The sequence below is a fragment of the Macrobrachium rosenbergii genome, chromosome 42, assembly GCF_040412425.1.
Source record: "Macrobrachium rosenbergii isolate ZJJX-2024 chromosome 42, ASM4041242v1, whole genome shotgun sequence".
NCBI lineage: Eukaryota > Metazoa > Arthropoda > Malacostraca > Decapoda > Palaemonidae > Macrobrachium > Macrobrachium rosenbergii.
Window position 1 is genome coordinate 25,574,976 of NC_089782.1, and position 123,903 is coordinate 25,698,878.

Sequence of the window (123,903 nt, forward strand, 5' to 3'; positions counted from 1 at the left end):
GTTCATTTTGCCCCCTTACCCCCACATATATGTGTCAGAATATTTTTATGTCCATCCAGCTATTGTTAATCATCATGTTTTTCTATGTACCTGTCCTGTTTGTGTAGAGAAATAGTTTGACCTCAGGTCACCTTGCAAATTTTGCTCGCGGTCTCTGCGTGTGCGCGGTCATTAATGCATAAAGCTGCCGCCATTGCCATCAGAACCCAGTGTCCTGGCTCTAAAGGTCGAGGGCAATTCAGGGTGGCAGGCCTGACCGATGAGGTGTTGAAGGCGGACATCACCATCAATAAACCAGCAGTACTTGTCTTCCTGTTCATTATTTCGCACCTCTCTCACAATGGTGACCCCCGGAGTGGTTCCCGGAGACATTAACAGACCCGAGCGGTGACTTAGTCTTGGCCCGATGAACCAACCCACGCCCCTAACAGACTAACTATGGCGCTCTAACAAAGCGTTCGGGCGTTACCGACCCTCGTCGACAAATCACCAGTTTCATTAGCGGACCCACACGGCACACTCCCAAGCGTGTATTGACGTGATGCTCCCTCACTCCCAAGTGAGGCACAGAATGAGCATGGGCATGAACATCACCCACATACAAATTATCGCAAACTTCCGGAGGCAGGCGTCTCCCTCACCCAACCCCTCACGCACTCCTCACGCGGTGCCGCTCCCCGCGCCATGCCCCTCCTGATGGACCAACCAAGGCGGCCCTCAGCGTAAATCTGCCACCATTCACCCGTCAGAGCCCAGCGTCCTGGCTCTACAGGGTCGAGGGCAATTCAGGGTAGGCAGGCCTGACCAATGGTGTTGAAGGCGGACATCACCCGTCAACGCCCTACGGAGGAGATATATATACAAGAAGGTCACCCCGTGGTGGCGACAATGAGCCCTGTCACCTTCCAGGGGTTAAAGGCCACTCTCGTCGAGACCTGCTCCTGCGGTCTCGGAAACGCCACACGCCCTCAACCTCACCAACAGCCCCTGGCAGGACACAAGCCTCTTGGAGATGTGGCATGGCCTCCAGGACCTCCTCCTCCTCCCCGAGACGACAGCAGCGGCAGGCGCAAAAGATTAACCTGTCAGGAGATCTTCCTGTGGCCTTCTCCCAGAGGTCTGTGGGCAGATCACAGGGCCGTACACCCTGCCAGTGAGGACCTGATCAAAGTGGCGCGGCAACTGATGGACTCACGAGGGCAGCAAGCGGGCATCCACGCCTGCACCCCATCAGCTGCCTCCCGGCCGGAGGACCCCACCACAGAGGGCATCAGCGCCATCGACAGGAGAGGCCACTCCACCAGCAGAAGAAGGAAGGCCAGGGAACTTGCTATTACCACCAGAGGTTCAGTAAAGCTGCCCGAAATTGCACAAAACCCCCTGCCTTTTCTCCCTTCAAAACAGGAAGCGGCCCACCTCACAGGCGCCATGGCAGCAACATCCCGAAGCACCGGGGGCCCCACACTGGTAGGCTTTCGTCCGCGACACTCGTTTTGGCAGGATGATGCAGATCGACACTGGGGCCATGCAGTCAGTGTTTTTGCCTTCCAGAGGACCGCCAGACATCCGCCGGACCCGGCTGCCTCTGATGGCCGCCAAAGGTCCCCCATCTCTCCCTCTGACACCATGCTCTGTGCGTTCTCCCATCCTTGGCGGGATGTGAGGTGGAACTTCGCCGTAAGCCCCGCCGGACTGGCAGTCAGCGTCGGCCGCATAGCGCCTGCTGGACACCAAGTCCTGCCAGTCCCTGCCCTTGTTGCCGGACCCAGGGCCCACAATCTGTTCCGTCCTCCCCACCAGTATGGCTCCTTCTGAAGGAAATTCGGAGGTGTTCAAACCCCAGCTTCGTCAGTGCTAAGCACAGGATATATCATATCAAGACAAGAGGCCCCCTGGCCTTGCATAAAAGTTCCGGAGACTTCCCCACAGCACCTTCAGGAGGCCAGAAGGCCTTTGCCAAGATGGAACAGGTGGGCATATGCAAGGCTCCCAGCCATGGGCCTCCCCTTCACATAGTGCAGAAGCAGACAGCACCTGGAGACCCCTGCAGCTGACTACAGGCGGCTCAACCTCCTTCTGAACCCGACCACTACCCTCTTCCAAACATGCAGGACCTAACGGCCTCCTTCCATAGGGCCAAAATATTCTCAGAATTAGATTGCTTGAAATCATACTTTTTCAGGTACCAGTAGCTCCAGAGGACATCCCCAAAGCTGCCATAATCCACGCCTTTTGGGTCCTATGTCTTAAACTTTCTCCTGTCGGCCTGAGGAGCGAGGGTGACCTTTCAGGGATTGATGGACAGCATCTGGGGACCTGAACTTCGCGTCTGCTATGTCCGATGATATCTAATTTTTCCAGATCCACAGGGAACACCTCAGCATCCGGAAGGTCCTGGCGCCTGCAGGAGAGTGGCCTCGTCGTCAGGTTGACAAGTGCACCTTGTCGATAAGAGGTGCGGAATTCCTGGGCCACGAGATATCCCCAGGGCGTCTGCACAGTTTCATCGGTCGAGGCCATCGTCAGGTTCCCCACCCCTACCTCCATCAGGGCCGTACAAGAACCTTGGAATGGTCCAGCTACTACAGGAGATTCATCCCAGGGATCACGCATCATCATGGCCCCTAATGGAGATCCTCAAAGGGCCGTCCGAAGACCTTGGAGGTGGGGCCCCACCAGCAAAGGGCCTTCTCCCTGGGCAAGCCCGCCCGCCAAGGCAGCAGCTTTGGCCCACCAGCACCAGCACTCCCTTCCAGCTGACAACGGACACCAGCAACGTCACCTGCGGGGCCGTCCTGGAGCAAGTCATCAACGGAGCCCCTCAGCCCATCGCCTTCTTCAACAGAAAACTCAGCCCCACCAAGTCCCGCTACAACACCTTCGACAGGGAACTCTTCGCGGTGTACCAGGAGGTGCACCACTTCAAATTCCTCCTGGAGGGTACGCCCTTCACAGTTTGGACGGACCACCAGTCGCTGGTCCACACCTTCACAAAGCTGGAGGATGCATGGTCCTCCAGGCAGCAGCGACACCTCGTGGCCATCGTGGAGTTCACCTGCACCATCAGGTACCTCCCTAGCAAGAAGAACTCAGTAGCCGACACCCTCGGGGATCAAAATCGGCGCAATGCAGCCCGGGATGGAAACTCGAGGACCTGCCCGTGAACAAGCTGCCGACCAGGGCTGGGCTTACTGCACTGCCATTCGTCGCTGAAGTGGAAGGGCGTGCCCTCTCGGCCCTGGAAGCCAGCACTGCTGGTGCCGCCTCCCGTGTCGGCTGGTCTTCGACATCATCCACGGACTGTCACCCCTCTGGCAGAACAACAGCCAGGCTGCTGGTGGAAGTTCATCTGGCGCGGCATATGGAAGGATCGCGATGGCCTGGGCAAGGCAGTGCATACAGTGCCAGGCCAGCAAAAGGTGGCACGAATCGGGGTGGGACTTTCCCAGCTGGAGAGACATTTCAGGCACATCCACGTCGATGTAGTGGGTCCTCTTCCCCATCAGGAGGAGCAAGATACCCCTTCTAAAAAGGCGTCACCCGCTCCACCAGGTGGCGAAGCTCACGCCCATGAAGCCACTTCAGTGCATGCATAGGCTCCTTTCCCGCCTTCCTGAGCTGTGGACCGCCCTGGCACCCACCTGCTTGGGGACCACTCACCACAGCACCACTGCCTACAACCCTGGCCAATGGAATGGTGGAAAGGTTCCCAGGTCCCTGAAGGCGTCCTCATGGCTTGTTGCACCTCCAGGACTGGAGTACTAGCTGCCCTGGGTCCTCCTCGGGCTGAGGACCACCCCAGAGCCACCGGCGACCCATCTACCCAGCAGAAAAGGTCTTGAAACCCTCGTAGTCCCAAGAGAACTCATCACAGAGGACCGGGACGACCCAACGCCACAGAGGCTCACGACAGGGTTGGAGGTTCGCCCCCTGCCGAGCAGACATATACCGACAGGGCGTCCCCTTCATGCCTCCCGGTCTGTCTCCACCACGTCTCGTCCCAGGGACAATGCCGTCCACCTTAACCAGGCCCTCTGAGGCTTTTCCTCGTACTTGAGAGAAACAAGAAAGGCATTCGGGTGGCCGTCCATGGGAAGGAAAACTGGGTGTCGATAGACTGCCTCAAGCCCGCATTCCTGGAGGGAAGGCGTTGGGGGATTTCCCAAGCCCCACAGGAGTAGCACCCCACAGCCCGCCCCATCCGCAAGAAAACCTCGGCGCCCTGGAGCCCCAGGTCGGGCAGGAGGAGCAGCCCAACACCATCCAAAGGCAAAGAAAACGACCCCGCTGGCATCAAGAAAGCGGGCTCCCTCCGCCGCCCAGCAGATCTTGCTTTTGATCAGCGTACCTACATCTTGAGGGTATTGTAAGTCCCAGCTCAACTTAGGTTCTCTATGATGAACATCCGTTTTCTGCGGTGCCTTCACAGAGCGACCCTAAGATCACGGTACACAATCTTATGATCATTATTGTGAAGTGTATATTTATTACATGTTCATTTGCCCTTGTACCACGTATATGTGTCAGAGTATTTTTATGTCAACAAGCTATTGTTAATCATTCATGTTTTCCTGTATGTACCTGTCCTGTTTTGTGTAGAAGTAATAGTTTGACCTCAGGTCACTGTAAATTTTTGTACTTTCGCGATCTCTGCTTGTATCATGAGCACGTCTCTGCCGCTTTATAAAGGTCGGCTTCATCATTAAACCAGCAGTACTTGTCTTCCTGCTTTCAATATTTGTACCTCTCTAAAGTCACTTTTTATGGTGAAAATTTGAGAATTAGCACAGTCACGTGAGATGGTGCGTGCGTGTGTGTGGAGTGTATATATCAATTGTATATATCAATTATATATATATATATATATATATATATATATATATATATATATATATATATATTATATATATATATATATATATATATATAATATATACTGTATATATATATATATATATATATATATATATATATATATATATATATATATATATATATATATATATATATATATATATATAATAGTATATGTATATGTATATATATATATATATATATATATACAACTGTAATATGTATATATATACTAACAATAATATATATATATTATATATGTATATATATATATATGTATATGTATATATATATATATATATATATATATATATATATATATATATATATATATATATATATATGTACATATATGTATATGTATATATATATATATATATATATATATATATATATATATATATATATAAAAAATATATTATATATATATATAAAATATATATTTATATATATATATATATATATATATATATATATATATATATATATATATATATTCTTATATATATACTGTATATGTACACATATGTATATATATATATATATATATATATATATATATATATATATATATATATATATATATATATATATATATATATACTGTATATATACATATGTATATATATATATATATATATATATATATATATATATATATATATATATATATATATATATATATATATAAATATATATATATATATATATATATATATATATATATATATATGCACACATATGCGTAATTAGATATGGGTGGTTGTTTGCTTGTTATTGCCATAGACATAGGAGGTGGGATTTACTTGGGGGGGACCACCAAATTTGCCCAAATTTCAGAAACCCTGAGTTTTTAAAATTGCCGTATATCTGTGTAATAAACGTCAAACAGCTGTTAAATTATGTACAGTAAGTGCAAGATTTTCACCAAGTTTAGCAAAGCTGTGTAGCTACTATTCCATTCATCATTCAGTGTTCATGCATACTTCTTGTGTGTTTTTGTAATCGATTGGGGATATTCTAAAGTAAGTGATAAATTGATAATCATAATTCATGTGCAATTACTTATTACCTGCTTAACTTACAAATACAAGTTTATCATCATTTTTATTCTTATTCTTGTTATTTTTTAAATTATAAATTTTTTCTTCCTCCAAATGCCTGAATATCCCAACCCATTGCGAATTTTAGCAGATTCCCAAATCGAAGGGGGGCAGTTGTCCCCCCCCCCTACGCCTATGCTTGCCAGCAAGGAACTGAGGCCCCTCAGCTATTAACTTTTGGAATTCTCTCCCTGTATCAATTTTTGTGACTTTGTAGATTCTCCCGTCTTGGTTATAAGTTGACCCCACTAGGACTAAACCCACTTTTTCCCTCCCCTCTTCCTTGTTTCACTTGTTTTTGAGTTAGATAAGTCTTGTAGTTGCTTATCCAATCAGCCTTGCATAAAAAAGTAAACACAGAATGCTTTTAATATATGAACATTATTCCTAAAGAACGCATTCGACAAATGCCAGAAAGGGTCAAGAAGACTGAAGCATAATCTGGAGACTAATTATAATTGTAGAATGAATCATCACCATCTTAAGTTTTTAACATCAGCTTTTTGCTTTAAAGGATTAGGCAGGAATTGAGTTCCGTCATTATACTCTGTCCTGTGCTGTTTCTGGCGGCCTGAACTCTCATTAGTTCCAGGTCTTCATCCATCCCCTTTCTCCAGGATTTCCTGGGTCCGCCTCCTAGTCTTCTCATCACCAGAAACAGAAGGCAAGACATGCCCACCTCTTCTTAGGCATGACCATCTGTTACAACACACTTCTTGACTTCCCTCTTTTCGCCAATTAGAAAATCTCTTACTCCCAAGTATATCTTGCAGTCCTGAGCACCTCTTGTGAGACCATGTATCATCTTCATGCACAGTGTTTTACCTTTGTTTACTTCAGCAGATTTTTCAGTCAGCCATAGAATTCTGCCGATTATTTACTTCAGCTTTAACTTTCAAATTTCAAGGACTATATAAGTCACTGTAAAGGTTAGAAAGTTCTTTTGAAGACCATTTAAATAAAACTTTCTCATCATAGCATTTCAATCCTAATATAAGACATCCAAATTCATGCTAAAAGCCTGCACACATTTTTAAAGTGAAAACAAAGCTTGAAACCAAAAATTTATGCATAACTTTAAATAATTCCCTACTGTGGGAACTAATGAACCATTATGGTAGTACGGTGAATAGCATCTCCACAGTAGTGGCCACGCTTCAACTGATGTTAAGGGTGGATGTCCAAGCACCAAGACTGAATAAGTCATTCCATACCAAGTCTGTATTATTTCTGCAAGGGCTGTGAAGATTGTTTGATATTGTTCAAATCTATATTTTCTGTGGTTGAGAGTATAGCACTGTATTTCATGCAAATGCCAAAGGAAGATTATTTTATAAAAGATGGATATGACAGTTACCAGTATACCTGTTTTGCTATGTTACTGTACTTTTTGCAGTTGTTCAGTAAATCTAGTTACTCTTGAATAAGCTGTTTTCTCTTGTACTGATATCTTATTATAGAGGAAAACCCTCAACCCGATAACCTCTGAACTTTTAGACACTTTCCAGTCATTAACAGTTATAAATACACTCAAATACTTTGAAAGCATAGATTGAGGCAATGGATTCAATGTTAGTTTTATAATAGTACCCTCAGTGTTTTTAGACTGACCAGCCATATTTATCGTAAGTAATATGAGGTATTAATAACAAGTCAAAAAGAAACTTTTCATTTATTCAAGGTCACCAATAATTTAAAAAAGCATATCATTACAGAATCAAGTGTACATACACAATTAAAAATGCAAAACTATGAGTACAAGATACAAAATGGTGGGGGAGAGGGTATGTGGGTACCAAAGTGAGCTGTTGGTTTCATTTAGGATGGGTAAGGTTATGTGCTTAAATGTGAGACCACCCTGAGCCCAATGGAGGTCCCTCACTTAATAAAACCATTCCTGTCTATAGGGGGCAGACCATCAGCTTCCCATTACCTTTTTCTTAAAAGCTACATATAGTACGTAACATATAAACACAAATAATTACACTTCCTCAGCTGATTCCAAGGAATCAAAACTATCCGCTAAACTGCTGCAACCCTAATGACACGCTGCCATCCTCTATGACACCTTATGGCTCATGTACACGCCACGTTACCCACATAAAAAACCCTACAAATAAGCTTTCTACTTATACGTGTTGATAAACATGCAACATGTTAAGTGAATGAAATCACAGGTTAGGAGACCAGAGATGAAAAATGATAAAAATATAGAATTTAACTTCCATGAAATTTCTTTCATACTTCCCACCCATCAATTTTTAACATTACTTTGTATTTGTAGATCAAATTGCACTTTAGTCAGGTTGAGCCAATTAGTCAATTTTACATTTGGAGTTAAAAGTTCAACTGTGACATCCCCACAAAAGGGGGCTTAAAATACTGTAATATACAAAGCATACACGAGATTGCAGACAGAGTAAAACCATGAACGTGGGATACACTCCACAGGTCATAGTGTTCCAAACAGCCAAGAAAGAGGTAGAAGGAACACATGGATGTCACTTTTAAAATTATTTATTTTTTTTTTTTATGTGACAGGCAGCATACAAGACTGCCCATAATACCTCTGGACACTTGGCTACTTCACCTTTTCAGTAACTCTCCATGTTTGAGAGTCCATTTTTTCCACTTGACGGCCTGCCAGCCATCATGAATTTCAGGGTCATTTTGGTAATAATCATATTTTATGTTGTAATGGTCATACTACACTCACTAAATGACGTTTCATTGTCCCTGGGGTGTTGCTAATGGCAGTGTTTATCAGAGCTGATCAGTTCTCTAAGTATGCATTTCAGTGCTAACAAATGTTCCTGAAAAATTATAAACCCTACACATACACCATGCTGGCAGTGAGGAGGCTCACATCAAAAATCATGATGGACAATTGGCTGTTGCTACTGGTGAAAAAGCATGAACAGCTGGTATCCTGCCTTCTTTGAAGATATGACAGGCCTGGCAAAATATTTCTTGAGCCTTTTAATGATACTGATAAATAGGGTCCCTCCACTGGTTCACTCCATGACACACACACCAATTGTCACCACCACCTCAGCAACATATTTCAACAGGTGCTGCTGTCCCTTAAAATTTAAAGTGCACTGATTTTAGTACTGCAGTACTATGATATTCTTTATAAATTAAACAGTTCATTTTTAATTAAAGCCTCTGAATTTTAGTTCAATTCCAAAATTATCATAATTACTGAATATGTGCAGAGGAGGTGGTAAAACTGATACAGTTTATTTGCACAAGAAACAACATACCTAATCTCCATGTATAAAGACGGAAAATGTTTGTTTTCCTTCTGATTCACTTTGACGTTCTCTTTTAACAGGCTACTCCCTGCTGCTAGCACAGACATGATGAGGAGGTTTTACATTTTTGTGGCATGTACATTGGAATGTGCTGCTCCCCAGTGGATGCCCGCATATTGAGAAGCAAGAGAAGTAACTAGACAGGTACACATACAGAGCCCTTTCCTAAGGACTCCAGTCAGTCAGTCAGAGGAGCAATACAGCAGCAGCCAGGCACATCATTCTTTTGGCTGTCTTGTCATGTTTGCTTGTGGACTTCAGGTTGCTACAACATGAGACAGCCAAATCACATGTGAAAGGTGGTACTAGCAATTAAAGCCTTAGTCACTTGTACTAAATTGAGAGAGAAAAGGAGAGAAAAGCTAAGAAAGAGAAGAAAGAAAAGAATGGTAGTATGCTATTGAAGCAGAATTGGAACCACTGCAATCTGTGCTACAAACTCTTTGGCGGTGGCATGACTAGCAAGATCCAACATGTGTGTTTCTCTGTATCACAACCAGTCCATGTCATGACCTGGGAACTTTCAAGCTCATTTTGTACTTTGGACACAAGCCAACTCCTAACTCAAGAGCCTTGGTCATCAAAAACTTAATGCTACACAAGTTCTGTGGCAGTAGGAGGGACGATTTCAATACATTTTGATCCTTGGTTCCATAGAAATTGGGAAAAAACAACAACAATAATAATAATAATTATAATAAAAATAATCACTAGAGGTCCACGTGAGTATAATTGCCAGTTCACAAATTTTCCTTCTGTCATCTGCCTCCAAATGTAGGATGACTCTGCAATGCTGATGGAGTTAAAGCAGTAGATGTCTTCCTATTTTCTCCAGAAGGTGATGGTAGCATGGCAGTGCCTATGGCTTGTGTCAAGTAGGTGAACACTGTTATCCACCAACGTTTCGTAAACCGAAAATCCTCTTCTTTGGTGACAATACATTCTCTACACCCTGGTGGACAACCTACTTGTATTGTAATATCTCTTTCCACCCCATTTTCCCTGTCTCATATTCTAGGCTTATATGTTAAGGAGACATGCACTCTCTGGACATCAGTTTCTGTACAATCATGATCTGTGAGGGCAGGTGAAGGATCAGGTCCAGGAGGAGTTGCTCGCCGCCTTGGGCTGGACATGTAATCCCCACCATGAGGAGGGGTCTTTATGTCAGCACTTGAGGACCTTCCTCGGCCCCCATTTTCTTTATCTTTTTTACTTGAGGAGCGACGAACTAACTTCCTATCTTTATCCTTACTAGAAGAACGACGAACAGAGCTGCCTACATTTTCGCTGCTACCACCTCCTGAAAACAAACAAACCAACATTGACAGACTGGCTGCAATCTTAGTTCAAAAAAGAATCATGAAGGAAACTGTAACATGTTCTACATGAAGTTTTTTGTTTTTGTCAGATAAAAAAAATTACTCTTCCCTCAAAAATAAAACCACCCAATTATTATTCCTAAATGTCTAGGTATTCACATTACTAAGTGTATATACCTTTTGAAACTAAGATTTGTGGCATTTACTGTACAACAGGCATGGACATCCATTTGGTAACTAAGGGCCACAATATGCTTCTTTGAAGTGACCTCGGGCCGCATGATAATTTTATTAGTACTGTGCGTGTAAAGTATAACCCCAAACTAGTATGTAATTATCAGTATGTAAAAAAAAATACTTTTACTAATGAGATTTTATTACAGTAACTTTTTTGCTATTACCTTTATTAATGAAATGGTTATAATATTCTCGATTAAATTCTCAATTCTGGGAGAAATTTTGGGATTTTGCCACTACCAAGTTATTTTGTAGTTTTCAAGTCAATCTTTATTAAGGTTTAGATTTACCATGCTGCTTTCACAGGAAAGTAATTGCTTGCATAGATAAATTGCTTCCAAAAATGCAGGTAAATTTTCTTGTGGTTAACTGTTAACTACCCCCTTCCCTGGTTGTGGCAGACATGATTTGGATTAATGCTAGGAAATTTGGTGGTTGTGGAGTTATAGGGATTTACCTTTTTTAATGTTGATGTTATTGGTACATTGTCCTTAGGGTCTCCATCCTATTTGACCCTCTGATGTGTTGAGATTATTTGTTTGTCTGAAGACAGGAGCCTCAATTACTTTTCACTTGCAAACACAAGAACTTTAGAAGATTAAGGTAGACTAAGCCCTGTTAATTTTGTTACCACTGATTACATTATGCTGAAACATTTCTGAAGGCCACTCAAAGACACGTTGTTGGCTGCATGTTGCCCATGTACACTGTACAGCATCTGTAGTCAGATCTCAAAATGTAAACCATGATTTAGATAAAACAAGAATGTTTCAAGCCTCACTGCCTGACTTTTGGGTAAAAAATTACAAATTTTTAATAATTTTGTATTTTTCATAACTAACAAACCTGAGGTCTTTACTTATGGGGAAAAATATCTCTAGTGCAGCTGGATCTGGCTAAAAACAGAACAAGGTTTGATGGCATGAGTTATCTCTCAAACCGCCTTCAAGCAAAAGTGCGCTGCCCTTTCTAGCATAGAAGCCGGTTTTCTATGCACTGCCTGTTCTTTCTATGCCTTGGCATTCTGGATTTTTCATTCTGTTTTTTGTTTGTGTGTTTCCGTGATATGTTGTGATTACTGTATGTGTGTGTGTGTTTGCATTCGAAACCCATGAATCATCTAAGAGGGCTTTGCCTCAGAGGAAATGTCCTGGGGTAGGTAACAACCCATGCTTTCGTTATCTTGCCTCTCGAAACTGATCCTTATTCGACTTGTAGCAGATGCAGATCTAAGGACTGATATGTAATAACCCATATTCAGAATGTCGTGATTGGTCTCCAGAGCAATGGAAGCAATTTGGTAAGAAGAAGAAACACAGGAGAAAATCAGCTACTCCGTCATGGGAAGGTTTTGTGCCTCCAGTGGCATTGGATGCCGCCATTCCTTCTTGTTCTTTCTCTCCTTCACCAGATTTGCTTCTCGTTGCATCTTCTCAGGAAGCTTTCACTCCTCCTCATTCTTCTATTGCTTCGTCTCCAGGTAGTTTGAGGAAGGGTCTGGGGAGATGTTGCGATTGATTTAGCTGCCTCTGTTCTGTCTAGCAGCAGCAGCTCCCCATTGTACTGTTGTTTCAAGGATGGATGCAGAGAAGTTATCAGAACACTGGTCTCCACTAGGCCTACCTGGGCAGCTCACCTTTGGGGGCCTACTATCCCACCTCTTTTCTTCCCGTCTCCCAGTGTCTGCCGCCATGTCAGTTTCTATGGCAATGGTGTCTGTGACTTCTGCTTGTGTGTCTACTGTACAGCCGCGACTTCCTTGGCCTACACTGTTCCTTCATTGGCCATGCCGCTCCTAGGCCTTCTACATCTCCTCCCAACTCCCTTATTCAAGCCCTGATGAAGAGACTCAAAGGTGCTCTTCTAAAGAAGTTCGGCTGCTCCAATATGAAGAAATCTAAGAAGAGACGTTGTAGTTCTCCATCTTCCTTGTTGTCTTTTTCCCAAGTCATCTTGTTCATCATCCAATTGTTCCATCCCACCAAGGCGTTGGAGGAAGAAGGATTTTGCAACCCTTCCTTGCAAGAATCGTAGATCCTCTTTGGATTCCAGCTCTATCTCCCCTTCGTCCAAGGGCAAGCCCTACTGTCCGTCTCCTACAGCTGATTCTCAGTCGGCCCCCAAGTTTGTTCCTGATTCATCTCCAGCTGCCCCCCTAGGGTTACTTGTTGTTATGGACAGCCGTGCATCTGTCAAGATTCACGGCCGTATGTCTTCTATCTAGCAACTGATGAGCGCCGCCCAGTTCCTGATTCTTGTGCGGCAACTAACTCTACAAGAAAAGTCTCCTCTAAGAGCCGTAGATCTATGGATTGGGCTCCTCCTCAAGAAGCTGCAGTCAATTTGCTCTCTTCCCCTCACCCTGCTCACGACACGAGGGTGAAGACCGCAGCAGTTAAGAAAGACAACAAAGCAGCTGTAAAAAAAGTCTACTTCACACCTGAGGGACCATTCTTGTGATTGGGACTGTTCCTCTCTGGAAACAAGTAGAGTGGTCCATGAAGCAGAGCACGGCCATGAGGACAGCTATCAAGGCAGAGCCCCTTCTCATTCACTAGAATGATATATACCAAAAGTGTTAGGTCCTGACCATTCTGATGCTCCAGTAGTGAATAATGATACACAGGATGCCACAGAAGGTCCTCACCATCTCGATATAGAAAACCAAGAACTTCTAACTACAGGTAGTCGCCGGTTATCGGCGTGGGTTCCTTTCCTACAGCGTGACAATAAGCGAAAATTGGCGATTTTCGGCACTTATCAGCACCAATAAGCGCTGAAAATCACCAATTTCCAGTTATCGGCGCCTGTGTTAGGTATGTATTGGCGCCAATACGCGATTATTGGCACTGATAAGCGGAAATCTGTGCTTATCGGCACCAAACATCGCAGGTTTTTGTCACTAGACAAGCCCCAAAAAACCAGGTCACCAATAACTGGGGACCGCCTACACTTACGCAGAAGTGGTGTAACGCATTTGTGGGTACAACGACTTAACAGAAGAGACTGTGGCCACCAGTTCAGATTTTCCTTCGGGTCTCGAAGCCCTTGTGGAGACCAAGAAGATGAAGGCATCATTGGGGTTGCCATGTTCTAACCATGCTGACTGTGTCATTATCCAAGTGAATTCTCTCGTCTGTGGACAGGACAACTCACTTCAGTCTAGCAGGTTATTTAAGTTACTCCCTCCTCCTCTTCCATGGCATAGATTTTTTTTTACTTAACTCCCAATGTTGCGTTGCAATCAAGGCAAGTGGATCCAGATCTAGTTTGCCTAGGCCCAGGTCTTTCTTTTCTTGATCTGCGGTCAATGACAGTCTGCAAAATTTCCTCAGCAGCAATGCCTAGCAACAGTGAAGACAGCGCCACCTTTCTTAGACTCTTGCAGTCTGGTGGCAATACTATTTCCAAATTAGTATGGACCCCATCTAAACAGTATATTCATAGCAGACTAGATTTCCTAACAATTTGGTTTGTCCCAACTGTTCATTAATCAGGACATGATGACTACTATCAATTTTCTTACTATATTATTAATGGAAAACTAGAAGTTAAATCAAATGTCTCTTCACATTAATTTCACACATCTGAGACATTCTTAGTACAAATGCTCTTGACATATCAAAATATATTTTTAACCAACAATAACTGTCAACTGTCAAAAAGAACAGCTATATTTTACAAGAGCCTCAACCATTATTCACTTCCTGCATTTTTCTTTTCTAATAACTGATCTTGTCTTTCTGTGTCCTATTATCTTCTGTTAATTATTTCAAATGAACACCATATTCTTTGGAGGCTTGAATCTCAAGTCAATGGCCCATTTGGGCTTGTTCCATATGAATAGGGTTCCTCTTCTGACTAATAAAAAATAATCATGACCAACATCTATTTTTCAAACAAAACTACCTGCAGAGTCTTGGGATTGTCTCTTTAAACATGGTAACTTTCATTGTCTCACTTACTATTCTTTCCAGTCCTGGATAATTTTTGTTCTCATACAACCTTTGTACAATATACTGTACACATATTAAAGTAAAGAATGCAATTTGGAGGTTTTTAATGAGTGGCTTCTAACTGTTTTCTAATGGTAATTTTGTATTTACATGGAAATAGCAGAAAAATATTACTAATCCTAAGAAATAAGGTAACATAATTGCACCAAAAGAAAATCATCTAAATTTTCATAATAAAATTTATTATTTGGATACTTACCTACTGTTAAAGATAACTTGTGTCTCATTGCCTATCAGTGCACAGATATAAGCTATTTTTAACAGTAGGTAAGGTTCATCCCAAATAAGTTTATTTAGAATTTTAAGCAATTTGCAAACCTGCCCTCTAATGTCATTCTTGAAAATTTCCATAAACTAAATCAGAATTACAAGATCTTCACTGATAACTATGACAAGATTCTAACAGAAACCCAGTGATGAAGCTACCTCAATGGCAAATAAGACTACCTTGCTATGGAAACTACCCAGGAAGTTCAGTGGAAAAGAGGTCTATAACGGATTAGGTGATGGCATGAAGAGTTTAGAGAGGTTTACTGATTACCATGCCTCAAGCTATCATCAAGGTGTGAGAGAATATACTGAGGTATTCAAGAGAGGTGTCCAGGACAGTACGAGATGAACTGACCATATACAAGCTGCCAAACATTTGACTTAACCAGTGGCATATTTTTTAGAACAGGACTGAAGTAGTCAGTGCCTTAATTTTAAGAAGCTTAACATCTATGTAGACTAATAGGTATGGATTTCAGAGATGACAAAGAGTAGCACAAAGTATCTTAAGAGCAACTAACATATCAGTCTCTGAAAAGGGAGAGGATGGAGAAGGATCTAAAGGGATTAGGTGGACTGCTAGTTAGACCTTGGCAGTTAGGTCAGAAAGAAAAAAACCCGGAGCACTGGCAAATCATTTCCACTATACATTATGTAAACTGAATCTATAGTGTTCACTGATACATGGGGTTTGCCAAGGCTACGAGGACATTTAATAGCAAAGTCCTCCCAGAGAAGCCTTGTCAAGGGGCTCATTAGAAGACATTTGGGTTTTAGACAGTAACAAATCACTGACTGGAACAAATATATCTTGATCTACTCATAGTAATTGCAGTTTTGAATACTTTATCAGCATCCTGAATATCTTTGTCTAAATGTGCAGGGCCCTAACATATTTGAACTGGTTGCATTTAATATGTTGAATGAAATCCTAAATTGTTCAACAAAGGGGCATTAGGATAATTTTGAAAGGATTCCAAAGCACTTCTAGGGTCAGTGATTATTACAAATTTCTATGGTGGCATGCTCTAACAATCTTAATTCTGACCTTACTCTAGACAATTCTGCCATGACAATATTGCATTAAATCATACACCAGATGATGATTTGGATCTACTTGTATAAATTACATAATGTGAACATTTATGTCTAGCTGTGTGTTGCTTAACGGTGCTCTTAGGTATATGCATAATTTTTGGGTAAAAAGTACAACTGTACAGACATGTAATTTACACAAACTCCAAGCCAGAAATCCTAGTGCTGGAGAAAACATTTTTACATTTATTGAATCAAAAATTGTTAGTTCTTGATTGGGAATGTTGACGGATAAATATTTATAAAAAATTTTGTTTGACTGAAAAGCACTTGAGTACAGTCACTGTGAACTGAGTGGTGGTTTACCCTTGTACAAATTTATATGAGGGAGGATTCAAGTCCATTGTGAATAGCAGCCCTGCTTTTTAATACTTTGTTGCTGAGCCATATGTCTGGCTTCCATAGTCTACAATAGAACAGATGCTGTGTATGGTAACATCACAGTTGATCTGTCAGCTTCCCAAGAAGCATGTTTGACTGACTGGTTACAGGGTTTAGGCCATGAAGACAAGCCCTGGAACCTATATCAGTTATTCAAAACCTTTTTCATTCAGGACTTTCCTTACGGTATCAAGGTGCTTTAAAGTCCGAGTTGTATGTAACAGCTTTTAGTATCAGGCTTAATCGTCGTTTTGCTCTTAGCTTTTATGTTTGCAATGTGCACTTATCAGTTTAAATGTGTGTCAAAGATTAAAACCTACGAGTGTATCGGGCGTTCCTCATTGTAAGTTAAGTGTCAATTGTTCTTTTTCCATCTGATATCTGTGAAAAAACATGACAGCTCTTGCTTTTTTATGGAGGAAAACTGAAAGCTTATGGATAAGGTTCTTTGTGGTAACTTACTGAAAAGTAATTTTATGAAGCTATTGTTAAGAATGTACTAGGTAGTGTACCATAAGGAATCAGTCATCCATATACAGAATGCTTTTTTCTCCATTTGGTGACAGATTTTTTGTTTACTGCAAGGAGGAACATTGTGCCCCTCAACACTATCCCTGTGAGATAATATTTTCTAATAATATATATGTCTGAATAAATGTTACCCATTTGTACCTGATAAGTGCAATCTTTCCACAAACTTTTTTTTTTTTTTTTCTAATTGAGAAACATTTACAAAATGGATATTTTGTATAGTATCAAACACTTACAACATACTGACAGACAAGAGGAAGAATAAGGTCGCTTCTCCCTATCGTAAGAAGGCCCGCAGGGGGTGCCTGTCAAGTCATTGGACATTATGGAGCGGAGACCTGGTTAGTGAATGTCCTTTGGGAAGGACATTTACTTCCCTTCAAGTTTCCTCCACCTCTCACCAACCACCTGGTCCATCCCCCTGCGGAGGGAGGTGGAAGCGATACTGAAGAAAGGCGCTGTGGAAGTAGCGACAGGTCGGTCTCCAGCTGTTACGGCTCTCTTTCTCGTTGAGAAAGCATCAGAGGGATGGGAGACTGGTCACAGACCTTTCTTCCCTGAACCAATTCATTCACCAGACTTGGTTCATGATGGAAATGACACGTTCAGTGCTCACGGCCATCAGGGAGTCCAACTTCACGTTTTCGGTGGACCTGAAGGATGCGTATTTCCAAATACCCATCCATCAGGCCTCACGCACGTACCTCCACTTCATCCTCGGGGAAACGGTGTACCACTTCTGGGCATTCTGTTTCAGGCTCTAAACCGCTCCCCGGGTGTTCAAACGAGTGTCCACCCTAGTGTCAACTTGGGCCCATTTGCATGGGATATGTCTTCTGAGGTATCTCGATGATTTGCTAGTCCTGGCGAGCTCTCATATCATGTTGCTCCAGGACAGGGATTGACTTTGTCATTTGTTCTACACGAATATGAGTCCTTGGTCCTTAAATATTGAAGACTAACTTATTGGTGGGATAATAAGTGAACTTCTGAACCGACTGGTGGTTTGCCTCACCTGGGCCTCCTTCCTGGTTGTGTAGAGCAAAGGAAGGAGTCCCATGCCTCTGATCTGTTGAACACACATGTGTTCTGGGCCTTTCAGATCAATGGGTTTGAGAAGTATCATTGATGCGAAAGAGGTTTAGATGAACCTTGTATGTCGTAGACAATAAAGCTAAAGATAACCAACAGGTTTGTTTATTGTCAACCCCTCTCGATCCCTTCCCTAGAGGACTCTGTTGGTATGATCCAGATGAAATACTACTGTGTCCAGTTAGAGTGCTGCAGTACTACCTGAAGGGGACTTGACAGCTCAGGCCTGGGTGTCAACGACTCTTCATTAGTACTGGCTCAACCAAGAAAGAAGTGTCTAAGAGCACCATCTCTTTCTGGCTTCATGAGACAATCAAAAAGGCGTACTTTACGCCTGACGAAGTGGGTGACAGTACATCCTGGACCAGAGCTCCCAAGGTCAGGGGCATTGGTCCATCCCTCGCATTCAAGAACCTGTCCATTCACCAGGTACTGAAGGCAGGAGTGTGGTTATGACAGACCACACTCACCTCCTTCTATCTACGGGACATTGCCCATATATCCTTGGATACTTTTTCCTTGGGTTATGACCCAAGGATAGAACACTAGAACTGTCAGAACAGATATTTGAATATAGTATAATGCAAGTCTGAAAAAACGGCATGAAGCCGGTATAACAATAAATACAACTGAGAAATGCCAGTAGAACAGTAACATTGGTGGACAAGGGAAAAAGAATAGCCATAAAAGTCAGTTGAATGTTAAAACACCACTAGACCTTTGAAAAATATAGTCCAATGGTATATCAATACAATAAAACATTAGAACTTGATCAAATACCTAAGATTTTGTTTTCTCCAAATAGGAGTTACAGTAGAGATTGACTAATAGGACCCTCTTTAGGGTTTTATCAAGGCAATCTTAAAAGCAGGCCGATACTTTCCTAAGCATAAATGCCAAAGTCACCCATTTATACTAATTGTTTATAATTGCTGGCTGATAAGACAACTTTTTAATAAATTTAGAAAATAATGTTTCTCAGTTTATCTGCAAGGTCCTATCAGGAACCAATTAGAACTGGAGTCAATAAATAAATGTAATATCTTTTTGTAAAAATATAAAATTTCAACAGATCAAGAATTTTTAAGGTTTTGGTAGGGTTATAATATTTTGCATATACTGTACATGTGCTTCTGCTGAAATAATAAAAACAAAGAAAGAATATGATTACATAACCAAGTAGTGAAAAGATTTAGTACTACACTGCTTCCCATAAGAAAAGCAATGTACAGTATAGTTCTTGAAAAAGTATAGCACTAAAAATCATATCTCATAAAAATGACTTTCATAAAATTCAATTGTCAAAACACAATATAACTTCATAACTTCTTTCATAAAACTAGAACCAGAGATTTTTCCCCAAGTACACCAATTACTTTGACAATTTCTAAAATGACAGTATCTACACACCTGATGATGGTCTGTTAATGGAGCCTGAGCGCAATATGTAAACGGCATGAGGTTGACATTCCACATCTACAGGAGTCAGAGGGGATGTATGAGGGGAATGAGACAGGAACCACTCACTCCTGGTTCGCATTCGCTCTGTCTGTCGTTCATGCACCTGTTTTAATCAGGATTAACACAGATTACAAAGCTTCTTAACAGTACTACTACTGTCATGAGCATCTATCATTCAAATATTTTTATTTCAATTTTCATCCATCAACAGCACTGATAAACTAAAAAAAAAAATGGGATATTTCAAAATATTAAAGGTAACAAAGAATGGACTTAAATGGAAAAATAAAGAGCAAAAATTATAGTATAATAAAACCCACACCTCTGTAATGTAGTCACCAGACCTCCCAACTTAATACACAATACGGTTTTTATCAGCTAGATGCAACATCTATGAAAGGAATTTTGGTCTGGTAAGATGACTGTAATTTAACAATCATTTCATATAACTTTGAGTATGAGGATAATTTCAGGTAAGTTTGCATATCTGGCTGGTAAAACAACAAACAATAATAATTTCTATTAAGAACCTAGAACATTAATCTTTATACTGTACTTTTTTAGATAAATATGACTTCCAGATAACAGTTTATTCAGTTCAACAGAATGTCCAATATTGTTTCAAAAGTTTTAAAATTAAAACCACAATGGAGAAATGCCAAATAAATATGAGTACAGTCTCACTACTAGATAAAAATTCCTTTTGCCAATGACAACTGTTCCAGAGGGTGATATGTGTAAACCTGTCAAAGTGACTGTACACAGTCAACAATGCTAACATAAAAACTGGTATTCTTGCAGAGGTAAAATATGCTTAAGTACTATCAGTACTGTACAGAATTACTGCATCACTTCTGTATCAGCTTTAGCTGTAGTTTTCTTAAGCAATGTAAGGATGTACATTTCTAGTTCAGTGCTGCATATAAGCTAATAAGTGGTTTAATAGCCAAGTACTGTAGTGATAAAGAAAATTTGATGCACTGTTAAACAAACAGCTATACTGATGCCGTGCATTACGAAGCAATAGTCATTGGGAAAACAAAATTAGGATAATTAAGCATTCACAGACAATATAAATGAACAGCCCAGCATGCAAGGTATAGAAAAAAAAATTCAATAATTATTAGCAAATGTACTAATCAAAGACCTTACAATCCCAACCACACACATACACACAAATTGAAAAAAAGTAATTACAATTTTACCATTCTACCAATCAGTGCAATGCCTACACTTTATGAATGACATCCTACACCAAGACTTTAATGTGATTCTCAAGCACACTGTGTTCATATCTAAATGTGTAACCCTTGGTATTCAACAAGATCATGATCTGGAAAATGCACAGATGCACAAGCAAAATATTAGTAACGATTTACATTTGCAAAATAGTGCTTCAAATATAATGAGCAATAACTACTATATATAAATTTGCCATTCAAAGTCCACATTGAAATATGAATGTTATACATTACATTAAAGCACTACAATGAATTCCATTATGTTACTTATTAACAATTCATCACAATAAAAAAAAGGCTAAGTTGACAAATATATTAATATTTAGCCAAGTTATTCAAACACACTGGTGATACACAGGCTATTTTCAAAATTTCCTCACAGTATAATATTAGATTTGGTACATTTCAAAACACATTAGTACACAGTATTAAAAAACAATAAATTATAATATAATATACACCGTGTAAGTGTTCACTGTGTATAATCTACATTTGTATACACACACTATACAAAGTAGAGAACATGAACTTGCATAACTGACATGCTCACAATATGTGGCCATTTGTGACAAGAAAGAAGCAAAATTCATTTCCTTAGGGCAATACTATGGCAAACAATGATGACTACAATACGGTGAAAAAGCAACAGCAATGGACACTCAAGAACTCTGACAATATATCAGTATCATCATCATGATATCGCTCATCAGGTATATAGTTATCAACCCTTATACATTACTTAATTGTTTGTAAGCAGGCTATCACGCAAATATTGTCTCACCTCAAGTAAGTTGGTGTACTAGTTTCTAAACTTGAGTGACCAAGACTGTACAAATGGTGCTAGGATAAGTAAACATAAAACTGCTGTAGAAGACATGCACCTTGCACAATCATTCATTCAAAATTAAAAAAAAATTCATTATCAATTCAATACTAATTTGCGTTTTGTCAAATTCTTTCCAATAGCCGAAGTGCCAACATTTTCACCAAAAGAACCTATATCTCTTCATGCTTGACTAACTGTATTGTTGCAAGACAGGCCTAATTACAAAATTAAGTTGTGACTGAAATGGCCTGTCAAAAAATTTAAATTGGGAAATACAGTATAGTATATAATTCAAAATAGGCTCCACAGTAACGGTAACAAACAAAAGCCTACAGTACTCAATTCATATTGAAAAAGATTACCATTGCATTCAAATGTCCAGTTTAAATGGTAACATACCCACAAAAATGGCAAAATATGCTACAGTTTTGTGAAATATCAATACTGCACATATATTGTACATAAAAACTTTTCCTGAAGGAGTACTAAGTCAATACTTAGTGAAATACAAAAGCAAAATTTCCAAAAGTAGAGAAACCTATTATCCCGTTGCAAAAAAAAAAAAAGCAAAACTTTATATTGAATTATTAACGCTATCCTAATTGCAATTAAAGGTATACCATTCACACTGTAGTCCCTGCCTCCTCCTGTATCAGAACACTTGTTGCAATTCCTGGTTGAATAGAAATTATTCCCAATATTTTTCCCTTAAGATCCATTACTTTTGCAAATACTAATATAACAGTAATGTTTGGATGCTCTTTGGTAATGTTAACATCTATAACAGTGATGTTACCAAGGAAAAAATGGATAATTTTTGCCTAACCCCTCAATCATGAACAAATTAACAACTCTCCATGTTACAGGCATACAGACTATACTCCAGAGATATAGCATACAGTGTAATGCTAATCCTTAATTTGGAAGTACCATAGTATTACGATAATTGATAAAAAGTGGAACCATACCAACATACATAATACCTTAATAATATATGCATGTATTGAACTATGTAATGGGGATATAATTGGAAGCTGCACCATTTCTTATCGTAAAAATCAGAGAAAGAAACATACAGAATGTAGTAAATCCCAGGTTGTGCCTCTGTAATGAGTAGGTTCTTAAGTACTTAAACTCTTGTTATCAGATTTGCTGTGTTTGCGACCTCGGCAAAAAAAAATATATAAAATGGCTGTCTTTAATGTAAAAATTATCCCTCACACACACCCACTTCCTAAAAGGCTGATTTTAACATTTCTTTTAAATAGAAAATATGCACATTTTTTTTTTTAAATCATCATCAAAGTTAATACAGTATTTCACATTTTCCTCAACTATGTAAGTCATAAAAGTAAGTTCTTTCCTTTCTCCAATCTTGTGAAACTTTCTGCCTGAATTTTCATCTGGGTATGTCTTCATCCAAGCCTTTCTCCATAAATTTTTAGGTGTTCCTTCTAGCCTTTGTCCTACAACTTCCACACCTGCTACATCTGTTACTGAATATTCTAAATACATGTCCAAACCACCTCAATCTTTAAGATCTCAGCTTCTGTACATCTCTCTGCAGCTTCATTCATACTATGATCCTTCCAACATTTTTAAAATTTTTCATACACATGCCACTGTTTTCACTATACAGGTGTTATGGTGCTGCAATGTCATTACTCAAAGTATCCTCTTCTGTATTGTTTATTTAATTACTTCTTATTGCCTGTCTGAAAGTTTTCTCAATATTTATAAATTTGCATTATAATCTCTTCCTCTTCCTCATTGCAAAGAATGCTTCTGTTGTTGGTTTTGCTGGCATGAAAAGTTGACTTGAACAATTTTTATGGGCCTTTTCTACAATGCCTCCAATATTTTCAAAGCAAGCTCAAGCAATCTTTTTCCTCTCATGTCCACACAGCACTACTTTTCCATTATAATTTATTACTGTTACACTTTTCCCTCTCTCCCAGTCCTAGTCCCTTTAGCACATTTTTGTCCAGTTTGGTCTGTTTATGTCAGGTTTTCCAACAGGTCTTGGCAAATCACCTTTTAGTCTTGATGAACACTGGAACTTTTCCTCTTCATATTCCCTATTGGTTCCTCCTGTCTTGCCAAATTTTGTATTTTCTCTTTAGCTACTGCCTCAATTATTCTATTAATCCTTTCTCTTCAACTTTAATTCATGTAATTCCACCTTTTATATACAATACTTGCCCCTCTACAAATTTTCCATTTTCGCTCCGCCACTTCACTATCCCGAATATTTTCTCTTCTGCTATGTTAAAATTCTGATTCAATTCCTGCCAAATCATCATCTTTGCTCTTTTCACCTGCCTTTTTAGCCTTCCTTCTCTTTTCCCTGTGTACATCTTTACCCTCTTCCCTGCCTTTCATCTGCCGATCCTTGGAAATTCCTCTTCTCCCTCATTGCCCTTTGCATATCTTGATTCTGATGTCACACTGCATATTTCATTATCTAAAACTTTCATTTTTCTGCATGTTTACTGACTTTGTTGGCCGAGTTGGTTGAGCTCATATTCGATGGGCCGGAGTTGATTCCGCTCGCCCGGCTGATGAAGAGTTAGAGGAATTTATTTCTGGTTGTCATTTTGGGTTCGATTCTGCATGTTTAACCAATTGGTTCAATAGGAGAGCTGTTAATCAGCTCAGTTGTTAAGCTATACTTACTTTGCATGTTTACTTTATTTTTCTGCATTTTACAATGTTAATTAGTTAATTAGTATGCTTTCTTTCCCTCATTATCAAAATAAACTGGCACTTTTTACATTAACAATTTGTCTCTGGACTTATTCAACACCTTAAATACTAATCTTGTAAAATTCTAATACCATTTCTCACACTGATTTTCTCTCTCCAAAGTTATTTCTTCCCATAACATCCTTAACCTCTGTTGGCTCCTCACATGGCCATTTAGGTCTCCTCATACCAGTACACCCAAGCATACTAGTAATACAGCAAGTTAAAAATGATGACTGACAAAATCTTAAATTTTTTCCTAAGGTTTTAGTTAGGAATTTTTCTCTTTTTGTGGTGTGCATAGATACATGTTAACTAGTGTTTATGGTATATTTATAGTATATGTTCAGTAAATATAAATTATAATCTTTTACCTGCATGATCAATAGAAATTATCTTATGACTTTGGATATTTTCATTTACGGTTCTCAAAGGTTTCTTGATTTGTTTATCAATGTTGACGTGTATAAAACTCTAAGCTCACATAAGACAAAGTGGGTTGAAACTCATTCTAGAAGTTCAAAATTTAAGGAACAATTCATTATGAAACACAGTGATCTGTAACAAGAAAACCATTGTGACATTCAACACTACAGTTATACAATATTTTCTTTTACATTTAGCACACAAGAAATCTTGTTACAAAAAAGTAGGCACAAAGAGTTAAATACTACATTCTAACAGCTTACAAGACAAGCACACAAAAATAAATCTTAGCACATCTACTGAGTGAGTTCTCTGGTTAAATTCAGTGATGAAAGCACAATGTGCATGTGCCTAGTGTATGCCTATTGAGTCATTCTATCCTACAAAACTCATTGTAATGATTGCCGCAACAAAAATATTAGTTATGCTACAAGACCTGATCGCCACACTGTAGATTATCCTGCCACTCCTGAACCCAACAAGCACTTGCATCATCAGTCAAAGCTTAAATACATCATAAGAAAATCCTTTGTAATTCAAAAAATCACTGAATGTTCATGAGCACTGAGGAAAGGCCAAATTACATAATCTTGTAAAGAATCAGAGCAATTTAATCACATTAATTTCTTAAAAGTGATGATCTCTTTTACTTTTGTAATCAGCCCAGTAATATTATTATGCCTTGCCAATGAAGAATTTATTAAAAATTAACTCTAAGAAATCAAACTAAAAATGAATTATCATTAAATATATTGTATAACAATCAATGATTCATTCAAATAATTTCCATCATTACACTGTTTCAAAATAAGGAAAAACAAGAAAGCTATGATTGGTAGCAGTAATAAATTGTATCCAACACTGAATTAAATCTAAAAATACATGGAAAACAAAATTATTGTTTTGGCTCGAAGCATAAACATTATTTCTTGGCATTCACTGAAATGAAATTTAGGCCTTGAGGCATTGGTATAGACAATTTAAAAATCAGCAAGTATGAGAAAAAAAATACGTAATGTACTTATATGTGCATGTTTATTCTCCAAACTATAAGAGAGGTGGGTTAAGAATTATGATTATCATTAACAATACGTCTTACTATTCAAGGTGCATTCATATCATGCAAATGTCACCAAAAGTAAGACAAAGAACTATAAAAACCCGATAGGCAACCCATATTTAATGATCAGTGACAGTACGGTATCTTGTATTACACCAAGAAATTCCACTAGAGCCAGTCGTTTTGTAATTAAGTAAAATTACTGAAATTATAGTTGCTTATATAATAATAATAATAATAATAATAATGGTACCGCAGTAATAACATAATGGTCCTTGAACAGCAAGCAAATCAAGCCAGCTTCAGCAAATTGTTAAGAGTACTTAGCTCAGGAAATCAGACCAATTACCAAATATCATGAACTGAAAAAATTTAATGATTTCACTATAGTGCTGTATTTCATAAAGTAAAGATAAAAAATTATTCCACTGCTTGTGTTTACATCACCTCAAATTTCTATTAATTAATTCTATGCAAGAGCAAATACTGTCCTTTTGATAAAACCACATCATCAATCCACCACCAAAACATCATGATTCCTTGTATTCTTCAAGTATTAACAGCATTGTCAGACATCAATAAATGGGACATGATATAGTGATCTGATCAATAAATTTTCCAATGTTTAATTCATTTTTTAAAATTTCTCCCAGTGTCTACAATAACATGTCTCAAAAAAACTCATTCTTTATAAATTGATAAGTAATAATACAGATACCATCCTAAGTTTATATATGTTTCTGCTTTATTACAATGAAAGTACTTGAAAATATAACTATTGTGTATTCCTTTAATCAGCAATGACTTTTCATAATTATTGCAATGTCAAATTATGAGTGATATTGATAAAAATTCATGTCAATGAACATATTACAGTAATAGGCATCACAAAGGCACTGTAATGTATTATTTAATGCACATCACTTCGTACAGAACATAAAAACTCTTTAAATTTATTAAACTGTATGTAGGGGAGAGATCTGATTTTTATCTCTGTAACACTAAAAAAAGTAAAAATTAATCACTCTGCAAGATTAAAAACTGTAGTAATACAACACTAAAAAATAAAACAAGCTTGCACAAAATGCAGAGAAAAAAGTGCACACAAGTTGCTATTACTTAAACTACTCAAGCCTGCACATAATTATTGTGCAGTACAATACTTGCAGTAATACAAAATAATCCTTCCCTTTTACAATAAAAGAAAACATGAAAGATGAAAATAAACTGCAAAATAAGTTCACTTACTGGTGAAAGTGACATGCATGTAAACAAAGATTGCAGGAACAACAATCTGACATATTCAATATTCTTGACAAAAAATTTATAGGTCAGATCCAAAGAATTTTAATCAAATTTAAAATATGGGCAAGTGGATTTTGATTTGCTGTACTAACATAGTAATGGTACCCTTATACTGTATAAAGAATCAACATGAAACTAAAATTCTAAATACTTAAAGATGCTGCACAATAATGATTTGACAAGATGCCAAAGTCACCATTATCCCAACTAAGTTTCTTAATGTTGGGTTACTGGCTAAATGATATGGAAGGGCTCATGATTTGTCAATGCAACCACAAAATGGACTATAAATATTGAGACGCAGCAAATGGTTTACTTATGACCACTGACAACATTTTGGCACATTCTTCTGACAAAAAGGCATAAGAACCTCGACTGAATTATTCCAATTTTTAAAAGTATTGATAACCCATTCAAGAAAAAAATTCAAGATTTCTAAATAAGCCTGTTTTGTGGCTGAGAGAATACAAATTTCAATTTATCACCTCAGCATATCAATAAATTTGAAAGTGATGGGGCTCAGTTTTTACAAGAGAAATCTTTTTCAAAAGACATTGCATTAGAAAAAAAATTTTGACGAAAAATATTTCACAGCATAAAATTCTGATAACTAAGTTATCTGCAATTTTAAGTGTATCTGAAAAGAAAATATTTGCCATTCCATATTAAAACTGTCACTCATACTTTTGTCAATGTGCCATACAATGGAATGCACATAAATCAAGAGGAGAAGAGGAACTTCAACTGAAGACATTGCCCTGTATTTTATAGTGTATAAAACAAATAACTTATTAAAAATAAGACATGTTTTATACATTATACAATACAGGGTACTGTCTTCAATTCCTCTTCCACTTTGACTTAAGTTCATTCAAATGTAAGGCATATTAACAGAAAATAGGTGAGGAAGTCTGCTTTGCACCTTCTTTTGAGGGACAGTTTTCATTTGGAATGGCAAATATTTTCTTCTCATAATTACTTGTCTGTATGAATCTAAAGAAGAAACAATGCCTTACTAAAGCCAAATATCTACTTAGGCAGTACGGAAAATGAAGAATAGAGGACCACTCATACTTGGCCATCCATAAAAGAAGTAGGGTAGGCTTGAATCATGTCTCATGTAGTCAGACAACCTCGGTACAGATTTCTGTGCTGAGTAACCATTATGGTTTTATTGCCACTAACAATGTTCAACTGTCAATAAAAAAAGATTATATCCACTGGGTCCCGTGTTTACAATGAAATGCTGTGACCTACGATCCTTAATTATTAAAAAAATCACCATAATTATTAAATATTCTGTAGTGAATCTACAGGCCAATTGTGCTTATGTGCTTCAATTTTAAGACAACATTAATTTAAAAGTGGTAGCAGGGGTACTCAAAATAATTGTAATAAAAATATCACTTTTAAACTATTATGAAGTGCGCCACCACAATACATTGTTTAGGACTGGCCAGTTCCTTCAGAGCATCAGTTTAAATTCTGTTTGCCCTTGATGTAGACCTTGCGTTTACCACAAAAATGTCTTGCATGTTTTATAAAAGCACACACCCACATAAATGCAAAATACATGAAATTCAAAGTCTCCCAACTAAGTTTGTAGAAAAAATGCTACTAAGTTTACTTTCTGGAATGTACTTACAATAACAAAATGTTAACCATCAGATGGCATCCATCTTACTGACAAGTTTAAAGGTCATTCATCAGCAAAAGAGACAAAGGACTGGTCATTGTGTTGCTGCATAACATCCTAGAGACCAAACATAACATCTGATCAGCATCCACGGCCCCCTCTCCACCCAAGCAAGGCTGCTGATGACTCAGCAGGTAGAATTATAAGGCCCCCAAACCTTCATCCCTAACTCAGAGACACAAGGCAATAAGGTCACGTTACCAGTGAAATCCATCAAGCCATGAGCTTGGGACTACCACACTGTGAAGTCCAAGTAAAACCAACATTCCTAAAATTTCAAGTTTAGTAAAATAATAGCAAAATGAAGGTCATGCTAATCAACTGACAAAACCACAAGCTGAAATTCCCTTGTGAAGTAAATGAACCTCTAAAAGCAAGAAGATAACTTGAGTCTCTTAGGAGTCCTTGTCAAGGCATATACTGTGTAACTGGACATGTAATTAAGGAAATGCTGACACACCCAAGTAACTTTAACAGACTATTAGATTCATAGTAATGAGTGATGGAAAATGCAAGTGGAAAACTAAAATGGCAGGGTAAACCACAGTTCACTTTTTCAAAATTGTTGAATTTATTAATTTACTAAAAAATAAATTGTGTATATGCAGAAACACAAGTGCAGAGGTGCTTGAAACAAAAACTAAAATTAAAACAGAAAAAAAGGAATTGAAATAATAAATATGAAAAGAAATTCATACACCACATCACAGATGGGCCTTCTTCTAGCCCTATATTCAAGGGAAAAAAGCATGCTGATAATCAGTCCAGTATATAGCTCACTGGTTTCTTAAAAAGACATTACAAATTCAACATCAAATAGGTTCTTAAGAAAGACTTGCAATGAACACACAATTTAGAAAAACTATATAATCAAAGTGTGAATCACTATTCAATAAACAATGGTTAATAACTATACTCAGTGCCTATTCAAAAGTTCCTGAAACTTCTAAATCCATGTCTTTTATTGAAACCAGTGGAAACGATAAAAGATGCCCTTCAAGCCTGGACGATGAGTGTATCTTTATCTCCCTCTGCTGACCTGAGGCAGATAGGAAAGACTCTTGGTACTCTCAGCGTAGCGGTTCACCTGCCGAAGCTCATCCAGCGTCATATGGAGGGCCGAGTGAGAGCTGCCACTGCTGTTGTCCTGTCCATTACTGGCCTGTGGCATATGATGTCACACACAGCTAAGCACTCAGCAGATTCTCATTACATTCAAGAATATACAAATCTGTCACTCATAATTCACACATTTCACAAACAGTCATCATCCATACCCTGAATAGGATTCAGCATAAGAATATGAAGATAAGTAAGTATACAACATGCAAAAAATGCTACAAGTTCTAATATTTGTTAAGCGCCTTTGATGGCAGTTTTAAAAGCAAATAATCTTAGCTTCGAAAATACTTGCGTTATGACTTTAAGAAATTGCTAACCAATCTACTATACTAATGAAGAAAGTTGAAATGTAAATCAAAACTAAAATACCAATCTGAAAAATATCCAGTATTATAATACCACTTGTCTACAGTTGTAGTTATGATTTTGCTTCCTGAATTGAAAAACGAAATAACGCAAACCAAGTTCTTGCTACAAGATCTAAATTTAACAAGGGGAACAAAAATCAAGTACGTATTATGTTTTTAAATTTGCAAACTTATACCAAAATTAAAATTGCAAGGAACCGGGTCTCATTAATGTATACTGGAGTCAAATTCCAATTTTCAGTGAAAGGTGAACTGTAATCTACATGTTCATCAATCAACATTCCATACACTAGCAAATAACACTAAGTATGAAATAAAAGTAGTCTGGGTTCCCAAAAGTTAATATTCTGAACACTGTGTATCTACCCAAACTAAACTTTTATGAATTTCAAAATCACCTAACAAAAACCACAATCATTCATATTAGAACTATGTCAAGGAATCAAAAACTTGTCCAAAAAAGTATACCAAACGTCTACAATTAGCTTTTGATATACTTGCTCTCTTTTTACTCAACTAAGCAAAATAGCTTGGTAAAAAATCACATAAGGTAGACTTAAAAGCAGAAAAACAATTCAACTTTGTTAAAAGCTTTCCAAATAAAAAGCTGTTAAAAAATCAAGCATTACTCAGTGATGAATGAGTTGATAAAAATGCCTTTTGTATATGCTTTCAAATAACTCTCTGAATCTCAATGCCCATGTGCAAAAACACTGTAAATGTACAAATTATCATGAAAATAACAAATTCTTTATTTGTAAAGATCACTGCAACATTTTATAAACTATACAAAACAACCCCAGCTGTTATATTCTGGTAGCCACTTCAAGTTAACTGTTAAATTTTCATAACTCTCTATGATGGCTCATCAATTCCTTAGTGCATGTCAACCTTTGTTTCCATGAACACCAAACTAACTTTTACAAACCTTTTGCACATAATTATATATTAAAAAAGTCATAATGATTAGTTAAGTAAGCCATGAACGAAAAATCTACAATTATCATTAAAGAAAAATTTATTCAACATGAAAAAACAAATTTCCTTTCTAATGATAAAAGTTTTACTGATAATTATTGCATTCTTGTGCAATAAATTGCAAAAGAATAAATACCATTTTGTTTTGGCTCAGCTGGATGATGAGTGATTAGCTATTTTTACCATTATATGCTCTTTCCACTGTTTTCAGGGTGAAACTGGGCTATCTTGTTAATTATTACTGAAGTCTCCAAGTTTTGATGGATGTCACGGTTATCATAAATTATTTACTCATTTCTTTTGAAATGACTTATTATAACTGACTCAAAGACTGGATTTTGGATGATGCATCTGTTACATCAAAATAATATCAAAGGGTTAGATGATGATAGGGAGAAGGAAAAGGTCAAGATATAAAAGGAAGTAGGAGACATACTTGGGGATATAGTGGATGGTACAAATCTTTTTGGAAGTTACAGGGAATAATTTTGAAGAAAATAAGATGTAATTCACTTCATTCTACTCTATTCTAGTGATAATCAAGGCTACGAAGGCAGTCACTCCTTCATTCTTATCTTGATACTAGCCTTACAGTTGGAGAACACTGTAAACAATTTTCTTACCTACCTTTTATAAAACATTCTCGTGTCAATGCATTTCTTCATGTCTGTACATATATATCTTAAAGTTTATTTGAGATTTAGCCATTATATTATTATTACTAATTTATCCCATAGCACTACCAAACAGCACCTTAATACTCAGAAAGAGTCAGCTTCATGACTTCACATATCCTAAACATATGAGACAAAAAAGAGATTTATAAAAAGAGGCATATTTGCATGTTAAATTATAGCTATATAAATTTTTTCCTCACCAAATCATTCTATCTTGTTTACCTTAAGGTAGAGTCAAATTTCTACTATCATGAGGCTTGCACACAATGCCTGAAAGTTGGCACAAGCTGAAGTTAAAAGAGATTGAATACCTAGGTGAGATGAGATCAAAGGCTTGGAGGGATGTTTCCAAAGTGTGACACGCGATGTACACTTATGTAATACCTCTAACTGGGATGGAGATTTCACATAATACCCTCTAACTAGCATGGAGATTTCACATTCTTCACAACTTGGTAAGTTACCTCTATCAATGTGGACTGCCAATGGCAAATTTTAACAGCAGCTCTTGCTATGTAGTTATACTTGAGAGGGAGCATGATAGGGTTCTCTAAATGTAAATTAATCTATCAAACATGTTTCTGTACTATTATTAGTTACAGCAATCTATTAAAAATGTTTCTGCACTATCAGCAACATTCTCCAGCAATTAATTTCAGTTAAAGCACTGTTAATGAATAATTTATGTAAAACTTACATTGACTTTAAACTCTCCTTTATGCAAAGGCATGAGCAATAATATGAAATAAAAATTTCCAATAAAATGTTAGGGAATTATATTACACCACCTCAGATGATTCTAAGGAGCAAAAAGCTATTAAAGGTAACAGTGCCTGATAAAGTTTTCATTCTATAATAAAGAATAATTTTTCTTCATGATAATAAAACTAGTGGATTCCACAAAAAGACACTAGATTCAAAAAGTTTACCTTATACCGTCTCGTACAATACATTATCATGTATTAAATACATGTCCCTATAGTTTAAACATGACACATTCATCCACTGAGTAATCTACCACAAAGGATAATTTTACACTGTTAGGGGTGAAGCATAGTATTCAGTCACAGGGACAACTTGAAACTGGAAAGGATGAAGCACATCTTGTCATTCCACCAAATATTTTATAGGGTTTAAATATTTTATGAATATATGCAAAGTACAACAATTTAATTCTTCAATCTCCAAGCATAAAAAAAATGACATCAAATACCAGTACTCAAGTTCTAAACAAAAAGCATGCATGGGGACTTATAGAAGCATATACTGAAAAGCACTATGAATTCTTTCAATGTAATTCTCAAAGACGAAGGCTCAGTTTTTTAAATAAAAACACAAACCATTACTCATTTCCGTAAGTTCTATATGGAGACATAAGATCATATACCATCTTGCAACTTTAGATAGGATTTGTATAAAACCACTGAAAACAAATGCTTTGCTTCATGTCAAACTTTGAATACACCTAACACATTATTATTTAAACATCTGATGATACTTTGCTCAGAACATTAATACTTGGTTCACTTTAGGCGCCCTGTTTCCATACCTGACTATAGTCACCAGCTCCTTGCTATTTATAGACAACCAGTTGTGGTTCTTACAGATATGAAAGCACCACAATAGGTAGACTCTAAATTTTTCTAATCTATTTTACTGAAGTAATTTTAGTTAATAGGTATCATAAATGTACCTTTCTGACTGTCATAATATTAAAATTACTATCCTGTACATGAATCTAGGCTTATTTTACTAACCTCTATACCTTCACATTACTTTAAAATGATGAAGCACCAAATCTCCATAAAAGATGGACTAATAATCATTACCTCTTCTACAGAATACACTCTGATTATCTGTTGCTGAACGGGAAGGCAAAATCAGATTGAGAATTTAAATTAAATGTTCCATGACTAACTTCATTATGACCATTCTTGAATAAACCTACGACTGTATTATATCTGACAGAACATTTACTCTTAAAAGATTCAAAAGAATATCATAAGAAATGTTGATATATGTTTGTAAAGAAAAACTCGAAGGGAAACAAGGCAGAAAATCTGAAATTTCTTAGGAACCCTAAACAAAAATCAAGTACAATGCACAAAAGAACAATTAAAGAAGAAAGTGTTCATAAATTGAAGACTAAGCTTGGTAATCCTCTATCTCTTTATTAAACTAACCTAGTTTTCATTCTTCAATACAATGTTAAACAACACAATATATTTGACTCCTGTGTATCCAGTATTTTTAAAAACTTTTCTTCTAAAAAAAAAAGTCTTTATCAATAATTCATTATTGTAAGAGGTTTAGCTAAACAGAACATCAATATACTCTTTTGTGCTACCTTCATCCCATATTATTAAATGTTAAAAAAAACTCCTTGTGCAGTTGAAAATAAAAAGCACTTCTTAGAGGCACTTCATACACCAACACAGAGGCATTATAATGAACATGCTATGCCCACTATTGTAAAATCTTGCAAATGGTACGCTTAAACTTACTACTGTACGTTCAAGTGGAGCTGCATCACAGCCTTCTGGAAGCGTAGCTCTTTCTGTTTCTCTCTTTTCCTTTATACCAAGCCTTTGAATACATCTTTCCACTGACAACAATGTCCATGTTTTTCAGAATTTTCTTCAATCCTTCTTAATCCAAATATATTACATACACAATTAACTTTTAAAGACTTGAACTCCACTCCCAAACATAAAGCTGGTTTAACAACCCTTAGAAAAATTTTAACTTAGAATCCAAGGCACACTTCTTTTCCAGGACCCATGTTTTCCTTCCCCCCTACTTAATATCTTACAGTTTTCTCATTCTTTGCACTTCCCCTCAAATAACCTATATGAGACGACTACTTCCACTTTTCCACTAACCATGCTGCATCCACCTCTCTACACCTTGACTTTTAATTAACTTCATCACTCTACTTAAGCTAACTATTAATTTCAAGTCGCTTAAGCTAACTATTAATTTCAAGTCGCTTTCCTGACATACACTTTTATGCACTGCTACCCTCTTCCCTATCAAAAAGCATCCTGCATCACTTGCAAACAGTCATTTCACAATCCTACACTACCTTTTCTATTACAACCATAAACTTTTGTACAGTATATTAAACCATGAAATTATTCAAGTACATGCAAATAATTTTCAAACTGCCCCACATTCTAATGCCCAGGTACTTAGTAATACATTTAAAGACATATCACTGTCAATTCTTTCCTCATTTTATGCTGTGCAAGTAACAATGCATATTTCTAATGCCACTATCATGTTTTGAATCAAGTATTATTTCAAATACAATAATCTGACATGACAAAAAAGAATATGCTCACCTTTTCAATATTTTTTTTACTCCAAAACCTTATGGTTTTAGGCTCAATAAATATCAAAGCACCAATGTTCTTAACTTGGCCCCAACTTTACACCAAGGAAATTGTACTCTGTTGAACATATTAAAAGAAAATGAAACATACCTTATACAAGCCATTCTCCTCTAGTGAAATAGAGAGCCTAGTGCAAGATTCTCTCAAGTTGTTTTCGGGTACACCACTTGTGGGTCCTCCTCCCCCACCTACAGCCCCCATTTCATCGCTCTCTCCTCCTACCAGCGGAACACCACTACTGCTTTCAGGAATATGTATTAGGGCTGGTGTTGACTGTGATTCTTCCTGTCCTGACATGGCTGAAATGAGTAAATCCAATTAATGAAAATAGGTTGAAAACCCATGCAGTTTTTCCAAAACTTCAGTACCACTTAATACTACTATGTTATTTCCATAAAACCAAAGCTAAAAGTAAACACCAGAATTATTCATGCTTCCTCTCTCTGAAAGGCCTTCAACTCTATGGAAAAAAAAAAAACTGAATTTACTCTAAGTGCACATATCATAAATAGGGTTTTTCCCATCTAATTTTGTCCAACTTTAAAATTCATGTCTACAATACTGTTTATGATAGCTCTGACATGATGGTACTTCGGTAGACTCAGATGCTGATGCTATGCAAAATGAATAGTAGACATGAATTTAAACAAGCAGTCTGAGAGTATTGCTACAGCAATAATAGATCTTCCCCTGATGGAGACACAATTATGTCTTTTTCAGAGGTAAATAACCTAACAATTTTCTCTTGAATTTTCTCTTGACAATATGATTTTGAGAAACATGAATGATCCCAGTGGAAGCTAATTTTATTAAGAAGGAATGGTCAGTGTCAAAAGTCACAAAAATTCTATGGACAGTGAAAATCATTCTCCTATATTTTGGCAAATTACACAATGAAAAATTAAGGTAAGTGCAAACTGACCCAGACAGATGGCCAATCTTCTGAAAAGCCAAGTTATTACAAAGTTCAGTAAAATTGCATTAAGAGACAGAGGTAAAAGGTTGCTACCAACATCCAACAGAAGATAAATACTGCATCCCAACAAGAGTAGAATTAAGAGATTTGAGGCATGTACAGTAATATACCATTTATCTGCACTACACTTAAGAATGTCACTTTGTCAGTGTGAACAGGTATTTGCATGTAACAGCACAGAAATCCAACAGTATGAATATAAACTCACACTGTGTGGGTGGATGTGTTAAGCGAAGATTGTAATCCGGATGGGAGTACAAAACATACCTCTGCTCAGCTAGATGAACTAGCTGGGCACTGTACATACAAAACAGATGCTCAGAAAGTGTAAGTAACAGGAGAGTTTGGTCAACATGTAGTGTGGTAACATCACACTTAAATTGTGCAGTGCCATTCAGCTTTTCTGGTTAGTGTGTTTGTTGTGTTTTTATTTTTTTATTACTTGTACACACAACTATTCAACTCTTGTATTTTTATTTTCGTGTTACTTGTACCAGAAGCATTCATTATACACACATTCATACATAACTATATACACTACCTATATGACTTCTTATGTTCAAATATAGTTACTTGATTGTCAACACGTAGTTCAGGTAGGCTTTGCTATTGTGATAGTTGCTGGGTGAGACAGTGCTTCCTAAATTCATTTTTTTTATGTACACTTTTTATTAAAAAAAAAAAAAAAAAATTAACATGACAAATTCTTTTCTTTCAATTATTATTTTTCTTTTCTTTCAATTATTATTTTTTTAAAAGTTAGATGCATGCTTTTATATACTAGTCAAGAGTTGGGGTGGAATTTTGGGCTGGCCTGAAGGTAGCATAGCCTTGACTAGCCTAGTAAGTATTCCTATGGATTTTGACTATATTTGTAACACCTTGTCCTTAATAGTGGAAATACACAATGGGTCACTGTATTAAAATTATCATGTCTGTTGATGCTGTACAGGAAGCGTCATTTCTACCAAAGATGACATGTTCAAGAGTTTTATAGTAAAGGTATGATAGCTCTCTGGCACTGAAAAGTGTGGCATTGTGGCACCTCTACAGAATGTGGCCACTGATATCAGGCAATGGGTTTGTAAGCACTAATTTTGCATGTGCAAGTCTTGAGGTGACAACCTATATTCCCTGCTTAAATAAAGGTCATAGATGATAGCTGAACAGGACACCATTGAAAAATGGTCTAAATTAATAGCAACAGTAGAATAAGGAAATAATTTAAATTGTGCTAGGAAACTCCTAGGCTGCCTTAGCCCTTAAGTGACAGGCTAAATATATATATAGCACACCCCCAGACCACACAAACTTTAAGGCTGGCCAATTTAACAAAAAAGAAAAATCAATGGAAAGAGGAAGATATGCAAATGCACATGGTGTAAGAAAAAAAATTTCTTAAAAATTTTCCCTGCCTTCCACAGGAAGTCAAAAGTGACTATTTACAACCATGGGTGGGGCCTCTTTTACATGACACTCGTAAAAATATGTTAATTTTACCAAGTTGCTTTGTAAAATTATAATCAAAGCTCACACAGTATCATAACAGATAAGAACTAAACAGTTTTTTATGTTGGAAAAACCTATTTTTGGTAGTCACTGTTGAGTCCTCAAGGAGTTACCTTCCATGGTCTACCAGAGCTCCATGGTGACCAAACTAATCTCAAAGAATTCTCTTCTAGTTGGTCTTTTGGCCAGTTATTGTATCATAATGATTAACATTATAACACATGATGGAGTATATAATGGACTCAAAGATAAGAGGGCACTTTCCCTTATCTTCAGCGAAGCTGAACCCAGTTTTTCCAACGTCAAAAGAACCCTGCAAGAACGAGAAGTGACTATTGCGCATGTAACAAATTCTGAGTACATTTGTTGTAAAATATTTACGAGATTTATTGAGATGGGGAGATGCTGTAACTTTTTCTGAGGTATCCATGTTTTTTCCAAGATTTCTTTGCAAAATTTCATTTATAGCTGACATACTACCATAAAAGATAAGAAATAAAAACAAAAACAATCCCTGGGTATATTTATAAGCAAATAAATAAAAAGACATCCTGGAGCTGCAAAGAGGCAGTACATCCCTCTCTGAAATCTCAAGGCACACTGATCAGATATCTCTCCCATGCTGAAGTATTATAGTTGCCATAAGTCATTTATGGACCACTGAAGTGCTATGAACATCTTTCCCACTAAATTCATTCAAACAGTATGGCGCGTAATATTAATACTCATATGAGGATTCCCGTCCATCCCCCAAAACCTGTTATAGATACTCATATGAGGATTATCATCAATTAAGGGTTAAAATATACAAGTAGTACAAAAATAAACACAGCAATGCATTAGGTAACGCCAAGATAAAAGTATTTGTACAATGCTCAGAATCAGGAAATAGTCTTCCTGATGAACGGTCAGTTGTGCCTAATAACATAATAATACATCTCATTACGTTAGCAAATTTAAAATGCATCAAAATAATTATTCAAAATGCTTATGCACTCACTGCTTCTTAAGATCATCAACTGAGTACAAAGACTTGTAACAAGTTGATGTCATAGACAGAATGATCCCTTACATTGCCCATAACATTCTCTATAGTTTGAAAAAGGCCACATCAGAGGGCAAAAATTTACATCTTTATTATAATATTCTTCCATTTCATTTGAATATTACCTGTGTATTCTTGCTACATACGACAAAAATGTTAACCACTTTGATGTAATTAGGACATTAACCAAAGTACATGATGAAGTTTACTTCCACATTACCCTTACCAAAGTTTAATTCAAATTCATATTCAAACTTCATTACCAGAGAATTTGTTATCACAACACTGCTACCAGTCTCACTAAGGTATCAAGTTTCAATTAAGCATATTTCTGAGCACTTATTAAATTTTTTGTAACACATAATTTTGACAAAATTATTGATTGTACTTACTCCATCATAATTCCTGTGTTATCATTAAAAACAAACAACTACAAAACATTAAATATGTGATTATATTTAAGAGCTCAAAAAAAATTAAATTTCATTCCATAAAAAGCAATGAATCAGTTAGATATCTACGACTCCTTTTTTCACCAGAAACAACCCTAATTTAAAATAAAAACTCCCAGCACCCTTGGAAATAAATGCTGAATACAATATTATTATTACAAAAAATATGTAATACAAACAAACATACATGCAAAAATTCAGAATAACATACAAAGAGGAACTCATTTATCAATCCAACTTCAACTAGTTAATCTACACAACAGACAAAACTTCACAACAAACCAAACATCAAATTTAGGAAAATGCACACCACAGGCAGATGGATCTTATGGTTTTTTTTATTATATCAATAAGTAATACATAAGAACTTACTGTATTTATCACTGCAAAATTTCAAGTCCTTTTAACATTCCAGAGTTGGGAAGAAAGATATCCATTTGAAGGGAGCATTTGCTTGCAGAAAAAGCTTCAAACAATTCATGAAATTATATCTATAGTCTAAGCAGAAGCTATGATAGTTTGGTGAGTTTTGACATGACATGATGAATGATTATACCCTAGTTACCTAGAATTATCAGTCTGCAGGCCACTTAATCTAACTTAGGGTCATCAAAAAATCCAGTAATATGTTGGAAGTTCATTGGGAAAAGGACACACTTTAAGCTACGCCATACTTTTATGCTCAGCTCTTATGAGATTACCTACAAAGGTATACGTACCTACAAACACGATCCCACTTACATGACTGGGATGATATCATCACTAAATTTATACAAGAATCCGCTCATGCGCTGCTATGACAACAAATGAAACAAACTGGTAATATCGCAGATGCTAACCAATAAGCAACACTACATTTAAAAAGCCCCTTCCAACATCTAATTATGATCATAACAACAGCTAAATGCTACATTGACAGCTAAAGGCAGTTATCATCATCAATACCAGAGGCTCATTAATGAACAGAGCTATACCTTCAAGGTTGAACTTCAGACCCCACCGCTCCGATTCATACTGAAGCCAAGTTTTTTCAGCTTCAAGAGACAGTTGGCCTGATGAAAAAGGAACTATTGAATTAAATCATCAAGACAGTAATGAAAAGCAAATACAGTACTCCACAACCAACGGCAGTATTATGCATGTTAAAACTATTATCCTTAATAAATCTACTTGAACATTAAGATCTGCATGTGCTACTTGCAAGCATATAGTTGCAGTCCTTTTCCTCTAAAATAATGAAACAAGATGGTGAAAGGATGACAACCAACAAGCTAATCTCTATTTCCCATAAAAGTGAATATTTACTATAATAGAAATGAAGCAAAATCACACTATCAACCAAATTTCTCTACAGAAATTAACTTCAGAAAAAAGGGTCAAAAGCTGCTATAAACTTAATCTGGTCACCAACTACAATATGTGACAATTCAATTGAGTAGACAATTTTGAAATCCCATCCAGATATTGCTGGTTATATTACCAGCTACAAATTAACATTATTCATGATGGAGCCATTCCTTCCCCTAGACCTTTGAAAGACTGACTATAAACGGACTGTAACCTGGGACACAGTCAGGCTCCCGACCTCCTATGTATGTTCTCTTATATGCATTAGCTTATCTCATTTACAAAACTGCCTTCAAGGTACTTAACTTTTTTTTTTGGTAAATTATGCATATTCACTTTTTTCTACTTGTGCATTACCTGCCTGATTTTGTTACATTTTATTTACTTCTATTTCTCTGAAACTTTGTTTTGGCAAGAGAAAATGAACACAAATCAAGTACTGTAGGTCAAGTTGGGGACCAGTTCCTCTTGAATTTATGTTACAGAACTTGCCAATTACAATTTCATGGAATAGGCCTTTCACATGGTGCAGCTACTTAATGCCAATTTCTAGTGGCCTTGTGAAAAGGCTGGACACATTAACAATGCTTTCCATTATAAAATTTTAATCTACGATTTCCACATAAATGCAATACAATAATGTCAAATTTTCGTCTAAACCTCAGAATTAAACATTATCTACTCAACTGCCATATGCTTCATGTTCATGCACTTAATCTATGTAGAAATTTTCTAAATAAATGTATTACAACTCTGCATTGTTACATGAAAACTGCATTGTTACATGAAAACTATTTTGATAAAGTTTTTATCAACCTTGTGTGAAAGATTACTGAACCAAGTGGCTATCAATTCAATTCCTCTATTGCAAAATTACCTTCAGTAATAAGTATATTTTTTTTTATTTTAATTCTATCCTACAAGGCTGCCATTGTCAGCTCCAATATCATGGATGATAGTATCATGATTAAAATCTAATTCCCTTGCCAATAAAACCCCAATGCATTAATGTCAATAAATTCTAATTACAAAAAAAAGAAGAGAACACAGTCTTTAGTAATCAAAACAACCATAAATAAAGCTCCTGTCTTAACTGATTAACAGGACAAGAATACCTGGAAAAAACTCACAAAAAATAATGACACACCACTAATCACATATGACAAATAATGATACACGACACCACTAAATGTGTGTGACATATTTTCATGAATCTCCCTTTGTCTAAGAAATATATCCTTTAATAAAGAACAATTCAAATAGCTTATGAAACAGTGCCTTCACTTCTGTAGCAAGTAGGATGTTAAACAATACTAAAAGCTTTCTTATAGCCTTTAGACAAATATTACCCACAGGAGACAAGCAGAAAAATCAAGTGTCTACCAACTCTACATAACTGCTCAAGATACAGATGTTATTAAGAGAAAACTTCTTAGCCAAAAGCTTGGTAAAACATGGACAGAATAATTTTATAAAATTACAGGACCAAACAAAACCTGGGCTGTCCGATTATTGTCAGGGAGCATTTTTCCACCACAAGAGAAAACTACTACAAGCACAAGGAAACTTTAAAATGTATTGCACAGTATATAAATATAAACTATTCAAAAACCAAATATCAAGACTATGCAGAGCCAAGAGAAAGTCACATACGATAAAAATTCATCAATAACTGTGCCACAACAATCATGCCAATACAGTAATTAATAATACAGAACAAAGTATATCACTGAACTTACGTGCCACTAGGCTGTCCGGTGGGTATCTGAATGCAAAAATCCAGTCCTCTTCTACTTTGAGTATCCGGCCAGTGATTCGAGCATAGTATTCGTAGTTGGAGCGGCCAAAAAGGTTGCTCACCCCAAAATTGTCGATGAGAAATTTCATGATCTGGGAAGCCACCTGCCACCAAAAGTATATTTCATCACATCTACAGCAAATACAAATAGCTCATAACTCACTGAAATCACACTGCTATAAATATGAAGACTTGGTCTTAATAAACATGATAAACTTTAAAAATATTCAAGTAAAAATAGCTATAATATAATCAAATTCAAATTCACTTTATATTAACATAAAAATGCAAATTCATAAAAGAGAAACAAAATAACTTTTGCTGCTCTTTAGGACAATAATATTTCACCACAGAGTTAAAGCTACTTAAATCAAATAATTTATAACTCCACTACACATATTACTTTCTGTCTGTGATAGTTTGTAACCACTGTCTACAGTATATTTTAACCAAACAAGAAATTAACACTACAGAAAAGCAAAAGCTTCAAAGAATTATTATGTACAGTATACATATGCTTCAAAAAGTACAAAAAAGTACCTATACTATACTAGAGGTAAATACAAAATAAAAAGTTTTGAAAATTAATAAAAAAGGAAAAATTAATTCAGCCTAACTCTTCATAAACTTATGTGAATAAGTGATATTTTTCACGTACATCCTAGTACACTGGATTTTCCCATTTAATGTTTAAAATGAGGTTACTACCGTAATGCCCAAACCCCTTTACAAATGGCATTCAATGTTGACCCCTAAACACAAACTTATGTAGATCTTATAACTGACTAACAAAACACGTTAGGAACTTGGAGGGTTGACGAACTGGCTGTAATGCTCCTTGTTTGACTATTGTAGGATGTGGCTGAGTTGCATAAGTGTTTGGACTTTTATTACAATTAAAATGCACTTTCTAATTTTTATAGCAATGGCATTTACATTAATGAATAAAAATTTCTTAGGCAATCTATAAAAGGTTTCAAGAACTGACAGGGTTGGTGTCCTGATTTTTTAAATTTTTCACTACTTAGAACTGATTTAGTCCTGAAAAAATCAAAATCTGATTTCTACTGTACTGTCTAAATGCTTTCAAGTTTACTAAAACAACAAATATTAAAAATTGGGCCAGTGAGACAGCACAAGAAGCAGAAATTTGTTAAAATGATTTCCAATAAGTTGATTACTATTGCTACTTGCAAACAGTTTCTCAAAGTCTGTAACTGACTGAATACACTCACTTTAAAGTAATTTAAAATACATTCACCCTTGTCTGATCCTTTATTTTCCACACCAGCACAATCACATGGATTCAACATAATTTTAACATACTGTAATAATGCTATTAACATCTGTTTCAATCTAGTACATACTAAATGAATGCTAAGACCATCCCATTACAAGAACTGTTTTTCATATGAAAATCTGTACATAGTGCACTGAAAATAAAAAATTCCAATACTTGATGAGTGTCTTTTTCCACCCTTTCCACATCTCTATAATAGTATATACTTTATCTTACAAATACTGCCTGAATGTTCAACTACAACTCCATTATGTAAAAAAATTTTTAATTCTGCCTCTAGTAAATGATTTTATGATGAGTATAAACAATTTTCTAAAACTGGTACTGTATCTTTCCATGTCATTCTTTTCATAAGAATTATTTGGTCTTATCCTTGCAAAATGAAGTTCATACAGAATGCTACTGTACTGTACTTTTCATATGTAGCGTTTTCTTTTTTATTTGCTTTTGATTTATTTTTCATGTGCTACATTCCATTTCCTTAAAAATTAGCCGTTTCTTTTACTTGGCTACGTGATGGATCCCATCTTGATAGAGCTACACCTAAATCATTTTATAACTGACTTTAGTATTAATCAACCCCATAATAAAAATCTTGTATATGAGGTGATCTTATGCTAGAACATTAACAACTTTTAGGAATTTAACATACTGCAGCATTCACATTCCCTTTTGAAAAAATATATAAAAAATTACTTGACCTTCCAAACTTGCCATTCATTAGAATATATATTTTCTTTACTCTCCTTGTAAAACCATACAGGTCAATGATATTTATCTGAGTTTACTGTAGTAATATTCTCACTCAAATGAACTGCAAGAATTGTCATGCATCAGGCTTTGCAACTAGAATAACTATGTCTTCGCAAATGAAAAAAGTTTTCATGTCCAAAGTTTATAAAAATTGGTTACCTCATCCATTACAAAGTCAAGGTCTGAAGAAAAAGAGGCAAAGAAGGGAGGAGATACAATAAAGTAAGCTTTAAATCACAAGGAAACAATACACCCACCCTCATACAGAAGGGATATTGTAGCAATGAAGGAAAACATGAGCAGATAAAGAATTATTAACTATGGTGATAGAGAATTAGCGGGAGTTATGGTTGACTAGCAGGGGTTATGAGGCTGTCTAGGTGAAAGAGGATACTTTCCAGCTAAGCTGCACTACGCTCAGAATATCTACAGATGAGATGTAGTAAGACCACCTTTTTAAAGCAGTGGAAGAAATGATGACAAGACTAAGGGTTAGGTCACTGATGAGATGAACCTTAAGTTAATCTTGTTATGTACGTTAAATATAAAACACATCTCCAACTATGAAAGTAATTCCATACATGGATGGATAAAACCAACCTAAAGCATTTGTAACAAAGCTCAAGAATGTAAAACTTCAAAAGATCTAACAATTTCATTACAAATGTCACTGCAATTAAAATCTGTCTTTAAACAATAGTACTGTATATTTCAGAAGGAGTCCTGTAGAATACGTATCATTAAAAATTAGGACAGAATCAGTGGAGTTTCACTTATACACAGTTTTTTCTGATTTTCTAGTAATTCCTTTCTTTGTAGGGAAAGATCACATAACAATTATCCTACAATCATTTCATACAAAGGCAGACATAAAAACATTTGGGAATTTCTTCATTTTACTAATAAAAATATACAATTAAGTTTAAAAGCAAACACAACTAAAACATGGCCATTGATGTACCCCTGAAGTTCAATACAGTATAGTATCAACATAAGTCGCGAGATGTACTGGATTATAAAGCAGTTTCTGACTGTATTCATGTGGTGTTGGCAGGTGTGAAAGTGGTTTTCAGGATTAGGGGATGGTTCTCTGGTACTCGTTGCTGATTGTTTGGTGCCTCACCAATCAATGACGTGTGCCACAGAACCATCCCTATACAGTAGCCATAAAACCATTTTCATCTCTGCCACCTCCACAAATACTATCAGAACTGCTGTATAATTTAGTACATCTCTAATTTTTGTTGATACCATGCTGTGCTGAACTGCAATAAAAGTCACTGCCATGTTTTACATTTCCTTTTATTTATAAAAGAATGTATAATTATATAAGTAAAATGAAGATGCTCATGTGTCTGTCTATACCCTTTTTCTTATGAAATTATTACAGGGCAATTATTACACAACCTTTCCCCCCACAGGGAAAGGAATTGCCAGAAAAAAATACTTTATTATAACTTAAACTACACTAATGCCAAAGTAGTTTTAATAAAATTAAATGACTCTAATATTAATTATTATTATTTTTATTCAAAAGATGAACCCTATTCATAATGAACAAGCCCACAAGGCTGTTGACTTGAAATTTAAGCTTCCACCAAACAAAAACTCACAACTGCATGGGAACTAATAAAAAGGAAATCAACTTGTTGTTACAAAATGCTTTCATGATAGTAGAGGGAGGAGCCTGCACAAGACAGCTAGGCCAAATCTTAAATTATTTTTCTGTTACAAAACATAATTAAAAAATTCTCTCGAGGACTATTTGGCTTTCTTATCAATAAAGATATAAATGCAGAAAACTTCAAACCATCTGCCTAGCTTCCAAAATCAATTAGCTTAATAATGGAAGCTGATTTTGTTCTCAAAACTTCCTATTTTTAATACTGTGTACAGTATTTTGTTAAAACACAATTGCAGATTGTTTTTCTATTACTACTTCAACATCAACACCAATGATGAATATACTGTAACAAATACATTTTCAGATTAAGAGTATTAGTACACAAAAGTCAATCTACACTTCATTTTTAAAGAAAAGGGAAACTATATTCTAGCTTCTCAAATGTAAATCTCTCTTCATATCCATTTACTATGGCATAGTCAAAATACTGTACTTAAATACTAATAAAAGATCATTTCACCTATGAATTACTTGAACATCTATGGATAGTAACCTGCAAAATAAATACAAATATTACATTGCAATAATATAAATTTGTCTTTAATCTTCTCCATGGCTCTCAAATAAAACTTTTCTGACAATGGTAAGCAAATGAAATTTATATATATATATATATATATATATATATATATATATATATATATATATATATATATATATATATATATATATATATATATATATATATATATATATATATATATATAAAAAAAGCTACATTGTACAGTGAATTACCACTGGTGCAAAACAAATTTCATTTAATCACAAACATACCGGATAACATGCATGCAAAAAAAAAAAAAAAACGGAATAAAAGGGGTTTACCAAAGCTTAAAAGATCCTCATCTAATGAGTAATACAACTGTTTTCTAATGTACATAAGCAGAGTACCGTACATCATCTCTGCAGTGCATTTCACATAAACCCATCACATCACTTGAGGACTTCGTGAGTAACGCACGCTCTTATTCCAATCTCCTCAGCTTGAAGTAAGAGCTTATCTAAGACTGCATGCAAATATGAAACTCTACAAATTTACATTATTCAAACTGCAGATGATTGTTCTCATCCTCCACTGATAGACTGGTAAACTCTCTTACCAACTCACTGACATTCATTTACTTTGGCTTCAATGGATATAGGAGTCACTGATTTTAACAAACCCCTTAATCCATTAGTACAAATGCTGTGAATCACTCACAGCATTTTAGCATTTCAAGTGGAAACAGAAGTGAAAGTGAGAGTCATCCTTTGCCCATGCCCTCTCATGCTGAGGATAACTGGACGTAGAAGTGCCAGCGATCTAAGGCAAGCAATTAAGTAAAAACTAGCCAGTTTATTCAATACCTTAAATAATATGCAGTTGTCGTGTATAGTCTAAGAAGTAAAGCTCCTTAGTTTTAACATCTATAATGTATGGAAGTTGCACTGGTTTTAAAACCTGCATTAGGCCAATTAATGAAATTGGCTGAAATGAACTTGGTGGACAGACCCTGACATAACCACCATGGTATAAAGGTAGAGCACAAGGAAACTAACTAATTTGACATTGACTATAAACCAGTTAAGAGCTCTGTACATAGCTACAAACGTTAATGAAAACTACAGTTTACATTTATCCCAAAAAGCAGTCAAATGATACACTAGTGATTAGTTTAATTACAGTAATTGTATTTCTTATTTATGTACTTACTGACATAAAACTGCTGGAACACTAACAATCATTTACTCTCTCAAAGTCAACACAGTTATGACGTACAGTACTTCAAGGTCTAAGTAACATGAAGAGAAATAAAAGTCAACAACAGCAAGTTTCTATAGTATATCAAACAGTAGTGGGTCTGAGCAACCAAGGGCAAGCAACAGTAATGTCTCTAAAAAGGCTCTGGGATAGGAAACACACCAAATAATATAAATACCAAAGTAAAAAATAAAAAAAACAACAAAAAGAGAGGAATATACAGTATATCCTGCTGCTTAAACATCTAAATTACAGAAGAAAAACCAAACACCCAAAGGGAACGGTGGGAAAGGTGTACTTACATCAACCTCAGCCTAAATTCGTCCCAGGGAATTTACGGGGCACAAAAACAAAACGAAAAAAAACAGGATGAGATGTCAACGGAAGACTCTACTATGGGGTAATGGGGAATGTTGGAACACGTAAAAACAACAGCAGTTAGTTACTTACAATGCCTATTATAATAATACCTGAGCCAAGAGGGACTCTTCAATCCTAAAGATAACACAAAATATAAGTTAATAAAAATGGTAAAACAGCACAACAACTCTGGTTAAGGTCATGTACTGGTCACTTTTCTTCAATTAATTTTTAACACACACACAAATGAGATATAAAAAAAGTCAATCATTAATTTCTAACTGTGGTGATATTCATGCTGGCAGTAAGTACCATGCACACATCAGGCCTCAACAGTCACTTGAATATATATAAAATTTAGGAGAAATATTTAACTAGACTACTCTTATGTGTGGTATTTTACAGCTTGGTAAACTCCAGTATAGTACCAATGATTTCTCATTTCATTTTTTTATAACAAACATTTATGGTTTAGAATGATTTTATTAAAGAAAACAAACTAAACAACCCAACAATAAATAAAACTACTAATATTTGACTTTTCTACTATGTAAAACAAACAAAAATTTGAAAGCTCTCACCCTTCAAAAATTCTAACTTCTTAAATAAAGTATCACTTTTTAAATTGCAGTTTATGATTTTTTAATAATGTGCCGAAAACTATGACAGTTCCCTATAGTGCTGGATATGAAAACATATCATCCACAAATTACTGTTACCGATACTTACTGAGAACTGCTAGAACTAAAATATCCTAGCTATTCTTCTAGTCATCACACCTACCAAGAATTTCTCTGACAGCCAGCAATAACACAAAGCATATGCTGTTATTACAAATTACATTTCATAGCTATGGGCCCTCCAACAATGCAAGAAATCTATTTCAAGGGAATGCAGATCTGGAAATTCAAAGGTTAACTGTATTTCTGAAATACTCTCTATATTCCCTTCAATTAACAAGGTGTGCATACACTAAAGGGTTACATACCTATATACAGCCCCTATATGTAAGTATGAAAACAAAACCTTATTTTAAGGAATAGCTAAAAATTCTAGCATATTGTACCACTTGTCTAGTCTTTTAACCATGCAGAAAAATAATCCCATGCTTTCTTATACAGTATTTTGAAATTAAGTTTAGAAATATTAATAAAACTTCAGTCTTGAATAAAAGACACATCCTTTGAAATTTACATCAAATTACCGCAACTAAAAGACAAACAAATGCCATACCCATCAGTTCTATCTTTCTTCAATAAGCTTTTAAATGTAATCAATGATACAGCTATGGTCTGATGCCAACTTTACTGAGAATGCTAACAACTTTCCCTCTCCTTCACAGATTACTAATCACTAACAAGTACCGACCATCCCTGCCCAAGAAAATATGTTAGTTACCATTTCCTAACAAAACGAATAGCAATGTAACTTTCAATTTCACCTGCTAATGAATAGATTGCATTAGTAATACACAAGCAAAATTACATAATCTTTTCAAAGACTTTTTCTCAAAAATATGCTGAACAGTTAATACGTACGGCATTCTCTACCAACGGAAACTGGATCATGAGAGAAGGCCACCAAGGTTATAAGATTTACAGTTACTACTGTACTCAACAGTAAAGGTTTATCTGGGCTCGTGAACCCTACAGCATACAAAACTGATTTCAGAATCTAAGTTTGAAATTGAGAATTAAATACCTATTGCCAATGTCTGACTGTGACAATATTTGCCAAATGCCCTCAATCTTCTTAGTGCATTTTCTTTACAATTTCCACAATTAGCTTTTATCTTTTATTCTGATTGCATAGTTATGTCATTAAATGCAATTTAATTTTAAAAATCTAGTAAAATGCTTCAAAATGTATCTTCCTATAATCCTGTAAACTGCAATTCACCAGAATTATCTGTTTGTAAATTTTATCTTAGCCCTGATTAACAATACTAATAATCATTATATGGTAATCTCATAAAAAATGCAGGATTACAAACTCTTAAAAATTGATGAAACTCATTCCTTCTTTATAGAAAATGGAATAAATAAAAGAAAATTTTCAGGTACTATGTATTCACATGGTAGCAGACCACCTCATGGAAGGAGGATCTCTTACCATGATGAACTCTGCTCACCATATACTCTACATATAGTATCTGAAAATTTTCTTATTTCATTCCATTTTCTCTCAAGAAGGAAATGGGTGCTTTCAAAAAGCTTGTAAGTAAAAAATATTTCTTCAAATACATTTTCAATACTCTTAATAAACTCTAATCCTATATTTAGAAGGGAACTTTCTGGTGGTAATTTTGAGGACATATTTCATCTCTGTAAGCCTTATAATGGATTAAGGGGGATGGGGACCTAAGGTGTTTTCTATAATTGAGAAAGATTAAAATGTTTTCTTTATATCATCTGAGGATACTTGTCTTAATGACAATGCCTTTTAACACTCCACAGTATTAGTATTACAAGTTAGATTAACAAGACTTCCTAATCAAATTCTTACTTTCATAGGGCTCTGCCTAAAGACTTGTTTATAAATGAGAGGTTTAATTGAAGCAAGGTGAAGTTTGAGAGCTAGGTGAGAGAAGCCAAAAGGAACAGATGAAAAGTAAAAGGTAGAGAGTAATGCAGATGGGGCAGAAGGGCAACTGGTACCCCCTACAGATTACTCATACAGACAGTGGGATCCAATCCCACAAATATAAACAAGGTGGGGTTCATAGGGCTCAATACTGCCTGTGTTTATTGGCTTTATCAAAATATGTGCATACTTATAGAAAACATTACTATGTGCCTAAGGTGGATGGAGGAGGTGGTTTATTATAGCAGATATCAATTAAACAAATATTTAGTTAATACTGGAAAAAAGGGACTTGAATTATCAAAATCTGCCTGCAAGAATTGCAGACTTCCACTTTAAGGCCTATCAATACATACTGTCATTAGATTTGTATGATTATCTAGAAGAAGCTCTCCCATTTCTACAACAACAATTGCATTTTGGGAAGAGCAGAATGCTCTGGTACAGAAACACATTCTTGGTGCAAGTAAGCTGACTCTGGTGCATAGACACTGTATCCAATTATTATTGTTAATAATAGCAGTAAATATAATATTAACTTTACTAACTCAAATAACCCATGCTCCAAGAGATCCTGTATCTGTATTCAGAACATTCCAATGATCACTTAATCACATGAGGTCTACTTACAATCACAAAATAGTACTCAGATTATGTACACCCATACTTGAAAAATCTTACATGACACATCCCCCTGCCCCCGTCCCATGCTCTTTCTTTGTTACATAGAGAGAAGTCTGCCAGATCTGCATGCCTTTTTACAACTTGAAAGTTTATTTTTCACATTTTTAATAGTAATGCTTCTTATTATGTCTCTAAAATAAGCTAATGCACTAAATATATATATATATTGTATAAAAACATATAATAAAGGTTATAGCCACTGCTGACATATTAAATGTCCATTAACTGAAGAAAAACAAGAGGGCAAAATCTTCAAATATACTGACAGATAAATTAATTTCTTGGTAGAAAATGCTTTGCAGAATTAATACTCAACATTATCAGTCAAGCCTTTCACTCTTCACATCAAGCAGCAACTGAAAATCTCACATAAAAGTGGATGAAAGTTTCTTACATAAAAAAATTCTTTATGTATTTGTGTAAGCTGTATATACAGTACATACACAAATAATACTGAAACATCCTGATTTTTCCTTATCATAATAAATATATCAACCAGAGCTTTGGATGAATGCAAAGAAGTCTTGACGTATGAATGAAATTCCTTTTGTAAGTGAAATACTGATTTTTAAGCAAAAAGAAAATACCACTGGAACTGATTTACTAGAAGCACTGAATTGGTAAACCACTGACGTTATAAGTATACAGTAATTTAATTTTCATATAAAACTCTAAAAACTTCATTATGGTAATAAAAAATATTAATAGCACCACTGAAGTTTTCTTTAATCAGGAAAAGGTTAAAACGGATAAGCACCACATTTCAGAGAGTGGGAGAAAGAGAGAGAGAGAGCACTTTAAAATACTGAAATATAAGTTGATCATACATTCTAATCATATGCAAACCAAGATAAAATGAAGCATAAAGTATATGAATAATACTGTAAAAAAAAAAAAACTTACCATCAGTTTTGATCTAAATTCTGACACAAGAATACAGAGATGAAAATTTCTGTATGATTTTCCTTTCAACTCTGGTTTAGTGCTTGAATGGCCCATCTTCCAAACATTATCCTAATGCTACCTGATATCGAAATATTTTTTCTACACCTGATGTCATTTAACATCATAGGACTCTCGAGAATGAAATTTACATGTCAACTGATGTCATCAAGACTATAAAGGTTTAATCTGTAGTATTCCTTCCTCAATCTCAATCAAGATCTGAAAACTTTTCCATCAGTTTAAAGTCAGTTTTACCCTGCCTACAAATTTATTATTTGGGTACTAAACATCTTAGGGGTCTTGATTTCTTTCTTGAAAGCTTTGTTAACCTTTGCCTTCTCTTTAATATGTTCTGATGGTTGGCATCATCATATAATGTGAAATAAACATGTTCATAATATCTCAATCATAACATTTGAAAAACATCAACTTATTTCATCTGATACCAACTTGAAGGACTAACACAAATCATCATGGCATGTAGACTAAATCCCGCCCCTCTCCTTATGGTTACACAAAACACAATTCAATAGCACTACTATCCATTTCGGGAACCACAAGTCATTGTTTTCCTCAAATATCTTTCAAACTAATTATTTGATCGAATTGGTATTTTGACATGGTGTACAAGACACCTCCTGCTAATTTTTGGTAATACAGTGCATTATAGTCGCATAAGTCAGCAGATGGGGAGGCCTGGAAAATGGGTTGAGGGAGGGATGAGGAGGGGAAGGAGGAGGGAAGAACAGGATGGGGATAAAGGATGTTCAAATGCATAATTTGGCAATGTGAAGCAACACCATGTAAGTCAGGAGTAAGTGCCTTAACTAAAACCATTTGACAATGCACTATATTACCAAAAATTAGCAGGAGGTGGCTTGTACACTAAGGCAAAGTACCATTTCGATCAAATAACTAGTTTGAAAGATATTTGGGAAAAATTATGACTCATGGTCTCTGAAATGGATAGTAAGTGGTTGCTGCTGGTTAAGTTGCATATGGGAGTGCGAGAAAATGAGAATAGGCAGCAAGGTAATAATCACACAAAATTGTGCTACATCTATAACATCAAAAGAGAATAAAAAAATAAGAGTGTATCTGCAAGTATAAAGTTAGCAGGGATTCCCCCTTTTCAACTGATCTTTCCAGTAAACCTATAAAAAATATTTTAATGGAAAAAGAATCTGAACATTGTAAATAGTGACTTCACTCCAAAACAAACCTCCAATTTACCAATCCTATAATCATTATAATCATGTGCATGGAGATCTAAGAAGAGTACACCAGATTACATCTGGTTCCCTATTTAAATGGCATTTCTGCAATTAGTTCAGAAAAACACACTAAACTTTTAAGCAACATGGCAGTACAAAAGCTAAGAGTGATAATATAATTAATCGGAATTCTCAAGCCATCAATATGCACACAGATTGCAAGCACTTCTCAAAAACATGCAAGCTTAGCACTTACATGGAAATTATTTTCCCATGCTCAAGTTGAGGTTGCATCACCTTAAGAATTAATAGAAATTTCTGGTCTCTCTCTCTCTCTCTCTCTCTCTCTCTCTCTCTCTCTCTCTCTCTCTCTCTCTCTCTCTCTCTCTCTCTCTCTCTCTCTCTCTCTCTCTCTCTCTCTCTCTCTCTCTCTCTCTCTCTCTCTCTCTCTCTCTCTCTCTCTCTCTCTCTCTCTCTCTCTCTCTCTCAACTTTTGACTTTTGGAAATTAATTCTATGAATACAGGCAGTCACCAGTTTATGATGGGTCCGGCTTACGACGTTCCGAGGTTACGATACTTTTCACATATTCATCAGAAATTATTTCCCGGTTTACGACACACGTTCCAGGGTTACGACATGCCGTACGCCGATCCGACAGAAGAAATATGGCTCCAAAACAGCAGAATAATCAAAATTAGGAGGTTTTTTTCATGAAAAACTCAATAAAAATACAGTTTACATCGTTTTCAATACACCCAGAGCATTAAAAGTAAGGTTGTCTTAGGATTTTTGACGATTTTTTGGTTTACGACAATTTTCCATTTACAACACGGCGTAAGAACAGAAACCCCTAGTAAACCAGGGACTGCCTGTATGGCCTTGCCCTTAAAGGTATATAAGTTAACATTCCTGAAATCAAAAATACCATATAAGTCGCGGAAACCTTATTTAAATACTGCATCTTTCTGGGTTTAAGTAATGAAAAGAATAGATATCAGCATTTTCCCCCATTTTACTGACCCAAACACAATATGTTAATGAAGTGTGACAAAGTTTTACTAAAAACCATTACAAAATTTATGTGCAATACATTGCAAACCACTTATTCATGAATTTAAGACTTATTGTTGGTGCAAATTCAGTTATCTCATAGAATAAACTAGTTATTGAGGATCTGGTAAAAAAAGCGAGGTATGACTGCAGGAATCTACAATTGTCAAGAAGTAAGGCTTCGTAATTTACCTACAAAATTAAAAACAATAAATATTCTTAAATGAAAATATCACTTACATAAATTCCTGGTTTATTTATCTTATATACAAATCACTTTACATAACACTGCCTGTGTCAAATATGCTGGTGAATCAACCTAACTTAAGTAACTTATTACCATTTGATGCATGTTCTCAAGTCACAAGGCAATTTAAATGTCAACACTTTTATTTCATATGATTTGATAAAATTTACTTAGCTTGCTTTGGGGTTGGTGGTTATTCTCACCACTTATACTTTTAGCAGGCCCATTTCTCATGGTCTCTGTTCAATTCCAGTATCTACAACTTCTTTTTCTATGATTTTCATGAAACTTAATTGGTAAGTAATTTAGGGTGGGTCAATAATTGCCCCAAATATTTTGACAGCCTATTTTTTCAGCCTAAGGTCCCATTAAAGGTAGACACTTTTTTTTCCTTTTAATGAAACTTTGTAGGTAGGTAGTGCAAGGATTGGTAATTATAAAAAATTTTGTAACTTAAGGATTGGTGATTATTTTCAAAATTTGTTAACTAAGAAATTTTTTTGAGGTCCCACATCAATTCAAAGGCCCAAATTTAATCTCCTGATTTTAAAGAAACTTATTGGATAACTACCTAGGGGGTTGGTGATAATTTTTCAATTTTTAAATTTTTTTTTACAATGACGTATTGTTTTAACAAACACTAAACCATAACATAACCTTTCTCGGTGTGAAATGATTCCAGCCACTCCTATAAAAAAAAAAAGGACCCAAGCCTTTGTTCCTTTGGCCCAGCAGAGAAAGAAGATGCCATTTCTTTGTGGCCATTCCTATGGCCCCGTCGTATTCTGACTAGTTTCTACCAGTCACAGATACATGTTATTGCTTTCAAATTTGAGGGAGTACAGATAACTTTGTTTCAAGTCCTGACTGATGTTGAAAAAGGAATCACTCCAGACAAAACTACACAACAACAGACTTGGAAGCTATTTGGTGAGATGGTTAAAAATCCATTGTACAGTATATCTAGATCTGGTGGGCAATGTGGTTCCTAACCCTTGCTGAATGATAAAACCAAAGTTTACTTATGATATTTTGCCAAACTCAAAAGGAAGAGACTTTCTAATGCTTCTAAGAGACCATGAAGATATTTGCATCCCTGTCACAAAACCATATTATGAAGGAGAGAATCTAAAGTAAGAGAATACCTATCAATGTGGCTACTAAACTAATTTCACCTTCCTAAGATGATTTATTAAACACTGGCTGAGTAGCCCAACTTCCAACTACCACCTGAAGTAGTTACTTCAATTTGGATTATCAACAAAAAAGCTTTAGGCTTTATAAATGAATTATGATTTTTTGAGGGCTTATGATACCCATACATATTAATGCCGTACAGTAACAAGATATTCAGTAGAATTTTGATAACCATACATTATAAATTATTTTCTGAAAGGAATTACGTTCCTACACAAGCTTCTCTTCTCCGTACACTACAGATTTTGTTAATATATATTATTTGAAAATTTAGCAAATTCATCCAATGAAATACCAACAAATTCAAACCACATAACATAATACTGTACTCAACTGCTCACACTTCTACAACACCACAAGATTTCAAGCATTAACATAACAATATTTCATTTAAAAATGACAGATCCTGTCCTTAATAGTACAGCATTTATTCTTTACACTGCAACCACTCTTAACATACCTAATGTGTTGTTTTAAGCTAAACTTACAAAATTAATAAAAAGTAAATAAAAAAGTTCCTCTTCAAACTTTATACCTTTGATTTTCAACTGTTTAAAAATGAAAATGGCATCTTGTAGCTTTTATCACTGCATGAAGCTTTACACCACACACAAGAGACAAAATAATCATGAATGCAATTAGACATGCTGTGTAAACTTTATTCATAAGTTCATTGGGTATAAAAAGTATGAAAAAATCTAAGCCTGCAAGAAATCCCCTTCTATTCCACAGAAAAATTAAAAAAAAATAAAAAAACTCTCAAGAGTGCTTTAAAAGCTTTCAAATATATAATTAGCTTTGCCTTAGCCAAATATGAGAAATGAAGAACAATATAACTGTATGATAAAATAGTGAAATTCAATTAATAATAACAACAAGTAATTAAGCATGAACAGACAGACAGACTACAATCACATTCAGGCTCAACTATGCTGCATTAGTGAATCAGGCAAATACTGGAAAGTCTGTTAATAAATTTAATATCTGTAACAACAATACTCAACCTGACATAAGTGCCATATTTTTCAAGTGCATGTAGACTGAACCATGAGCTAAATATTCCCAAGAGTCAGCCAAAGTGAAAGTAATTGTATTTGTTTAATAAGGAAAAACTTTATCCTCTGATCCAACTAATCCCAGATCCTCATTTCAAATAAGCAGGTTGAAAATTGTTGTGTAAAATATGAGAGAAACCAAAACATAGAGAAAGAAAAGGTCTCTGCCTTACCTTGAAGCGTATAACATCCTCCATACGTGCTGTCTTGCGATCTGCCACGCACGACTGGAAAAAGGAGGGCGCAACCGACACCCCCAGGGCCTCTGAGGTCATCCCGGTTTGTGCTCTACTTGCATTCATGGCAATCACCCTGACAACAGAAGCAAATTTCAAGGCACAATTGACCACAGCTCAAAATAATAACTAAAAGTACATCAATATTTTGAAGCAGAATACATATACATAACTTGTTAAACCATATTTTCCTTCTCAAAAGGACACAAAACTAACCAAAATATAGCTCATTTCCAAAATAGAACATTTTTCAAGCTCACTGGTCCTAAAGGACTTAAGATCATTTCACAATGAGAGCACGGACACAGGGTAGCAAATTCAATGTACATTCAAATCTCAAGGTTAGAATGAAATAGCAATACTTCCTATCTTATCTCTCTACACAAAAAGCTATGATGAATGTATGTGGCAGGGAAAGCTGAGCACACTTAAAAGCTTTAACATACTACCTGGTCCTCAAAAGGTCTACAACCACTCATTACTTTCTTGGCCATTATTATCTTCAATATATTGCAGTGTATTTATAAAGTGATCTTTTATACAAAAAATGTTTTCCATTTCCTTGTTTTAAACTTCTTTCCCCATAACCATATTTATTTTCATTAGCTTACACTCAACTTCTGCATAATATGCATAACACTGTCATATCTAGAATATAATATTCTATTCTATAACTCTACCGCCTTTCTGAAACAAAATTACTTGCTTGTAATGCGAGATACTTCCATATACAGGCAGTCCCCGGTTATTGGTGGGGTTCCGTTTCTGAGGGTGTGATGATAACCGAAAATCGCTGCTAACCAAAAATCGGCAATTTTCGGCGCTTTTTCGGCGATTTTCGGGGGTTATTGGTGCCGAAAAGCGCCGATTTTCGGTTGTCGGCACCTCTGTTAGGTATGTATCGGCACCAATACCCAATTATCAGTGCCGATAAGCAGAAATCGGTGATTTTTGGCGCTGAAAATTGCCGATTTTCGTCGCTAGACAAGCACCATAAAACCGAATCGCCGTTAACCGGGGACTGCCTGTATGTGATATTTATTAAGTGTATAAGCCCCTAAAGCATAAGCTAAAGCAAGAATACATAATTAGCCATGCTGTCAGTCCCAATTCCAATAACACTGTTGCAGAGACTAACCTGAAGGTACCAAAGAGCAGAACTAATAGATGTTGGGTAACCACAGGCATGGATGTAATAAGGTGATGGATCTGGTCGCGCTGTTGCTCTGTGTCAGAGAGCTGGATGATGGAAAAGAGTTCCTGCTCACCCTCCCGCCCAAAGATGCCATCAGGTAGCTTCCGCAGAAATTTTTTTAGTACAGACGCAATTGTGTGAACAGAAAAGTTATCTGAAAAGATACATTTAAGTAAATTTTTACTTTATTGTATAAGTGAATATACTTAGTAGCCAAGACTGAATATGGCTGTTTAACAAAAAAAAAACTCCCAATGATTTTAAAAAATACACAGTTAAATTCTGTTACTAATAAAATGCCTAAATAGATGAGGCATCTCCTCCTTTACCTTCTCTTGAATACTGTATACTGTAATCATATCAAGATGGAATTACCAAAAGACTGACATTAGCGAATACAAAATTAGAAATAATTTATTGCATGTGACAGAAAACACAGCCTCAGCCACAAGAGCCTTCCTTCTGCCCAAGACATTTTACTTCAAGTAATATAACAAAGGCTACAAATTTCATTTACTTGGCTATAATGATGAAATGTAATTCAAAGATTTTTATCATACAAAACTGAAATGGTTTCTGGGTTGGGTGCTTTCAGTTACAGGTATCCTCGACTGATTCAAACATATTTGGCTGTAAATACATATCCCCAACTACAGATAAACATATCTCCATCTGGAAAATGGATACTCCAGTGTCTCTGACTGTATAATTTACTTTCATATGCACAATAGGACATAAGTATTCCTGATTAAAAGTCACATTCTGTTTAATCATTAACATATGTAATCAGATGGTACTTCCATAAGAAATAAGTTACTTCATTTTCTGACATCTGCTGTAAGTCACGTTCATATGACAACAGTCAACATGAGAATGAGATGTCACACTGTCCATTAATGTTGTCTGTCAGCAGCTAATCTCCAATCATCTCCTCCTAATTCTTGGTATTGGTGGATACAGCTAAATAACAGACAGGTAATGGGAGTCCAGCTTAACCCATTCTGACAAAAAAATCTAGCATTTACACCTGCTGCTGATTATAGAGTTCTCCATGGTATCTGTCACCTAAATCACAAACAAGGGCAATACTCAGTTCCTAAGATCTGGCCCAACCTTTTGTGTCTATTGTTACTTCACACAGAAAAGTGTAGGTTACTTCAGTAACCTACACTTTTCTGTGTGAAGTTCCATTTTTTGGCAGTAATCACATTTCTACATTTAAAAGTGTACTTTGAAGTAACACTAATGCTAAATGCCCTTGATGGTACAGACCAAATAGGGTCATTATCAATGCAGTTAAAAGGAAGCACAAAGAAGAGCAAAGAAAAACAATAAAACAGATTCCAAGAAATGATAGAAAATTTTTTACTGACATAAATGTCACTGTGATACAATCTGCTTTTCTTTTTCAAGATTAAGTAATATCCAAATGAACAACCTAAACCACAGTCATGGAACTGGTAACTACTTAACATAATCACTTTAACATAAGAGCATAACTATTACGGAAACCACCCTTTTTAAACTCAAGGAATAACAAACTGCCCAGATACAACTACAGTATATCAAAGTGTAAATGGTACCTAATAGTAGTAACAATGAGACTTTTGTCCAGATTATAGAATGGAGTATTCAAGGGTGGTCCACCCTCTTAGCGATGGCCAATGCTGAGCAAGACAGCCTGTCAAAAACGCCTAGTAAACATTGGTAACTTGCATTCTATACCACAGAGTAACCATTCAGCAACTGAATTGATTAAAACAATCTTACATTCACTGTACCAGCAGATTCAGGAATATTACATGTACATTACATAATAACTACTACTACTACTACGATTATTATTATAATTATTATTACTATTATTATTAATAAGGGTGGCTGTATTATGCAAATTTATCTTATACAGTGTCTTTTCTATTTTCCTTATAATTCGCTTTTCGGGCTCAGCAATGTTAGTCAGCAAATGGCTGATATTCATACTGGAAAAAGGATAGTGTGTGGGATGCGGGAAGTCTTTTATTGAAATATCCAATCAGAAATCCTTCGTCGTCTGGATTCAGGTTCTATTTCAAGTACCTTGAAGACACCAGCATATTTCAGTAATTAACACTAGCATTTTGAATAATGACAAATTTTCACCATCTATATACAGGCAGTCCCCGGTTATCGGCGGGGTTCCGTTTCTGAGGGTGTGATGATAACCGAAAATCGCTGCTAGCCGAAAATCAGTGATTTCAGCACTTTTTTGGTGATTTTCAGGGGTTATCGGCGCCTCTGTTAGGTATGTATCGGCGCCGATAAGAAGAAATCGTCAATTTTCGGCGCCAAAAATTGCCAATTTTCGTCGCTAGACAAGCACCACAAAACCGGATCGCTGTTAAACCGAGCCCGCCATTAACCGGGGACTGCCTGTACAACAGTTATATCTTAATCAAAAACAACAACCAACCTATGTTGACAAGTCGCCCATTCTGCAAGAAATGAATGAGCTTCTTCATGGAACCCTGATGACCGGGGGCACGAAAGACGTCCTTCTTGGTGGGTCCCTCTTTGTTAAGCTTGAGGATGAGCACCAGCAATGGCCCAGGGATGTCATTCTTGCATACCTGCTCTAGCGACACACCAAACTTGACCCTGCCAAGAAAAAACAAAATTGTTATAAAGAATAGTATATAACGAATGAAAAACAGAACACCCATCCAAAATATCTTTTCAAGACATTAACGTTGACTTAGAGGGCTAACTGAGATTGTTTTCATTCCAGTCATTATGGGCACCATTGTCCATAAACAAACCTTACCAAAAGTAAATAATTTTAAATGAAGAAATCTTCCATAAATGCTTAACAATACAGTATATCATGTTAGAAACTATACAAAATAAAATGCACGGCACATACATTTTATGTTATCACTAAACAGACTGAAAGATTGATAGCAGTTATGAATGCAAAGAGGATGCAATTCTTTCCTTGTAATTCACTTTTAACTTTAACTACCGATAATCAATAATAATGAAAAAGATCATTATGATTTAAAATATTAAAAAAATATTGTTGTAACCTATAATATAAACATAACCTTTTAAATACCAATATGTAAATAAGAGATATTTTTTCACATACTAATGCACTATATACAGTATCAATATCCTTGATCAACTGAATTAATAAAGGGCTATAGTGCAGACAGAGAAGGAGAGGACATTTGAATCGACAGCTATAAACATGATATTTACTATACTTGCTCTGTAATGGCGTGCCAGAGAAAGAATTCTCTTCAAACTGGGTCAAAGAAAAAAGTTGTTCCTATACTCTGAGCAAAGAATATATCCAACATCTACATTATATTTACACTTACCTTGTGCACAACTTTCCTAAGTGACCAAACAACACATCTTACCAGGACAAGCAATTAATTTAAAATGGACCAGGATTTCAGTCTAAACTGGTTATCCTTAAAGAGTAAGAAACTTTGCCATGAGTAAGCAATGGATTTTTATTAATAAACAAACCCTTCAGTTACAATAAACTAAACAAACCCTTCAGTTACAATAAACTATGTGAATATATTATGTACAGATTGCTTTTTATATAAAATACAATACTTTGTAAAATCTAAAGTACAGGAAAAATGGACTGCCTCAGTCATTGCTGCATTTCAACATTTCCACAGGTACAGTTTTAATTTTGCATTATTTTCTTAGCAACTGTTTATTATAATCTATTAATGCTACTTGTATTTCGTGAAGCCTCTAATCTCTTTCTGTAAGTCATACAGGAAGTAACTAGTTCTGAAGCAGTTTGACTGGATCTATGACATTCAAAGTTGTCATAATTACAAATCTGACCCCAAAATCTACTCTATATGCATGAGAACAGCTATGGTCAATGACTTGGTTTAATTTCTGTTTGACCACATCTACCTTCACGTATGTCTATGCCTGGCGATCTCATCATATATGTTTTTTTTTTTTTTATTCCAGATCAGCTGCAGTTTCCTCACAAGATTCAGGTCTATGCTTTTCTTTTAAACATACAATGAAGTGCATTATAATTTTCTAAGAATAACTTTCACAAGTTAACTTGAAACTCATCACGCTGAAAAGCAATGCAGTGTTCCACTCACTGCATTGGTGACTTTCAAGAAAAATTCAACCTGAAACTTCTTAAAAGTAAAATTACAGTAATGTTCTACATTCAAGGAGTCTATAACCTTATATTTACACATGAAGCTAAAGCACTTATAACAGAGTTTCAAGAAAACACTTTAAAACTTTCACCATAAAAATTACTTTTTAAACATTCTAAAATCCAACGCTATTAACATCAGGTAGTGGACAATATATGGTTTGCTTTATTGCTGACTTATTCAATGATTCAGTTACTGAAAAGACTGAAATTACCAACCATTTACCAATACATTGCAACCATATATTGATAATTCCACCTAACTACAGTACATTAACTATAATATGAATGTCTAATACCTCTGAAAATACACGATCAGACTACATGAGACTACAGTATGTGAAATTCAATATATACACATAAAATGATTACCATACCTACAGCAGTGTTGAAGAAGTGCAGAAGCAAGTGTATCTTAGCTGACCATAAACGACAAACTGATGATACACATGAACGACACGAATATGCACTGTACTGAACTCTAAATGACTGTACTTTACTTATATATATGATCCATCATCACCATCATTAGTCTTGTTTATGCAAGACACTCTTACCACAGCATTAATTAGTTTATCCTCTGTTAACCATTAACTGCCAAAGCCCTCCATGGCAAAAAGCTTTCTGGTCATCAAACATGCATCCCTTAACCAGTCACAGGGATAATAATTCAACTGGATTTAATATAAATCAACATGCCCCAAACTTTAATTTGCATATACAAGTCATGCTATGAGGAATACAAGGGATATATATATGACTTAAAATGTTTGATGTTTGTCCTCTCCGCATACAGTGAATTATGACTGAATACAGGGGAATCATGGTAATCATCATGCACTTCATGTTATTCACCGGGCCGAATCTGGCTCAAGTCATTCTATTTGTATGATCTTGAAAAGCATAACATTCAGGTTATTAAGTCATTCACCGCATCATAAATATGAAAGTCATACCACTGAATGGGAGTCATAAATTGAAGGACTTCTTATTGACTATGTTCAAGGGCAGGAAAAAACAGTTGTCTAGTTAATGTGTGCATGTGCGCAAGTATTTTCAAAGTCAAAATTTTCTGCCACTATTATCTGTTATGCTACTTGCCTAAAACCCCAGTAGTTTACCACCATCATACAGATCTATTTCATAATTCATGCCCAATACAATATTCACGATATAAAGTACAAGATCTGCAAAAGAAAGAAAAATGCACCACAAGTTTTTCAACCACTTCCCACCACCATTATCATAAGCATGTCCAAGAGAGCACTTATTTCTATACAGGATATATAAAAAAAAAGTGCAGGTAAGCCAAGAGGCATGAATAGGGCAGTGTACATATTAGGGTGCATTTTCATAACAAAATACAAAACGTCTTGGTAGTACCTGCCGATGGTCCAGTATGGGGGATAAGGATGGGTGCAAGGGGAGCAGGGAATGGGGGGATCAGACGGAGGACACCAATGATCCCCCCCACCTCCCCTATGTAACATCATCTTCATTCAGAATGGATTTCTTCACCTCAAGTCTCTCATCAATTTTCCCTCGTCACTTGCTTTCTTTCTGTAGCAATTATGTTCACTTTCTGCTTAAACATGCCATAATCACTTAGGCCATAATGTTCCTTCTTAACTTGGTTTTTACAACTAAAACACAGTATTTTTCAGATGAGTATTTCCTGTTGCTGAGTCTCTCTCATAAACCAAGGGTGCTTGTGCATCAAACTCTTCCACTTATTATCATACAGGTCACATCTCTCTACACAATGGTCATAAAACTTCCTGAGAAACTGATACAAAAAAAAGTTAACTTAAAAAATTAAAAGGAAAATAAGAAAAGCTCACACAATTATAGTGCAACAAAAAAAAATTTTCAAAGTGCTATCCAAAAAAATCTGTTAGTGCCACAATAAAAAATAAACATTTAAAAGCATGTAAAACTTAAAAATCAGACCTTTCCTAACATAAAAATACTAACTTCACTGACGAATATTACCACGCATAACAGTCACTAAGCTGCAAAAGATGTTAATGCTTGGTACCTGGAAATCATTGTCTTACAGCTAAAAGCCTAAATGGGAGTGTATACAGTATTATGAATAAAGTAATGCAGCTGTAATTAACTGTGAAAACAAACATCTAGCTACCAAATAGTGTGGTAAAAGCAGAGTGTTTTTCTTACTCAAAACATACAACCTATTTGGTAAGAGAGACGTGAAATGTCTTAGGTCTCAACCAGTTCTGCCACTTTGTAGTTCCAAGTCATGTGTTTAGGCTTTGCCCGAAGGACTTGCTGAAATTAAGACTGTAATGCCTTGTAAATTTTCACAAGAACAACTCATGTCAGTTTACTGATCACCTGAGTTAGCGCTCAAACAAAACTGATTGTGAAAAGTTCCATCTCATAGAAGTTAGGTAAATGAATTTTCTTTCTTTACTAAAAAATAAAACTGCTTTCAAAACCAAGGTTAAAAATGTCCACATTCTCTTTAATAAAGTATGCATGAAATTTCTGCCATCTCTTAAATACAATATATTAATCCTGAAAAAAGGGACATTATTATTTCCACACAAAATACTAAACACCCATGAAGGAGGCAATTCGAAAAGGGAAGTCACAAGCAAATTTGCAGAAATGCAAGAGTTGTAACAGAAAACCTTGAACATAGATGAGTAATGTTTCACAAATGAAAAAGAGAACATTTAAGAAAAATTACTGGAATATATAGTTCAAGTTATCATTTGCACCTTAATCACTAAAGCATTTGTTTGGGCTGTAACAATGATGAGTAAGACTTTGGTGTGCCAAGTTTTTTTCTTTTTCTCTCCCTGTAAAAACAGCCAAGATGTGTGAAATCGCAGTATTTACAGAGACAGTCAGTGGGTCATCTTGAAAAATCAAGTACCATGAGAAAATTACGATTTACAATCAAGAAGGATGGCATAATAGATCAAATAAGGAATACATACATGATCAGAACTAAACCTCTTTTAATTACATAGGCCTACAATAGAACTTTTCAGATGAATTACAGGATGAATGTAGGGGGAGCAATTGTCTATTTTTCAAGTCACTTCTTATGGATAAAAACAGCTTAATGTTGAAATACATTTATCTGTACTTTATGATGAATTGGTGATTAAAAAGGTACCTGTCTTCACTGATGTAGAGGGAAAGACACCTCCAGTCTCATGAGTGGCAACGTTATCATTTTTTTTTTAAATGAAGTATAATTTAGCAAAAAAGAGCAACATGAGGGACCCAACCTTTCAGAGTGTTAAGTGTTACTCTAAGACAGACTAGAAGTCATGTTTAGAAGACTGGAGGTCCTCATTGTACAAGTCTGCCCGCCATACTAGGAAAGGGGAGAGGTGGATGAGGTCTGAGGATCAAGTTGCATTTGGTGTTGGGTACCACACATTCCACGGTCCGTTACCCTCCCCCTGCTATCAACCAACCCCCCCCCCCCACCCCCTACCCAACAAAACCCCAGGTCTCGCAAAATAAATAGAAAAAAAAAACTTTCTGCACACCAAACCATGGAACTTATTTGTCATTACTGCAGTCCATACTAATCTAATGAGCAAATCACGCCACTGAAATCTTCCCATTATACATGTTTATCAAATTACCCAATGCAGTTTTCTAAGTATTTTCATAACTGATCACACTAATCCTAATTATATTCGCAGAAAAGGCTAATGTCTATACCTTTCCTAATGGCAAATATTAGCCATTTCCTTAAAACTTTCTATCGTCATATTTCTGGCAAGATGAAAAATGTAAACGGCAATACCATCTGGATGTCATTTACTGGGAAAAGCAAACACCCACCACCATCAATCAGACACCGACATCATCACACCTAAGCAAACTTACCGCTCGATTTGCGTTCTTTTCCACCGCATGGACTTGATCCTACGAAACATCATCGAATCCTCCATTCGCAGTTTCCCATAATCAGAGAACCAAGCTCACTGGGACTCGCTCTGCCAATTGTAATGAACACTAAAGTAATTGTCACTCAACGTCGGGTACCCACGATATTCACCTTCGACTGAATTCACATAAAGTACACGTAAAAACTTAACTTTCTTAAAATTCGCCCAATAATCAGCAAGCCATACAAGGTCATTGTTAAGTGACTTCACACTTTTAAAAGCAATGCGTTAGACGTTAATTAAACAACAGCTACGCGAACCTCGGCAAAATAACCCAACGAGAAGACGGCAAAACAATGTGTACGCAAGTCATGTACTGTAGTCAACAAAAAACAAGCATTGTTAACTTTAGTCTAAGAGGTAACCGTCCTTATCAGGATTTAAACTGATAAGAGAAGACTACGCTGAACTCCGTTAAAGACAGTATACACAAAAGATCGGTTTCCCGTTCCCCTGGCCTCGCTCTCTCTCTCTCTCTCTCTCTCTCTCTCTCTCTCTCTCATTTCAACTTCTAAAAACGAAAAGGGCGATCAAATTTACCACTTAATGTTGAAACACAAAATCATAACATAAACAAAATATCACAAAAGCATCTGATTAACACTTCTTATCAAGTACATGAATTAACGACAGACATGAATCAATGACAAAGGCTGTTTCGCCTCCGTTCGCGTTGTAAATAAAGCGTAACGTTAAATGAAGATAACGCTATCAGGCCCACTTTCACCACAAAAGCATAAGTGTGACTCTACTGCCAGTAAGAGATAAAAGACCGAGTAATCAGGCGGATATTACGAAAGATAAAGATGAGTTAACCTTCCATTAAAAAAAAAAGTAGACAGTAACCATATATGCGGAAGGGGAGCGGAACCTCCTGTTCAAATGTTTGTTTTACTTCTGAATTTATAATACATACTGGGTTCCCGAAGAACTTCCACACAATAATAATAATAATAATAATAATAATAATAATAATAATAATAATAATAATAAATAATAATAATAATAATAATTAATCCGACCAATAATGTTTAACAAAACTGCAGTATTACAATAACGTCAAGTTGTTTTCATTAAATACTAAGTTCCAGGAATTTTCAGGAAATGACAAACCCACACATGAGATTAATACCAAAGAACAAAATGTGTTTCATTCATTCTACGTAAAACGGTCACATGAGCGTAAATAGTCATACGCATCCAAAGCTGAGTTTCAGTTTCCAAGATAAACACTTCCTGTTCGTCGTCATCGGAACTTGATGAGTCAAAGTTGATGTGGCGAATAATTAGCCAGCAAACTAGAGGAACCAAATTTTAACCACAGTCATTTTACAATGACGCTCGAGTAATAGCTGATCATTTTCATTTGTATGTACGTAGGTCAAGAAATACTTGAACGAGCATACTGTAAAAATATTAAATAAAAATTACGTCACTGGTGAATCAGATTATTGTAATGGTAAAACTAAATCCCCACTGCCCTGCAGACAATAATTTCACTTGACTATCTAATTTCTCCATATAGTTCTATTAGGGCCTACCGAATCACGAATAGAAGATTAATAAGTCTAGTGCAATTTAAAAGAATAAGGCAGGTACTGGCTGACTATCAAGGCAATAATCGTATACATAATATGTCAACGTTTCAGGCGATCAAAAATGGAAGTCAAAGATACCCCACAAGATGTTGAATGGCTTCAAACCTAGGACATTTATACATTACTAGTGAACCACAGTGCTGCACCATGATTCCCACCGCCAGTCTGTTTAACAAATTACCACAAGAAGTCAAATCCAAACACAACAGGCTCACATTAAAGGCTGAAAACGATAGTGACACTCTTACACCAGTGAAGGCAGGATTCGTTTACATACGAGTACATACTAAACTTACATGCTCGGACTTTTGAGGTGCGGCCCCAAGGATTCTTGTTCGAATCATGACCGGCGCAGAAGCCCTTATCACAGTTTCCTTTGGGTTTAAGTTATTCCCGAGGGATAGTGAATTCCATATTCAGCGTTATTTGTGGAAAAATAAAGGTCACGCGTGTGTAAGAGACAAAAATTCTATTGGGAAACTATCGTATTTCCAAGGTTTGGTAAATAAACGACCGAGTAGAAAAAAAAAATAAAACCTACAGTATATACGAGCCTTTCAGTCGAGAAACATGCCAAGCGCCATCCTGGGCCAAAGTATTTTTTAATTTAATTTATTATATTTTAAAAATGTCATTTGACATGTTTCTCGACTGAAAAGCTCATCATATGTACAACGATCGGAACTTTCCGAACACTGAAAACTAAGCTAAGTAGGTAACTCAATCATTTAAATTAGAAAAAAATGCATTTGCCGTGTTTGAAAAACTGAGGTGATGTAGGAATGACTCGTGTATAAAGTGAGCCAAAGAGCAAGACGATCAAATACATATAGAGAAAAAATCTGAATACAAAAATGGAAGGATTACACCAACGTAAACACCAGGCCTTCATGACCTGGACGTGACACCAGACCTCGAGGAAGGGCGCATACAAAACCTAACGCTGAAGGGCCCTTTCCGATCTTCTGAGAATTCTTTTGTGATCTGGGTTGGAAAGACAATATAATCTATATCTCAACGAGGCTCCCTTCTCTTCCAGGTCCGATGTAATTCTCTCTCTCCTCTCTCTCTCTCTCTCTCTCTCTCTCTCTCTCTCTCTCTCTCTCTCTCTCTCTCTCTCTTTTCAAGAGCCATCCTACGTAACACCTGCCCCTCCCCCTGACAAGAAAAAAAAAAATTTAAATCTCGAAACCTGAAGAAGACAAATCTGAACACAAGCGAAAGGCTGCATCATCACAATTAAGATCCTTGTTATTCCTTGACTCAGCTGGGATAAGCAGGTCAATCAATGTTTGGACAAACGCTTCCCTTCCTACCAACCCATCAAAGACACACTCATCGTCAGCAGAAGGCTGTCATCAGCCGGGAACAGACAGGCAGACAGAGATAAGCAGGCTACCGGATTCACGAGAAACCTAAATGCTACCAGGTGCGAAGCATCACAATGAGCGAGGTGGATTGTGCGGATTATGACAAGCTAAGATAACCGAAATGGTATAGATGGACAAAAGAAGGAATGGGGCCGATTGATGAACGGATGGGGACCTCAAAATAGAACAGGAATGAATGGAATGGAATGGACTGGAATACGGAATTTAGTCAAATGCCAAGCACAAGGACCTATGAGGTCATTCAGCGCTGGAAAGGAAACAGAGTAGATAGGTCTGAAAGGTGTAACAGGAAGAAAACATAGTAGTTGCACTATGAAATAGTTGTTAAGAAAGGGTGGATTGTAAGGTAAAAGAAAGATAAGAACGGAGGTACAGTAAAAGGAATGAAAGGCGTTGCAGCTAGGGGCCGAAGAGACGCTGCAAAATACCTTTAGTAATGCCTACAGTGCACCCAGTGAGGTGCATTAACCCCCTACGGGAAAACAGGAATGAAGATCACGATGAGAGAGAGAGAGAGAGAGAGAGAGAGAGAGAGAGAGAGAGAGAGAGATAAGTACAGATATCCTTTCAAACATCGCGGATGAAGCCCGGGTAAAAAGGCCATAAAGCTGCTCAGGTGGCCTCCTGGCGAGACAGCCTTAGTGAACACAATCACCGGAAAACCAGAGTGACCATAGACAGCCTAGAGCAATGGACAAACCACACGACATTCAAATCGTTTTATGGATTACATTGAACAATTACCTCACAGCAACTATGGACCAAGCTACTGAGTAACCCATCTTAGACTGGATGGACCTGCGTCTACACCCAAGCTACTGCGTAATCCATTTTAAGAGACCGGATGGATTAACCGCCTTAATGTATAAATGTTTTTAATACTGCTTAAATCCTGGGGATTACATAGATATTATATTCATAAATCCTTGCAACATGCAACTGAAAGTTGAAGACTTGTTCTTTGCTATAAAGGCTTTCCCCTGGAGGTCTACAAAGACAGAACACCATGACGTCCAGAGATATTTAACAAGAACAAAACTGAACACGAAACGCGTACACTGAGGGAAGCGTGTGAATGCACTTTCTTCGCTCCTAGTTAAGAGTTAAGTGACAGTTAAGAAGAGAAAAGAAAGAACCAATCACCAAACAACTCCATTCACAAAGGCCATTTGTTCGTTCTTTGGTCCTTCGCAGAGACAGAGGAAGAGCTGGGTGGTTCCGTCTCTTCAGCTGTCAGAAAACGATACGGACTTCTGATACTTCTTCTATTATTATCATTATTAGGTTTTGAATCAAAGGTACACAAGAACAACGTCGAGTTAAAGAAGATGGACAGCTAGCTGGAAGGAGAGCAAAGAAAATGGATGTAGAGTAAACGGTAGAAATGAATGCAGCGGGGAATCTTTGTTGTCATCTACAGTGTGCCGCAAAGGGCCCACATCAAAGAAGGCATACGCCAAACTTCTAAATCCCTGAGTAATTTAACTTCTGAGTACATCTCACATAAGTGAGAGTATCCTCCAGCATGTACAGACCATCAACTAATTACTAATTATACTCTTGTATTCTCTCGCAAACTGTTCTTCACGACTTGGACATAAGCAGCCTTGTGATCTTCACGAATCTACTTGAATGGAGAAACTTTCTACCAGCCACTCTCAGCTGGTGTGTCTACAACCATAGACTCAACTTCAATAAAGAAAGAAAGTACTATTTATGTAATAAACTTCAATAAAGAAAGAAAATACTATTTATGTAATAAAGTTTATAACTGCTAAAATCAACAGAGGCACAATGGAAGTCAACGTGCCTCAAGTGTCCAAACTCTAATGAAAATCAAACCTTATTGATAAGGCTTACATCATGACCATAAGACCCTGCAAACACTTATTAGCATATCCTTAAAACTATACCTGACCATTCATTTTCCACTCTACTGAAGTAAAGACATGACCTTGAGACACACACACACACACACACACACACACAATATCCAGCCAGTACCATAACGTCGACGGCGTATTACGTACAAAGAACAATCGATGGAATACCAACAACAAAGAAGCGGATTCTGTCAACGTTCTCTTCATCAAGAACTCATCCCAGCCAGCATTCCAATGGTGATTTAAACGCATAGCACAACGCAATACTTGAAAACTGTCTCGCTTGAGCAAAATCGCTTCAGATTAAAATTAATGAATACTAACTCCATAATTACCCCCGATAAATGTGTTTCCCAGCATATCTCGCCAATGTAAAGCCTGACCTAGATGCCGCCAATTTAAAGAAAAATAATAAAGAATCAGTCGTATCCCAAGCATTAAGAAGACAAATTCATATGCATAAAACCAACACACAGAGAGAGAGAGAGAGAGAGAGACACGTGCCAGTGAATACTCGAATCAAATCGTAGTAGGCTTGCCTTCCGCAGGCAGACAGGTATGAAGAGAACTGTGTCAGAATGTAAAGGAGTGGTAGGGATGCAGCTAAGTATTTTATCCCTTTTCTTCAGTAAGTGGCGCCTTTGTTGCGCCTCTCTGCGTGGGGCCAATGAACAGTTACCTGGCATTGTCGAGGTGCGAACAGAGAGCGGGAGGTATTACATCCGGGGAACTTGCTAGCGATAAATAGGCGTGAAAAATGATAGGCTAACGACATTGCACGTAACGTTATACACCTCTCTCTCTCTCTCTCTCTAATCAACTTTCTGAGAGATTTGGACGAGTTGGGCCCACTCGACTGCTCTCTAGCGTTGGCACCTGCGAGGAAAAGGAAAGGCCAGGTACACTGGGACACGTCCATCATTCCCACCTTATCTAATCAGCCTTAATCACTGAGGTAATCACGACAATGGAGTGAGACACGCTATGAGAATATGAGCTCATAGACCTCGTCAATAGATACAGGATGATCATGACAGGTGACGAGCATACGAACGGACACGATCGTTCATGCGCGCGCTCGATCGCGTGCACACGCACTGACACACACACCCACATTCCCTTCATTCTCCGAGATTTACGACTTCCTGGCCCTCAATTAAAGGCTGGAGTGGCACCGTTACTCTTATTAAGAAAGACGTCGTCAGCTTTATCTCATCGAGGAAGAGGAGGTCCTTCTCCCCTTCCTCTCGAGAGAATAAAAAAAAAAATTCTTCCTCATTTTTGAAGGAGCAAAGGGGCTCCTCCCTTCACACCTTTAAGAAGGAAACTTCTTCCCCTCCCCCTGAGGAAAAGCTCCGTCTTCTCCCCACCCTCCGAAGACAACTAAAACTAGTTCAAGTCGTCCTTGAGTTGGATTGAAGTCTACCCACCTCCCTCATCCCCTCTAAATGCCGTCGCACAGCATCCACTCGATCCCCACCAGAATTCCCCAGAACAAACATTACACAGCCTTCCTTGGGGGATCGAATTCATCTGTCTATAACAAACGGAAGTGGTAAATGGTCTCAGGAGAGAGAGAGAGAGAGAGAGAGAGAGAGAGAGAGAGAGAGAGAGAGAGAGAGAGAGAGAGAGAGAGTTGTCTCAGGTGGCTGACCATATCACGCACGACCGGGGGAAGAAAAAATGAATGCAGTGTTCAAGAACACTATGTGAGTGTGTGTGTTTGTGGGCGTTATTCCCACACAAAGAGCGAGGTGTTGCGTCCATTCATGCAAGAGACCAATCAAGTGTACCTGAAGGTGAAAGCATTCATACTGTAAGTACGCCACTACCGGAAACCGATGTCAGAACTATGCAGTGCTCACAAGATGCGGCGAAGGAAAAAAATGAAAGAGGTGGTTCAAACGCTACGGACCTCCTTAGAATCGAAAACCCCGTCTTAGCAGACATCGCGAATACCCGCCTAATCGAAAAAAAAACCTGGAACTTTTGAAGCGTGGACCACCTAAATAACTTCCACGGGATGAGGAAACTGCAATCGAGTGTTCAACATGTATGAAAAGGGAATTAGTTCCCTGCTTTTTAAACTTTAAACAGCAGAATCTACAATGAGGTTCAAAAACCAAAATACGAGCATAAATACACCAGGGATTCGAAATTTAAGGTGATACACAGTTAATCAAAAAGAATTCCATCGGAACTTCTGGACTTGGCCAATTGAGATTCCAAGACGACCCGAGACACACAAAAATATTCAGACGAACTCGAGCTTAAAATAACCAGGCGGTGGCATTGAAACTTGACAGACTCAAATAATGACACAGATTCAAGGATACGTAAAGGTTTGACGATTTTAACCATCAAGTTATTCGGGTAACTCCAGATAAGCGACGATTTCTGGTTATCAGGTGCTACGGCCATTTTCCTATGAGAAATTACCAAAATTTCAAAGACCTTCAAAGGCGTGACTTCCACACCACGAGAGGAAATAATAGCTCTACCCTTGAGAAAAAATTACAATAACCTACGTGTTGTACTTTTTGACCATGAAATAAATTACTGTTTCCTTACTTTCCAAGGAGGGAGAGAATTTTACCTAGAGAGAGAGAGAGAGAGAGAGAGAGAGAGAGAGAGAGAGAGAGAGAGAGAGAGAGAGAGAGAGAGAGAGAGAGAGAGAGAGAACCACCAACTCAACTTTGAACATGTGATGTTTATAACTACACAAAACTTGAACCAGTTAGTTAAAATAATGTGTTGAAAAATAACATGTCCATGCATTTCTTATATAACCGTATTTATATTTTACCCTAAAGCAATTCTCCCTGTATTCTATACTTTGCTTGCCTTTTAATCCATTTATTTATCAATTTTTCTTCTCTAATAGCTGATCTGTTCTTTCCCTATTCCCTGTTACCTTCTATTACTTCTTTCAAAAAGAACACCATATTCTTTGGAAGCTTGAATTTCAAGTCAATGGCCCCAATGGGCTAGTTCCACTTCAACAGGGTTCGTCTTCTGAATAATAATAATAATAATAATAATAATAATAATAATAATAATAATAATAATAATAATAATAATAATAGATCAGTTCGCCTCTTCAGCCTGAAGAGGCCAACTAATCAAGTTGGCGAAAGCTTCCTGTATGTAGCAATATACATACACACATACATACATACTATTGCGGACTTTATTTTTCCAATAATAACAATAATAATTACCTATGGCGACTAAGAGCGCCATATTAATAATTACCCCATAAAAAGAAATTATTAAAAAATATGTGGAACACCCCTGAGAATATATCTGAGTCCAAGAGCTAGGTGGGGTGAAGCAAAGAAGGATCCAATTTTGGTGGGTTAGCATCTTCAACTCTTCGGGGACGCCGTGTATGCAATATGCTTTCCAAAGATGTGACCTCGAGACGAGATGGAAAAGCCGAGCTGTTAAAATATGAACTTCTGATCTTTTTAGTTTTCTGTAAAAGAAAACTATTGTGCCGACTTTGTCTGTCCGTCCGCACTTTATTCTGTCCGCACTTTTTCTGTCCACCCTCAGATCTTAAAAGCTACTGAGGTAGAGGGCTGCAAATTGGTATGTTGACCATCCAACCCCAATTCATCAAAACATACCAAATTGAAGCCCTTTAGCCTCAGTAGTTTTTATTTTATTTAAGGTTAAAGTTAGCCATAATCGTGTGTCCAACAACGATACAGGACAGGCCACCACCGGGCCTTGAGTAAAGTATGGGCCGCGGCTCAAACACAATTATGCCGAGACCACCGAAAGTTAGATCTATTTTTGGTGGCCTTGACTATACGATGTACAAAAAACTAAATCGCGCCGAAGAAACTTCGGCGCATTTTTTACTTGTTTTTCAGGCAGTGGCTGTTAAATGTTATGTGAGCAATTTTAACAATATCGTGATATAATCCTGCGATGAAAGCAGCATGCATAACGTTTACTATTCCATCTACTGCGGTAAGCAGCCATTAATGACAGACATTAAAAAGATTAAGATCATCATCTACATCCATTTACAGATAAGTCAGCCGTCCGCATCCAACCAATCCAGTAAAAAATGTTTAATCAGTATTCTGAAAATGGTTAAAACAAGATAAAACACACAAGACTGAAAACACAACCTTTGCAAACGTCTCTTTCCCCCACGCACCAGCTTCGACGGGCGAAACCAAGAAACAAACCAAAGAGCGCCATAATATATGAACATGAGGTCACGTCTCGGGAAACGGCATTTGCCCTTTGTGCCAGCCATAGATAATGCTTCTGCGTGGCTCCGAGGCTTCGCGTGGCCCTCGCCCCACTTAGGAGATTAAAAGTAATGCGGAGTCACACTACTTTCGTCAACAGCCACAAAACACACCTTCATCACGACGTAATCCTCAGCGGACTGTTTATTCAGCTGTCGCTACACCCTTGCCAATGCCTCAATAACAGCAGTAATACTGATCACAATAAATTCGATTGCTGGCGTTAAAAAAACGACCAAATCTTTCCGTCAAGTTAAGGATCGTTTGTTCAGCCGTCGCTACACCCATGCCAATGCCTCAATAATAGCAGTAATAATGATCATAAAGTACATTCGACTGCTAATGGTTAAAAAAAAGACCAAATCTTTTCGTCAAGTTAATCGAATAATACTTTGAAAAGAATAAAAAAAAATTTGGTGGCAAATTTCTAATTTCCTTCGTATCCGGACATTCTGACCAGCTCAGGAAGTCCCTGACCCAATCGTACCCGGCCATTTGCAAATTTCTTAATAAGAAACCAATTATTAGCAACAGGGACGCAGAGAACCATTACTTTAGGCTGATGCATATGCATAAACAAGAATGATAGATCACAAATTCACGTACAGAATAATGAAAAGAGAGAGAGAGAGAGAGAGAGAGAGAGAGAGAGAGAGAGAGAGAGAGAGAGAGAGAGAGAGAGAGAGAGAGAGAGCTACTGCCAAGGTTTAATTATTCTTTACACACCAATACTTCCTACAATTTTAATAGCGCACAACACCAAGCACATCTTGAACTGTGTAAAGACACGAGATGCGACAATTTTAACGCAAGAATAAACTAAAGAACAGTTTATGACAACACTGTATTAGTTATCTGTGGTGCATCACTATACTGTGATCGGAAATAATGAGTAAAAAGCCACATTAATATAAATGAAAGACTAGTTGGCTGAAGAGAACCGTTGTGCAAACGGTCGAAAGCTCCCCTGTTTTATCCTTTTTTTGTATTTTGGAACAATACAGTCTATCATTTACATCATTTAAATTATTGTGGCTTTTTACTCACTGTATTAGTTACATGCAAGGGAAATAAAGCACAACAACAACCCAAAATACCAAATATATCAGATAAAGTGTCCAAAGATAAAAGATGTGACCTCGTCCGGAGCATCAGTTACATTATGAAGGGGTCAAGTTCGCGCACAATGCCCTGTCATGTTTTGCCATCCAAGCGGGGTCACGACGGTGGTCCACAGACTTCTCGACGCGAATAACAATTATGGCGACAACATTTGTTCATCATTTTACTAAGAACTTTGATCAGTTAGGATTTTTCACTGACACTGACTACCGCCTCGACTTGGTTTGACAATATACTGTATGGGCTCGGGAAGCTTTAAGATAGATGTATGATAAAAGGGCTTTCTTTTCTTAATTTTGCATTTAGTCTATATGTTTGGAACCTTAAGTGGAGTAAGTAAGTCTCTTTTCTGATCTAAAGAAAACGAAATGTAAAGTCACTTTTCTAATCTGAAGACAAAAGTATTGTAAAAATAACTATAATAATGACTCAGAAACTACTTATTATATTTTTCTTTTAAAACATTAAAAGTCTTCAACATTTTCATGCACTGGAGAATACCAGCGATCGTCAACTTAACACTGGACATAGACAAATGATCCTCAGACTAGTGTTTCTTAATGAAGTAAAGACAAAAACAAGGACGGCAGCGTCGAAAGTCTATAAATCAATAAATCAAGCGAAAAATCGACCAAGAAAGGGGTTCAAATAGACGAACGTGTGTGTGTGTGTGTGTGTGTGTGTGTGTGTGTGTGTGTGTGTGTGTGAGAGAGAGAGAGAGAGAGAGAGAGAGAGAGAGAGAGAGAGAGAGAGAGAGAGAGAGAGAGAGAGAGAGAGAATTTTAAAATATTCTTTAGCACTAAACACTTGTTTTCTAGAGGACAAACAATTTACTATTTAAAAAGGAGAGAGCAAACACAATAAAAGGATGAGAGAGAGAGAGAGAGAGAGAGAGAGAGAGAGAGAGAGACAGAGAGAGAGAGAGAGAGAGAGAATTTCTTCACCACTAAACACTTTCCCTACAACACAAATAATTTAAAACTGAACAACGCGAGAGAAAGACACAGACACGAGAGAGAGAGAGAGAGAGAGAGAGAGAGAGAGAGAGAGAGAGAGAGAGAGAGAGAGAGAGAGAGAGAGAGAGTCCTAATCGCCCCGTGCATTACGACACAGGACATCCCAAGAAAGGAAATGTCTATAGCAGCGATGACGTCAGGGTCAGAACTTTTGAAAATGAAGTTTACTCTCACGCTCTTCCTCTCCTTCGAGGCTTATTATTTTTGCCTCTAAAATTACGTCAGTGAATGACACTTTGGAGGTACTTTCACTTGTTCTCAATCACTCACTCAAAAGGGAAATTGAATGTCACTCATTCGCATAAAAAAAATAAACGGGAATTTCATTGTAAATCCGAGGCCAAATTGTCACTGACACAAAATTACAATGATAAATTATCCATAATATTCATTTATTGCTGATAAGTACTGTGCAAGACCCCAAGCTCATTCTTACTTAATATGCATACAATAATTATCAATGGTAATTGTAAATCCATTCAGTCGTTGAATTTGAACGAAATCACAATATATTTAACAAATTAGACCATTTTTACAAGTGATAAGCAACCACTCTTGAAAGAAGAACACTCAAACAACAACGTGATTATTATTTGATCCGACGTATAGAAAAACTCATCTCTACAAAAAGAAAAAACGTGACTGCAGCAACAGGATGACTTTAAAAAATATCATCGACAATACATTAATCAAATGCACGAGGTAAAAATGACTGCAAAATTTAAAGAGGCATAACGTTACCAGTAAGACAGATGACAGAAGGACTTGTAATGGAAAACAGTAGGGGTCTGAACAAGAAAGAGAATTTATGGAGTACGTGGTTGTTTTGATACGCTTATGAGAACTTTTCAAGTAAAGCGAAAAACTGTGTGTGTGTGTGTGTGTGTGTGTGTGTGTGTGTGTGTGTGTGTGTGTGTGTGTGTGTGTGTGTGTGTGTGTGTGGAAGTTAAAAAAAATAAATAAAAAATTATAAGCTTGAGGCTCAATACGGGAATAATGTAGGTGATCAAGATATATCGTACAGAAGAGCTTTTTATAATTTTTAAAAAGGTTTGACCACTGAGCTACTGGTTTGGTGCAAAAGCGGGGCTGAGCCAAGAGAGTACTATGTGTAATACTTTTTTTTATCACTCCATAAAAATATTAAGCAACTCTTGAAGCATAATACGCTCTTGGCTTAGCCCAAGAATATATTATGCCTCAAGGGATATTTAATGTTTTTATGGAGTGATGCAAAAATGTCAGAACAAATAAATTACACAAGATGCAAAGTTGTAGGACACAATAACTGAGTTGCGAACTGAGGAAGGAAAGGATGAAGACTGCAGATGATACAGCACTGATTAGTAGTAGTAGAGAAAAACTGCAGAAACTACCAGAGGAACTGAACAGATTTTGCAGGATAGAAAGTTCAAATTAAATGTAAACAGGAATAAAGTCACAACGTTAAACAAAAACCAAAAAGTTAATATGTCTGGTAGAAGAATGGAAGCAGTTGATTCACACATACATTGCAGTTAATGAAACAAATGAAGCGAGAGAAGTAGCAGCTGCGTGCAAAAGACTGGCAAGAGACGGTGTTTATAGATGCAAATTTGGAACATAAGGGATTGTTTGGCCAAGTAACCTTTATGGAAGTTAAGTGTGAATGCTGGAAACAAATAAAATGAAAAAGGATCAAACATAAACTGATTGCGTGTATGTATGCATGTATTTGTGTTTATATATATAATTATATGTGTATGTGTAATACAAGAAAAATTATTTCTATCACTATACCTGCCTATGACGACGCTCCAACCTCACAGAATGGCTTAACTATACAATCTGAGCAAACATACAGAAAAGAGAAAGGGGGCAATCTCTCGCCAGATATGAAATGATTCCACGCAGGAAGAAAGAATCTGATTATCTTGACGAGATGGAAGCCTTTCCATTCCACTCTACCGAGCAAGGTGAAAGGAGACCCCCGCCTCCTAAGTAACAGGAACAGTATTTCATACGTGAGCTGATCAACTATTAAGTTATCGACGCCGGTAATTCTTTGCGGTAAATAATCTATAAACAGACAACCCCTGATCAAAACTTTCAGTGGAGTATCTGGAATAGCCAAACAGCAAACCGGGGCTTTCACCGGAAATCTTGGCAAGACCTTGTAATGCGACGCCCCCAAAGGCGCTACTAACCGTTTCACGACAGTGCAGATAGGCGTGATGGGGGCAAATTTCCTCATTCGAAAGCAGTTTGGAAATCTGGATTTCTCTCTGAATCAAGATACAAGACCATCAGTTTTTTCAATCCACTCTGCAATGAGGTACGGACTCACAATGATAGCTTTAGACGGGCTTTCAAGCGAAAATGAAAGGGCTTCTCAGGCAATAACGAGACGGTAAGGGAAAGATGGTCAAGAACAAAATCTAACCGCATATTATGAATGGCTGGGACAAGAGAGGGTCTGAAGGAGGTCATTCATGAAAAGGAGAAACGGGTTGGGAGGAAGAACCGATGCCTGGGGGACGCCGCTACAAAGATGGAAAGGGCCACACTGAGAACCGTCAATTACTAACGCTACAGACCGAGGGGATGTATTACAAACAGCTTTATTTGAAGCAATGCCATATGCAGGGGCTGTCTAACAGGACTTAATGATCGACTGCCGTAAATCTTAAGATGTCAATGAACTGGAAGGTGTACATAAAACGAAAACAAATTTACCTACCTCGACCGGAGAGGGTGGAGACGTACTCTCTACTTAATCTCAGGCAGCTGAGATTTCTACTGATAAGAACCTTTAAAACTTGTTAACAAGTTTTAATACCCAACTATTTATCTAGCTATATCTATGAGTAAGACCATATTTATGCCATACACCAAAGATGATAACGGTTGCTATGCATCACAGATTTAACAAAAGAGAAAATTCAAAGTTAGTAAGGTTCTCGGCATTTTTCCTTATAAAAATGCAGCAAAGAAAACTACTGTGTTCCACAATGAATTCCCCAGGGTTCTCTCACAGTGTCCACAGTAAATAGATTCCTCTACACGGATAAAGTAAACACTGACCGCTCAGCTGTAATGATAAACACCAGCGACATTCATCGGCTTCACGTTTCCTGAGAGAGAGAGAGAGAGAGAGAGAGAGAGAGAGAGAGAGAGAGAGAGAGACTTTCATATTTCCCTGAAACAAAGCCAAAACAAAAAGCCCCATAAATCAAATTCTTCGAATGAACAAGCAACTCCTCTTGGGTATGCTTTTTAGAAAACACTGATTCATTAACATGAAGGAGGGGAAGACATTCTTTGAAGGGCAGGAAACATCCCGTCGTGAAATTAAGTGGAAACCACCACCATCATCTACTACTACTACTACCACTACTACCTGAAGTCCGCAAAACAAAAGTGGCTGCCTGCATATTCAAAATTTTGCTAAAGCTGATAAACAAACATTGCATAACAAATTCGTTTTCATCCAAAATGCATATCACACGCTTAACGTAATTCCTGCGACTGTCTGAATACAATCTTCGAAATTAAAATAACCCAAGACTCGACGAACTGTAAAAACGAAGTTAAGTCAGAGTTAGGAAACCTTTTTACATTGACAACTAAAACCAATACGCCAAAAAATATTTAAACTTTAGACACAAAAAGACGAAGACTTACAACCACAATTCTATGCCAAATCTGATCCAATCTCCCGACAAGAAAAAAGGGGAAAAGAAATCAAGACAAAATAATGAGACTTATTTAAATACAAACAAGACAAAATTAAGAGATCTATTCCAGTACAATCATAAATTTGGGAGCTGAAACAAAGGGTTCCCCCAAATGGAGGTCAAAAAAGGGGCGAACGCACAGAGAGAGAGAAGTCGACGTTTTGTGGCTGCCGTCTGACCTAATCATAAAACAGCAGATCACGTCACCTACAAAGGGTCCTCCTCCTGCTCCTAACTTCCTTTGCCACAGAACAAAGAACGAAGGGGAAAGACGGACACTCACACACACACACCATCGACATTTGCCGGGTCATCGCAAGGAGAAAGTGATGACAAATGGCGCAACGCCCCCTTCGAAATCACAGTTACCAGAATGACACCCGAAAGCGGGCCGCTGCTAACCTGAAATCGTGGATATTCGTCTACTAATCTACACAATAAAATGATTTTAGAATAGATAATACACTGTGTAAATTTAAAAATGACGTTGGGTCTATACACCTCATAATATATATATATATATATATATATATATATATATATATATATATATATATATATATATATATATATATATATATATATATATATATAAAGACAAGTGAAAGACAAGTGCTTTACATTATACCTTGAATTATATTTCTATTCCAAAATCTTGGCATTTACGCAGATTATTGTAAGCTTCAGAGATATTGTTGCAACAAACAATGAGACACAGATATATATATATATTATATATATATATATATATATATATATATATATATATATATATATATATATATATAATATATATATATATATATATATATATATATATATATATATAATATATATATATACATTCAAAGAGAAGGAGAGTAACTTACAAACTAGGAACTGGAAGTCAAAAATGCTAAAACTACACAAGTAACGACAGAGTAAACCTTATAAGAGAAACACCAGGGCAACGCCACCACCATATCACATTACCACCGGTACCCAAGATCCATTACATACACACATACATTCATACATGCATACATATGAAAAGTTGCCCCACCAACGCAAGGAACCGGGACCAGCAGCACCATCACGGCACCTCCACTGCTAACCAAAACAAGATGATACGAGCGATTTCTTTACATGTTTTATATTCTGTATATTTTTTTTATTATTCTGTGCTTTCAGTCTTACGTACACTGGAGACGTTTAAACTGACCCTAAGGCAAACCTCGTGTTAACTTTCGCATAACGCAAGTTGCCACATTACCGAAGTGTACAAATTAGGGTGAGTTTACGCCGTATACATAAACACACATCTGCGTTTATTTATGTCGAAAATGCTCAACTTCCTGTCAGCTATCATCTCACGTTAAGGTCTTGGAACAGAGACAAGGGAAAACTCAAAGGCGCTCATCATGAACAACGTAAATACTTATTTAAATTGTAACATCACAACTAGCACCAGCAGTAGTAACAGTAGTAGCGTAATAGAGACAATTTTCCTAATTTCGCAATAAAGCGCAATGCTCGAGTGCTCATCCATCCACCGACGCCAAGTGCGTGACTTGTTGTCATCAAGATTACGACGTTCTAAGAACGTATGACTTACATCCGTTTATCGATTTCACTGGAGAACTGCGTACTGCGTCTTTGCAGCCTCGAACACAAGAAGCGGCGTAGGATAGATAAGGGCGTATTGCGCATTACGTCGGGTCACGCGCGACCCTATTGTATGGTGTTGTGTTGCAGCTGAGGCAGTCAATTCAAAAGTGATTTAAAGAGAAAAGACATTCATATGAAGATGCCATAGACCTAAGCGATGAGAATGGGGGGGGGAGACAGGGAATCATTATTACCATTGCTATTATTGACAGTACTATGTACATCCCAGTTTATTTTATGGGGCCCACATTCTTTCTTTCAGATGGGTCCCTTGTGCCTACCAGTCATAGTTCATGTTTCTCTTGAAGTATTGCTTCTCGACAGGTATGTCATTCACTGCCTTTAAAATACACCTTAGTGTTCAATCTTTGTAGTTCTCAAGGTACTACACTGCATACGTCTGAGCTAAAATCTTCTCCAATATCTTTCTTTACAGAGTGAAAGGGGAAAACCTGCTGGATGGGGAAGGTGAGGGGAGGTGAAAAACTACAACGAGCTACCCGTTTTTGCTCTAGCTGATGACGTCACGACGTCCCAATTCACCGTTACACGCCAGTGCGGAAATACACTATGGGGCCACATACGGCGTACCTACGCTATGTTTTAAGAATACGACAAATAATCTGCCCACAGACAAGAACCAGTAACCAACGTCCGAACAGAAGAAATGTGCCAGCCATTAAACGAATGGAACAATAATTTAAACAGGCCCAAAAATAGGAGGGAAGTCTTTCTGCACTATTTAACGAATGGAACAATCATTTAAACGGGCCCAAAAATAGGAGGGAAGTCTTTCTGCACTATTTAACGAATGGAACAATAATTTAAACAGGCCCAAAAATAGGAGGGAAGTCTTTCTGCACTATATAACGAATGGAACAATAATTTAAACAGGCCCAAAAATAGGAGGGAAGTCTTTCTGCACTATTTACATCTCAAAAACAAAGCTAAGGAACTTTCCGTGATTAAAATGGAAGGCTTATCAGTGCGAGAAAAAGACGCCGGACGCATGAAGAGAAAGCATGGAGAATTGGAAGTGAAACTAAACACACAGGAGCAAAGCAAGGCAATCCCCGAGAAAATCACAGCAAGAAATTGCCACATTTAGCCAGCCAGTGGCCCTCAATTACTAAGGGGGAAGACTAAGCATGGGAGTTTGAAGACAAAAGAGCAAAGTTGCCACGATCCACTTTTCGTGAAATCCAAAGAAAATGTAAGTCATAATCAACTTATAGTTATGAAGCTAAATTCAGACATATTTAATATGTTCCTTAGTCAACAGGACAAGAAATAATCAATTATCCATTAGCACGCTTTCAATTAAGATGCTAATCTTAAACACTGAATTCATCTCGCCATTCTTTCAAATATAAAAATCAAGCCACGAGTCTTCAAGCTCAAATAAGGAATGCGACGCTGCCATTACTCCAACATGTGCTTTGTTTACCAAATACAGCCCTCGGCGCGATTCCTTACAAGTCGTCGATCGTCGACGTTTCAAAATACGCCAATCCACAACTGTAGATTACGCAACATCTGCAACTGATAAACGTAATCCATATTCATCCGGGGTAGGAGAAAAATAGTTGAGTAAGGACAACAGTGAATACAATACAGCAGTGACTGATAATGGTAATCATACAATCATGTTCTTGGGAAAAATAAATAAACAAAGCTGACAATGTTCTATAATTATTTTATAGTATATATTCATTCATTCATTGCGACCCACACTCGCTAGTCGAAGCGTCATCTCTTTCTATAAAATATATGAGTATTTTATACAATCCAGCAAAAACACTACCTCGGTATATCTCCGTTGGAGAATTTCTATATATGATAAATATATATATATATATATAAACCATTGAGCCATCTCCAACGGATATATATATATATATATATACATTTGTAGCTTATGATTATATGAGAGAGAGAGAGAGAGAGAGAGAGAGAGAGAGAGAGAGAGAGAGAGGGCAACGCGAGTTCATTAATCCCACTAAAACCCTTCGCTTACCGATGGCCGTCCATTCAGCGACAGTCCTTCCAGCAGCAGCGGAGTGACTCCCCCCGACAAACAATGAAAGAGAGTTCCAGTGAGTGACTTTTAAAGAAGGGAGGAGCGATCCCACGCGGAAGAGTTCGTTCGCAACAATAGCAATAATAATTTTCAGGTCAACGTTTGATTTAATCTGTGAGAATCGGCCCACAAACGACCGGCGGTGAATGCCGGGACGGGACTGTTCCGTGCCTTCCCCGCCGAGGGAGCGAAAACGGACATGACATGTACTGTGTTGAAGTGATCGGTCAGAAATTCTTCCGGAGCGTCATGCAGACAATGGTCACGCAATCAAGTTCCTTAGAAACGGTCTCTAATTCATTCGCCGTCATCATCAATAATTCTTGTAATGATGAATGACCTCATATGCTAAGAGTCTTAATTAATTGTTCACTACTACTTCTTCTTCTTCTTCGTCTAACGTGCTTTTTTCCCATTTTTTATATGGGGTTAAGCACGATGCCTTCTTTTTGAAGGACACTGATGTCGGTAATTTAATCTCCATTATAATTTCGTCTCTCAGATTATGTATCTGGATGTTAGTCGACTGCTGTAGGTCAGAGAGAGAGAGAGAGAGAGAGAGAATACCGAACACAAGCTTACAGTAATCCATCAATTGTACAATATCATGCATTGATTAAAAGCGTTAGGGCCTCCGCGAGGTTCTCACCAAGTAGGAGTGAACCCATTCACAAAAAATTCCTAAGCTATGCTCTCTCTCTCTCTCTCTCTCTCTCTCTCTCTCTCTCACACACACACACACACACAACACACACATGAACTGCAAATCAATATGGAAATCAAATAAGAAAACAATCCACCCATGAAGCATCACTTAAAAGGTCGCCTAACGTCATCATACACACACAAACCGACGGCGTGCTTCCTCTACGCCCTGTTATCATAGGTTAAACAAGTCTCTTATATTCTTCGGTTGCTTCAATAACAGCAATGGACAAGAGCAACACAGATCACCTTGAAACAGAAAGCTTCCTTGGCAAGAGAACGACCCCATCCTTTACAAAAGATGCGTCTGTTAGTGGGGAGTTCCGTTTATTTTTTCTCCTGTTTTCGGGAGTCCCCATAAAACAATCAGGTCTATTCAACAACCCTACCATTCTTTTCCCAATTTATCGGTGGGGGCTCCCTCAGATTTCTCCCCCACACCAACACAATCCTCTCCATAAAATAAAATTCGTTTTATTCATTTTAGAATCCCATGCACCATAGATGGACTTTCGAATAAGTGTCTGAAGACGCAGCTACGTGCTGAAGCAATAGTGTTCACTCCTTTCCTCACGTAACATATCTGTCATAAAATCTTAATTTAATTCTAAATCAATCAAATTCATGGCTGAACAAATTCTACGCCGCATTTTGCCACCAGACCATGAGACAAGGCCAAAAGATCAAATGTCTCTATTTATGAAAACCAAGCAACGAAAAATACAAAACCACACGCGAAACAAAACAGCAAAAATGGGTAAAATCAAACAATTGCAGTGTGTGCGTGCATATGTGTGTTGAATAGTCTTATATACTCCTAAAATGTGTGTAAATGTATGAAAGTATTGATATATAACATAAGAAAAGTTGAACACAGTGATGACCGATTAGTTTATCCACTTGGCGTCACACAGGACAACGTAGAAGAAGGCATGGCACTTCATCACCAATACAACATTACCATCTTCTCCCGCCGGAAGCCAAACATGATGTGAACAGCAACAAGAGATGACAACTGAGCCGAACTACCCTCAATCCTCTCTATAAGCTTCACAACGTATAAAACACAACATAACAAACAGATGAGTTTTCCGGAGGATAAATGATCTATCTGTCTTCATAAGGCTGAGCGCCTCGCTCATCTCGTAGCACCGGGAGATTCCACCGCCATCACACGAACCTATCCACACGAATCATAGAGTAAACACCGCCAGACACACCACACTGAAGTTCCTTGTCTAGGGAAAAATGCCCCTGGCTGTTCTGAGTAGCTATGACTTCTGTAGTAGGAGGAGGAGGAGGAAGAGGAAGACGAGGAGATGTTCACAAATGTTTTATCCATTCTCTCATCTGCTACTAAAGACGACAGAGTGAAAGCAAGAACCTTCCCGACCCGTTTTCAAAATCTTAAACAAATGAGTTCAACCCCACACGAACGATTCCAAGGCCAGGATTCAAGGATGTAGAAAAGACTGGAGGATTACCATGTTTAAAATTCAATTATCTAAGACTAAAACGCCCAGCATCGACTCGATCAGTCTCTCTCTCTCCCTCTCTCTAAATACACACACACAACCACGTTACTATCAAAACACTACAAAAGCACTCAGACTGAAACTAATGAAACAAGTACAAACAAACGTCTCTGAAGCTTCAGTACTGAAATATTTCGGGTCTCTCTACCTATGGCTCCTCACACCAACAATACTTCAAACACACCCTCTCACTTCACATGTTTATAACTCCTCCCCACCCTCCCTTTACCCTACCGGGGCCCTAGCAAGGTCCTACCCACCCACATACGTACATATCAGCAGCAGCTGTTGCTGTTGCTGCTGCTGCTGCAAGACCTTCAAGGGAGAAGAACAACACTCACGCCGAACACGTTCACTTTGAACAAACTAGCATTGAACTCTCCCATTCATTGAGGTGAACACTGGCAGACTGTGCAACGTGCACTTCGATTCACAGGTACCATTCATGGAGAACACGCCACAAGAAGGAGAGAAGAAGAAGAAGAATAATTCCCCGTGTACCTTTAACCCTTAACCCCCGCAACCATCTCGTTTGGTCTATAACAACACCGACATCAGCATGTACATTGCAAGACTACGCTAACTACTACTACTACTACTACTACTACTACTACCAATAATAATAATAATAATAATAATAATAACTTCCAGCACGACAAAATAACAACAGCAAGATGTTTTCACTCCGTTCCCAGTGAACTTTCTGTTCAGAACAACATACCATCAACAAAAACAAACTAATAGTTATACTTTGTTGTCGATCTACATTATATTAAGGAATCATTATACCTACACCTTGTATATTCCGACCATAAATTGAAATTATTCCGGATTTGGATTTTTGAAAGCAAGGAAGGAAAGAGTGAAAGTGACCGAGACAAAGGAAAGAGAGAGAGAGAGAGAGAGAGAGAGAGAGAGAGAAGAGAGAGAGAGAGAGAGAAATGACTAGCCCGTGAAAGAGTCACTTTCCGACCGAAAAGGCGAATTTCTCTTGTCAGAAACAATGCAGAAGTGACACAATGGAAGATATACGGTGGTGCTTTTTACGAGGCTATAAATCCTCCCGAACTTTTACTTCACCCGTACATGAATTTCACAACAGCTGAATGGAGATGACAGCAGCCATTGCTTTCCAATTTCTACACCATAGACCACGAAGAGAGATCCAAGGGCATTTTTCCTCTACGAATGCGCGAATCGGAATGTACGAAGGAATGATAATAAACTGAGGGTCAACATTCATTACAGATCATGAGCGATCATATTTACATACTGGCTAAGTATTGAATTATGCTCACGCCACCTCTACTTTCATGCACAACAGAAGTGAATAATATCCGCTTACAACTACAAAGAATGTTAACAACAACATCCATGATAACACTGTCGACAGATAGCATTTCCTATTCACTTCCTGACAAATATGCTCCATTTCGCCATAAAACCTGATTTTTTTTTTTTCTTTTTTTTTCCCCTGGAGACTGATGCAGATCCGGACGGATCAATACCCAAGATCCGGCAGATTACTATCCGGGGATCCGGACGGATAACGATCTAATGATTTCGTCCATGACCAACTAAAGACCTTGCCCGAAATTTTTCAAGAAAACCTGTCTTCGAGTTTGGTGATACACCTGCACAACACAACACACACACATATTCAGGAGGTAATATACACCAAGGCATGACTCCTTCCAAAGCCATTCTTTATTCTAATAACACAGTTTTGCTTCGGATAAACACGCACGTCCATTGAGAGAGAGAGAGAGAGAGAGAGAGAGAGAGAGAGAGAGAGAGAGAGAGAGAGAGAGAGAGAGAGGAGGAAGGTGTAGCCATCGTGCGGCACCCCTGACCTCGAACCTCGACACTCATGAAGGCGGGGTAGAGGGAATCTATAGGGCAGGAGGAGAGAGGAGAGAGGGGGGGGAGGGGGAGGAGGTGGCAAGAAGTACTGGTGTTAAGAGACGGGAGTGGAGAGTACAACAGGGGCACGGGGGCACGTCGAAGACTTCGGAAGGGAGGTGGTATCTCACAAGTCGGAGCCATATGCTGCAATTACGTGCATGAAATCCTTGATATCCTTCAGGCAGGGGAAAGAGGGGCGTCCTGGTCGCAATTCCTGCCTGTGAACTCTGTGTTCGACTGGTCGCCTCCCACCTAGCAGGCAGAGCACAAGCAGCAAAAGCCACACCTGCAACGCACCTGTTCCTTCTACTCTTACAAGAACGAGAGAGAGAGAGAGAGAGAGAGAGAGAGAGAGAGAGAGAGAGAGAGAGAGAGAGAGAGAGAGAGAGAGAGAGAGGCGGGGGACCGTCGAATCTGTTATCTTGAATCTTCACCGTGGAAACTGATAGCGCACTGACACCAATCAAGATAATGAGTAAAATAAAATGTCGTTTGGTCGTAAATTGATTTTCCAGGAATTGGGCAACTTGTCCTATCATGGCCACAGATCACACGAATCTCGCAAGGTATTTTTTGCAGCGCAGCAACATACGCATAAATCAAATTCGCGTCTCATATCAATGATGGGTGGAAATGTTATGTTAGGAATACGAGTTCTTTTGCTCAAGATGCTTCAATCAATTTTTACAAAATGTGTGAAGTTCTGCAAAATATTAGATGAAGTGAGATCTCACTTATGTAAAAATCAATTCTGAATTTAGTCCACTGGAATCAGCTTAATCGAGAAAAAATACTTTCACCATGAAACCAAATCACGAATGAAGTCAAACTTCGCGTTTAGGGGCAACTCCACTGTCAATTTCAAGATTTTGTTCACAGCACAAACTTTCGTTTTCTTCACAAAAAAAGAAGAAGAAGAAGAAAGTCCAGCAACAGTCTTCGTTGCCACCAACCAACACGTTCTCAAAGCCTAAACATACACGAGAAGCACACGGCGAGAAAGTGAGTTGCTGCGTCTTCACTAAAAATGAGAAACCGAGTGTATTCCACTATAGATTAGAACCTACGTACTGTGTAACATCCTGAGTCAGAGCATTTCCCCTGATAACATCGCCGGAGTCAGGATAGGGCCACAATTACTCATGTACACGGGACGATTATCTCAAAAATTCCATGAACCACCGACTCGAAAATGTCGCGTCCAAAAGTTTGGCAAATAGTAGTTATGTCGATTCGACAAGCTTATGTTGCATTCAGGATAAAATCACAAAAGAAAAGTGGAAACTCAAAATAAAAAATTTTCATAAAACGTACCCATAGTGAATATGACTAAAACGAACATGCGGGTGCTGTGCTGTGTATAATAAATACATGCGCGCGCGAACACATATACATACATACAAGCACACACATATATATATATATATATATATATATATATATATATATATATATATATATATATATATATATATATATATATATATATATATATAATACATATCTTTCAACATGTTACTTACAGTAAACAAAAACCTGCTCAGTATTCACTACTTAGTCCTTGACCTGCCTCCACTGCCGTATCATTAAATTTAACCACCTTTCAACATGACCTACCTCTACATCCTAATACTAAATAACCATTTATAAACATACAACTAGTTACTATACTAAAAGACACACAAAACTCAGTGCTGATGTTAGATGTGGTTTACGGTACTTATTACCGAGAACCTGTGGTGACTACACAGTCGACCTACATGTGATTATCGAATTCCCCTACACAATGAGTTGGTGGGAGACGCTTAATCAACCCTTACGTTCCCAATGCATTGGTCATTCAGGGTCCTGGCCCCGTAAGGTACTTGCCTCGGTACTCTGGAGAGGAACAAAGTTTATCTGTTAGAACGAAGCATTCGAACAGCTGAATTGTGAACGAAGATAAAATGTCACGCAATCACATGAGAGAGAGAGAGAGAGAGAGAGAGAGAGAGAGAGAGAGAGAGAGAGAGAGAGAATAGTTCTCTCTATATTAAATCGATCCCTTCAGGGGGTGAGGTACTACTGTGTCCGGACGAGAGAGAGAGAGAGAGAGAGAGAGAGAGAGAGAGAGAGAGAGAGAGAGAGAGAGAGAGATGGAAAATTGTAGTCGGGGAAAATTTAAGCAGGGAGAAAATTCCAAAGCTTGGTGGTGGACGATGAAAGAATTACCGAAGAGAGCAATCCAAGCACTGACTTTCACGTAGTTTTATTTGTACTAATGTCAAGTGGAAAGCGAGAGTTATTTCTCTAATAAAACGGTATGTGTATCAATATATTTTTGTTTATAAAAACTATGGTATTACGTTATTTTTTGATGGCATGGGTACACTGGTATATACATAAACAGAATGACGCCTCCGCAGCCAGGGTACATTTTTGACTGGAAATTCCACTGTTTTGCTTAACGGGGTTGAGGCAAAATATTCAAAACGAATTTCAATTAATCCTTTATGCAAGCTCGTCCTCTGGCCCAAGACGAAAATAATATTACATCTTTTTTTATTACAGCCTGACGCAGATCCTGAGAAGGAATGCCATGGACTTTGTTGGAATTTACTCAAATGTCCCTCATACGCACAAGTAATCCTATTCCCAGATTTCGTTATCTATTCGTTACAAAGGTCCAAAGCAAATCTTATGAAATAACTGAAATAATTTCAAAGACGATTCTGGGAAAAGCCGCCATGAAGCAAGAATAATCAATTGAGAAGTTTCGGCTTATAATCTAGATCCGGGAGCAGAAATATTTTAGGCCTAGAGAAAGCCAAAAGCTATGCCGAGTGCCAAATAACCACTTGTTTCATTTTCAACGTGCGCGCGCTCTCTCTCTCTCTCTCTCTCTCTCTCTCTCTCTCTCTCTCTCTCTCTCTGACATTTGAATTTCACTCAGAGCCTTCTACTTTAACCTCCAATGACTATCATTAAGGTTAAAACTCATTATTCGTCGATTTCTCTAGTAACCCCTGGCTAAAGCTGCAACCGCTTTCAAGTTGTACTGAAAATAACAAGACACGACTGGGTCATACGCAAGGAATGTATGTTTTTCATTTGTAAACACATGAGAGAGAGAGAGAGAGAGAGAGAGAGAGAGAGAGAGAGAGAGAGAGATTCCATCGGGCAAACTAACTAAAGAACCACTTTTCTTCTCATATTCTTAGGAAGGACCCTTAAGGAAAACACGAACACATTTTCTTCTCTTAATAACGAACCGAAATCGGATAAGACCATGCACTCCCCCACACTTACGAACATAACCACGCAAACACGCCCACACTTACGAATATGACCACGCAAACACGCCCACACTTACGAATATGACGCAAACAAGCCCACACTTGGTCGTCATCTTTCGAATGGTATTCGTTTCAAAGTTCAGCCTTCGTTGTTTATTAGAAAATTAAAGTTTTCATTGTTCAGCAGAAAATTAAGTCTTGAAGTATTATCATTCAATTACTGATACTAAAAAAACTCGCCAAATCCTAAAACATAAGAAACAGAACCATTATTAAGTAGAATAACTAAAAACATAAATAAAAGTTACATAATATAAATGATGAAAATATATAGTGTAACCTCAAGTACAGGACACAACCCAGACACCCATAGGGCCAGTAAAATGGTTTAGTTGAAATGAAAAAAGTGGGGGGAGGCAATTTCGAAGTAACACGAACAACCACCTCAAAACCCCGATTGAAGTGTGAAGTTGAATCGCACTCTCATCATACACAACTGAAAATAGATCCGACTAAACAACGGTGGCTTAGAAATGCTCTTCACATCAGCGATGACAAGCTGAATAAGCTGATTCAAAATAAGCTATAATCGATTAAGAGAAAATAAAATATTATTACTGTTGCTAATACAGAACTGAAGCAATATTACTATCATAATAACAATCAATATTTCACTGATGTAGTTCTGTAAATTCTAATTTCGGAATCCTAAGTCAAAAACGGTCCGTACTGAACTGCAGTGTCTCTACGACAGAGTTATGACATATTTCTGTCAACTCCCACCCATCTATTTTCAACCTCTACGATGACAAAGCAATTTCATGTCATTGTTCTGTTTTGCGCCAATGTCACCCGTTCTTTTCAAAATTCAAGCTCCCCAACACTTGACATTAGCATATGATTATACCTGTTTGGGATCAGTTTTTAATGGTGGCGTCACAATACTAATGGTCAACGATGATGGGGTTCTCGTATCTGGGATATGTCTGTCTACAGTCTTCCCAACAAGGTGTCACAAAAATAAAGAGATTCTTTTGATCAATGGCCCCCAAGAACTACATCTTGTTTAGAGTTTTCTTACCTTATATATTTCATTTTAAAAACTATTTCAATCCTACCTCCCCCACTATATCGATCATTCCCCTACCCACCCCCACCAATCCAACAAAGCTTTGGAATTCTCCCTCTGACTCCTACCTCCCGATTTATTTCTCTCATCTTTTCTATTGCATTTTGCAATATTACCATCACTCTCACCATCTGCATAGACTTTATAACAAAGTCAATAACAACTTAAGCATTACTATCTCTACCGCTAAACCCTTATCATCTGACCTGGCCATTTCAAACCTAGGCAATTTAGATAGTTTATATCGCCTGACTTGTCAAAACTTACGAGGATTCAACAACTGTAATTAGGTACCTGGCTTTTCAAAAAAGGGGATTTAATAGTAGTATTTCTGATGATGATGATGATAATAATAATAATAGTAAAATCAACAAATAATGAACAAATACGTTCAAATGAACCTTAACAATCTATTCTTTAAGGGTCTTTTCTTTCTTGAATAATAATAATAATAATAATAATAATAATAATAATAATACTGTAATAATAATAATAATAATAATAATAATAATAATAATAATAATAATAATCATCATCTATTTCGGCAAACACATTGGGCGTCGTTGAACCATATCAGACCTTGAGGATCCTATGAACCCCTTTCAACCCCGACCCCCAACCCCACCCAAAACCCAATTCGCCACAACCTTAAAACCTTACTCTCTGCTTCATTTACCTCACTTTCCCTTTCGCACCCCCCCCCAACAAGTACTGCACTAGTCATAATTAAATTTCTTCCCTATCATGATTTTTTGTAATGCATTCAACTAATACCTGAATACATCTGGAATTTTTCTATGTAGTTACTGCATACGTCTAGGATCATATGTGAAATGCAATGTTACACTTGGGATTTGCCTATGTATAACTCAAATTCGTGTGGGATCTACCTAGGCAACACCTGAATAGATCTAAGATATGACAGTGCAATAGCTGAACACATCTGGGATTTGCCCTTGTAATGCTCAAATTCATGCAGGATCTACCTATGCAACACCTGAACAGATTCAAGATATGGCTGTGCAATAGCTGAATACATTTGGGATTTTCCTATGCAATACCTGAATACGTCAGGTACTTATAAGTTAGCTAACAAAACACAACTGGGATTTGCATGTGCAATACCAAAACATGTCTAGGATTGGCCTCTGCGATAATAAAGTACGTCTAGGATTTACACAGACAATTCTTCAAGACGTATATGGGAATAACATAAATTTCTGGAATACGTCCGCTTTACATGAACACTGCCAAAATATCTCAACATCTCTGGGGAATTATCTGCGCAAAGTCTAAATACTACAATGATATGGATACGTCAAATCAGATTACACCTATAGTATGCCTTTGCTATACCAGCATGTGCGTGGGATTTGCTGTGAACAAAACCATTTTCCATGTGGCGTATAACAGTGGCAACAGATGTTTAAGGATGTCACTCATTAAATGTAATTTGCTTTTAGATGAAAATAAAATAAGAAATCGGTTTGGACAATACGAACCTTTCAACGTGGTGGCCACACGTGAAGAGGACAATTCTTATCAAACAATATTCTGCAAATTAAAGGCACATCAACAAGGACGGTGTAATAATTTAAGAGCCGTCAGTGTTCTCCCTTGTAAAATGCGATGCTAAAGGTAGGTTTTGGGATTTGCAATGTAATACTATCTCTTTAGCTATATAAACAAAAATTACTGATTTCATATCAAAATAAAAAAAAATCACGACCAAATTCAACAGAGTAATTACCCAAACAGAGTTAAAATAACTATAAAAACTAAGTTACCGTTCAATTCATCAATTACCACGTTCTGAAACTAAATAAATTCTAGCAAAAATATTGTCGAATAACAACACTATACAAACATCATCGTTATTTCACCACAACATGAGCCAAGGACAACAAATATATAACAAGCTACCCACACAATCCTTGACCCGACTTGGGACCATTAGCAAATAATTACCGGAGTAGTAAGGAGTCTCGTGAGGATTGTTTTTAATTATTTGAAAAGTATTCAAATATATGAATTTCGCATTATTTGTAGGTGCAATATTAATACAAGAACGCATACATTATGCTGTGGAAGCAGTGTTATTCTGTAGCAACAAAATCGTTCTAGAAGATGAAAAAAAAAGTACTGTGAGTGAAAGTTTACCACAATACTTCCAAAATGAGGTGAATTTGAGTTATATTACAACTACATAATATAATAATAATAATAATGGTAAAACTCAAACCTGACAACAACAGACACGACCCAAAACACCCATCGTCACCGCCTCCACACTAGAGAGAGAGAAAGAAAGAAAAGAAAAAAAAAAACAATTGCACAAACTAAACCAGTTCCTTCTAACTGCGTATAAGTAAATTTGCTTCTCTCTCTCTCTCTCTCTCGTCCCTTTTCTAGCTATCTAGGCTCATACTTCCCTTTCAAGAGAGATTTCTTTCTTTCTTCTCTCTCTCTCTCTTGCCCCTTTCCTAGCCATCCCCTGAACCGCAACGAGAGAGAGAGAGAGAGAGAGAGAGAGAGAGAGAGAGAGAGAGAGAGAGATTCTCTCCCCTCTCTTAACTGCAACGAGAGAGAGAGAGAGAGAGAGAGAGAGAGAGATTCTCTCTCTCTCTCTCTCTCTTACCCGTTTTCTAGCCATCCCGTTACCCCCCCGAGAGAGAGAGAGAGAGAGAGAGAGAGAGAGAGAGAGAGAGAGAGAGAGAGAGAGAGAGAGAGGGCTGGCAGTAACGCCCTTCTGGCAATCTCCTCCCACAGGCAGCACATCATTATCATTGGAACAATGCGTGATGATAACAACCATCTGATGTACACAAATCTTGTCAGCAAATCTTGCCAGCCATGCACAATTCGCTCAAGGTAAGAAGAAAAGAAGAAGAAGAAGAAGGAGGGTACGAGCATGAATTGGTCAAGGACTGTTCTTTGTCATTTCCACAGAGAGAGAGAGAGAGAGAGAGAGAGAGAGAGAGAGAGAGTTTCCTCGCTCCCACCTTGAACAGTGCACCAACCGGAAGCAAAAATTAATTAACTCATCGATTAATTACTGGCGCAAAAAAAATCGTCCTTTGCAAGTCCAGCCCTAAATGTCGGGTTGCTTAAAGGCGAAGTTATTATGACCAAAATCTGAACAGCTGAAAATCACTCGGTTCCGCAGTTATTTGCAGAAGTAACTTTTAAACGGGCGGATCACGCGGCAAGACGAAGATGTAATTGTGCTAGCCCTTATTTCTAAGATAAATCTCATAAACAAACGTAATGACTTGAAAGCGACTTCGTCATTTAAAAAGATAAGAATGTTAAGATCCTTGTGATCTATGTTGTTTGAGAGAGGGAATAAAAATGAGACGAATAAAGCATGACCCACTTCACGTCTCGCGTCGCAAGAGGCGGGCCCTAATATCTGAATATTAAGCTTAATAAAGGGGATGAGATTTGCAGGGCAGATTTACAAATCATGGACTCCCTAAATTTTAACAACATTCACTACTACTAACAATAACAGAAACACTGTTTATTTATTTTCTTCTTCTTTCTTCGGACTTGGGTTACAAAATGGCATTAGGTTGAAACTAAACAAAGCCGCCAACTATGATCTATTAAGCGTCCTTCAAGGCAATGTTTTCAGACGGGGGATGAACAATTCAATGCACACCCACTGCAGGAAAAGTTGGATTATCCTTCCACACATTACGAAATTTCGCTTTAGTAGTACTCGACTGCGGCCTACCCTACAAACGGTGCGGCAAGTTTCGTCAATTGGGTCTGGATGCGGAAAAAGTCGACGTAATGGATGGAATCCTGTTACCCACGAAATATAATGTGCTTAAATCCAAATCAGAATAACCATGAGCGTTTATACTCCTGTCTTCGTCAGAAACTGCATAAGAATTGAGATATGTGCCTGTGAAGTGAGATATACAGTACATTAATCATTATATGACTTGACTGTCCATGCTTGCACACAGCAATGTCTCATGTCTAGGGAGGCTCTCAATATTTATATGAAAGTACTGTTTTCACGTCTAGTGAACTTTTGATGTACATGGGATGCTTCTTCTATGTCAAGGGGGACCCTTAATATTTATATGGGGCAATATTACGTCTACGAGGGGTCTGGATATTTATGTATGCTGAGGTAGGTACTGGTCTCATGTCAGAGGGTCTTAATATATATATATATATATATATATATATATATATATGTGTGTGTGTGTGTGTGTGTGTGTGTGTGTGTGTGTGTGTGTGTGTGTGTATATATATATATACATACACAGTATATATATATATATATATAATATATATATATATATATATATATATATATATATATATATATATATATATATATATATATATATATAGGCATATATTATATATATATATATATATCTTCATATTTATAAGAGGTAACTGTTATGTCTATGTATCTTCATATTTATAAGATGTAGATGCTCTTCATATTTATATGAGGTACTGTTATATCCATGTAGGCTCTTCATATTTATATGAGGTACTGTTGTGTATATGTAGGCTCTTCATGTTTATACGAGGTACTGTTATATCTATGTAGGCTCTTCATGTTTATATGACGTACTGCTATATCTATGTAGGCTCTTCATGTTTATATGAGGAACTTATATCCATGTATGCTCTTCATATTTATATGAGGTACTGTTATATCCATATAGGCTCTTCATGTTTGTATGAGGTACCGTTATATCTATGTAGGCACTTCATATTTATATGGGATACTGTTATGTCTAAGGGGCTCTAGATATTTATATGGGGTACAGCCCAATGTCCACAAGGGTTCTTGATGATTAATTCCTCTGAACAGAATTACACCAATTGCTTACTTTTCGTCTTGAAATGGCGTCTTTCCTTGAGTTTTACTTCTTATTCTTATAAATAATACTTTCATAAATGTTTCCAAGAGCTCGACTATAAGTACTGACATTCACTACTAAAGCGCGATATTTTCTGTATTCTTTTTTTTCTCCTGGATCTTTTACCCTGTTTCTTTATGAGAAATGCATCAACAATCCTCTGACCGTAACGGGCTTGATCTGACTAACCATACACACCATGGTCTCTTCACCATAAAAAAAATCCTTTATAGCTTGATTTTTCTGCATAACGTTGCAGAGATTATTCTGGTTAACCTTTCACAGAAACTCCATCCTTTGTGCGTGGCTTGAGGTCACGTCCTTCATTTTTCACTTATGACCTCCTTCAAGGCAAGTTGCAAAAATCTAGGGCTGGCCTATGCAGCGTAATGGCACCTGGTTCCAGAAGAATGAGCATCTTTTGATCTTCATTTATTTATCTCCCGTTTCAACTTGAGACTTTCAAGGATTTTCTAATATAGCCTTTACCAGTTGTTGCCCTGAATTTACTGACTCACTCGTTTTACATACAACAAAGAAAGTCTAAGATGATAATGAAGGATTCACGGTACGTTCTTCTAGACAGTTCGTAACATGCCTACAGTCAGGGGTTTGCCTTTTATTTTGCCGACATTTTTGACAGTATGGGGACGCATAACTTATAATAATGCAATATGATGCGAAGCAAATCTTGCAATTAATGTATTTTGAAGAGGGTCGTTTCACTACATCATGAAGCAACAGTTTTAACTGACCCAACTTCTTATCTCATTTATCTGACCGTATCTCTCACCACTTTCTCCCCACCTCCCTTCTTGTTTTTTTTCCGCGAATCTGGGCCAAAAGGGGTCATTGGATTGCCTGTCCCATTGACCCTGAAAATATAAAACATCAAACACTACTGGTAAAACACAACGCAACAGTTAAAGCTTTCAAGCCCTTGCAACGCGTGTATGGCAATCTCTTCACCGACCAAATAGCAGCGAGGAGCTCTAAATACTTCAGATTAATCTCGAATGGAGAGAACCAAAGACGTCTTACTGACCAAGTATCATCTCTCAGCAACAGGTGCTGCCAGAACGAATGCACCCGATTTGGGATGATGTCATCAAAAAATGCTAAAAGGAGAGAGAGAGAGAGAGAGAGAGAGAGAGAGAGAGAGAGAGAGAGAGAGAGAGAGAGAGAGGTTCGTAAATGTAGGGTGCTCAAGAATTTTTAGTTACATACTTCCCTCTCTTACTCTCTCTCTCTCTCTCTCTCTCTCTCTCTCTCTCTCTCTCTTCCTTCTGATCGAGTTCCTCCCACCCGTATCCTACTCATTGAACCGCAGTTAGTCCTCTTCCTCTTCTTCCTCCTCCTCCTCCCCCCGACCACATGAATGTCAACTTGAACTGGCATTCATGTGTTACTCAAGAGAGGCCAAGTGCGTAATGAGTTAAATGGAAAGAATACGGGTCCCCTAGTTGAACGGAGCAACTGGTAGCCAAGCAAAGGACCGTGGGAATGCTGCGTTTCTACTCTTAATCAAATGGAATTTGGCAGATTTCTAAACCCCATAACATACGAGACGGAGGGCGCAATACTCGAGACTTCTTCAATATCTATAAAGACACACACATAATATATTCTCTGGCTCCAAAAGATGCGCGTTCGATAAGATGCGGACGAACACCGAAAGCAGTTAAACTTTCACACCATTAACTGCTCCACAAGTACAAAAGCATGTGCGAGTACCCACACCAGTAGTCAGCAGCACGAAGGAACCCAAACTCCGATTGCCGATGCTTAAAAAGGAACCGGGAAAGAGGATAATTAAAGCGATTTACACAAGACGTCGCAAAAGAAACAAGGAGATAATGGGAGTGCAACAGCGATAGAGGAGGAGGAGGAGGAGTTGAACAGATGTCTACAGTTAGTGACGGACTCCACCCTATGCCGTCACTCCGAGGCACCCCCACCCCCACAGTGGGGGATCTAAGTGGGCCCCTATGGTCTACATTGCAAGTACTCTGTGCAATGCAAGGAGCTCAAGACGAAAAACATGGAGGAGGAGAGAGGGGAAGGAGAGGGAGAGAGAGGGGGAAGGAGAGGAACTTTCGTTGGACCAGCCTAATTAAGTCTTAAAGGAACATGAAAATATACGGTTGGAGTAAATCAGGGCTTCAAATGGAAGCTCACAACAACATTTCTCCCTCTGTCTGCGTCAACTGGTATCATGAAGAACAAACAACAAAAATAAATAGCATTTCGTGTTCGCTCTTCCTTCGCTTACAACACGACATGTGCAAGGAAGACCAGCCCTTTCTCATACGGCAAATTCCCAGTATCTGGAGACGCCAGAAACTTCCACTCTGTGGTGGTTTCTAAAAGAGCGCGCGCTCTTGCGCGTCATGTTGATTACTACTGCAGGGGGCGATGTAGGGGAGGGTATGTGCGCACACACGCACACACAACAGTTATGAAGATCCGTTGGCGAGGGATAGGGATTTTTGCAATACTAGCGAGAGAGAGAGAGAGAGAGAGAGAGAGAGAGAGAGAGAGAGAGAGAGAGAGAGAGAGAGACTTAAAATAATATTTTTCTTGTCGCTGGACACTTAAATATCACTGCATCTACAGTGTATATAATAATATATTATATACACACACACTCACACGCACACACACAGCCCCTTGCAAACGACTCCTGCGTGTGGGGTGAGGGTTACTTTGTCGAGACCCTCCCATCATTAATGCGTATAGTAACTATTTTAGTGAAGTCTTGATCACTGGTCAGATTTTGCTCTCGTAGCCTATTCTTTCTGTCACCCCAAGCTGCGACCCACATCAAACGGCTAATATCGACGTACATAACTACATGCTTATGTCAACAGGGACATGCTGGATTTTCAAAAAAAGACGCCTAAACTATGCCTTTCCTAACCCGGCCGAGGAGAGAGAGAGAGAGAGAGAGAGAGAGAGAGAGAGAGAGAGAGAGAGAGAGAGAGAGAGAGAGAGGGTCACACACGAACACGCACAATAGCATGGTCACGGAGGGTGAGACGCCAGCGGAACGTATCGAGCAAAATGACGAACGGATATACATACAAGACCTGTCAGTTTTCCAGTAGGTAAGTAGACTTCTCGTTCCTCCACTTGCTCAGGTAACGTCACGAGGTCTCGGCAGAACATGCCACATCGCCAAAAGTATGAACGAAACCTTTACCTGCTCCACAGACTGGGGCCTATAACAACTGACTTTATCAACCAGTGACGTCATTTGCTACCCAGCCCATGATGTCATACTAAAAGCATGTACTATGCGTTACAACCAACTTTCAAACCGTGGAGCATCGAGCAGCGACCAAACGAAGGTGGCGTGTCAATAAAAATTTCTATAAAATTACGTAACCGTGAACGGAGGCCTTTGATAGGCCATGTTAACACGAAACGATCAGCGAGTGAAGTTTCGAGTTTTAAACTAAAAAACAATAACCTAAAAATTAAATTCAAACACGCAAATGACGTAGGAAGGGAAATTATCGTCGTCCATATTCTCAGCAAAAAGTCTAAAAAAAAAGGAAAAAAAAAAAACGCTGAGTATGCAGCTGGCGATTCCGAGCAAAGTACCAACCACGCGGGGCTCACCACCAGCAACGGACAATCGATACCATACCTTGCCCAAGCCGGAACCACAGCAAGGAGGAATTTGTACCTCATATCACAGGGCTCTCCCACCATCAAGAGATCCAGAATACAACCAGTTCGCCGAGACCTTAAAGAGAGATGACACTGAAGCGATTCCTTCTCCCCGAAGACAGGCTGGGGGAATGGGGATGGGGTGGAGGCCTAGGATGCTCGAGAGATGGGAGAAAGACCTAGGTTACATGGGGTTTTTGGGAGGGAGGGAAGGGGGGGGGGGTTACCAGACTCAGACATGAACGTCCGTGTCTCATTTTTAGAAATGACGTCAAAACAATACGCCGACAGATCATCAAAAAGAATCGGCGGCGCGCGTGCGCGCAACATGTGAACCAATTGCCGGACAATGATGAGTCGAAGATTCGAAAACATCAAAAGCAATAATATCTGGATTAATGGGAAAGACAGAGCGACCTCTGCCTTTCAACCCAATTAGCATAAGAAAAACAAAATTTAAACGTTGGGAGGGGGGGAAGGGGAGGTGGAGTGGAACCGGTTACACGGAAGTGTAGATAACGAATTTCCCCCGGGGGAGGCAAGGGGTGGGTTACGTCGGTTAATCGAATCGATGCGGATAAAATAATACAGTAGTGTATATGTATTTCATGCGTCTAAAGTTTTTAGGCCTAGCCATTACCGTAGACTTAAAGTAATGAAATGTCCAATGCTCTTAATGCAGTGCACGACCTTTTTCATTATCAACACATACATAAAAGGTCAGCAGGCACGGTTATAGAATGGATAATCAGCCGACAGAGAAAGAGGAAGTACGTGCTATAGGAGATGAGCTGAGCAATAATCCAGCTGACTGAGCCAAGCATTTTAAAGATGCTGAAATATCAAAACTGTAATGTTTAAAAATGAAAGGATAACATTAAACGCGGATGCCGACGATTAGCCAAAGTAAACTTAATGAAAACAATAAACCAAGAGTAAATATAAGAAAACAATGTGTAAGAAGTTCGTATTAAATCCACGCTAAGAGTACAGCAAACACATGATCGGTTCAGGAACGCCCCGTTTCCGAAATACTGATCTTTACCAGACCTTTATCATTACCATCATCAAATTTTTTCATGACCTCCTTAATCCGAATCGTCGCTGTTTTCTCCCAATTCTTCATTATTATATTCCTGCTACTTGAGCGGATAGCATCGCAGCCTTGAGAGAGACAATTCATAAAAAGTTGCAGTTCAAAGCAAATCTTCGACAACACAGCAATCTGGAGTTGCGACAGCATTAACCACAGTACGAACTGCTCTCAAAATTGAAAATAATCCTTGACTCTATATTTCCCAAACTGCAAAAGCAAGCAACTCCATTAAGAAACATTATTTGACAACATGGCTCTTGAAATACAAAGCACACAAAAGGAACTCCAAAGACGTGAGAGACTGCTACTACAAGAAATCCGCAGTCATTGACGTGACCAACTTATTGTCACGCACACAAGTCACAGCGTCAAAGGTCACTGACACCAGAGTGGGGCAAATGGTCCGCTCAAGCTCTTCGCAGGGCCTTCTTCACTCATTAACGTGGAATCCGAATCATACATCCAGAGAGGGCGTGTAGACCACAACTATGCAGCAATGACTTTCACTTTGATGGACTTGGTACGATTTCAACACCTACGTATAAGCTTCTTCAACGCTGTTCAGTAGTAAACAGAAAGATGGCTACTTAAGATTACAAGTACAGTGATATGAGAGAGAGAGAGAGAGAGAGAGAGAGAGAGAGAGAGAGAGAGAGAGAGAGAGAGAGAGAGAGTACACATTTTTCGCAAACATCGCTGTGATTTTAATCAAAACTACAGACGCTAGGTCTTTCGACCTACCAAAGTGGGCATTATAACCATCCCGAATGACCTCCTTGGATATGATTCAAGAAAGGAAGAGAAAGTACAGGGTAAAACAATTCTCCAGAGATTTTCAAGAGGCGGATGGGATGGGCGATCTACCCTTTCAGGACGCAGGAATGTAAGTCAGGGAGAACGGAGGCATGCAGAGAATTCAGAAAGTACATCGACATTTTGAGGCAGGAACGAATTACAAAGAAAACATAAAAAAAAATTACGAAAACCCTCATTTTCTTGGTGGAATCAAAACGTAATTAAAGGAAAAACTACTCATTTGTAGGTCAGCTGTAAGGGATTATCACAGTTTGTGTGTGTGTGTGTGTGTGTGTGTGTGTGTGCGCGCGTGTGCGTGCGCGCGCGTGTGTGTAGGGGGTAAGGGGGAATGTGTGGAGAGGTATAATCTGGTGGTGAGTGTCATACGGAGAAGAGTCCCAGGCTAGGCGAGGTTGCTATGTTAGAACGGGCTATGAAAGATCTCCTCAATAATTACTGACCTATCGCCCCCCCCCCAAAAAAATGCGGTCCCTTCGAACGGCGTAGCTCAAATTCCTTTACACGTTGCACTGGCAGCCCTTCAGCCCTTCAACAGCCAGTTTATAGCAGTCGGTACTTTTACAATAGATTTTCGATCGTGTTCATTCATCAGTTATCACCTCTACTACATAGCACAGTTACAAAAGCACAAATACCACCTCGTGCAGTACTCTCATGCAACTCTTTTCACTTGCTTACTGAGCGTGCATGTAAAGTGCTTATAGCTCTCTCTCTCTCTCTCTCTCTCTCTCTCTCTCTCTCTCTCTCTCTCTCTCACACACACACACACACAAAATTCAGTATCTTTGTTGACCACTGCAGTAAATAGAAAGATTAGCCACGATGACAACATTCAGTTAAAAGGAAAGACCATACTTAATTATTCACAGCATTCCGTGAGCCTCCATTTCAACCATGTCACGAACCAGTCTCAAAAATACAAAAAGACAAAACAACTCTCTCTCTCTCTCTCTCTCTCTGAGTAAGTCGGAGGGAATTAATTCTCATGGCATTCAAGCCCACTACTTCATTATATAAAACTTAAATTCAAAACCATACAAAAGGTGCACCTAATATTAGTCCCTTGTGCATAAACACGTTTTTATATGTTATCCACAATTGGTCGACCGCAGAAGGCGTCAGTACTCCCGTGATAATAAGATATTAAGAAAAACAATGGGAAAACGTGACCGTGTTACATTAAAAATGATCAAGTTTTCATGACATATCCAAAAAATTATACAAAACACCTCATACGATTAGGTCCATAGTATACGTGAGTACCTAGCATAAGACATTAACATACCAGATTTTTTTTTTAAACTGACAATTACTAATCAATTTTAAGCATTCCAAACATTGTAATATTTTATTAACCTCCATCACGCCAATGAAAACAGACTGTCTGGGATTCACGAAACGACGGGAAAAATAAATCTTCATAAACATCCTGTACCATATCAACAAGAGGAAATGAACACTACGGTGATAATCAGTGGCAACAAGTTTTTGTAAACTCCAGAGTCAATTCTACAGCTTCTGCTGTATACAAGTCGGTCATGCACTTGGGGGGCAATAATCAGCACACGTTGCAACACTGGTAAAGGTCGAGCGAAGGAAACACGAGTTAACTTTGGGAACTTCACGAAGAAAGTTTTACCGCTGAGCCAGACTCACATTCACTCTACTTCCTATATATCTTTTTAGTTTCTCGTCACAAGCGTTGTGCAGAGCACATTCACAAATATGGTTCTAACAAATACATGATCACTTAACACCTAAAATAAACAAGGTCATGTGCACAGCAGAAATGACATCGTAAAAAAAAAAAGAGAAATGGGTCGAGAAGACGTCGTATATGGCTGTACCAGACAACCTCCCTCAACAGCGCGCAGCCATCCACAACAACGGCCTACCCGGACAACTGACAGACGTAAACTGAACTGAGCCTTCAGTTCAGACAGTCTAGGGGAGCGGGACTTGCCACCTTCCTTACTCACACTGTGGCTCCTTAGCTCCCAAAAGACACACTGTCTTGTGCATGTATGTTCACGGACCGGTGACAACAAACAAAACTTCCACTTTTTTCTTGTTCTTTCTTTCTTCCAGGTTGCCTCACTGCACATTCTTTTTCAGTTCTCGTCTTACTTAGGAACTTGTCGAGGGCCCAAGTAGCCTCAGGTGCACTCTCGCTCTCTTTCTCAAGCGCGCAATCATGACACAACCGGGCTCAACGTTATTGTTCAAAATAAAGGGGCTGGGCTTACTAATATTCGAAATCTTGTATTATAAATCTCGCGCGATCGGAGGCGAGTTTGCTTACGTACTGTACTTGCGTCAAGGTCTTTTGGGGTGGGATAGGAGCTGCATTTGATGCGCTTCATTCACAACGCCTTGATACTGCCTACTGTTAAACAGAAGTGGCGTTTATTTAGTTACTTGAGTACTGACATTGCTGTAAAAGCAGAACGCATTTACAAGATGTTAAAACTCCTTTCCATACGAAACAGACAGAATTGTATCATTATATTCTTATTTTAAACACGAGTCCAAATCATTACAAAGCCTACATGCTCGTCGTCTATCATTAGAAGCAATGTGAACAGACCACACACACTCACACACACACACACACACACATGCAGGATAGCGGAGGGAGGCAGGGAGGCCTTGTGTGATGTTTTCATGTTGACTACGGCCTCTCCTTTGTATTCCTGTTAGCGACTATAAAAGCATAATGGCTGGAGACTTCAAACGGATTGGAAGTACAGAACCACCACAATCAAAAGCTGCATTATTTATTGTAGATAAAATTAAAAATATCACACGTCACTGTCAAAACAGATGTGGCAAACGATCGTGTCTGTACACAATCGCTTCGTTTACTGGATATGTTATGAATCAACCCAGTCAAGTTTGCAACCGTCAATCATTCTAAATAGTTAATATTTCAGCATTCTCTAACATACATTAAAGGATCCTTAACACTGGCCACGTTCTCTTTCAAACGTCTCAATTTGTTTTCAATAACTTATGTCTCATTTACAAAACTGTGCATGTGCTGAGTGGAACGTACAAATGGTAGCGACATATTTTAAGGAAATAATACTTCAACTGACGAGTGTTTATAAGCCATACCTACAAATAGATGGATGGAGGTCATGCTTCTGCAAAACACTTCTGTAATGTAATACACCTACACATCTCTCTCTCTCTCTCTCTCTCTCTCTCCTCCTCTCTCTCCCCTCTCTCCTTTAATCACTGAATTTAATCATAATTTAAAAATACAGCTAGTATACAGAAATCGTCATAAAATACATTATTGTATTTAGAACATACGAAAAAATAATTATTACATGGGAAGCTTTATCATTCATTCAAACATCTTCAACAAAGTTCTGCTCTCAGGCAAATGCTTTTATCTATTCACAAAAACATGATCATAGATTCTTCTTTTCCCTCTCATCATCTATTCCTCATCCGATAGCTTTGTCTTAAGTATGTAGTGTATGGCTCAGCCTGCTCTTTCTTTATTCTCTCATCAAGAAAAACTGACACCCTCTTATCTTATACCCTTTGAATAAAATCGTGCTTATAATCCAATCTGTCCATTTCAGTTTCTCCCCCATGCAAGTTTCTTAAATGCATCTGACTTACAAATGCTATCTCATTTCTGATTGTTAGGTCTAGAACTCATACAAGGATAACATCCAAAATAAGGACACTGATGAGCCTCTTCCTTAAATTTCCCTTGAGATTTCACCTTACAGTTCATTCTCCATTAGAACCACCTTTCAAACTGTTATTCCAATTGTTCTTAAAGATTTTTATTTACTGATAACATGCACAGCGCCATTCACCTTAATCCTGACACACACACACATACACTTACTTTTTAGATACAAAGCCCTTTCTTTCCAATGCCTCTGTCACTCCACACATACAACACCATCTACATCTTCCTCTCCTTCCTCTTAATGCTTCTGAATTATACACTTTCCACCAACCATCCTCCATTGTTTCAACACGACCGAAGAATCTAAATATATACAGTATAAGTATATAGAACCATATATTGTATATGCAAATAAGATGCTTGACATATTTCTGCCTTACATCTGAGTTTAAGCTCAAGGTCCCATAAGGTTTCACAGTACTGGAGTTGAAAAATCTCACTTAGCTAACATGAGAGCAGGCCTGACTGGACACTACACCTTAAAATGTAAAGAAAGCAATACTGTGCATAAGAATCGGCAAAAACAACAAACAGATGTGGCTGGCTTATGTATTTACCGTACTGTCATTTTAATGTGAACTCTCTTTGCTTACAAAATCAAAGCTTACCAATTCATTCAATACACAGCAACAATGCAGTTGGCAATTTCAATTTTCCTAAATATTCTTATGCCTTAAGAGTTAACATTTACTGGCAACAGAGTTGAGTTCGCATGACTGTTAAAGATATGATTACATTAACTGAACAATTTCTCTCTTGAAAATTTTAAAAATTCTACAGAAATTTCTTAAATGACTGTATATGGCAACAGTGAGAAGAATCTCAGTTCCTTGTTCTAAGTCCTCATCTTTATTTAACACATGTACCATAAAGTGCTGAATGCAATGTCCCTTGATAGGTCACTTTTTATCTTGAGAAAAGTGCACCAAGGTCACAAACATACCAAACAAATCTAAAGAAGGCAAGAGGGATGCCAAAAGGCAGAGTAAAGATGCTGATTTTGAAATTAGATTTAGTGATTATGCAGCTCAAATGGGGTAAAGTAGTGTCTTACCACTCATGAGTTACCTATGTTCCACTCAACAATTGTGACCAACATGAAAACAATGAAAAAGTGACTGAGGCTATGTAAAGTTCTGCACCATTACAAGCTGCAAAGTTAAAATAAAAAGGAAAGACATTTTCCCTAGAAGGGAGTTCCTAAAAAATTCTAAAACCTGCAATGTACAACATTTGTGCATTAATTACCGAGACAAGGACAAATCCTATACCTTCCACATCAGTACTTCCATATGCCTATACAGTAAACTCTGGATGCACAGTGAGCCCCTCCCCTTTGTCTTGCACTTAATGGTGTTTCCTGGACATGAAGCCCCTTTCAATCAAACACCTCTATCATTTCATCTACTTACACTTCTGAAGCTTCTCTTTCTTCCTCCCAAAACTTTTAAATTACACAAGCTTTACAAACTAATCCTTCTCTCTTTTAAACTGTACACCCTTCATACTACCTACCAATCTTCCTCGCCTCCAGCCAATCTCATAACGCTACTCTTTCCTTACACTTTTTTCATTTTCTCTTCTTACATACAGTTTCAAACTCCTTCAAAAATTCCCGCAACTACTCTATGTTATCACCATTCGACACTACCATGTGCAAAAATCAGCCCTTTCACACACTCCATTCATGTCTTATTACACCATAACTTTGCACCTACGCCTGTCCTTTTATCTGTTCTAAGCACTCCATCCATATATATATATATATATATATATATATATATATAAAAACACTGTACACATATGAACTTGTCCTACGACCAGCCTTTTCATCAAGCTGTGTTTTCATCTTAAAAAAAAAAAATGCTAATCATTTCACAGAACTCCAACACAAAACCTTGAAACATTGCCACATTCTAGTTAAAGTCAGTCTATCATAATATTTCCCAGGTCTGTGAATTTTCCTTTTCATCTTAAAAATCTTGCACAACCCTTCACCAGAAGAGCCTTTTCTAAACCAACAATTCTCTTTCCCTATCGTCCTCTTGTTGTATTATGTTCTCAACAAAAGATCTACCATACATCCTCCAGGTATACTAAATGTTGTATGCTACAATTTTTTACACCTTATGCAAAAGAATAATCATTATTTCACTCATTCCTAGTCAGTCACTGAATATATAATCACTGCAATAACAAACAAAATTAGGCATAGGACACACTGATAGGCAGGCAGCCAGCAGAAGGGAAAATTCCATTGCTCTCTGAATTTGTTGATACAGGTCTAAAAATGTGTACTGGAGAGCACTCTTAAACAAGAGAACTAAAACCCAAGACCATACGGAAATAATCAAGGCAAAGCCCAACGTTTCAGAATGCTGCTTACATTGGTCACCATCAATCAGGCAAGAAAAAACATACTGACAGAAGTAAGGAGTACGCAAAGCTAAGGAGTTGACAATTTCATTATTCAAAAAGTGAACATATTCGTAAGGGACAAACCACTACAGCCATTACACTGTTGAGCAAGATTCATCAAATACCAAAAGCCATATATATGTAAAATAAGAGAAAACGAGGGAAGAGAAAAGAAACGAATTAGTACAATGAAAAAACTAAAAGTATAAAAGCTCAATGCAAATGAGACATCAGAAAAGATTGAAATTAGCATATATGGCACTTTCAAACACCATTAAACCCTTTCTTGATCTTGATAACATCACACACACACACACACACACCACCATAAACCTGCTAGGAAGAATCCATGGTGACATAATGGCACTCTTGACACTCTCCACACTGGATTAACGTTTTTGGAAGACGTCCCAGAAAGATTAAGTACATCCCCAGATTCTCTATTCATAATAACCAATGTTAGGAGACAGGAATCCACCAATGCAATGAAATTATGGGATCTAATAATGCTCCTGTCATCTAGGCTTGAGAGCACTACTCCATCAACAAAATACAGTCTTAATCTTATGCAATTAATGTTATAATCAATTAAACAGAAACAAAACTTTATGTTGCCTAGTTTCCTCATGGTATGTTTTCTAAGCACTGCAAGTACAACAAATCCAAGAAAAAAGATAACATAATTATCATCAAATAGTGTAAAAATAAAGTGACAAAGTTATAACAGATGAGCTTTTGATAAAAGGATATCAGTTTACCTTGTACAGATACTATGACAAATTAAGTATTCTTGGCAAAATCAATGCTCCAAAGTTTTCAAGTCCATTTCAGTAAACTTGGACACTGAGTGAAATGAAACAGTGTCAAACAGTATCCATAAATCTAAATACTGACTATCAAGAGCAAATGCTGTACCTGGAAAAGAAGTAACTTCCACAAATAGGATTTTGATATTCAACCTATTGTATAGACTACTTAATGAACAATGTACAGCAATGATGAAAAGGATGAGCCATCCCTAATCTCAAGAGCACACAAATGTAACCAAAATGACGACTTCAAGAGGTAATGAATGGAATCAAGAAATAATCAGGCACTTTCCCACTGGGAACCAAACTTGGCATTACTTTACTCGTGTTCAGTATTTTCATTAATAACACTACTGAGTAACTGAAAGATTTGTTTTTCAGCAAGAGGTGAAAATTGGAGCATGTTACAGTCAGTTGGAAGAGACAAAATACTATTAAAATACAGTTACAAAATTCTGGATGGTCCATGCCTTGTTGGGATCAACAAACCAAGAATTAGACAATTTTGCTCTTTGTTATAATTATAATAATTATTACAAAAACAGATATTTCCAGTTCCTAAAACTTCATTAAAATTAGCAACACAGATGACTGCTGTCTCTAAAATCACATCCCTTTATCATTTCCAAATGACAGCTGTCTCTAAAAACACATCCCTTTATCATTTACAAATATTTCATTCACCTAAAAACCTCTTCTTCTTCAACGATTACGGAATTCTACTGATGTCCCTCCCTTGGACAAAATATCTCTGGCTATTATTACCTAGAACACTTTTGCCCAAAATCCTATTGCTATTTTGGGTCATTCTACAAGATATACAGTATAAAAAGTTATTTCTTCAACCAGCAGAAAATTTAAGATTATAAGAACAGATCTAGAAACGTTCTGACTTATCTATATTAGTGTTAAAAACTTTGCTACTTCAGAATCATTGAAACTGATGTTAATTTTTCACCTCTGCTTAAAAGAAGTAACACTTGATCAAGCAAACACCTTGTACTTATCAAATGAAATGTCCCTAATATAAAACCAAAGCAAAACATATTATGCCCTTGTAATTGTAAAACACAATTACTACTGATTAGCAATGCATGGAAAATTTCCTTCAAAATACTGACTGAAGAAAAAAAAAAAATTTTCAAATTTATTCAAACTATCTGCTCTCTTACAAAATTCCTAAACTTTTAAATTTCAGTACTGTATTTAATAAGTGGTATATTGCTGCTTTACATAAGCCCTCAACTGTAATACAGTTACTACTGGCACTGGCAAGTTCATATTCCTTGGTTTTCCCCTCTCTGCTGTCCTGCAAATATAAACTTAGGCTGTGGAGTTGGAAGGTCAAATGACTACACTCCATACCCATTCTTATCATCATGAGAGTAATTCTGCTATATGCATAGAAATTAGTAGCCCTTGCTTCAATGAGGAATCCTGCGGAAGCATAAGCCCAAAGTTAAACATACCTACGACATAATTCTTAATGTCTTTTACTTCATGTACTAGAAAAGCAAGGACAAAAATGAGGTCAAATAAAAATGCAGCATCTGATGGACTATTAATCGCTATAAAAATTATTGAGAGTTGTCAAGGTCCAGGCTGATAGAATACTGAGACAAAGTTGGCAGCAAATTATGTCCCATCTTCCAACACCAAAGCTAAACGCTCAAGTTTAAGCCCATTAGGTGACTTCATAATTCATGGCACAAATTTTTCAAATCTGCTATCCTGGGAATGTTTCTCAAAACATTTTTAAACATCTTCCTAGTACCCTACTCCTAAAAACTTAGTTCATTTACCTTCCTACCAGAATCCTCTACCTGTGCTACATGTCAGAGGAAAAAATATAATCGGTGGCCAGCATAAGACTAGCCCATCTTGAAAAATATAGTGTCACTTAATTTGCAAAATGAAAACCAACTTGTGGGTTGTTAGTTCTGAACTACCAATGCACTTTCATATCAATCTGACAAACCGATTAAAAATTACTAACTGTTTCAAATGCAAACAACAGCATTAATGACTACTCTAAAAACTGCTTTCTTCTTTTCAAACAATCCTCACTCAAACTGAGCGCCTCCTATATCCAAGAGATATGAAGATTGTCAAAGGGGTTACCCTGGTTAATATTGTAGCTCCAAATATTTAAAAGCAGCAAAACCCACAGAACATTACCTAAAGACAATATGCAGTCAAGCCATGTTTTCCATTCAAATCAAGGCATTCCCTTTGCCCAGTCAAGTCCATAAAAGTCATCAATGCAAAAAATGCAACCATAAAACAAACCTATCCACATACTTAGTACAGTATCCCGAGATGTGTATGAAAATGTGTAATCACATAGCCAAGAAGAAAATAAAACAACAAAAGTGCTGAAAAATGTCATTTCTTTTATATAAATCAGCAAAAGTACAGGAAGAAAACTTTCACTGATGGATCAACAAAAGAAAAAGAGAATCCCAAATCATATTTAAGTATAAATGGCATGAAAAGTGAAAAACCATGACACAAAATCATGAGCAGCACTGCAAGTGGTGAGAAAGTATAATTTCTAAATGGATATATCACCGCATTTGATAGCAGATGAAGCCTCGTGCAGTAGTGTATGCATTGGCATGTAAATGTATTCTCTCCTAGGTAAATAAGAACGTCGGGCTGCAGTAAATAGAAAAATCTATATGTCAGATGGCCATGACTGACATCAATGGGCTTATTATCTAGTGCAGCAATTTAACAAAGAAAAATTAAGATCACATCACTGCATTCAACAGTAATGAGCTGTTGCTAATGTCGTTGTTTATTGAAAGATATTACTACAGCAATCTAATTTTTCAACATTCACCAGTTACACTTCATACCTAAAACCACAATAGCGATAACATTCATATAAATTATGTAAGCTACCATTAACAAAAGAAAGACTTGGATACCTAATTAAAAAACTGAGCTATTTCAGTTTTCCCCAAAACACAAATACACCTACATCAGATACAACATATACCCCAGAATACAATTACATATGTAAATTTTAATTTTAATAATGTCAAAAGAAGTGCAGTGATTATTTTTATGGCATTTCTACACTCTCAAAAATTACTAACTGCACACTTACTACTCCTGTCAAATTGCCATTCTTGGAGGAAGTTTCAATAAAACTTTACAAATTATTGTGAAAACTGTATAAATCAAGCTATCAATTTGTCCCTTCAAGTATCATTAGTATAGAAGTAATAACCATACCTGAAATTCCCTACTTAATAGGCCAAACCTACAGACACTGAAAAAATCTACTAGCAGTACCTGAAACGACTATTCCAACACCAGCAAATGTCAGAATGTTACCATAACACAAATTCTCATCTGGTTTACTGAATATAACAACAGGCAATTACAACCACAAACAGCCAACTAAATTTACCTTATACCTGTAAACAGCATTTCATGTTTGGTCATCAAACAGAACATATCGCACACAGTTCATCATAATGAACAGGGCAAGTACTGCATCAGTTGCCCTAAGGAATCTACAGTGCTTCAAAACTGCGATTCCAATGTTTAGAAAAATATCAAACAGCAAACTATAATCAGGAAACTAATGATGTACTCACTTCTCGAGCCTGCGTGGGTAGGGTACATTGGGATGGCCACAAGAGGTGACCACATTGCCTAGGGTGGCGGCTCGTCGTTGCATTCTCTCAGTCCACGTGCTCATATCCCGCCTCTACCACCCACAACACCTTGAAAGTGACCCAAATAAAAGTTTTAATCAAATGTTAATTCATAAAATCTGGATTTCTGACACAGCTCACCGAACAAGAACTGTTGAGGGATATTTATTTCAGAGTCAAATAGTACATGAAAATAAAGAATTAATCATCACAACATATCTTACACATTAATATTACACATCATAAACACTAAGTATCAAATTTGACAACAGACAACATACAAAACATTTTAAATTCGGAGACGAAAAATAACACCATCTATAATACACATCCCAATATATTATTTCCTTTAAAACAAAATGTAATCAAACAACATGTCTAACAAAAAATATGTAATTTGTTACCCCAAAAGATTACTTTCATCTTCTTAAACTAGCCTATTTCCTAGTAATTAAAATCAATCCCAATTTTGCTTTGATAAATAAATCTCCTAGCCTGCAAATTCTTATATTGTATCTAAACTGTTCCTTAACACTTTTAGACTGTGATGACATCCAGTGACTTCTACTCTTTGTGATTTTTCATTCTTCTCCATTTTTTAACATAATACAATTAAATTAAAGGTTTTCTGCTTCAAAATGACATCACAACCAGTTTTATACCTTGGAAAATAAATTTACAGTGAGCACACAAAAAACACTGGTGTACCCCAAAGCTGTCAGCATATGTTTTGCCTCACAACAAATTTAGGTACACTCTAGAGGGTCAATAATCCTTAAGGAAGTGAATTAATTACTAATAAAATAATAACCATGATTAAAAAAAATATAGACACATTTCTGAGAAAAATCACAAAAAGGGGAGTAGTAACTTACAAAACTCCCGAGGCTGGGCCCTCCTCACGCTCTCAGTCTGGTGGCTTCTTCATGAATGTCTTACGTCATACTGGCTCCCCCTTCACGGATTTGTTCACGCCAAAGCATCTGCAAAGTAATATATTTAAATGGTATAGCAGTTCTCACTAATGAAAAGCTGATAAGTAAACAGTCAGAAACTAAGTCAATTCTGTACTTCATTCTTGTATGGTGGCAATATTCTGAAATAGTAAGGGTGGCAGAATAATGCCTTTCTCAAATACAGTACAGTATGTATTATAATGACCAGCCCTGTGCTTTTTAAGGCACAATATTAAAGAGATGTGCTTCCTTTGACAGCTAACCTCTACAAAAACTACATGCCACCTCTCAAATGGTCTCCATCACCATACCTGATATCCCAAACTCCACTAGAATTCCTATTCATAAACAAGAAAAAAAACAATAAAACAATTTGACATATCTAGAGGGAATGTTCTGGTAAGTTACAATAGCAACGTACAGAATATACCAAACATAAAGAAATTCATTAGCACTCTAAAATCTTTTGAGCTAAACAAACTCAGTGCACAGTTTTATCTTAGTTTATTCAGGGTGTGGCTGCAAAACTCAGTCAACTGTAACAATGACTCCTTATTTCCAGACTTTTCTAAATCTCCTAGGTGTGAAAGATATTGGGAGATTCTGAGCATGGTTAAGATAACTAAGCTGATCAGGATGGCACAGCCATCAAGCGGGCATTATTTGGCAGTGCATGATAGAGGCAAGCCACTGGGGAATGTTACTTAGCAATGTATGTGCGGGAGATACGAGAGTCTCGGTGTTTTGTTCTACTCCACTATCTACTGTAATTTGTAAGTTCTTGTTTCTCGCATTAGTTGTGGTTTCTACATATATAGGACATCCATCTCAATTAAGATGTGCAAATAATAAATTGTAGTATTCATACATCTTTTTACAATAAATCACAGCTTCATTTTGTACTGTATACATTTTGATTACTGTACTCAGAACACTTACAGTACATATTTTGTCACTAAAATGAGCAACCTTTACTGGGTCCAATGCTGTATCTCAGATTCTTATGTCAGATCATAAGTGCATTGTAATTCAAGATATTTTACAACTTTTATACAGTATATAATGTAATAGTTTTCCCAATTTTATTTCCTTAAACTTTTTTTGTAACTAAGCTGGGCTGAAAATGCTTCCTGATAAAAGCACCCCAAACCAAAATGTCTCGGTTACTTTACGGTATCAGTTTTTATCTAATGCAATATTTAGAGTATATTTTTAATTTCCTTAGTTTCACACTTCTAAAAGCATGATTCATCTGCTACAGAGAGATTGTCAATGTGAAGATTTTACAACAGACAAAATGTGTTTGGAAGGTTCTCATAACCTCAAGAGCATAACAAAATTCTGAAGATCAGCCACTTTACCAACAAAAGCTAGTACAATTCTGACAGCTTCATCAATTCTTCATAAACATCACCTTCAGCTGCTCCTCCAGCCACACACCACCATCTACTTCATACATCAGTATCAATGATAACCACCATTTATATTTTTATATGAATTTCTCTTTAAGGCATCAAATGATTAAAAATCAAGTGAATCAGAATTCAAATCCACTCCTTCATGCTTGGAGTTGCATCTTGAGCAAGCAAACTGGCTCTCATTCATGTTCCCAATGCAAAAAGGGCAAGCTACCTCTTGAAAAGACCAAAGGTTGGATAGTTTTACATCTCAGATACTTGGAATAGGTGAAATATTGAGGTAAGAAAAGAGCAATACACAGGAAGGCCTATCTATATTCACACTGCAAATCCCTTTCAGTCCAAAATTGCAGAATATAAGAAAAGTACCAGTGATTGAAAATGACCATAAGACATGTCATATGGAGGGAGAACCAGCGTCAACATTAAACGTACATGACCCAGACTGTTCATAAAACACCAGATCATTAAATAAAATTACTTTTAAATTTGATGTGTCAACCATAACTGTATCCATACTTATTACTGGTACAGTGATATGTATGGACTGGTATAGGTATCTGATTGGGTGCACTTTCAGGCCTGTTTTATACTTTTAGGGCAATTCCTATAAAAATATATTTAGGATGGAATCTCTATGATTTAATCTGTCTCTACATATAAAATACTCAAAACAGTGTGAATGTGAATGAATATATTAGAGCCAAATTCCTTTATGTAGACATAAGTTATTTGTCAGTCTAAATACGGATGTTCTAGGGCAAGTAAGCTCATGTGCACTCACCATTACAATTTAAAAACAAGATTATAATGATGAATTATTTGGAAAGAAAAGTTAATGGTGCAAACTATCACACTGCAATTTTCACTTTACAAGACTAAACAAATGACCAACCATTCTCACAACCTATTATGGTATACATACATTATCATAAAATTTAAACAACTGACAGATGCATAACTACTGTAAAACTGAATCCCACTAACAATGAAATAAATTAGGCAAAAAGTGAAACAAACATTTAAGATAAAAATCATTTAACAAAACTACTGTACTGTATAAGAACATAGCACGCACAGATGTAAGTAGCTACAGTATACTGTACTTAAAACAAAATTATACAATTTATTTATTTCAACAGGACATCTGGTAAGAAAATGTAAAAAAATAAAGATTAATGGTAAAATTTTAGTAATCGATGTTATTTTACAATCAGCACTTCTCATGACAAAGTAAAAAGTTTAAGACCCAAATCAAGATTTCACCTAACCTGTCTTATGACTTGGGGTTGTTTGCATGAAGTCTTCATCAAAATACTATATAGCAACGTAAATTTTTTCCATAGAGCTGCACAGTGTAGTTTTCCAAAAGCTAAGTAATACACACTATACTAAGCTATTGGCTAATTTTAACACAGAATATGGAGTTCAGTGTACTGTATACCAGACCTCAAGTAAGGCATTTAAATGGAGGTGGTTTAGTTAAACTGCCTCGTAATAACCAAAGTCAGATATGGTATCACATTTTTGTGTGTGGTATTCTGAAAATCTATACAGTATATTTCATGCAAAAAATTGGGTTACATTTCATTGTTTTAAAGAGTTAAAATGTACAATGTATACCTACATGGTAACTAAACCTTACGAGCTACTCAGCCTAAACTATATTAACACATTAGATACTGTAGCACATGCATTATGATAAAACAACATTCTTCTTCCATAAAAAACACTTCATATAGTAGCCTTAATTACCTTCTGACAATCAAAAATAAAACTTATAAAGGAGAAATTTAAGTCTGCCAAATCACTACACTGGTCATTTGACACAAAAAATTAAACAAACCAGATATATATCAAAATTATCTTGCTGAAAATTAGGTTAACTATTTAATAAATTTTGACACTTTTTCTAAAACTGTTAGCGCTAGAGTCGCTCAAATTAAAACATAATTTTGTTAACATTGTATAGGCTTCAGATAATCAGACCTGAATCGGTAATAGCTACCATAAATGCAGCATAACACCAACACACACTACCCTAACTTATTTTAGTATGCAATGATCAGGCCATGGGGGCTTAATTCCTAGACCCATCATCTATACTGAATCCACAACTGTACACTGGAACAAACTATTTGCTCTATAATGTATCACATTGCATTTGCTTGTGTATTCTATAAGCATAGATAACGGCTAGTCTGTTAAAGCTAAACTAAATTACCGTGTTATAACTGAGCCTATGGTGCCTTGTCTCGACAGTACCCAATACCACCCTAAGGTGGCTTCGCATCAATGGCTGCTATACCCAAATCCCTAAACAATAAGAGTTGCAGGTATCAAGTGACAATCCTGAATTACCAGGCTTTTATATATTACGAAAATAACCTACACTGGGCTGCATAGGCCTGCACTGCAGTTCTCTCATATTGGCAAATTATGTGGAAAAATGAAAGAAAAATAGAGTTCATCTGGTAAACAGCATAAATAGCGGGGGGCAGACTGGAAACTCAAGAGGCCTATGGTATAAATAACAAGCAATGTAAGACTACGTCCAATCTAAGTTTTAGCCTCTGATGAACAAACAGCCTAGTTTGACCAGGCCTATATGAACCTGGACTTGGTCATGAAATATGAAAGCCAGGGGAGTCTTATAGGCCTATTAAGCTGGTTGAGGATACAGCCTCGAGTGGTTGTCCCATGATAATTTTAGGCCTAATGACTGCTAGCCAAAAAAAAGAGGCCCAAGACCTAGACATTGATCACAAGGGTAGCATAACCTATGGTTGGCAAGGGTGGAAATTTCTGGCCAACGAACCCTAACCAAAGCACACTAAACAGCCCCTACTAGCTTAGGTCTACTGCAATATCAAAATGTCCTACCCACCGGGACCAAGTAGGCCTACCCTACTCCAAGTTCCTCGCCACAATAAAACCAAAGCACTGCCGCTGGGTTCAGCTTAAACTACCACGGAAAAAAAAATATCTGGGGGACTTTCAATTCATAACAGCAAGTCGACTTTGCTAAGGTCACAGGTTAACCACTCCAACCAAACCAATCGGTTAAAGACGACAGGCGTAGGCCTCGACGAAGGTCTACCTCTGCTTTCACTAAGCACGTCACCGCTTTCGGGTCGTCTAAGATCACAAAACATAACCACAGGTTTCCCCTCAGCCAGGACCTTTGCATCCCCTCTTTCTCTCTCGCTCTCCTGCGAGGGGAGAGACAATATACCTGCAAGATGGTCAATTAAGCCTTATTTTAGCCGGAAGGAAGCACTCTCTCTCGTCGGAAAGGCCTTCCGGAGCCTTTCCCGACACTCCTCGACGATCCACTCACCATACAGAAGGGGTGGATAGGACGTTTTGACTTTAATTGTCATTCCATTTTCTCAATTTCCTCTCGACAAGCTCCATTCCCAACCACACCTATCCAAACATTATAATAAAAATCAATATGGCGCCTGTAAATATCCTCCTGGCGGCAGAGGGGAGAACTTCGGCCGTCGCGAATACCCGCCATTTTTGAAAGAAGATCACGCCACCAACCCGCGGGTAACGCCATTAGGTTCTTGGGCCAAGTTTTCGGAGAATTCCACTTTTTTTCTGTTTAACTGAAGAAAATTGGCAAAAGTATTCTGCGGAAACGCCCAAGAGTTATGTTTATGGTTTCAGTTTTAGACAGAAAATCGGACGCTCCACTGCACTGAGAGAATTTGCCTGCCATTTTGGAAATTATTACGCTGCATTTTATTACTGCTAGTTAGCAAGTTTTTTCACCAATATTCTCTCTCTCTCTCTCTCTCTCTCTCTCTCTCTCTCTCTCTCTCTCTCTCTCTCTCTCTCACAAGGAAGACAGTGAAAGTGATCAAACTGACAGGAGACTCCAAGCTATTTCATGTTTAATTTCTGTGAATCAGAATATGTTGTTTACTCTATTTTTACTAATTATTTATTCATTCATTATGGAGCTTTCACTAAAAACCTTCAACCGAGTAATATTTTCATGTCCTTAATTGTTGCTCTCCACCCGTGTGTTTGTGGGTGCGGCGGGCAACATTAAGGACGTGAAAATATTACTCGATTTAAGGTTTCTAGTGAAAGCTCCATAATAAATGAATAGATAATGAGTAAAAGTAGAGTAAACAACATATTCTCATTCACAGAAATTAAATATGAAACAGCTTGGAGTTTCCTGTCAATTTGATCACTTTCACTGTCCTCCCTGTGAGTTACTTCAACACATATAGAACATGTAACAAAGTATGTTGCTATAAACATCTTATAAACATCACTCGAACTGGTATTAACAATAAGTGAAAGTCATAAAAAAAGAGAATAATGATGGAATGTAAAGTAATCGTTCCATACTAACAAGTATGAAAAAAAAAACTACTTGACATTCTATCAAATTAGAGAAATTAACATAACTTTTTCTAAAGTTATTGTGACTATAACTCACCGGAATTACGTTTTCTTGATTTCCTTCTCATCAATGTGAATGAAATTTCCAACAATGTGCACAATAAGTGTTTTGTTTTCCTCAGGTCAATTGTAGAATTCTAGCAATTTTTCACCTTTTAAAGACTGAGCCGGTTACGCATCGTATCAATCAGCGTTGGAAAATGAACATTTTCGTAACGAGCGTCACTGGAATTATCAAGTGAGTCTACAAATTAGAGCAAGTCACTAAACTCTCTCTTAGCTGTGTATCGATAATCTCAAAATATATTACTCTGGATATGCCGCTGGAAGCGCCGAGAAAAAATTCTTATTGAAACACTTTACGGTGTCCCTCTCGTTTAAGACTTCTAGTTAATTTATCAGACATAGTTTTAAATACTTGAAAATAATCAGAAAATTACATGGAATGCCATGCCTGTGCGTTTAGAAGACAGATCCCATGTCTACCTAGACTATAGGCCTAGGAGCAATGCGGAGCATGGTTGAAGATGTTCCTTTACCAGAGACAACCTGCTGGCAAGTGGCCCAAATGCAGAAGGGTCTTTTTTGTCTTTAAAACGATGATTTTGCCAGACTGATTGCAACAAAGTCCACATCTGTCATGTTTATTTGCAGTGTGAATGATAACTACCCCGAAATAATAGCTATCTATTTTGCATTTTTAAACCATTTATTGTAGAAACTTTTCCCGCCATACTTCCAAATTTGTAGGTATTGTGAGAAGTGGTGTCATTAAGTTGTTGGTAATCTGGTGAAAAAGGAAACCATGAAAGCTTACTGTATTACTGATGACAGTTAGAAGATATTTTAGACCATAGAAGACAGAGAAAGCGATTGTAATATTTAACTAAAGAGGCAGCATAACAACTAAAAATACTCGCAGTGTTCAACGACCAAACGGACCCTATCGGGAAAAGAGAGAGAGAGAGAGAGAGAGAGAGAGAGAGAGAGAGAGAGAGAGAGAGAGAGAGAGAGAGAATTATTGAGCGTAATACTCTGCTGTGAAACAACATATTCACAAGGGGAAGAAAAACATACCTGTCAGCATTAAAGCAGAGGCAACATAACACAACGCACATAAAAGAACAATACGCAGTTACGAGAAATCAATACCTCATCAAAAATACCAAGAAACGATAGTGTTCCCGAAAAAGGCTTTCAAAAGAATCCACAAAAGGAAATTAGGAACGATGATTATCTGAAATGAGGCAGATTAAAAGCCTCGTGGACGATATAGTTTATTTTTCTTTTTTTACGAAACGAAACAAAAAAAAATGGCAACCGGTGTTGTTTATGAGTCGGGAAACTGGTAAAATTCAAGTTAACAATATTGACTGGTCTTCCTGATTTGGATCAGCAGTATACAAAAGACTTATTTTGACACTAATTAATCCATTTCAGACATCCGAAGATAAAAGACCTAATTCAGTTTATGTATGTTATTAATACTTCAAGTAAGTTTGACAAAAGGAGAGTTCCAGAAACTGAAAAATCACCTTCAGCACTACTTGTTTCAGGAAACGAAGCCGGGAACGGATATAAAATAGTTTCAGCAGTGTTAACTTATATGTTTACGCTTAAAAACATAGAACAAAAAACAGGCAGCCAGCTAAAATTCCTCTTTAGTACACAACAGTATTTGGCGATGAAGGCAAATAAAGTTCAACGAATAA

General features: G+C 37.3%; 1 protein-coding gene across 50 annotated transcripts; it reads right to left on the minus strand.

The window, feature by feature from the left end:
• Window positions 1-7,617: 7,617 nt before the first annotated feature.
• RhoGAP71E (Rho GTPase activating protein at 71E) lies at window positions 7,618-121,256 on the minus strand. 50 transcript variants are annotated; one of them, XR_010849916.1, is made up of 15 exons: window positions 121,107-121,245; window positions 116,268-116,375; window positions 115,333-115,461; window positions 64,467-64,869; window positions 61,344-61,528; window positions 58,835-59,045; window positions 57,634-57,772; window positions 48,426-48,437; window positions 42,587-42,749; window positions 40,475-40,552; window positions 35,609-35,817; window positions 30,018-30,140; window positions 19,629-19,782; window positions 11,291-11,551; window positions 8,474-10,577 (listed from the first exon to the last, which is right to left on the minus strand). XR_010849916.1 is itself a non-coding variant. In XM_067085878.1 (15 exons), exons 4-14 carry the CDS (start codon window positions 64,580-64,582, stop codon window positions 11,339-11,341), a joined length of 1,428 nt encoding a protein of 475 aa, XP_066941979.1. In that variant the 5' UTR covers window positions 64,583-64,869; window positions 115,333-115,461; window positions 116,268-116,375; window positions 121,107-121,245; the 3' UTR covers window positions 8,474-10,577; window positions 11,291-11,338. The 50 variants fall into 50 exon arrangements, 44 of the variants coding, with proteins under 44 accessions (XP_066941935.1, XP_066941942.1, XP_066941941.1 ...); XM_067085878.1 differs by having other exon boundaries at window positions 11,291-11,376; XM_067085834.1 differs by lacking the exon at window positions 11,291-11,551 and having other exon boundaries at window positions 7,618-10,577.
• Between the last annotated feature and the right edge of the window lie 2,647 nt (window positions 121,257-123,903).

Coding starts and splice junctions, on each gene's coding strand:
- RhoGAP71E (XM_067085834.1), bottom strand. CDS start 64,582: ATGAAGATGATGTTACATAGGGGAGGTGGGGGGGATCATTGGTGTCCT. Junction 35,818..40,474: donor TCTGAAGTTCAACCTTGAAG/GTATAGCTCTGT, acceptor TACTCATTTCAG/CCATGTCAGGACAGGAAGAA. Junction 10,578..19,628: donor CATTAACAGACCATCATCAG/GTGTGTAGATAC, acceptor GTTTGTTTTCAG/GAGGTGGTAGCAGCGAAAAT.